Raw genomic sequence first — 139,283 nt, 5'->3', positions numbered from 1 at the left:
TTAGCCATTTAGCCCTGGTCTCTTTGGGGTAATTACATACCGCCTGCCTGCCTCTCCTTCGGAGTGTCCTCCTTCACTTTCTGTCCTAAACTGCCAGGCAGTGATGCTCTGGGCTATACAAACAGCTGCTGCCTTCCACTCCAGAGGTGGCTGCATTACAATGGTGAGTGAGATGGTTTGTAAAGCAGTTTGGGATGAAAGGCTCTACGAGCTGCAAGTTCTTATCAGCAAAGAGAGTCATCTGGTCTCATGTTCTGGGCAGGGAGGGGCATGTCCACCTCCCTATGTGCCCGAGGACACAAAGTGCATCTCGGTGTTGATGTTGGTGTTGCCCGCATGGGTGCAGCCCACCTTTTGCTTGAAGATGAAGGGGAAGACCTTCTTGAAGGCTTTCCTGAAGTTGAGGCCCATGAAGGCGTAAACGATCGGGTTGACAGAGGAGTTGGTGTAGGACATGCAGTGGGCCCAGATCTTCACCTTGTAGATGTAGTAATTGTGCTGGAAGCTGGGGCTGAAGGCCTGGACGAGGATGAGGAATTGCACGGGCCCCCAGCAGACGGTGAAGAGTCCCACGATGCTGGCCACCATGCGGGAGATCTTGGCCCGCATCGCTTCGGAGCGCTCGGCCAGCTGCTGCACCTTGCAAGCCACAGAGACAGGGTGTGTGTGTTAGCATTCACAGCCAGGCAGCTCTGGTGGGAGTTGAGCCATCATGCCAGTGGGTGGACATGTGTAAAGAGGTATACGCACAAGTGGTTGCATGTGTGTATAACACCACACTCCGAGGAGGTGGTTGGCAGTGGGGATTGAACCTGGGACCTCTGGATTGGAGCGCATGAACTTCTGCTGCCTGAACTAAAAGAACAGTGCCGTGGCAAGCTTATCCACCTCTAGTTATGGGCCACCACCGGGGGCAACAGAGCATCACATGGGGTGGGTCACACGTGCAAGTATCGGTGGGTGCCTCTGCGTGCATTCATGTGCAAACAAAACAGTGGGTGCATGGGTGCAAATGGCAGCATGTGTTGTTCACAAGCATGTGGACACAGGTGTATGTACATGCAAGTATCTGCAGACACAGGCCATGCACCTGAGCATCACCTTACATGCACCGTTGGATACAGAGGCCAGGGATGAATCTGGCCCTGTGGTCGAGGAGTCCTGAGCACCATCAACTCCTGCTGGAGCCAGTGAAAGCCGTGGGTGCTCAAAGCTTCTGGAGATCAGGTCTTATGTAGATCTACACATGCACACACCCCCTATGGGCATGTGTGGGGAGTGCAGGGGGGAGGAGCCAGGTACCTGGTAGTTGTTATCGACGGGCTCCACGGTGGGATGTCCCATGTGGTAGAGCATGCCCATGTAGCAGACGCAGATGGTCAGTAGGGGCAGCAGGTAGACGGCCAGGAAGTTGTAAAGGATGAAGGCCTTCTCGTGGGAGGCGGAGGGGAAGGATTCACTGCAATAGGTCTGCGGCCCGAACCAGTAGCCCTCCGTCAACCTGTTGTACATCAGCACTGGGGTGGAGATGATAAAGGAACCTGCCGTGGGCAGCAAGGCCAGAGTCAGTGACCCAGCGCCAGGCTGGGTGCTTGCTTTAGTGGTCAGCAGGGGATGAAGGGACCGAACTGAACTGAACCAGGATCCCAGCCAGTGGGGGAGCAGGATGTAGGGACAGACCCAAACCAGAACCAGGAAGGATCATGGGTCGCAGGGGGAATGAGTTGGAGGGACAAAGGGAAGGGTCAGAACCAGGTTATGAGGATGATAGTTGCCAACGGTCCATTCCCTGAGGGTGGGGAAGGACTCCACTTGACACAGCCAGCAGCTTCAGCTCATGCCTGTGTTACAGCTGTCCCCTCCCTTCTTACATCCCCCAAATTCCCATTTCAGCCCCCATCCTTGAACATCCCCAACCTCCCCAGGTAGGGCTTGGCTTTGCAAACCACGCCCAGGGGTGGTTCAGATGCAGGTCCCATTTTATCTGAACCCTGACATTTATTGGGTCAGGGGTTGGGCCAAGGGTTGCATAAATGGTTCTAGGCAGTTTCTTTAAAAAATAAAGGGGCCCTTACCCAGTAGGCTCTGTCCCCTCATGCCCACATGGATCTCTCCATCCCCCTTCCTCCTCCGGGAGTGCCGGTGACGGCCCCTCCCGGCCAGCTCACCCCAGCTGCCCGGCACCACTTCAGGAGGGCCACCTTTCCCCAGTCTCCCCTACCCACGCCGGCTCTACTCACAGATCCAGAGGCCCACACTGATGGCGACGGCCACCCGGGGGGTGCGCTGACGCAGAGCACGCAGTGGGAACACGGTCACGTACCAGCGGTCCACGCTCATGGCCGTCAGGGTGATGCAGGTGGCCTGCACGGAGACCTGCCAGGGGAGGCAGAAGCGGAGAGGGGAGAGCCTTGGAGGGGAGTTGGCTGGGGAACCACATATCCACGCACCCACCCCGTGCATTGCTGGCGCCAGGTCGACTGTAACAGAGATACAGCAATACACAGCAGCTGAGTATCTGGCTCTCTGTGTCCGAGTATTCTACTCTTGGAAGCCGATGATCTCGGTTTGCGTGGTGTGGCGTGTTGGAAATGCAAGCTACCGCCGCAAGAGCAGGGGGGTTCCTGGCCTTGCTTGCAGGCTGTGTATGGACGTGTGCCATCTGGGACATTTCCAGTTAGTCTGGAAAATGTCAGCCTAAATCAAGGTGGGGGGGATTTATATAAGAACATCAGTGCTGCCAAAATGGGTCAGACCAATGGTTCATCTCGCCCTGTATCCCAACTCCAACAGTGCCAGATGCTTCAGGGAGAATGTACACAAGGCAATTTTGCAGCGATCCACCCTGTCTTCCACTCTCGGCTTCTGGCAGTCAGAGGTTTAGGGTCACCCCGAGCATGGCGTTGCATCCCTGACCATGTTGGCTATTAGCCATTGATGGACCTGTCCTCCAGGAACTTATCTAGCCCTTTTTTTGAACCCATTTATACTTTTATACTCACAACATCTCATGGCCCGGAGATCCACGGGTTGCCTGTGTGTTGGGTGAAGAAGTACTCCCTTGTGTTTGTTTTAAACATGCTGCGGATTCATTTCATCGGGTGATCCCTGATTTTTGTATTACATGAAAGGGTAAATAACGCTTCTCTAGTGGCTTTTTCCAAGCCCTTCAGAATGATAGAGACCTCTCTCATATCCCTCCTTCGTCATCCCTTTTCTAAGCCAAACAGCCCTAATCTTTTTAGTTTCTCTTTGTACGGAAGCTGTTTCATACCCTTGATCATCTTTGTTTCCCATCTCGGAACCTTTTCCAGTTCCACTTTCTCCTTTTTGAGATTGGGTGACCAGAACTGGACACAGTACTGAAGATGTAGGCATGCCATGGATTTATATAGTAGCATTATGATATTTTTGTCTTATTTTCTATCCTTTTCCTAGTCGTTCCTACCATTCTTTTAGCCATTTGGACTGCTGCTTCTGCATATTGAGCTGAAATTTTCAGAGAACTATCCACAGTGATTCCAAGATCTGTGCCTCGCTGCAGGGAGCAGCCTGCTTTGTCTCTCTCTGGTTTTGGTCACTGTGTGTTTATCATAAAGTCGTGTTATGCTGCAACCTTCCAGCAAGAGTATGTTTTTTATCTAACTTTTCTGTTTGTATAGCATGCACATAGGCCATGTGTGTGTTGTGCAACTGCATGAGAAATATATGTGTGAGGTGCCTGTGTGGAAGGAGAGGACAAAGCTCGCCCTGTTGCTGCCCACGCAGTCTCTCTTTTGAAGACTAAGTCCCCCGCAGTCACCCCAGCACTGCCCACAGTAATGAGCGAAGCCCTAAGCCAATGCCTCACCTGTTGGATGTAATTGACAAACTTGCACATGAACTCCCCGAAGATCCAGCCGGGAAGGGGATACAGCATGGCAGTGAACGGCACGCAGCACACCAGGAAGATAATATCTGTGGTGGCAAGGTTGGCTGTCAAAAGAAAGAAAGGGTCATGCTGTGATTAGGGCACAAGCCTTGGACTTAGGAGGCCTCGGTTCAAATCCTACCTCTGCCACAGGCTCCCTATGCCACCTTGGGTAAGTCACTTAGTAGCTCTGTGCCTCAGTTTCCCACCTGTGTGATGGGGAGAACAGCCTCTTAGGGGTGTGGTGAGGCTAAATCCATTAAAGATGGCGAGGTGCTTAGATACGGCAGTAACAGGGTCGATTTAAAAGGCGAATGAGCTGGCCTTTGCTGTTTCAGTTCTCGTCGTCCCCCTGCCATTCTGGGAACAACGGGTCTGAAACAAAGACTTTGCAGCTGGGAAATGGACATGTCCAGAACAACTGACCCTCCTTCTATTGATGCTGCAGACCTTGGTTTATTTCCCCTCCTCTTCACCCCACGTAAAGGGCCAGTCTCCACCTGCAGAGGCATGGTCCGGCGCAGAGAGCACCAGACTTGGAGCCTTTCTATTTCCACCCCTCTGTTAGTTGCTTTCCTGGCTGCACCCACAGATTCACAGGGGCTGTGCCTCCGCGGATGGGAATTGCCACTGCTCCAGTGAAGTCAATGGAGCTGGGTCAATTTGCACCGGCCGAAGATCTGCAAGGGACCACAAAACGTCACCTGCATCAAGCTTATAACTCCATCTTCCAGCTCCTGGGCCTGTCGGTTAATCCAGCTTTGATTCCCTCTCAGATTCCACTATGCCCGGTAGGCCAAATTCAGAGGAAATGTGTGAGGGGAGATTGGGGTGTCTAAGGGCCTGCTGGCCGTAAAAGAGAGGAAGGGTCTCCTGTATGCTAGTATGAATCTGGATTAACTCCATTGGCTTTAGGGGTGTTACTCCAGGTTTACACCAGTGCAAGAGGGAATCTACATACACAATGAAGGGCTGGAAGAAGGTGTAAGTCACACCCGTCTCAATAGCCTCTGAACCGTCTCAGACTTGCCCCTATGAGCTAACCCCAGTGTGGGGGGGCTGGGAGCCCAGGGTTTGGAGCTGAGTCCCATTCCTGACAGCACAGAGCCTTGACACTGGCTAAGGGGCAGTAATTGCTCTAGCGGAGTGGAAGTTTGAGCCTGGAGGATACTGAGTGCTTCCCGGATGCTGCTTGCTCCTTGCTGGATCAGGGCCATACGCAAAGAGCACCTGGAGTGAGATTTGTGAGGTGTACAGAGGGGGAGTTTCTAGTAACGTCAGCATCAAGAGGCAACAAGGTCTAGTGCTTAGAGCATGGGGCTGGGAGCCAGGAACTCCTAAAATCTAATCTCAGCTCTGACACTTGGCTCGCTGTGCAGCCTGGGATAAGTCATCAAACCCCTCTTGCGCCTCAGTTTCCCCACCTGTAGAAAGGGGATCCCTCCTGGGGCTGGGAAGAGGATCTATATAACCTTGGTCCTCAGCTGGGGTCAATAGGTGTTGCGCCATTGCTTTCAATGGGATTATGCTGATTTAAACCAGGCACCAGCCCTCTCTCTCTAATGCATTGCACGATCATTTTTTTAAGCAATCAAGGTCAAGAAAGTCAATATCCCCCAAGACCAGGGTTTCCTCTGAGTCAGGGGGCCTTGCGGTATTGGCTCATTTCAGGTTCAGCCGGGATGTCCTGGTTAACCCCTGTGCTCCTGGACTGCAGCAGGGTTCTGGTAAGCACGGATGGATTGACAGCGCTTCCATAAGGGATGTACAAGCTATGCGGGGCTGCCCTGAAGGTTTGCTTTGCCCAGGCAGCACTGACCAGAGCTGCCTTAGTCAGGTGAAGACGTTCATTCAGCTTCAGCTGGTTCGGTACAGCTGAGTGTCACTTACTTCACCGTCCTATCCCAGGTGCCTGCTCCTACTTGCACTGCAAGGGATGGTGACATTTGGAAGGGCCTGATCCAGCCCTGCTTGGCGCTTTGTCTGGTCACTGACCCCATAACCAGTGAGTGGAAACCTGTGAGCTGATCTTGCATCTTGCACCCACTTTGCACAGGTGTAAACGAGGACAGAAAGCACAGGGCAGCTGCAGATCAGGCCCCTATTGACTCTATTGTGCCGGATCAGGCCCCTCAATATTTTAGCTGAGGAAAAAGCTCTCGGTAACCTGGGTTACTGCACACAGAACAGGAGATTCTCACAATGAGCCAGGAGATTAATTGTAAAAGCAGCGGATGCAAGGATGGTGGGGGAGGGACTGGGATAGGCAGACTTTAGACTTTAATTTTCTGTCATTGGGCATCACAAAAAGGTCAAAATCTCTCCAAAGAAACTAGATGCAAAGTGACAAATAACCGGCCTGCAGCTACATATTGTAACTGATGCCTGCGGCTAGGAGGAGCGGAGATTGCTGGGGCGAAGGGAGAGGTGGGGCTCCGGGGCAGAATAGCCGGGTCACAAGTCTGAATGCTATATTACTTGAATGGGCTCTCAGAGATAGGTTTCAGAGTAACAGCCGTGTTAGTCTGTATTCGCAAAAAGAAAAGGAGTACTTGTGGCAGGTTAGTCTCTAAGGTGAGATTCCCAACCTCCAAGCAGCCTTCTTCCTAGTATTCCCACAGTACCCCAATGGGCCCTTCACGGGCCTAGAAAATGGCCTGTAATTTCCCCTGGCTGTTTGGTTTGGTTTTGTTTTTAACAACTAGCCGTCACAACGTACAAGATCTTCAAGCACAAAAAGGGGAAAGCTCCTGCCTAAAATGTCTCCCCCAGAGTCACTAATAAATCGTCACCATGAACGGACTCCGAAGATTTGGGTTGTCAGGAGTTTTGTTAAACCCTCTGCAGAATCCCTGCGCTGGAGAGGGCTCAAAGGCCCGAGTTCTCCTTTGACTTTCCTTCACAGTTTCACAGTGCCTCCGTCTTCCTGAGGGCACTGATCAGGATGCCTCTCACTCCGTGCTTAATTTGTAATGAAAAAGGTGCCAGGCCAGGGCAGCGGGGCTCAAGCAATTTTTTTACTTTCATAACGGATGTGGCAAGCCCAGAGGTGCCGGGGCTACGAACTGCCAGGCCCAGAGGTGCCGGGGCTAAGTTCTGGCAAGCCCCGGCACAAATTAAGCCCTGCTCTCACTCCTACGTGTGCTTGAGCAGCTCCTGTTCTGTTTTACCCGCATTCTGCCCTAGATTTCATGTTCTAGCAGTGTTGGATGATGACCCAGCCCATGTTCGTTTTAAGAACACTTCCACTGCAGATTTGACAAAACACAAAGAAGGTACCAATGTGAGATTTCTAAAGATCGCTACCGCACTCGACCCAAGGTTTAAGAAATCTGAAGTGCCCTCCAAAATCTGGTCAGGACGGGGTGTGGCGCATGCTTTCAGAAGTCTTAAAAGAGCAACTCTCCAATGCGGAAACTACACAACCCGAACCACCAAAAAAAAAAGAAAATCAACCTTCTGCTGGTGGCATCTGACTCAGATGATGAAAATGAACATGCGTCGGTCCACCCTGCTTTGGATCATTATCGAGCAGAACCCGTCATCATGTCCTCTGGAATGGGGGTTGAAGCATGAAGGGACATGTGAATCTTTAGCGCACCTGGCACGTAAATATCTTGCGACGCCGGCTACAACAGTGCCATGCGAATGCCTGTTCTCCCTTTCAGGTGACATTGTAAACCAGACGCAGGCAGCGTTATCTCCTGCAAATTGTAACCAGACTTGTTTGTCTGAGAGATTGGCTGAAGTAGGACTGAGTGCACCTGAAGGCGCTAAAGTTTTACACTGTTTTATTTTTGAATGCAGTTATTTTGTGTATATTATTCTACATTTGTAAGTTCAACTTTCGTGATAAAGTGATTGCACTGCAGTTCTTGTATTAGGTGAATTGAAAAATACGATTTCTTTTGTTTTTTACTGTGAAAATATTTGTAATAAAAAATATAAAGTGAACACTGTATAGATAAATGGGACGCAATTATTGTTTAAGCGTGATTAATCACGCAATTAATTTTTTTAATCGCTTGGCAGCCCTAATATAAATATTGTACTTACACTTCAGCGTGGTACTTGAACTTGTTTTTCACTTGTGAGCCTTGTTTGAAGCCCGAGCCCCAGCTTGTAACTTAGCTTCGTGGGGTCCCTTGTGGTGTGGGGACCCAGGCAGTTGCCCTGCTTGCCACCCCCTAATGCCAGCCATGCACTTGCAACCCCCCTAAACCCATCCAACCACTCCCTGATCTAGATGAGTTGAGTACCCCCGGAAGACCTCAGTGTACCTCCAGGGGTACACATACCCCTCGTTGAGAACCACTGATCTCGGCTGACCTTCTGTATAGCCCAGGCCAGAGAACTGCCCCCAAAATAAATTCTAGATCAGGTCTTTTAGGAAAACATTAAAAATTGTCAGTGGTAGAGAATCCAAAACGACACTTGGCAAATTCTTCCACTGATTAATTACTTTCACCCTTAATATTTTACGCCTTATTTCCAGTCTGAATTTGTCCAGCTTCAACTTCCAGCCACTGGATCGTGTTCGACCTTTCTCTGCTAGTTTGAAGAGCCCATTATTAAATATTTGTTCCCCATGTAGGTACTTATAGACTGTGATCAAGTCACCCCTTAACCTTTTCTTTGTTAAGCTACATAAATTGAGCTCCTGGAGTCTATCACTCTAAGGCAGGTTTTCTAATCTTTTAATCATTCTTGAGGTTTTTCTCTGAAGCCCCTCTAATTTATCAACTCCCTTCTTGAATTGTGGGCACCAGAACTGGACACAGGATTCCAGCAGCGGTTGCACCAGTGTCAAATACAGAGGTAAAATCGCCTCTCTGCTGCTACTCGAGATTCCCCTGTTTATGCCTCCCAGGATCGCATTAGCTCTTTTGACTGCAGTATCGCACTGGGAGCTCCTAATCAGCTGATTATCCACCACAGCCCCCAAATCTTTTACAGAGTCCCTGCTTCCCAGGAGAGAGACCCCCATCCTGGCCTACGTTCTTTGTTCTCAGCTGCATACGTTTACACTGAGCAGTATTAAAACGCACATTGTTTGCTTGAGCCCAAGTGATCCATATTGGTCTGAATAAGTGACCTGTCTTCTGCGTTACTTACCACGCCTGCAGTTTTGGGGGTCAGCTGCCAGCTTTAGCAGTGAGATTTTATGTTTTCCTCCAGGCCCTTGACAAAGAGGTTAAATAGCTCAAATAATTCTGTAGGTCAATTTTGTTTCAAAGGAAATTAACCCTGAAGGACTGCTCTGGAATACGCCCCCTCTCTTCTGAGGCATCCATCCACCAGCGTGAATCTTCAACTGCTAATGGGTTCGCTCTCTTGCCACTGCCTGCACATTGATTTCTGTGTAAATCTTTTGCGTGTTTCTCTGACAATTTGCTTTCTCTTTTCTCTCTTGCTTTCTTGGGCTGGGACGCAGGCTCAGCCGTTGCTTTTTAACACTACCAGATGATCTTCAACTCTGGCTGACCCCTAATATATATATTGATGTTATATTCTTCATTGTCCATTGCTCCCTCCACTGAGAGCAGACCCTCTGCTCCCTCACATCCTGAGATGCACATCCTGCCCGTGCCTAGACTGATAGTCATTAGATTATGAATCACCAGGAGATTTCTTGTTTGGAAGTTATTTTTTTCTTCTCCTCTTGATTCTTACTTGATCACTCTGGCAGTGTATCATTCTAATAATGGCTTGGATCAAATTTTTCTAAATTTCTAAGCCCCACCGTGCCCCCGTGCCCAGCCCCAGGGTTCCTCTGTGCTCAGCCCCACTGCGCCCCATGCCCAGCCCCACCGCACCCAGCCCCACCGCGCCCCCGTGCCCAGCCCCAGGGTTCCTCCGTGCCCAGCCCCACCACGCCCCCATGCCCAGGCCCACCGCGCCCCCGTGCCCAGGCCCACCGCGCCCAGCCCCAGGCGCCCAGCCCCACTGCGCCCCCATGCCCAGCCCCACCGCACCCCTGTGCCCAACTCACCAATGTAGAAATTGGTGACCGTCCTCATCTGCTTGTGCTTGGTGATCACGTAGATGACCAGGGAGTTGCCCGCCAGCCCCAGCGCCATCAGCAGGGCGAAGAAGAGGGGCACCAGCCAGGCGTCCACCAGGCGCGGGGGGCTCCGCGGCTCCGAGCTGTTGGCACAGAGCAGCCCCCCGGGGCAGGAGCGGTTGGGGAGCAGGAGAGAGGCGTTGAGCAGGGCGCTGGCAGATGCTCCCCGCATGGTCCTGGGGCGCAGAGCGCAGGACCCCTGCCTTTCCCTGGAGGGGGAAGGGGCCGCTCGCTAGCAGGACTCCTGGGTTCTCTCCTTAGCCCTGACCCCCAATGGAGCTGGCGGGTCTCCTGCCAGGGGACCCCAGGGAGGCTCCCCGCTCGCCCCTAGGGTCAGGGGTGGGGTTCTCCCAGCGCTGCCTTCAGCAACACGAACTCCCCGAGCCTGGCGAGCTCCCTTCCCGAGGGGCGGCTCTAAGTAGCTCAGGAAGTTTGGGGCCGGCGGGGGCGGGGGGGGGTTAGCTCCTGCGCTAACCTGCAGGCTGCTACCCCGCGTCCTCCGTCCGGAGCAGCAACTCCGCGGCGGGGAACCCAGGAGTCCGAGCGCTGCCCCAGGAGGGACTCAAGCCCCAAAGGCAGAGAAAGCCGCTTCAGCAGGACGCCGCGTCCCGTCTGCTCCGCCGCGCTCCGAAGCCGCTCTGGTTTCCCGCTCGCCCTCTTCTTGTAGTGGAGACGCCGGGAGCCCCTCCAGGGGGAGGCGCCTCTGGGGAGCGGCGCGTCCGCAGGGAGACGGGCGTGGCGGGGGGGGGGGGGGTGCTGCTCCCGACCCGAGGCGGTGGGAAAAGTCCCATCCAGTGGGCAGCTGCCCCAGGTCCAGGAGTTGTTCTCTCTGCTGGGGGCTGCCGCGCGGAGATGCCCCCCACCCTGTTAAAGAAATAAACAGCAGCTGAGAACAAATCAAAAGTGGGGTTTTTTTAAATGCACAGTCAGAGGGGCGGGGGGTGTGTGTGAGGTGCAGGAGTTCAGAGGCCAGGACTCCTGGGTTCATTCCCTGCCGATTCTCCCCATCACCCGGGACACAGCCCTCAGCTTCTCTGCGCCTTGGGTCCCCCAAGAATAAAGCCAGCGGGGAGCATAGGATTTACCGGCCCTACGGGAGTGGGGTGAACAGTCAGGAATCAGGTGCTTTAAAATGAAAGGCGCTGGGGAAATGCCAGGTGTTCTTGTGGACTGGTTCTGTTCTCTCAGCTCAGGGCATCTCTTGGGGAAACATCTTATTACCAACGCCTTGTACCTTGGATAAAGAGAAGATCGATCCAAGCTTCTCCTGCTACCATAGGATAAGAACCTCACAACACCCCTTAGGTAAGGCGGTGCTGTTATCCCCATTGCACAGGTGGGAAACTGAGGCCCAGAGAGACTAGGTCGACCTAACTGCATGGTTCAGGGCTGTGGAAAAGGTCATGCCCTGTGCAACTGAGACTACGTCTACACTACAGACCGTACAAAGGCCCAGCTCTTCCTTTCCCCAATAGAGTCCTCAGAGAAAGGTGCCCCCCAAAGACATGCACCTAACTGCACAATACTGCACCATGAAGGGAGACTGCACTTATGAACCCAGATGCTGATCACTTTATACCCTGAAGCATGAGGATTGAGAGCCCAGGCCCTTTTAATCTTACCTAGTGTAATCACAGTTGTTGGTCTCATCCACATAGACAGCTGATCCTTTTTTATTACCGTTGCTTCAGACATATCATGTGGGGGGTAGTTCCAAAGGTTAACAATATCTTGCATTTTTTTAAAAAAAGAATATTTCAGCTTGTAGGATCCAGGAGTGGCTGTCAACCTGCTAACTGCTAGCTAGTTGGGCAGTAATCATCATGGTTGAAGGGGGAAATGATTCTTCTCATGTAGCAGGGAGATCTAGGGGCTAGCTGTCCGTAGCATTAAAAAATAAAAAACGGTTCCATCTTGCAGGACCCTGGAACAGCTGTCAGCCTGCTAGTGCTTGCTTGTTGGCTGGTGATTGCAGAATGGCCAAATTAGCACGGCTGACGGGGGAAAGAAAACTTCGCACAGAAGCTGATGCAGTGTCAGAAAGCCAGCATCAAACGCATTCACTGTCCGGTGGGAGATGAGCCCCCCAGCTGGTCTGGATCCACCTCCAGGCGTCCGTTGTCAGCTTCAGAACAGCGCTCGGCCTAGGCCATGTCTACACTTACCAGCGTACAAGCGGTGCAGCTGTCCCGACAAAACGTTTTGCTGAGGTCCGTGCTGGTGCAGACGTGGCCTTCGGGGATTTTAGTGCTGCTGATGAAGACTTTCCGATGCAAGGTGTACACAGACACAATGTGCGTAGATGGCACATGTTGTAACACTGCTGAAACCTGGAGTCGGCAGGGCAAGGAGAGAATGTGAGCGGTGGGATGGGGGAAGAGAGGCAAAGCAGCAAAACAGCGGGGAATTAAAGTGAGAAAGGACCCGTGTGTGAGCTGAATACGAAGGTGGGAGATGGTAAAAGGTCTATCCCAGAAAGCACTCAGGCCATATTCTCAAAGGGATTTCAGCACCTAACTCCCATTGACTTCAGGACTATGGAAACCTTCTTCTCTTTCACCTGTGCACGCCAGCTAGAACTGGGCAGTGAACAGGGCTTCTTCTAGGCCCCCAGGGCCTGGTGCAGGAGGATGCTGGGCACCCACTGAACAATGGTGCCCATTCGGGGCCGGGGGGTGATAACCCCCTCTGCATGGTTTTTGCAATTGCTTAAAATTCTACAGGCCCAAGAGTGAGGGGGGCATGAGGCTGGAGCACTTTTAAGCTGTGGTCCCGTATTAAGCCAGGACAGCCGCTGCTACAGCTGTCCAGAGCATCGCTCGAGCTGCGTGATTGTAACAGACAGTGGAGCGACTGGGCCAAATAGCAGCAAGTGGTGTTGTGACCTGGCTCACAGGGCTGCAACGCTGCTCAAATCTGGCCCAGCTGTCCCTCCGTCCTGACAGAGGGGCAGCCAGGTCCAATGGTGCCGTGACCTGCTGCATGGGGAGTTGGTTCCTATGTAGCGGGGTGCAGGGGAGAGCTCAGCTCTTGGGGGCAGCAGCTCGTGCACTGTGTGGGTAAGAGAGAGGTGGGGTCTCTGCGAGAGGAGGGGGGCTGAGCACGGGGACCAGCATTCCCCACCCCCACCCCAGAAATATCTGAATTGTTGCCACTGCCACTGAAATCAATAGGCACTCTCAGGAGGTGCTGAGCACCCTGCAGGAGCTGGCCCATGAGCCTCCCCCATCCCGGGGATCAGAAGCAGGGATTGAAGCGGGTGTCGTGCTTCAGCGCTGGCCCGTAAGGCCTTGGCACAGTCTCGGCTTTAGCTTTTGAGCCTGTAGGGTCTCATTGTCTTGCACGTGGGCATTGCGGCCTCTCACCCCTACACCTGGCTTCACTGGAACAGGCTCCTCTTGAAGCCAGAAGGACACGTGCGTTTGCCTGAGGTCTACTAATGTCACCGTGCAGCACATCTCCGAATTGTCATCTGGTGTCTCTGTGGCACTGGCTGACCTGACTGATTCTGTCCTCTCACCTCAGAGCAGGTGTAATTGTTTGGTACTCAGACTCTCGGGTCACTCTCTTGCCACTCATCTGATCTTCTTCTTCTGCTCCTCCTTCCCCATCTCCTCCTTCTCCTTCTGCTCTTCCTTCTTCTTCTAATTTCTCAGCCTCACACAGGGCCCTGAGGTTATAATTGTTCTGCAGCCAGGATTTTACAAATATTGCCAAGGTTACAGAGAAAAATAGACACCAAATTGCTCCTGGATTGAGACAGCTCTGTGCAGCTCTCCAAGGATGATTCTAAAGGCCCAGAGAACCCACTGATCCCCACGCCAGCCCGGGCCCAGATTCTCTCCCACTGCCAAGCTCTACACAGCTCAAAAAGTGGGGAGAACCAGGGATCTAGTTACAGTTATCTGTTTCTGAGGCCCAGTCTCTGACTGCCTCAGTATGAGTTAGAACAGCCTAGGGGCTGCTCTGACCTATGTCAGTGGTGGATGGTCCCTAGGGATACATCTACACAGAAATAAAAGACCTGCAGCAGCTGACTCAGGCTCACAGGGCTCATGCTGCGAGGCTAAAACTTGCAGTGCAGATGTTTGGGCTCAGGCTCTGAGATCCCACAAGTGGGGAGGGTCTCAGACCCCGGGTCTGAACGTCTACATTACAATTTTGAGCCCTGCAGCCTCAGCACCGTGAGCTGGAATCAGTTGACCCAGGCTCTGAGACTCGGTGCCTCAGATTTTTTATTGCAGTGAGACGTACCCTAAGGGGCCATATATCAGCTGAGGACCGGCATGGCGAAGTGGAATTCTGCCACCTGGTGGCATCTCCTCATTCCCCTAACTGATGTAGGAGTTGGCACCGATGGCTATACACCAGCTGAGAGCTTGGAGAGAATGTCTCAGCTAACAAGAGGTACTAGAATCTGGCTCCTTTTACAGCGTCAGAAGACCGCTCACTATCCCACTCTGCGCGAGCCCTGTGTCTGAGTCCTGCAGGCACAGGTAACACGCAAGGACCCCCACGTGCGCCTAGCATCCTAAACACCGCCACCTCTGGCGACTGTCACACCAAGGAGCTGGCATTTTCTCCTTGCCGTCGGAGAGCACACTGTGTGTCCTCGGCTTCCGTTGGGTGGTCAATTGCTTCCTACCTGAAGAGTCCCTTGCAAACATTAGCAAGACCACATCCGATGAAGTGAGCTGCAGCTCACGAAAGCTCATGCTCAAATAAATTGGTTAGTGTCTAAGGTGCCACAAGTCCTCCTTTTCTTTCTGCGAATACAGACTAACACGGCTGCTCCTCTGAAACCTCTCGAAAGATTGTATGTCGTGACGTCCCAGATAAGCAGGGCTTATATTTCTGAAGAGATGCTCAGTGGCTCTTGAGTGACCAGACACATTAAAATAATTACATTGCTAATGACTGCTTATGGAATAGTTAGAGTGCTCTACAAGTACACCAGCTCCATTAAGGACTACATATTAATTAGGGAGAAGGAAGAGGGAAGCAGATGGGCGGGGGAGGGGGCGACACTTAACACTGAAACTAGCTGGGAACATCAGGCCGCCGGAGGGTCAATAAGCTGGTTATACGCAGGGTTAATTAACCCTCCACCCCAATAGCTGCTCTGGAATTTTCAGTGCCGCATGAATAAGGCACTATGGCTTTGAGTCAGCCATGCCGGGGCTGCTCTGCCCTTTGCTGCGGTGATAAAGACTTTCCAGAGAGTTGGTTGGATTTCCTGCTGCCCGGGCACTCACTGGAGAAAGGAAGAGAGAAGAGTCGGGGCCTCACCAGCCTTCCTCTGCGTGGGTGATGGACAGAGCGCACAGCACAGGCTTGCTGGCATTGTTTGCAATGGTACGGGCTGCAACCAGTCCCCTGTCTAGTGTGCAGCTGCATCTGTGGAGTAGCAGTTGCCCGAAGCGCGTCCAGTGGCAGAGCTGGGAACCAAACACGGGTTCAAGATCGCTCCGTGGCACCTACCATCGTTAGCGACACCCCCTCAGCCAACCGTCCGTCACGGGAAGGAGTTGGCGGTTTTCCTTTCTGCTTGCAGTTGGTTCACTCTGTGCATTGCGGAGTGCTTTGTGGAACACCAATCCCCCCCTGCGTCGTGGTCAGTTTCAGAAAACAGAAGGCTGCCCCTGGGAGGCGGAGTAGTCCAGAGGTTAGGACATTGGTGTGGTGATCAGAGGAGCCTGGCGCTATCCCTAGCTCTGACTTGCGGTGGGCGACTCCCTTCCAATCTGTGCACTCGTCTATAGGATAGAAACGACGCTATTCTTTGTTTTAGAAAATCTACCGATGAAAGGTGTTTGGTGGGTCTGATTTTCACTATTAAAGTCAATGGAGTTTTGCCATTAACTTCCCAAGGTGCAGGATTGGCCTCATAGACATAAATATTATTTCCCATGTAAGTTGCTGGGTTTGGGAGGAGAGAGAAATCTGAACAGGGGACACAGGGAGATTTTGGTACCCAGGAAATCATGAGAGGCCCTTTGGGACTGGGGGGGTGAGCGGACTAGCTGGATGTTCCTGCTAAAATGATCAGGAGAGAAATAATTAACAGCGTTCTTTTCTAAAACATCATTACGTTTCAAAGTCAACAGCGACTGCTCCAGAGTTAACACTCATAGCGCTCTGAACGGAGCAGTTCACATCTCTCACAGCTATTGTTTCAAGCTGCCTGCTGACTCAGGACGACAACCCTGCATTGGGTTCATGCGTAAAAACATGCTCTTCACAACCACAAAGGCGAGAAATGCAATTCTAAAAAAATGGCTGTCGGTTTCTGTAGCAAGGGATGGAGTCTCGTGCTGATTTCTGGGCTGTAGAATACCCAGGGCTCTGGCTAACACGTCTAAATTGGCTGAAAACCTTTGTCAAAGCGGAGCAAAGCCCCAGGGAATGGCGCACTGTGGCTTTAGAAGATTTCGAATAGGGCGGTGATGTGGTTGTAGCCCAGAGGAGCAGCAGCCGTGAAGCTGCATTGGTGGTGATGCTCCTGTAGACACAGTGCCTAGCATCCTCCAGCCCTTTTTGCCAGGCAACATTAGCGCCCACCATTATGGCTACTGTCGGTGGAGCTGCACTGGTGGGGTGTGAACTGGTGTTCAGGGGGTCGTGACCATCTTACCCGTCCTATAATGCTAAGTGGGAGCGGGCTCCTGGCAAGATCAGAGGTATGTCCAGGAACAGACAACATGGTCAACCACTCAGCAAATGGGATTCTTTCCCCAAAAAGCCTAGCAGGGATGGAGCTGACTCCACATGGAGCGCTCTCCCACTCTGGTGGTGGCCGAACCACAGAGTGACAGAGGAGCCTGCTGCAGCCTGGCCTAAGGAAGTTAGGGCTATTTTCAGATCAGGCAGCAGAGGATCATATATTTAGCTCTAGAGGTTCCAAGCTGAAACCCTGCCATCAACTCACTGAGCGGCCCAGTCCTGAGTGCATTCAAAGCCCTTAGCAGACAGCACTGAAGTGTCCACAGGTCTGTGACTAATATGGCAACTGTAGAGAAGAACAGAGCTCTGGGTTAAGAGTGAGTGACAGAACAACTGAGGGAGAAACAACATTTGCTGAATAGCTACAGAGACCTTTAGACATTCTTAAACTCACAAACGTTACCTCTTCTCTTGTGCCTCTCCCAACACCCTGTGCACTTGCTTAGAAGAGTTTTTACATCTTCAGAGACTCCATGGTGTTGCTTTTGTCTGTATTTACCTGGGGAAGGAAACAGGTACAACAGGGGACATGGTTTTGGTATGATGTCAGTAGAAGAGGTTTTAGAACAAATGGATAAACTAAAGAGGAATAAGTCACCAGGACCAGATGGGATTCACCCAAGAGTTCTGAAGGAACTTGCATATGAAATTGTAGAACTACTAACTCTAGTAGGTAACCTATTACTTTAATCAGCTGCAGTATCAGGTGACTGGGAAGGTAGCTAGGATGACACCAATTTTTTAAAAAAGGTTCCAAAGGCAATCCCGGCAGTTAGAGGCTGGGGAACTGCACAAATTGGTAGACACTATAATAAAGAACAGAACTATCAGACACGTAGATAAACATGATTTGCTGGGGAAGGGTCAACACGGCTTTTGTAAAGAGAAATCATGCCTCACAATCTATCAGAATTCTTTGAGGGAGTCAACAAGGAATTGGATAAGGGTGATCGGTCAATATGATGTACTTGGATTTTCAGTAAGCTTTTGACAAGGTCCCTCACCAAAGGTTCTTATGGAAATGAAGTAGCCCTGGGATAAGAGGGAAGGCCCTCTCACGGATCAGTAATTGGTTGAGAGATAGGAAACAACAGGTAGGAATAAATACTCAGTTTTCACAATAGAGAGAGGTGAAGAGCTGGGTCTCTCAAGGATCTGTACCGGGACCTACGCTGTTCAGCACATTCATTATTGATCTGGGAAAGGGGGTGGACAGTAATGTGACCAAATCTGCAGATGATACAAAATCATTCAAGATCATTAAGTCCAAAGCAGACTGCGAGGTGTTACAGAGGGATCTCACAAACCTGTGTGCAAAGACATGCCCGTTGGAGAAAATCATCCCAACTCCACATACACACGGATGAGGTCTAAGTTAGCTGCTATCACCCAAGGAAGAGCTCCTGGAGTCACCTAGGGTGACCAGACAGTAGGGCCGGCTCCAGGCCCCAGCGTTCCAAGCAGGTGCGTGGGGCAGCAGGTAGAAAGGGACTGCAGTGTTTCCGCCATGGCGGCAATTCGGCGGCAGCCCCTCTGTCCCACCAGCAGCAAATCGGCGGCAGCTTCTCCCTTTTGCCATCTGGGGTGGCAAAAACTGTAGAGCTGGCCCTGCCAGATACCAAGTGTAAAAAATCGGGACAGGAGAAGGGGGGGAAAAGGTGCCTATATACAAAAAAGCCCACAAAATCAGGACATCTGGTCACCCTAGAGCCACCGTGGATAGTTCTTTGAAAACTCCCGCTCAATGCACAGCAAAGATCACAAAGGCTAACATATTCCAGGGCTAAGAAATGAAATGTTTTTTGGGGAGACATCAAGCTCTTAGAATCTCAGAGTTGGAAGGGACCTTAAGAGGTCATCTAGTCTAACCTCCTGCTCAAAGCAGGACCAATCCCCAACTAAATCATACAATTTTTTTTTTCCTTTTTGCCCCAGATCCCTAAATGGCCCCCTCAAGGATTGAACTTACAACCCTGGATTAAGCAGGCCAATGCTCAAACCACTGAGCTATCCCTCCCTCTTCTTCATTAAGAATTCACCATTTTAATGAACTAATTAATCAGAATTATATGTGGATTACCCCTTGTGGAGCAAAAAACCCCCAACCCTCCGGTCTGAAGGCTTCCTGTGTGTTTGCCACTTACCTTTCCAGGGGACACTCAGTGGAAACTTTGTTTGAATAAACATTTCCTCAGCTGATGTAAGTCAGCAAAGCTCAGCTGAAGTCAATGAAACAAAGTCCATTTACATCAGCTGAGGTTCCCACAAAACCAAGCTCTTCTCCACTTGTGATCATCAATGGTGTAATTCCCCCCTATGCAGCGTGCTAGAAACCACTTAGACCCTGTTTGGAGGAGTTCGGTTGTGCCTACGCCTTGTGATGTCTTGCTACACAGCAGAGAAGTCATCCTGCGAGTGTTAGAGGAAAGGTGTTTGTGGTGTCGTGGAGGCTTGGCAGCGTTCAATTTTAACCCACAACTGTGAGAACAGGCGGATTTTAGCTGACACGTGGAAATCGACCCAAAAGAATGTGAAGCAGTAACTGGTGGGTGTCTGCAGGATCTGATGTCATGAGCCCCTCAGGGAGCCCTCTGCAGCCCTAGTGGCCTGGGAACGAGGGAACGGGGCGCTGACAGGGCTGCTGGGGGGTGGCACACGATCCCTGCAGGCACAAGATGCAGGGGAAGCTGCGGTCATCCTGGCCTAATGGGGCACAGTGCCCTGGCCAGGGCTGCGAGGAGCAGTAGTTCCCAGCTGTGGAGGAGGCCACCTGCTGCTGAATGGCTCTGTCCCTGGGGCTGGGGACTCCTCCTCCTCCTTGTAGGTCCTGGCCGGGGGGTCTCTGCTTCGCCAGGTCAGGATGACTGCCCCCTCCCCCACACCTTCTGCCGGGGGGGGGCCTTGGGCCCCTTGGCCGTGAAAGTATCCCCATAGAGCCCCGCAGTCAGCTCAGTCCTAACCCCTTAGCCCCAGCACTGCCCCCCTCTTAATGTCCTGCAAGTGTAAAAATCAAAATATCAAAACATAGAAAAAATCCTTTAAAATCATTTTTTTTAAATGGAGCAAAATCTGGAAAAATAAAAATCAAATTCTGCCACCCTCAGCGTGAAAGGCAACACGTCAATGGAAACCATCCTGGTGAGGGGCTTGTTGTTAGCAAAAGGGTCCCTGGACTGAATGGACAGGGGAGATTTGCTTCCACCTGCTTTGTTTTGCTATGGAGGTTTCTGCCCTAACCCTCTGCAAAACCACGGGTGCAGCTGCCTGATTCCTTCCTCATTGTTCCCGCTAATCCCTCATCAGCTAATCCTAATCATCCCTCTAGGACCATCTTGTCCTTATATTTTAATTAAAATCCATGTCCTGCTACGGGATCACAGACTGAAACTCTTGAAAGCAGTCGGGGGTAAATGTTACCCACTTCTCATCTGGGGAATATGGAGTTTACCTCCATGCCACTGCCTGGCCTGGAACAGCAGAAAGGTTAGTATGCCCAATTCTTCTTCTTCGTCTTTTTACCATGAAACCACTGGTTTAAAGTAAAATCCAATGGAGAGAGATTGCAGCAAGCGTGATTCAGGTTAGATATTAGGGAAAACTTTCTAACGATAGGGATAGCTAAGCACCGGAACAAGTTACTAGGGTCTGGGAGATTTTTAAGATTAGACCAACATCTGCCGGGAATGGTCTAGGTACAGGTAACCCTGCCTCAGCACAGGAGAAAGGGTTAGATGACCCCTTGAGGTCCCTTCCAGCCCTACATTTCTATGATTCGATGGCGGGATTGAAGAGTCAAGCAGGGTTTGTCCTGCACCCAGACTCAGGGAAGGAAATGAGATGCCAACATGCCCACACTTTCCAGATCCTATTATATTCTGAGACCTAGGTGGGGCGTAATTATCCCCCGTCTGTTTAAGGCATGGTTCTTATGCCTTCCTCTGAAGCAGCTGGCGCTGGTTACTGGCAGAGACCGGATACTGGACTAGATGGATCAAGGATCCGATCCCATCTGGCAATGCCTATGTTTCCTGTAAAGGGCATGTCTGGAGTCGAGTCTTGTCCCTACGCATGAGTCAGTCTTGCAAGGGCAAAATCCCAGGCCAGGCCAGGTTCTAACCCTAAAGTTCCTGCTCTGATCTATAGATCCCTGCAGCCTCCCTTTGTACTTCTGCATTGGACAAGATGGGTTGCCGTTGTCCTGGGAGGGGAGCAGGAACCCTGAAATCATCCATGCATCCCTAACAAAGATCACCAAGGATCATATATTCAAAGTAGAGATGGGTTTGAACCACCCCTCTGCCCCCCCCCCCCCCAGTTTCCTCCCACCTTTGGTGCGGTGTGTGATGTCAACACCTGGGATCCAGGTCTGCATTTTGGGTGGAATTCACCCCTGCGTAGAGGGCCCGAATGAGGCCTCTGTCCCAGACAAGCCCCAATTTCAAGGCTCAGAGCAGGTCTGCTAGCACTCTGTAGCGGCTGGTACTTCTCCCTTTGCCTCTAGAGCCTGCCATGTTTAAAGCTGTAATAATGAAACAATGTTAAAGAACCATCTCAAAGCACTTTACAAAGACGGTGAAGTAGCCTCAGACCTGCCCTTAAGTGGAGAAACTCAGGCACAGAGAAGGAAAGTGACTTGGCTGAGGTCAACAAGTTGATGGCTGAGCCAGGAACAGAGGAGAGGTACGTGACCTTTGCTACGAAAGACGGACCTTTACAGCTCCCAGTGTGGCCCAAACAATCAATACAGACCCATTTCCACATGAAAGGTGGTGAATTTATATTTTGCCCTCTCAAGAAAAGCATTTTAAAGTGTCAGACTCCTGCAGAGACTTTCATCTTTACATAAGGTGGTGGTAATGACAGGTCTGATCTTTGCCCTCGCAGCACACACAGTGGGTTAAAATGCTCTGTAAATAGGAGATTTTGCCTAATGTTTGTCTTCATATTCTGGGCGGATGTACCACTGCGGTTTGTAATCTGATTCCTTTTCATTCCTCTTGTCCCATTTTCTTTCTAAGATGACAGTAGCTCAGCATGGACGGAGAACACCAGGGGCCTGATCCATCCATGCCCTGCACTGTGGGCCCAATTCTTCATTGTCTGCACCTTTGGCAGTCATTTACACCAGTGTGAAGTGGGAGCATTCTGCTCTGGATTCTGCACAACCTGCAGGACAACGATCAACCGGTCCCCAGGCATGCATCTAAAATACCCCCTCCTTAACAGCTATGTTGAGGTAGGGGGAGGAAAACGTGTGGGCAGAACTCCCCATGATCACACATATTCAATACCCCTCGGACCTGACCCACAAGTCCGGTTGAAGTAATATCCCAAAGCAATGACATGGGGCTAGGAACATGTGAACCAGTTTTTGCAGCAATGGCCTGTTTGTCAATTTCACACTCCTCACCCCCACTGAGAAGCCGGAGTGCCCTTTGAAAGGTGGCAGGTGCCCTTTGAAAGGTGGCAGGTGCCCTTTGAAAGGTGGCAGGCTGTGTCAGCTCCTTATCAGGGCCTGCAAGGCACATGCAAGGGTGTGTCCACAAAGGATCAATGAGTCATTTAAATGCCAGGTCTAGAGCTCTCCACTGAGAACTCAGAACATTAGTCTCTCTGCTGGGATATTTTACAGCAGTTAAAGCATGGAGGCCTCATCAAGCCGAACCCCCACGACTCCACAGAGCCCTGAACCATTTATCCAAAAACTCCCTCGTTCAAAGCTCCAGTGGCTGGAATGAGCGAGATCCAGACTGGAAGCAGTGCAAGGAACAAGGGTTTTTCAGCATCCAAACCAACCTGGCAGCAGTGAGACCGAGGATGCAGTTAGCAAGTGCCACAAATTCCTCTAGAGCCCAGAGTGGCTCCCACTGAGTCAGACCAGGGCCAGACCCAAAGCTCCCAGGAATCAATGCAAAGACTCCACTTGGCTTCAGTCATCTTTGGATTCGGCTCTCAAAGAGTCACAGTATGGAATGGAGACAAACCCCACATGGACCTGGAAGGGTTAATGAGCTTCTATCAGCCCCCTCCCCGCACCCACCCGTAGAGGCAAGAAAGGAGAGAGCCCACTCCTCGGGGGATGAGAGCAGATCAATGGTGAGAGAAGCTGGTTTGGAGCCCGGAAGTGGGGAGGGAAGGCAGGCCCTGATGGGGAACTATTAGGAGGGACCTGGGGACCTGCCAAAGGTTCTTAAGCCAGGCCCTGACAATGGCATCTCCCACCAGCAGCAGCAGGAAAGCAACTGAGATCTGAGCCCAGAGGGTGCAGGGATGCATGACCCTAAAGAGGCTACACTTAGAACTAGGCCCCGCAGGGACAAAACTTTCATTTTGCACTTGCTTGGGTTATGACCTTGGACTCTGCCCTCCCGGAAGGGGATTGAACTTGGCCAGGCTGGAAGGCTGAACCACATAAACCACCAGAGGAGGCTGGAAATGCTGGTTGGAGAAACTGAGGCAGAGAGTCTGCAGCACCATGCCTCACCATCAGGAGGTTCCGTGGGGTGGCAACAAGCTCAAAGTAACAAAGGGGATAAGCCTTTGCTCACATATGTCCCTGCAGTGCAAACTGCACCACAGACAGCTTGAGGCTGGAAGTGATTATTCCCCTCTATTCAGCACTGATGAGACCACACCTGGAGTACTGTGTCCAGTTTTGGGGCCCCCACAACAGAAGGGATGTGGACAAATTGGAGAGAGTCCAGCGGAGGGCAACGAAAATTATCAGGGGGCTGGGGCACATGACTTATGAGGAGAGGCTGAGGGACTGGGCTTGTTTAGTCTGCAGAAGAGAAGAGTGAGGGCGGATTTGATAGCAGCCTTCAACTACCTGAAGGGGGTTCCAAAGAGGGTGGATCTCAGCTGTTCTCAGTGGTGGCAGATGACAGAACAAGGAGCCATGGTCTCAAGTTGCCAGTGGGAGAGGTCTAGGTTGGATATTAGGAAACACTATTTCACAAGGAGGGTGGTGAAGCACTGGAATAGGTTCCCTAGGGAGATGGTGGAATTTCCATCCTTAGAAGTTTTTAAGGCCTGGCTTGACAAAGCCCTGGCTGGGATGATTTAGTTGGGGACTGGTCCTGCTTTGAGCAGGGGGTTGGACTAGATGACCTCCTGAGGTCTCTTCCAACCCTGATCTTCTATGATTCTATGGGTGCTGCATGGCCAGTTTCAGAGGTGAGCACGAAACAGGGGGAAATGACACGTGTTCCTGTCCCAACAGCATAGAGGTCCCAGCTCAGCCTACGTCCACTCAAGACTTACGTAAATCCCCATCCACTTTCCAGTGTGTAACCCTCCCTCTCTCCCTCCTTTTAACATCCCTTCTGAATTTGTCCTACGGCATGAGTCTAGTGTGACAAATGCAGTGGGGAGCAGGGCAGAGGTGTGCAGCTAGACAGCAATGAGCAGATGGATGTAAGACAAAGTAGATTCAAGTAGCCCTCTCCTTGCTTTAATGTCCCCCACCTCACCGTGCGAGTGACACCAAAGGCTTTACACGGGGGCATGGCGGTGTGAGTAGATCTAAGGGTGGTCTGAGGCCCGGAGTCAGGAAAACAGACCTCTGCAGGACAGCACTTTAAGCCCGTGCGTCAGTGGTTTCCTGAATCGGGGCCTGAAAGCCTAAGGGAGGGTGAGTGCCGACCAAGAGTGCTTCCTTGTACTCCCTGTCTGTCTATATCCATTGGTTCTCACTTGTCTTACACTTAGATTGTAAAGACGGGCTGGGTGCTTGGCCTGTGTCTGTGCAGGCTCCTCGGTGTTACCAGACTACAGATCATCCTAATAATGTAGCATAAGGGAGTTTAACATCTACCACCTCACTTCTCACCTCTGCATTTGGCCCAAACCAGAGAGGAGGCCACCCTTCATGCCCGTCCCTCAGGGGGTTGCTGAGAGACTGCGGGAGGCCCTTTTCACCTTCTGAATCCCTGCTCTGCCCGAGGGCCTTGGCTTCCGTTTGCGCGATTCTGACACAGCCGGTGATGTTTTCCCTGCCGTGGACCAGAAGGATTAACTGCGTCTGGCTCGCTATCAAAATAAATAACACGAGGCAACAAAGGAAATCCAGGACGTCTTGGGGGGATTGGCAGGCATGAGGCTGAATAACGGAGGAGAGGTGGAGAAAATGTCGCTTACAGGCTCTTTGCCTTAACGTGCTTTCTCCAGAGATGGAAACACAACAGTCACTAGAGAAAATGCACAACAAAAGGCTCATACAGTGAGCTGCATCTACCTAGCTGAAGTGCTTCTATGGCTCACTTGCTGTATAATCCAAATACCTCACAGTCTTCACAGTGTTTTTCCCTGCAATCCCCTGAGAGGACGGGATGTGCTGTTGTCCCCTTTTTTTCCCAACAAAGGAGAAACAGAGACACAGAGAGACTTAGGGGTTGGCTATACTAACAGTTAGTACGCGGCAAGCTGAGGTGTAACACTACCTCCTGCTAACTGCTGGCCATTAATTGTCCAGGTGGACCATGCTGCTGCGCTCGAAGGTTTCCCCACTGCTCTTGCATTTACCCCGTTTCAAAGCACACCGCAGCACCTTTAGTGCCCAGGAGTGGAGTGCACACAGCCTAGTTTTACACCCTGCTTGTCATGCATTAACTGTTTGAACAGACAAGCCTTCAGTGACTTGACCAAGATCACTGATGGAGTCTGTAGCAGAGCTTGGGACGGAGCCTACCTAGCTTGAGTTCTAGTCCAGTGCCTTTGCCACCGGACCATCCTTCCAAGGTGGGGGTCCAAATTTTAATCTAGGATGTTTCTGCAGAAGAGAAACATCCCAGCCTAAATTCAAGGGAGTCGTGCAATAGCAAGTGTTGAAAGTTTAGCAGTGATGGGAGTCTCAGTTTCTGCCTCTAACTCACTTCCTTGCCAGGGTGAGTCTCTCTCGTGGAATAAAACCCCACGCCGCTGATTGGAATTCGTGGAAATGGGGATATTTCCCAAACCTGAGGACAATGTCAAGACTTGACTAAATGTGCAGGTAGGGCTTAATCCAGCCTGTGGTCTTTGTTCCTCTGACTTGGCAGCAAAGGGCAAGAGGTGAAAACTTACTGTGGCCCTTAAAAAAAAAAATCAGCAAATGTTGAACATGTAGGAGAAGACGGCAGGAGAAAAACTTCTCATTACTCTATCTTGGCTGCATAGAAGGGAGCTGGAGTCAAGATCCATAGACAGACACCCCATTCCTTTCCCTCAGCCACCAAGGGTTTCCTCTGGCATCGGGGATATTCTCATTTTACAAACCTTACACCTGATGGCCCTCATTCTCTCTTACATTAAGGCCTCTCTATGCCGTGGAAAGGGGCCTGAAAGCGGGGGAACATGGCCCCCCGAGAATCCCCCATGCGTAAGACCCAGTGCCGGTCTGGCAGAAGGGCTTTATGTCCCGCTCCCAGGATAGGAGTGGATTGGGGGGATGGCCAGAATGCACGGCCTTACCGGGCCATAGCAAGTCAGTTGTGAGTTAGTAATTTACACCAGGGGTTGAGCAGGCTCTGGCATGGTCCCAGAATATGAGGGGGGCAAAGGTAGTTTAAAGCCCCTTTTCTCCCTTCATGCACAGAGAGGCCCATCCATGGGCGGTGGGTGACTGTGTTGTTGGGGGAGGCTAGCTCCCAGCCCCTCCACCTCTGCCCCGCTCCTCCCCTTCTGACCCCCCTCACCTGCCAGAGCCCGGAGCACCCCCCCCCGTGTGGCCACCGGCCCCCCTGAGCACCCCCAGTCCTGGAACGCTGGGCGTACGGACAGGCGGCGCAGGGTAGCCCAGCCCCGGTGCCCCGGGCCTTGTGTGCACCAGCCCCAGCCTGCCTCCCCAGCCTCTTGGCCACAGGAGAGCGGGAAGGGAACTGGAAACAGGCAGGAGGGGGCCTCGGGGTGGAGTGTGGGCAGGGCCACACAAGGCACAGCCTTCCCCTGCCCATGCTACCCATCGCCCACGGTCCCATCTCTTAGCAGTGCAGTGAACAGGTTGTTCCTGCCTCCGCCAGATATAAAAGGGAACGGAGCCGACTGTTTAAATCGCTAGTAAAGAGGCCTGTTCTTTCCTCTGAAGACAATTTTCTCTGCAGGCCGTTCTGCTTCTCTCTCTCTTTCCCAGCCCAAAGGAAGAACAGAGCTGTGCGGCTTTCCTCCAAGGGGAAGGTAATTAGTTGTTATAAAGGTGCCTTAAAGTGGCTGCATGGCTTTTAAAGACTTTTGCTGTGGGCCACTGGGCACTACACACACAAGCCAGCTACAGCCGAAGTCTTTATAAAGTCCAGGAGTGATGCTGTAGCAAGAAAGGCAGTTTCCTTTATAAATCCCTGTTTTCAGGAGGTGAGCATGTCCTGACCTCCTCAAAACCATAGTCCACACACTTCACAGGGCCACAAACTCGCCTTCCTGCTGAAGTTAATCATTATTCATTTCCTTGTTAATAAGGCCACATAACTTTCACCTTAAACCATCACCCCAGGCTTGGCCGCTCCTGGAGTTCCTCCCTCTGCACTGTTCAGCCCACACCCTAGATCTTCTCTCCCCAGACTTTCACTCCCACCCCTCTCACATCCAGGTGGGGTAGTGAGCCACCTGCTTCAGTGAGGCAGCTAAACCCACTTAACCCTTTCCCAGCAGCTTTAACACCTACCACCAGCCAGATGCTGCTGGCCTATTACATAGGGGCTTGGAAACATACCCTGGCCAACTTCCTATCCCTTCGCCATGACTCTGAAACTTACCGCAAGCAGGAGATGGATGATTTGAACTGGAATCAAGAAACCGCATCCTACTGTCTGGTTCCTGCTGGCTGCACAATAGCTTGGCCTCCAGCATTTTGCAGGGAGCAGAGGATGAGAGGTGGGTTCCTCGGAGCCGACAGGTGGACAGCCAGCACTAACATTCTGCTGTTCCTCTGGAGGTGTTGTTTAATGGGCAGCCCCCCAGGGATTGGAGAGTTGTGGCATTCTGTCCTTCCCATCAGCGGGTGAAGGAGGGGATGCCTAGACTTGGCTGAGGTTGTTGGTGATCTTTATTTTGCCTGACACCTTTCAGAACCTGCTTGGTTATAAGTTGTTAAACCTTCGGCAGAGATTGGAGGGAGAGGGGATATTTGCTGAGATAACAAGACCAACAGGCTGCAGAGTGTGAACCTCTGAAATTAAAAGAGTGTTTTTTTTAATATACCACTTCAGCACAGAGGCTCCTTTCCTCTGGCTGAAACCTGTAATTACAGCAGCAAAATCCTCAGAAAACAAGCCACGCCGCTAACTCTGAAACGAGCAAAAAACAAGAAAACCATGGGCCAGATCCATAGCTGGGATTACTCCTGTCGCAATTCAGGGCAAGTGCACCTGTATTTCCCTTCAGTGGTCCAGCCAGGTCACCCACTCCCAGGCTTCCTGCTCCCCTGGCTGTCACCTCTCTTGGGTAGGGTAACCAGGTATCCGGTTTTCGACCAGAACACCCGATCGAAAAGAGATCCTGGGGGTGGCTTCCAAGAGACTGATACTGGAGGACCTATATTAGCATCCATCTCCTCCTACAGGCATTACGGACAATTCCACAATAGCACATACACAATTTTCACTTTTAACACAATGGCCCCAGAGGTCTGACAGCTAATTCAGTCAGGTTAACATTAATTCACTAGAGTTTGTCTTAACTTCATAAGGTTTGTCCAGGATATTGTCAGTATGTCACAACTCCACTCACATCAGTGGGGTTGTGCTGAGGATCTGGTCCAGCATTCCTCTTATGTTTCCTTTGTGTCCCTATGGGCATGTAAAGTATGCTGTTGGCAACTCAGCAGCCGGTGCTCTGATAAGGGATTCAGATTGATGTTAGTATACAACAAGGGGATGAGATGCAACACTGAGGTCCTCACTGGGGTTGTTTATTTAATTTATTTTTTTAGTTTTTACTTGTGAAGGAGTCTCTTTTAATGCCTAGAGCTGCAGATCACAACAAAATAAAACAGAGCTGGATGGATGGATGGATGACAACTGAAATCATTCTATGTTATAAATGCCAGAACTCTGAAATCTCACAAAAAAACTCCATCATAATTATGCAAAATTTAAGGGGTCAGTGGCCCCCTGGCATGGTGATGTAACTAGCAGATCAACTCAGGTAATATGCAATTCAGACAGAGAATGGACAATTAGTTAGGTGAATCTGCAGACAGCCAAGGACTGTTCATATGGGTGCAATCACACCTGTTGACAAAAATATGATTTGTGATGCTAAAAGAGCAAGTGAAGAAAACACTGACTGTGATACAAAAAAGCCCTTAGAACTACTCACTGGGCAGACTGAAGAGTACAATCAACACAAATACAATCACCAGATGATACCATGGCTGTGTCGCTCCAGATAAAGAAGATTTAAACCCAGAATGGAAGGACTATGGCATGTCCTAATGCTGTTATGAAGCAGGAACATTGGTAATGGCATCTCCAAACTTATTTTGTTTATGGGGGGATGTATTGTACACATGATACATATATCTGGCACACTGTTAATTTGTTAAAGGTCACAGGAGACGTTGGCCCAGATCCTCAATGGTATTTAGGCTCCTAACTTCCATGGTTCGGGGCCTTTATGTAAGACGAGGGTTTCCAATATAGGTAACTGGTGAAATTTCCTCCTCTTGCCGTTTCAACTGGCTGCAGGCTGCTGCTTCCTGTCCTAAAAGACTGAAGAGTGCTGGCTTGTACTGCTCAGCAGCTGCCACATCCCATGCCCAGACATGCCAGGAGGCTAACCCCTCCAGCAGCACAGACACATGGAGGTATGTACCCAGCCACAGCCACACGGTGGTACCTAGGTAGTTCAATATGAACGATCACTTTTCTGCCTGGTATGAGAGGGAAGGGTATGAAATACAGATGCAACTATTCACAGCAGAACTCAACAGATAGCGGGAGGCTCAGTAAACTGCATCCATGAGAGCTTTGTGAAAGCAGGGAAGGGGAGGATGGGAGAGGACTGCTGTGTATAGAGCGCGTCTCATTTAGGAAACTATTAGCTCTGTCCGACTCCTGCTGATCCTTACTACCCTATAACTGGGATACAGGGATGGGCAGAGAAGGGAAAGGAATCCCTTCCTGTGTACTAGAAGTGGGCTCCACCTGTGGATTTTGGCTCAGGATTCAAATCCAAACTTCCCCAAAGTTTGGATCCAGGGCTCTGGATCGATCCATTATAGAGCTACGCCTAGACCATGAAATTCAGGTCTGGAGCTGAACTTGCTTCAAGTTCAAGATAAAGATCCAGGGTTTGGGTTCATCGCTACAGTCCAGCTTGTTTGCAAGACATGACAGAACCAGTCTGGAAAATATAAGAGCCACCCCCAATCTCCATGAATCCCTGGCCACACACAGACAGAGTGACCACCTTGGAATCTTATTATAACGATAACTACAGCAGTCTAATTACATCAGGATAGTTCTGTTGGTAAATTTTCCTCTGTAGACAAGGCCTCAGAGACACGAGTAGATGCTCGGATACAGTGGTGCTGGCAACTAGACTGACAGATTCCCAGCCCAGTTTTGGAAACCCAGGGAGTTTGCAGCAGTATTCAAAAGTGGGATGTTTCTCTGAACTTCTTGTGACTCTATCATACCTTTAATTCACCCGTGTGATTGAGAGGGCACATTTCTAGGTAGAAAGTACAGCCCTGGGAATGGAAAGAGGGGGAACCGAGAGCGAATATAGGAGGTTAACGGTATGTCAATGTCAAAGCAAACTCAGTACAGCTGCAAACACAAATATCATTTTCATTTTCAGCCACTGCAGGGCAAAAGGCCTGTAGGCCCATCTTGCTGAAAAAATAATGAAACCAAGGTGAAGCTGAGGAAAGCGGCATCACACACACAACAGCCCTGCTTGGTGCAGCTCTGCTGCACACGGTTTTCATCACAAACTCTGCTTCAGATGGCCTGGGCAGTGAGCCAGCTTAACTGTGCTGCCATAGAACCCTCCTCTGGATTGAGTAATAGCGCACATCCCATCCTAGCACTTTCCATTCAAGGATGTCAAAGCCCAACCATCCAAACCAGCCTCTCAGGCACAAAACAGGATAAAGGTCCACAAACTCAGATTCTGTCAGACTCCTGGGGGAACAAATTCCAGGGCAGAGGCTGTCCCCCCGCACAGGCCATGTCCACACTATAGATTTTGTCCAACGTAGCTGGCAGACTGCCTGAGCTGGGCTGGCGCAGGCCTCTAGTGTAGACGCAGTTGTACTGGCAAAGCAGTGCTTTTAATGGAATAGCGTGTATTACTCGGGCTGCATGTAGATTAAGGTAAGCTGGCAAAAGGACAGCTTTGCCAATAGAGCTGTGTCCACACCAGGAGCGCTTTGCTGGTCTAATACAGAGGGAGAGCATTCCCAGTGTAGACACGTGGCCCCGAACGCCCAGTGCCCCTTCCAGAATTCAGAACTGGCAACTGTTAGCAATAGTTTGCCAACCGATCTCAACTGTGGAGATGGAGCATAAAGAGGGAGAGGTAGACTCTGAGGTCCCAAACTGTCTAAACCAGGACTCAGGCCATAGAGGGCTTTATACACTGAAACCCACAAAGAAACTGAAGGCGAGAGGCCTCTCCAGCGTAACGTGGTCCAGCTGGTGTTTCCAAATGATCTTACAGGGGAGCAGGCGGAGGGTCCAAATGGCATAGTCAGGGAGGGAAGGGCACAGTCTCCATGGTATGTTGGCTGCTCACTGGGGATTCCAAAAGCAGCTTTGGAGCCGCAGGGCACAAAGGACACTAATGATTTGACTCCCCTCAACAAAGGACCCTCAGTTTCTGGAGCAGGTGTCACTTCTTTCATGATTTCCGCACGTTCTGCCAACCCACTGTCACCATTGTCTTGGCTAGGGTGACCATCTATCCCGGTTTGGCCGGGACTGTCCCTTCTTTAAGCTGTCCCGGGCAAGCTGGCAAGAGCAAACGGGACAAAATGGCCACTTTGGTCCAAAACCCTGGGATGCGGGAGTATGTGTCCGGGGAGGGTGGTGAGTGGCAATGCCAGTCCTGAGCAGGGTGGGAGGCAGGGGGCAGGCAGGGCTCTGGCGAGCAGCAACACCAGCCCCAGCCTGGCGCATGGGGCAGGCAGGGTTTGGGTGAGCAGCGACGCCAGCCCCATGCAGGGAGGGGGGCCCGGGTGAGCAGCTCGGGCCAACCCCACGCGGTGTCGCCTTTTCCCTTTGGGAAATATGGTGGCCCTAATCTTGGCCAGACCTTGGGGAAGCCCAGGTAGGTAAAACCATTAGGGTCCGAGAGAGGTAGAACTGAGCCTATGGATGGCATTGCCCCCCAACCTGTCCCACCGTCTCCCCCAGGGCCTCACCTGTCTGACTGTGTGGGTGCACAGGTGTGTGTGTGTGTAAGAACTGTGCTAGGCCACAAGCCTTTGCTGTGCTCCGGGACACCTTGCAGCCTTTGCCCCAAACTTTGCTGCCCCGAAACTATGCTCCCCACCCCCATGCTCTGCTGAGCTCCCTGCTCCATTCCCTGCCCCAACCCACGCCCCCCCCCATGGCTTCCTGCCCTGGGTCTGCTGCCCTTACGCCCCATCCTGCCCACAAGCCACGCTGCACCCCTCTTCCATGCTACACTCCCCCCCAGGCCATCCTGCCCCCCATCCTCTGCTGCACCCCCAAGCCCTGCTGCCCCTCTGTCTCTATTGCCCCACGCCCTGCCCCACCCCAGGCCCTGCTGCCCCTTTCGCCCTATTACCCCCCCGTCCTCTGCTGCCCCCCCAGGCCCTGCTGCCCCTCTGTCTCTATTGCCCCACGCCCTGCCGCACCCCCAGGCCCTCCTGCCCCTCTGTCTCTATTGCCCCACGCCCTGCCCCACCCCCAGGCCCTGCTGCCCCTTTCGCCCTATTACCCCCCGCCGTCCTCTGCTGCCCCCCCAGACCCTGCTGCCCCTCTGTCTCTATTGCCCCATGACCTGCCGCACCCCCAGGCCCTCCTGCCCCTTTTGCCCTATTACCCCCCCCGTCCTCTGCTGCCCCCCCAGGCCCTGCTGCCCCTCTGTCTCTATTGCCCCACGCCCTGCCCCACCCCAGGCCCTCCTGCCCCTTTCGCCCTATTACCCCCCCGTCCTCTGCTGCCCCCCCCAGGCCCTGCTGCCCCTCTGTCTCTACTGCCCCACGACCTGCCGCACCCCCAGGCCATCCTGCCCCCCCAGGCCCTGCTGCCCCGTCTCTATTGCCCCATCCCGTCCTGCCTCCCCCCCGGCTGCCCCCTCTGTCTCTGTTGCCCCGCCCCGGGCCCGCAGGGGTTAACCCCCGGGCCCGCCCCGCAGCTGACGCGGTTTCCGGGGGGGGGGGGGAGCCCCGGGGCTGGCACCGCGGCCGCTTTATCCGGAGCGGAGCCGCGCGGCCGCCTCCCTCGGCCGGCCCCGCCATGGTGGTGCTGACGGGCCGGGAGGCTGGAGGCGGGAGGGCCCCGGAGGAGCCCTACCTGTGAGTGGGGCGGGGACCCCGGGTCCCCCGCATCCGTCCGTGGGGGGGGGCAGCCCGGGGGTTCCCCCGTCCGTCCCTGGGGGGGGCTCTGCCGGGGGGGGGCAGCCCGGGGGTTCCCCCGTCCGTCCCTGGGGGGGGCTCTGCCGGGGGGGGGCAGCCCGGGGGTTCCCCCGTCCGTCCCTGGGGGGGGCTCTGCCGGGGGGGGGCAGCCCGGGGGTTCCCCCGTCCGTCCCTGGGGGGGCTCTGCCGGGGGGGTTCCCCCGTCCGTCCCTGGGGGGGGCTCTGCCGGGGGGGGCAGCCCGGGGGTTCCCCCGTCCGTCCCTGGGGGGGGCTCTGCCGGGGGGGGCAGCCCGGGGGTTCCCCCGTCCGTCCCTGGGGGGGGCTCTGCCGGGGGGGTTCCCCCGTCCGTCCCTGGGGGGGGGGCTCTGCCGGGGGGGGCAGCCCGGGGGTTCCCCCGTCCGTCCCTGGGAGGGGGGCTCTGCCGGGGGGGTTCCCCCGTCCGTCCCTGGGGGGGGCCCTGCCGGGGGGGGGCAGCCCGGGGGTTCCCCCGTCCGTCCCTGGGGGGGGCCCTGCCGGGGGGGGCAGCCCGGGGGTTCCCCCGTTCGTCCCTGGGGGGGGCCCTGCCGGGGGGGTTCCCCCGTCCGTCCCTGGGAGGGGGCCCTGCCGGGGGGGGCAACCCGGGGGTTCCCCCGTCCGTCCCTGGGGGGGGCTCTGCCGGGGGGGTTCCCCCGTCCGTCCCTGGGGGGGGCTCTGCCGGGGGGGGCAGCCCGGGGGTTCCCCCGTCCGTCCCTGGGGGGGGCTCTGCCGGGGGGGGCAGCCCGGGGGTTCCCCCGTCCGTCCCTGGGAGGGGGGCTCTGCCGGGGGGGTTCCCCCGTCCGTCCCTGGGGGGGGCTCTGCCGGGGGGGGGCAGCCCGGGGGTTCCCCCGTCCGTCCCTGGGGGGGGCCCTGCCGGGGGGGGCAGCCCGGGGGTTCCCCCGTTCGTCCCTGGGGGGGGCCCTGCTGGGGGGGTTCCCCCGTCCGTCCCTGGGAGGGGGCCCTGCCGGGGGGGGCAGCCCAGGGGTTCCCCCGTCCGTCCCTGGGGGGGGGCCCTGCCGGGGGGGGGCAGCCCGGGGGGTTCCCCCGTCCGTCCCTGGGAGGGGGGCCCTGCCGGGGGGGGGCAGCCCGGGGGGTTCCCCCGTCCGTCCCTGGGAGGGGGGCCCTGCCGGGGGGGGGCAGCCCGGGGGGTTCCCCCGTCCGTCCCTGGGAGGGGGGCCCTGCCGGGGGGGGGCAGCCCGGGGGGTTCCCCCGTCCGTCCCTGGGAGGGGGGCCCTGCCGGGGGGGGGCAGCCCGGGGGGTTCCCCCGTCCGTCCCTGGGAGGGGGGCCCTGCCGGGGGGGGCAGCCCGGGGGGTTCCCCCGTCCGTCCCTGGGAGGGGGGCCCTGCCGGGGGGGGGCAGCCCGGGGGGTTCCCCCGTCCGTCCCTGGGAGGGGGGCCCTGCCGGGGGGGGGCAGCCTGGGGGGTTCCCCCGTCTGTCCCTGGGGGACTCCCTTCCCCAGGGGTCCATATACAGGAGAACTCTTCCCCTTCTCGGGTGCAGCCAGAGTGGGGGTTCTCTGCCCCCCAGGGAGATCCCGAGCCCCGTTCCCTGGGAGGGGGGGCAGCCTGGGGGCGGGTTCCCTCTCCACACAGGGGAGATCTCCTTTTCCCGGGGGTGGGGGGTGTCCCTGTCTACACAGGGGAGATCATCCCACCTTTCAGGGTGGGGGTTCTGGGGGTTGTTTCCCTCCCACATAAGAGAGATCCCCTCTCTCGGCCCCCTAACCCCAGGGAGGGAGGGGCTCAGTCCCCACACCTGGTCAGATTCCCCCTCTCTGAGGGTGGGGGCATCACTCTCCCTAGTGGTGATAAATTTTAGTATCCTTCACCCTTCTCTGGTACCATATTACCCCACCCCTTGTAAGCCCCAAGGGGGGCAGACAGAAAAGAGGAACTGCCCCCACCCCCAGGCGGGTGAACCTGAATGGCTCCAGTCTTCTGGTCTCAAGGCTGTGCGCCCCACAGCGCTGTGGCCCAAGCCTGCACCCCATGGGGACTGAGCCCAGGCCGCACGTTACTGAGCCTCTGGTGGATGTCAGTCATTTTGCTTAATGCCCAGTTGACAGGTGCTCAGATCTACAGAGAAGAGGGTGTCCTGATACCCTATAGAGACTGGAACAGCCAATGGTTTCCTCTGCCTCATTTCCCCCTACAAGGAGACCTTGGTCCCATACAGGTCTAGGGCCTCTGCTTCACCGGGCACAGGTGCTAAGGCCACTCCCTCCCCCCCACCCACCCTTCTGTCTTGGTGACACCCAGAAAGTCATTACTCTTGTTTCCTCCTCCCTTCCGATCATCCGACCAGGGAATGCAAATACCTTTCACCTTGCTCTGGGTAGGGCTTGTTGAAGCTCCAAAGGGCCCGTGATCCAGCTGTCTGCCTCTGTGATGCAGGACAGCCCTGAAAGTGTTAGGCCTTGTTTAAATGCAGAAGTTGCTCCAGTTTAAGTTAATTTGAGGCAAATTCCTCTGGAGAATCTTTTTTTTTTTTTTTTTTTTTGTTCAGTTCCCAGTTGATTTTAAGCTAAATTGAAACAAGCTGCCTGGCTTAAACTGGGATAAGTGTTCACACCACAGCCTTTTGCACCGGTTTAAGTACATTGGTTTCAGGTAACACCTGGAATAAAACCGGTGCAACCGTCTCATATAGACAACCCTGAGACCTCCTGCCTGTGGGATTCCCCAGCCCAGTGCTTCCCTGCTTTGCACTGAATGTAGCAGTCCTAGGTGGGTATTCTGTCCCCAACCAGGATGGTTGCATAACATGTTCATATGGAAACAGTGTAAATGACACCACAGTCTGTCTAGTTTAGGGCTTGTCTGCACTCTGGGGGTTATAGGACCATAGCGTCTGTGCTAGGGGGTGAGGTCAGCACAGCTGTGGCTATGTATTTCTGTGGTCCAGGGGTTTAGATGTGTATTTCTGTGGCCCCCGTTCCCATAGTTTCGAAGACTTGATGTATTTACTCGGGCAACCCCCCTGTGTGGTAGGGAAGGATTCTCTATTTTAGAGAGGAAACTGAAGCACATAGCAACCAAGAGACTTGCCTGAGGTGTGTCAGAGCTGGGAATTGAACCCAGGTCTCCTGAGTTCCAGAGTTCAGTGCTCTAATCACTAAACAATCCTTCCTCTCCACAGTCTAAGGCGAAGGAGAATCAGACCTCAGGCTGTCCACCAGAGCTGGTTTTAGATCCTGGGGTCTCGACCTGGGAGTTGGAAATGAACCTTGGGTGTTGTAACTACCCTGTGATTTGTCAGGGCTAGATTGTGGGGAAGGTCCCAGAAAGCTCCTGTTGTAGAGGGGGATCACAAGTATGGATAAGGCTGAAACCAGCTGAGTTAGATGAATCTCAGGAAATGGTAACATGTTTTATACCATGAGACCTTTTGTTTTCTATTCGTAGTTAACAGCAGGCTGGAAGCATTGGGTGTATAAGGGACACAGGGTTATTACTCGGATAATTAACTAATTATTGTTTGCACTCTGCATTTATAGCACCTTTCATCCAAGGTCACCAGATACTTTATGGAGTTAAGTTTCAGAGTAGCAGCCGTGTTAGTCTGTATTCGCAAAAAGAAAAGGAGTACTTGTGGCACCTTAGAGACTAACAAATTTATTTGCATCCAATGAAGTGAGCTGTAGCTCACGAAAGCTTATGCTGAAATAAATTTGTTAGTCTCTAAGGTGCCACAAGTACTCCTTTTCTTTTTATGGAGTTAAGTTAGCATCATCGTCCACCTCTTACATGAGAGCGAAGCTGGACATTGAGAGGGGGCATGAGTTGGCCCTGGGGTCACACGGAGTCCCTGTCTCTCTGCATTTAGTGTGCAGAGCTACTGACTCCCCGTGCTCCTTGTTCTGCCTGTTGGGTGTCCGGGACTCAGACCTGCCTCCATGGGCATGTTGGGGAAACTGAGTCTGCCACTGTCATCTGCTGAAATGACCAATTTCATGTTGGAGGCTCCTGTTAGAAATGGCCCCAGGACCGTCCTGTCCCTTTGGTCCTGGCTATGGGGATCAGCCACAGTTAGCGGGTGCAGGCTAAAATGGGTAAAACCCTGGTTGCCAGCAGGGCTCTAGAGATCCTATCTGTCTGGAAGCCATGTTGTACTTGGGGGTTATAGTCCATATAGGATGGCTTTCTAGAAGGAGGATGCTGTCCATACTGGATAGGGAAGCCCTGCTCCCATGGCTATTGTCCTAGCATGAACAGCAATCTTCCTTGGGGCTGATGCATGAGGCTCAATTCTGCAAAGCCAGTTTCTAATGTGAGGGGCGTTTGGGACCATTCCCAGCGTATCCTGTTCATAAAGTAGTAAAGGCCAGAAACTGTTTCACAGCTCTCCTGTAATGAAATCAGATGATTCCTCTGATTTCCTCTAAACCTGCGGGGGGATGGGGGGGCATTAAGGAACTGTTTTTGAGCTGTGATGCAGAAATCTGTGTCATTGTGAGGTTTGTGGCTTGCTTTAGCATTGGCTCAAAAACTATTTCAAAGGGCTGGAAGTTTGGACTGTTTGTTGCAAGATGCTGGACTCTAGAGCAGTGACTTCAAGGTTGCACAAGTGTGCTGAGTGCTCTGCTCCCCACCCCTATTTTTAATCCAAACCCAGCCGGGGGGGGCGAAAGGGTGGGAGATGAGAACGTGTTCGCTCTTAGAGTAAAAAGCAGTGATGGGTGAGATTTTACATGCTCAAGCAGCAATGCTGTTCATGCTGTGATGCTGAAGAACAGCGGCAGAGAGCGTCTCCGGGGGAAGCTGCTGGCACCGAGGCGATCTGTGTGGAGAAGGGCTCTTCAGGGCAGAGAAGAGTGGTAACAAGAACTAGCCCCCTTTCTAGGCCGCTGGTTGTGTAAGTGGAGAAAAGGATTGGAAGGCGCTGGCCAAGCAAGTGGTGGGGTTGGGACGACTAGGAAAAAGCAGCTTGGCTTCACGCTGCTGCCAGAAAAATGTTGCCATCTTTCTAAGAGGTTGTGACCAGGCCTTGGCATGATGATGAGCCTGGTCTGCCTGTCGGAGTATCTGGGCAACCTGCTATTACTGACACGGGTTGAAAATGAAGGGCCTGTTACTGAGGGGCTTGCGTGGTCGTGAGTCTCCAAGGCTGACAATGAATCTGTTACCATTTAAAAGCTGGCAGGGAGGGGGAAGATCGTAGATTCCCACATAGCATTAAACCGGTTGTCTGTCGCTCTGACAGGACCTTCAAAAGGCATGCCAGTCACCTTCTGGTGTGGATTTTTTCCTGCCTGAACTGTTCGGTAGCTACTACTAACACCTAGTTCACGTATCCTGCTTTCCAGTCATCCCTTTCAAAGTAGGTCATTATCACCATTTGACAGGTAGGGGAAAACTGAGGCACAGGTGAAATGACTTGCCTAAGGTCAGCTGGCAAACCAGTGGCAGACCTGTGACTTGAACCCATGCCTCCTTAGTCCTAGTCCAGTGCCCTGTCTAGGCGATGCTGTCTTCGTAGTAGCTATGAGCTTAAGAACAGCTGGAGCTAGCAAGCTGTGCTGTGTGTTATCAGGGAGGAATAGCATCCTTCCAGTGGGATAAAGCATTCTCCCCTAGGTTTACTGCTTCTTGAAATCTGCCACTAAAGTCATGTGGGAAAGACTTGGATGAGGGCTGAATTGGCAGACTAGAACGAATGCTTTCAGATACATTAAACCCTTCCAAGTGCCAGTCCGGAAGCAGAGATCAGAAGAAAGTGTTGATTCCTGACAGACAAGGTGAACTGCAAAACCATAACTTCCAGCAGAACAGCCTCGGGGTAGATTTTCCACACTAATATTCTTCTAAGGAACAGGGTTAATCAGTGACAGTGCAAAAGTGCTCCCCTTGCATAGAAATAGTCTCAGAGTAGGATGAAAAGCCTGCCAGCTTTCCTATAAGTATGGTGCTTTTTGCTAGGATACCAGGCAGAACGGCAAGAGCTAACCTGCTAGCACAAGGCAAATTAAACTTGGCACCAAAGTCTTGGAACACGCCTTCTATGGTGAAACTTGCATGTTTATTTCTAAAAACTTTTTTCCAGCTGAGGTCAGAGGGAAAAGTCCTCTTTTTTTTCTTTGCCCTGCTATGGAGAACTGTGACTGCCTTAAGGTGTCATTAAAATTGGGGATTTCAGAACGTGCATTGTCTTGGATTTTTCCTCTTCTGCAAAATCCTCTTTAAGTCAAACAAATCTCAGATAATGCAACAGGCCCCTGGACTACCAGGGCAGGTTTTGGTATTATACATGGTACCACTTAATGGTTGAACAGTATAATACGTAGAATATCAGGGTTGGAAGGGACCTCAGGAGGTCATCTAGTCCAACTCCCTGCTCAAAGCAGGACCAATCCCCAGTTTTTGCCCCAGATCCCTTAATGGCCCCCTTGAGGATTGAACTCACAACCCTGGGTTTAGCAAGCTATTTGGTACTAACTCTAGGCCTACAGGTTTTGAGACACTTGAATGAAGCCTGTTGGCTCTGTGCACGTCAACTTTATGATGAGCCAGTTCAGCTATATGTGTGGGATGATTTTTTTTTTTTAAACCATGCTTATATCAGAGACATCTGTGCAGGTTCTACTTCTCTTCTATAGCTACAGCACTGCGCAAGGTTCTCCATCTCCTTCTGTTTGTTGTCACGCCAATTTCCTGCTTCTGTTTTGCAAGATCGTGTCTGACCCTCTGTCCCTGCCCCAGTTGGAAGGGGGGAGAGATTTTACAATAGAGATTCTCTCCCTGGTGTGGCCCTGCTTAAGAAAAAATCAGGACGTGGAGGCCAATTAAAAACCTTGCCTTCCACCCATTCCTGTGTGCTGTTTGCAATTGGTAACCTGCCAGCACAACCCTCCCATCTTCCAGATGGTGAGGGGAGCTGTGCCAATGCCCCCATTTATGTAATGCACATTTCATGAGGGGGGATGTGTAATGGGGCCCCAGACTGGCAGTATTCAGTGGAGCCAGGCAATACTCCTGGGGCTACAGCGGAGGGGCCTTTTCCTCTTTCTGAATAAGTACATGTGGAGGGTTAAACCATCCACCTATGTTATTGACCTCAAGCTGCCACTGAAGCACGACTCTTAGAGCTAAAGTACCAGACCTCCACAATAGAGGTGACTTCTGTGGAAGGTTCCCAATGTTCCCCTTGCCTGGTCTTCCCCAGTGAATTATATGCCAGTCACTGGGAAGTGTGACTGATCAAACTCACCTGTTTGTAAAAAGAAAAGGAGGACTTGTGGCACCTTAGAGACTAACCAGTTTATTTGAGCATGAGCCTTCGTGAGCTACAGCTCACTTCATCGGATGCATAACACGGCTGTTACTCTGTCACCTGTTTGTGGAATTCTTAGCCAGTATTAGTTACAGTAGCATGGCACATCCAGACACATAGTGAGAGACAGCCCATGTCCCAAGGAGTTTACAATCTAAACAGGAAAGATGAAGGATTCTAATACCCTTTTACTGATGGGGAAATTGAGGCACAGAGAGACTAAGTGTCTTGCCCAAAACCACACAGGAAATTGGTGGCAGAGCCAGGCTTTGAGCCTAGATCTCCTGAATCCCAATCCGATGCCTTAAATGTGAGGCCACTCTTCCTTATGCACTATGGAATTAGCATGATCCAGATAGCAGTTGCTTTGATTGAAGGACCCCGAGGTCTCTTCCTTCTGAGTAGTCAGACTTCAGGAGTCAGACAGGACGCTCTCAGGACACTCCCTGCATTACAATTTCATTCTTTTTAAAGAATATCTGGGATTATTAGAAACTTAATTTGTTTTTGGTGTTTTTTTGGTTGTCATTTATGCCATTTACTCTTTACACTAAATGTAGCCTGCAGTGACCGTCGCTGGGAGTCTCTGGCGTGGTCTCAGACCCTAGCACAATGCTGCTTGTGTTTGGATTCTCAGGCTGGCTGGAGCAGGTTTAAATCTTAAATAAAGTTGAGTCATGAATTGTAAATTGCTCTTTACAACCTGTGCACAGTTGGGCTGTGACTTACTCATCAAATCGCCATCTCAAAGTACAGTAAGACCTCAGAGTTACGAACACCTCGGGAATGGAGGTTGTTCGTAACTCTGAACAAAACGTTCTGGTTCTTTCAAAAGGTTACAATTCAACACTGACTTAATACAGCTTTGAAACTTTACTATGCAGAAGAAAAATGCTGCTTTTGACCAGCGGTTCTCAACTGCAGGTCTGTGGCCCCCTGGGGGTCCATGAGCCCTTTCGGGGGGCTGTGGGGCCCCACTGCTGAAACCCTGAGCCCCAGCACCCCCCCGTGGGGCTGAAACTGGGAGCGGTGTGTGGCTGAAGCCCCATCCCTGGCACCCCCATGGGGCTGAAGCTGGGGACAGCACGGGGCTGGAACTCTGAGCTCTCCTTCCCCCCTCTCCCCCGAAGCCGGGAGCAGCATGGGGCTGAAACCCTGAGCCCATGGGCAGAATTGAGGGGACATGAGGGTGTTGCCCCCCCAAACTGCAGTGCCTTACCTACAGTGGGGCAGTCCTGGGGGCAGCTCCACCCCCCCAACCTCCTCCTCCTTCAGCACCCTCCCTCAGGCCAGATCCTAGGAGGGAAGCCAGAGCCAGACAGTGAGGGGCAGCTGCTCCTCTGGCTGGTGGTGCCATGGAGTGGGGAGCCCTGGCATTCCCCCGTCTGTTGCTGGGGCCTGGGGTTGCGGCTGCTTCTCAGCTCCCAGCCCCTCATGCAGCCAATCAGAGCTACCCAGGTGGGGAGCCGGCTCCGGGGCTGGCAGAGCCCTTGGGGAGCAGCCACCAGCACATAGCCCCAGACAGGTGGGTGCCACCTGCTGAGGTGAGTCGGGGTGGGGGTGGCGCTCCCTTCCTGGGACCGTGCGGTGCGGAGCTGGCCTGAGCCCTGCCGGCCTTTGCCCCCCTCCCCGCCAAATAGAAGTCAAACTATACATATGCCCAGTGGCCCCACCCTTGGCCTGGAGCCCTGAATTTTTCCCTCCCCACTCCCCAGCCCTGCTGAGCCCTGGAGTTTTTATAGCATGTTGAGGGGGGCCTCAGAACAAAAAGGGTTGAGAACCCCTGCTTTTAACCGTCTTAATTTAAATGGAACAAACACAGAAACAGTTTCCTTAACTTGTCAAGTCTTTTTTTTTTAAGCTTTCCCTTCATTTTTTTAGTAGTTTACGTTTAAAATAGTACAGTGCTGTATTTTGCTTTGCTGCCTGATTGCGTACTTCCAGTTCCAAACGAGGTGTGTGGTTCACCGGTCAGTTCGTAACGCCGGGTGTTTGTAACTCTGAGGTTCTACTGTACCTGGGATGTTATAAATAATACAAACAAAATGAAACCGTTAGCCAGAGGCCCCAGCGTACAGCTTAAACTGGGCAGACAAAATAGTCCCAGAAAGGGATTGGCAAGGAGAGATCTCAGTGGATCAAAGCTGGGTTAGTTGGAGTTCAGTAACACCCAAACAAGGGCCACGTGAGAGACCATCACTGCCCCAAAGAGTTTAGGGTGGAATCCTGGATCCACTGACATCCATAGCAAAAAACTCCTGTTGACTTCAGTGGGTGCAGCATTTTCACAGCCTAAATAGGCAAGACAGACGAAGGGTGGGAGGGGGGACCAGGGTGGTGCCTTGCCCAAGGTCACACAGTGAGTCAGTGGCAGAGCCAGGAATTGAATAATCCTTTTTTTATGCATTGCTTCACATCAGTAGATCTCAAAGTGCCTTACGCAGGAAGACCACCATTTTACAGGTGCAGAAACTGAGGCACATATCTGACGTGACTCCTGCAGCAGGCCAATGGCAGAGCCTAGGTGTAAAACCCAGGTCTCCTGATTCCCAGTCCAGTGCTCTATCCACTAGTTCAGAAAATAGGCCTCAAAGGCAGCTTCAGTGGGACTCTCGTGGCTCTATTGCAGGAAGGTAGTCCTAGAACCAAGGGGGTTCCTGCCCTTGGCCTGATTCGGATGAGGATGAGTAAAAAGACGACTGCCGGCTACCTTGGAGAGATGTGGGGAGAGACGATCTCCGATCTGCAGTACTCCAGGCTGAGGATATAGATTTAAAGTGAGCATGAACTTTGGCCCCAAGCACCATAATGTTGTGACTCACCTGGCTGATGCTGCGTGGGTGCCCTTGTGATCATCCCCAGGTGCAAGGAAGGCCCCCGTTGGTCTGAAGAGCAGGACCTCAATGACACAAAGCTGGGTGTAGTAACTGGAGGAAACAGCATTGGAGGGGGTGGGGGTGGGAGTACTGGTGGTCCTCTGCTCCTGTAAGCTTGCAAACTAGTCTCTGTTTAAAGAGACAATTGAAATGTAGTTAGTTTCAAACAATTAAAAAAAAAGTTTCAGCGCCCCCGGTCCTTCTGCCAGTTTTTTTTGTTTGTTTTTTTTTTACAGCTGTGCAATTTTCTAATTTTTTTTTTAAATGTGTGTCTCCTGTTGCTGTGTGGAAACCCACACAAACCAAAGGGGAAACAAACAGTGAAACTGATTGCGCACAATGTGCTGCCAGACACAGAGATATTGAGGGGGTGAGGTGGGGGGTGGGGAATAGGGAAACATCTTAAATTATGTTGATCTTGGGTGTTAATTGTAACAGTTGCAGGTTTTAAAAAATAATCAGATGGAAAGTTTTGTGCTCTTAAAGAAAAACAGTCAACTTAAATCTTCAGTGAACACCTCTTAAATTCATGCTTGGGTTTAATATTTATCAAGAGGTTCAGCTAGACCAGGGGTAGTCAGTAGATGGACTGTGGGCCAAATCTGGACTGCCAGATGCTTTAGAACAGACCTTGAAATCTTTTTATTTACTTGTTATGATCATTATTTTGTTGTTCTCTCTGGGGTCTGGTCCTTGACTATACCTTGACCAAGAAATCTGGACCTTGACAAAAAATAACTACCTCAGAGCTAGACCGTGTCTGTATCTGTGCATAATATAAAAACCCTGGCCTTGAAAATGGATTTATATGATCAATAAAAGCAAAGCAGCCTGTAGTGTGTGAATACATCAAAGCTGGGTCTTTTTCTTTCGCTATTTGGGTGCTTATTGCAATAATGCTTGTTATTGGCAAACAGCCCAGGTAGATGTAGATGGAATCATTTTGCTCTGTATCAAAGAGGGCAGTAGCAAGTGAGTATCTCATTCATTTATCAGTTGTATTCACTTTGAAGGTCAAGTAGTTCTGTTTCCCTGCTCGGCCTTTTATACACTAATTTCAGGTTGCTCTGCAGGCAAGGTATTCAGCTTGTAGCTTTATCTCTAAATGGGTTTCCTGTACTTTCCAGATGTGCATGCTTTCTCTCGTGACTTTTCTATAGGGGTTAGGATAACGTTGCCACCAACAGAGTTACCACCTCAGAGTTACGAACGCCAGCGTTACAAACCGACCCGTCAACCACACACCTCGTTTGGAACTGGAAGTACGCAATCAGGCGGGAGCAGCGGAGATAAACAAAAAGAGCAGAGACAGTACAGTACGGTGTTAATTGTAAACTAAAAATAAGGGAAAGTTAAAAAAAAATTTTTGGCAAGGTGAGGAAACTGTTTCTGTGTGTGTTTCATTTAAATTAAGATGGTTAAAAGCAGCATTTTTCTTCTGCAGAGTAAAGTTTCAAAGCCGTATTAAGTCAATGTTCAGTTGTAACCTTTTGAAAGAACAACCATAATGTTTTGTTCAGAGTTATGAACATATCAGAGTTACTAACCACCTCCACTCCCATTTTAGATCGGGGGAGAAAATCTGGGATCTTGGGTTCTGTTCCTAGCTCTGCTTCGTGAAATTGGACAAATCACATACGACTTGTGTGTTTAGACAAGGGCTACCGCTTTAACTACAGTGATACAGTTCAAGCTGCACAGCCTTGGTGTGGACACAGTTATACCAGTATAAAGGTGCCTTATACCAGCATAGCTTATTCCCCTTCCCTGACAGGAACAACATATACTGGTATAAGGCATCTTGATACAGCAACACTAGGGCTTTTGTCCAGGTATAACTATTTTGGTGAAAAATGACACCCCAACCAAAATAGTTATGCCAGTGCAAAACTTCCAGAGCTGGCCTAAAGTGCTCTATGTGGCTGGTTTTTTTTAAATCTCTCAAATTGAGACCATAGTACTTACCTTTTCTAAAGTGCTTTGAGATCCTTGCCTAAGTGCAGAGGGTCAGCGGCTATGGTTGATGCCCCCTGGAATGTTGCTAGAAGAAGTGTAAGTCAGGGTTTGATGTAGTCACCCCTTACTGGAGGGAGCTGTCTCACTTCATCCACGCTCATGCATCGCACCAGGGAACATTGAGAAATCACCAAGCCCAAGTCTCCTTTCATGCTTACATAAATCCCAGTTGAATTCCTCTAGATTTGCACTGGTGTAGCAGAACAAAACACGTCCCTCTGGGGATCGCTCCACTGGCTGGTTGTGGAGGCTTGCCTGCCCAGGTCTAGCCCCCATATGAGCACATTCTCTAACCTGGCATCTGAGTGCGCTCATTGCTCTGTTTTAATAACAGAGTCTATGGGTGTCTGAGAATCTGGGCCGCCAGATGGAATTTGTCTTCATTCTGCCGAGAACCAGACTGTCTATTTACTTGCATGTTGGCAGTGTTAATTAAGCATCAAATCTTGTTGTTACTACATGGCCACTGAAGCAATCTAATCAAGTTGGGTTTTGAAGCCTGAAGAACGGAGGTGGTTGTTTTGGGAGTCTTTTAACTGTGACGTCGGGTGAACTTGTCATTGACTGGCACAAAGCCTGATGAGAATAGGTGTTATCTGGGCTTTCCTCTGCTGGGCTTCTCCTCTGCTTAACTCTGCTGATGCATCTCAGTCCTGACCTCTACCCCCGTCCTGGGTTCCCCATTCAGAGCTCTCGTGCTGGCCCACAGTCCTGACCTGCAGGTCCACTGCTATTCCAGCCCTGGGCTCTCCAGACACAGCTGATCCGATCCTCAAGGCTGCCCTGCAGTCCCCTCTTCTTACTATTCCTGTCCTAGGTCCCCAGAACCTTTCAGCTGGGCCAGCCTGTGGTGGTCTCAGGATCTGAACAGAGCCCTTGGCAGGTGACACCTCTCACCGTGTGTTCTCTGTGCCTCTGTAGGAGGATTGAAGACTGCCTGCCTCCTCTGGGGAGCTCCCCATCCAAGAGGTTCTCCCCCTCCAAACGGAAGCAGTACTACGTTAACCAGGCCATCCGCAACTCCGACCTCATCCCAAAGGCCAAGGGGCGCAAGAGCCTTCAGAGGCTGGAGAACAGTAAGGAGCAAGCCCTTTTGTGCTTCATGCAGCCTCCTCCCCCTAAGCACTAAGCAATCTCTTACCCCTGGGGTAGTCCGGTCTGTTTCCTTGGGAGCTGCTTGCAGCATGAGGGATGGCTCATGGTGAGTGAGGCTGGTGGAATCCGGCCCTGCCTGCACTTGCTCATCGCCAGGCTGTGTGCCAGGTACATAACTGAGATAGCTTGAAGCTAGTCACTGCAGAGGTGACTGCGCGGAGCCCTCTGGACAAACAGGCCAAGGCTTTCACAGGTGTCAAGTGCCTTTTGGGGTGGTGGGGTTGGGTACTCAACTTGAGAACTTTTAAAGAGGCCTGACTTCCAGAAGTGCTGAGCATCCACCCTATGAAACCAAGCTCCATTTAAGGTGTGTCAGATTGCATGGTCACCTGTGCAAACCTTGGCCAATGTGCTGCTGCTGATTTAAAATGTCCCCTAATATATTTCCCTCTGATCTCCGCCCCTCTGTCTTCAGACTCTGCCCCTCCTGATGTATTTTCCTGTAGATTTTGCCCCTCTGTTTAATGACTTCCAAGACGCTATCTTGACTAGTCAGCTAGCGATGGGTTTGCATGATGCGGTGGTGTGAAGCTGATCCAGTTCTGCCCAGCTGTGGAGTGAGTGATCTTACCTGATGTGAGATCTGGTGGGGAGTAATGGGATGAAACTGAGGAAATCTCAGGAGAGGACAAGTTCAGAGTGGTCTGAGCTGTTCGAGGGAAGAACAGTCTCCCAGAGGACATGGTGGAGGCTCCAAACCTGGTTGGGACAGCTCCGGGAAATGTACTGTAGGGAACAATCCCGTATTGGGATTTGATGACTTTGAGTCTGTCATGTTGAATGTTTGATCCTTGATTTGGGAGGATGGGAAGGGGCTAAAAACAATTCCTGCTTATGTTTCCAGTGCAGGGCATGGCTCCTGGGTAGCTCTCCTTCCCCATTCCCCTTCTTTGTCCTGCCCAGCCCTAGCTCTGGTGCAGGTGTGTCTCTTGCTTTGTGTCAGCATTAGATCTCCAGGCTGGGACTCAAGCTGGAGTCACTCCCAATAATCAGAAACCCTCTTGCTGAGAGCCGCTCTGCCTGGAGCTTCCGCTCCTTGTTTCTAAAGGGCTCTGTTTCCTAGCTCGGTACCTGATGACTCTGCTGGAGCGGGACGAAAGTGGGAATGATGATGGGGAACTCACTCACTCTGCTGCCCCAAGCATCTTCACAGAGGCCTGCAACAACGAGACGTACATGGAGGTAGGTGTCGGGGGTGATCGTACCCGCTTCAGGCTCACGCTGGGAAACCTGGGCATAAAGTGTCCAGTAACAGTAACGCTTGGACCTCAGATCCTTGCTGTTCCTGCCAAGGCGCTGTAGGAACATTGGCTAACACTCAGCCTCCCGGTGCTGTAAGGAGGTGACTTGGCCAGGACTGCGCAGTGAGTCTGTGTCGGAGCCAGGAACAACACTTAGGAGCTCCTCGTTCCCAGCCTTGAGCTCAGCCCACTAGTCCATGCTGCCAGGGGGTCTAGCTGGTTGGAAAGTGATGAAGACTGGGTCCTCAAGGTTCTTTTAACCTCCCTGAAGCACTTCCATCCTGCCCTTCCCAGGGCACCTCATGGGCTCCTGAGTGGGGCGGGAGCCTTCGCTTCATATGCAATTAGCAAGCGCGTCTGAGAGCCAAGTGCTGGCATGCAAATTAAGCACAATTCCTCATGCACCCTCCTTTGCCTTGGGCTGTGCGACTTCTCCAGGCAAAGCTGGCACGCGTGGAAAGATTGGTGCTCCCTTGGCTTTCAGGGGTCTTCCGTTTACTTGGGCTTCCTGTGGCTGGAGCAAGGCTCCGTATCCTCCCTCAAAAGCAGCGGAAATCCCTACCAGGAGACCTTTGGGCCAGACAATTGCAAACTCCTCTGCCTGGGGGAAGAGCTGTGATGTGCCTTCTCAGGCTTCCCTTGGGCAGGGGCCTTGGAGATGATCTCTAAAGTCCAAGCTCCTGGCTGTCCTATGACGGGTCTATCCTGGGGTGATCACTGGAGTATTTATAGATGGGGATGGGAGGCCATGTCTTCATGCACACTGGAGTCCCTTTTCTGTCCAGAAACAGCCTCCAGCTGATGGGACGGCAGGAGGGGGTGGGTTGACGTTGCAACAGCTAAGAAGCCAATTCCCTGGTCTATTTTTGGGGGTCAAAGGGTGGGAGGCAAGTTCTCTGGGGTGATGTAGACAGTGTGGCACATTGCCAAGCTCCCCGTCCATGGGCCCGTCGCAGCTGCAGGCGTGGCCTGTGCCAGGAAACCCTCAAGAGCCTGCACAATGAGCTGAACGGGGGGGGGCTCGCCCCAGCAGAACCGTTAGCTAGCTAACGCAATGGCTTCCTCCGTTAAGGCAGTGAAATTGAGAGAGCTGTGAAGAAACTCAGCGTTTTAATGCTTGCTATTGACTCGCCCGGTCAGTGATGGTTTCTGTCTGCCTTCCTGCCCCCTGGGGCTGTATGACAAGCAGATGCTGCAGGGGCATCATTTGAGAAGCTCACTTAATAGAGGGCAGCTTTTGTTGGTCTCTCATCCCGGGAAAGCTAGAATCATTCCTCTGTGAGGAGATTAAATGGGTAATTAACTGGGGAAGGACTTCAGTGGCCAGGGCTTGGAGTAGGACGTCGTAATGAGCTGTTATGCCCATCACCTGCTTCACTGACTTAACCGCCCGGGATGCCCATTCATACCAGGTGCCTTGGGAGGGAGCGTGTCCTGCGAGGAACATTCTTCAGCGTCTCCAGCCCTGGCATTTGAGACCTTCCCCAGGTGTGTGAGGCAGCCAATATGCGGGTGATGGCTGGAAACAAAAACAGCTGGTAGAATGTTGCTGTCCATGCTCTGCCTGGTGAATGGTCACACCAGGTAAAGCCTTGGTGTGCCCAGCAAGTTGCCCGAGTTCATAGTGGAACTTGCGGTGTTTTAGTGGCACTGCATCCCAACATGCAACGCTCCATCTAGGTCTGCAGAGACCATCTCTCCTGCACGGTGAAAACCACCTTCTGCTCCCTTGTCGGTCTTTTTCTGGTCTGTAGTCGGACCAAACTTTAAAAATCATGTGGCAGGCTAATGTCCTGACTTGGAGGCTGCCTGTGGATGGAGCAGAGATACTGAGGCTTTGTGCATAGGAGCAAAAACTCCAGCGCCAAACTAGTTCCTGCTCAGGGTCTGGCTCAAAGGAGCTGTCAGTTTCAGGAAGCTCTCTATCAAAGCAAGCAGCACTTCCTGCTAAACAGGTGCTTGCTAAATCAAGGCTTGCCTCGTCTGGCCCTTCTCCATGCCACTTTTGACACTTGCAGCATCAGACAACTTGCTTCGTGCCTGATGTTTAACCCTGTGTGACCTGCAGTGCGCTGTCACTTCCATCAAAACAGGTCTCTTGCCAAACCTTCATCCTGCCGTTGGCTGGACAAGATGTAGCCATCTGCTTTGTAACAAGAAGTTTGGAAAGGTTTTCTTCTCTCTCCTATCTTAGATGTTTAGGCTTTTAACATTGCATGCGAACAGAGGCAGCTCCCAGGGGAGTGTCGGAAGGTGTAGCTGCGGACTCTGGGGTTGGAGGTAGCGGGACTTAGTGAGTGGCGTTTCGTCTGTCTGAAGTCTGAGTGGTGATGAGGGGCAGGGCAGAGCTGAGCTAAGCAGGGAGACTTGGCATAAAGTCACTTGAGCCATGAATGGAAGCACCTAACAGGACAGTTGCAGAGAGAGTTGTGAGAGGCGCTCTCCCAGGTGCAGCTTTACATGCTATTTTTAGGTGGCCAGCGTAAACACGTGGTAGTGACCTGCTACAGATGTCATGTTTTCTTTCCTGCCTGAAGCCGGAAGGGACTTCCTGGGCAAGTTGGTGGCTGTGCCGGAGGAGAAAATTCTTAGATTGGAGGGGCAAGTAGAGACGCTACTGAAAATCAGAAGCTGAGGAGCTCCTAGACAGCCAGGCTCAGGAAACATCAGTACTCCAGGTTCAAGGAAGAAAGGAGCTGGCCACCAAGCAGTCAGAGACCGAGCAATATGTAATTACCAGAGGCAAGAGGTCACAGTGGCATTCTACACAGCTGGGGTTAGATGAGGATGGGCAAGCTTGGACCACCAGAGCAGAGGACCAAGAGGAATTCCATGCTGCTAAAAGTTGTCAATCAATGTCAGGTCCTTAACATGGAAACTGAAGAAAATCTCAAGATCCAGCCGGCCCCAAGGAATGGAGAAATGTACAGGACACACGTGTGGATGGCAGCTTAGACCAACTTGTCAGAAAAATCAAGCTTGTCGACAAAGTTCTCCAAAGGTCTGAGGAAGACAGATTATCTTTGCTGGGGATTCAATGCTCAGAAGAATCAGAACAACATTTTGCAAGGGACGAGCAGAAACCAGAATGGTGTGCTGCCTTCCTGGAGCCAAGCCCTGAGATGTCTCTCTAAGGCTGGATCGGATTTGGAACTCTGTGGAAAAGGAACCATTGGTGCTGGTTCATAGAGGCACTCATGATACCGTGTTGTGAGAGATCTCCCTGATAGAAGATGTCTTCAGGGAACTTGGAAGCGTGCTGAAGAAGAGGAGTGTCCAAGTGATCTTCTCAAAAATCCCAGAAACAAAGGAGAAGGCAAGGCAGAAGATGCTGGAAGTGAACTGCTGGTTAGGTAAATGGTGTATGGTTTTGTGGAACATTGGACCACCTTCTATTGGAAGAGGGGGCTGTATAGTTTGCATGGCCTCTATCTTGGTAGAAGAGGAACTGATTTTCTCAGGCACAGGCTGGCTTGAATGGTCAGGAGGGCATTAAACTGCTAACAAACAGGGAGAGTAAAAAGGTGGGAAGATACAAGCATCATTTAGTACAGAATCAGGATGCCGAGGACAAAAATTAATCAAGGGACCAAAGGACATGAAGAGAAGAAATTATTTAATTGCCTGTACACCAATGCTAGGAGCCTGGGTAACAAACAAGAGGAATTGAAGTAGCTTATTCAGGAGCATACATTTGATCTAGATGGCATGACTGAAACCTTGTGGGATGAGTCCCAGGAGTAGAATGTTAAAATCAATGGTTCTAACCTATTTAGGAAGGATCAAGAGGGCAAAAAAGGGAGAGTGCACTCTGTCAAAAATGGCATTACCTGTTTTTGAGTTGCTGATAACGTGGAAGAAAACGATGTTGAATGTTTATGGATCAGTGTCTAACAGATAAAGCACCAGGTATGGTATTAGTTGGTGTTTGGTACAGATCACCAAATCACACTAGGGAGCAGGATGACCATCTCCTTATGCACCTCCCTATAACGTGTGTGTGTGTGTGTCGGGGAAAACTACGTGATCATGGGGGATTCAGTTTGAGTGACTCAAGCTGGATATCTCATGCTGTCAGTACTAAACCATCTGTGACATTTCTAAATATTATTGATAACCATTTCCTAACTCATAAAGTGTTGCATCCAGCTGGGGGGAATTCTACATTAGACTCCATCTTGACAGATCACAGAATTAAAAATTAATGGTAGCTTAAGTACAAGTGATCATGACTTGTTTAAAATGTGCAAACGGAATAAAGTCCAGACCATCAGTATATATATTTGGTGCTTTAAAAGATGCAGTTTCACAATGTGGAAGACAATTATGAGCCCAGTCATCTCCGAGGAAGAATTTAATAAAAAAAGAGTGAGTGATAATTGGAAATTGCTTAGGAAAATTTTACTAGATGCCCCAAAAGCCACAATCGAAGAAGGCTATATTGGTTAAAAACCCAGCTTGATTTAAAGGGGAGATGAAGGCAACTATAAAAAATTTAAAAATAAAATAAAAAATGAAAGGTTGATAGTAAAAAATATAAATCAGAAGCTAAGAATGGTAGAAAATTGATAAGGGAAGCAAAGGGACAAAAGGAGAAATATATGGCCAGCAGAATTAAGGACAATAAGAAGGAGTTGTTTAAGTATATTAGTAACAAAAAGAATCCTAACAATGATATTGGTTCATTATTAGATGGAACTGGTAGAATTGTCAATAATAAGGCAGAAGTGTTCAATAAATATTTCTGTTCTGTATTTGGGGGAGGGGGGTCCTCTCCTATGATAACACTCTTTCCATTCCACTAGTATCTCAAGAGGATGTTAAATAACAGCTACTAAAGTTAGGTATCTTAAAAATCAGCAGGTCCAGATAACTTGCATTCAAGAGTTTTAAAAGAGCTGGTGAGGAGCTCTCTGGACTGTTAATATTGATTTTTTTTCAAAAAGTCTTGGAACACTGGGGAAGTTCCAGAAGACTAGAATATTTAAAAAGGGTAAATGGGATGACCTAGGTAATGATAGGCCTGTCAGTAGGATATTGATCCAGGGCAAGATAACGCAGCAGCTAATACAGGACTTGATTTATTAAAGAATTAAAGGAGGGTAGTATAACTAAAGCCATTCAATATGGGTTTATGGAAGACAGATCCCCTCAAATTAACTTTTTTTTTTGAAGTTACAAGTTTGGATGATAAAGGTAATAGTGTTGATGTAATACTTAGACTTCTGTAAGACATTTGACTTTGTACTGCACTACGTTTTTATTAAAAAAAAGAAAACTAGAAAGATATCAAATTTAACACGGCACACATGAAGTGGATTAAAAGCTGGCTAACTGATAGATCTTAAAATGTAACTGTAAACTTTGAATCTTGATTGAACAGGTGCATTTCTAGTAGGATTCTGCAGGGATCTGTTCTTGGTCCTGCGTGGTTTAACATTTTGATGAATAACCTGGAAGAAATTGTAAAATCCTCTCTGAACGTTTGCAGGTGACACACAAATTGGGGGAGTGGTAAGTAATGAAGAGGACAGGTCACTGATACAGAGCAGTCTGAATAGCTTAGCAAGCTGGGCCCAAGCAAACAATATGCATTTTTAATATGGCTAGATGCAAAGGTATACATCTAGGAACAAAGAACGCAGGCCATATTTCCTGGACGGGGGACTCTCTCCTGGGAAGCAGAGACTCTGAGAAAGATTGTGGGGGGGATGTGGATAATCAGCTGAACGTGAGCTCCTCATGCAACTCTATATCCAAAAGGGCTAATACCATCCTGGGATGCATAAAGAGGGGAGCAGAGATGTTAGTTTACCTCTGTATTTGGCACTGGTGCAACCTCTGCTAGAATGCTGTGTCCAGCTGTGGTGTCCCTAATTTTAGAAGAGCGTTGACAAGCTGGGGAGGGTTCAGAGAAGAGCCATGAGATGGATTAAAGGATTAGAAAACACGCTGTATAATGACAGGCTCCAGGAGCTCGATCCATTTAGCTGAACAAAGAGAAGGTTCAAGGGTGACTTGATCCTCAGTCTATAAGTACCTACATGGGGATGTAACGGGGCACGACTCACCCCTGCGGTGCCTCCTGCTGGCTGTCTGGGAATTATCTCTTTTTACCAGCTCAGGAGCACCCTCTGCCGGTGTCTCGCCATCGCTGGCCCCTGTGTCCCTCCCAGACACTGGTGCCCTTTTACCTGGGGTGCTGCCCCTTCAGGCAATACCCCACAGATCTGGGTCTCCCCTCCCCAGGGAACCCCCCACCTTCTATCCCCACCTTACCGCAGCCTATGGACTACTGCCAGTCCCCATCTAGCCCCCTTTCACTGGGGTCAACTGCAGTCTGTATAAGCCAGTCGTCATAGGCAAGAGGGGTTTGGACCCGGCTGCCTCTGCTTACCCTTGGGCTGCCCTGTTGCAACCCCAGTACCCTCTTTTAGGCCGTCTGCCAGGCCTGCAGCCTGGGGCTTTTCCAGTCTGGAGCCTCCCAGCTCCTCTGGCCTTCCCCAGCACTGCCTCACCTCAGGTACCCTGGTACGCTCCCCAGCAGCGAGGCCCATCTCCCTCCACAGCTAGAGGAGACTCTGTGTGCTCCTGGCCCACTGTCCTCTTATAAGGGCCAGCTGCCGCCTGACTGGCGCATGGCCCCCAGCTGAGGCTGCTTCTCCCAATCAGCCCCGCTTTTCCTTCCCTGCCACAGCCCTCTCCCCGGGCTGTTTTAAGCCTTTTAAGGCAGGAGCAGGTGACCACCCTGCTACAGGGGAACAAATATTTAATAATGGGCTCTTCAAGCTAGCAGAGAAAAGTGTAACAGGATCCACTGGCTGGAAGTTGTAGCTAGACACATTCAGACTGGAAATGAGGTGTAAATTTTTAATGGTGAGAATAATTAATTGTTGGAACAGTTTATGCAGGATTGTGGTGGATTTTTTACCACTGACAATTTTTAAATCAAGATGAGATGTTTTTCTAAAAGCTCTGCTCTAGGAGTTATTTTGGGGGAGTTCTCTGGCCTGTGTTATACAGTAGGTCAGACTAGATGATAACAATGGTCCCTTCTGGCCTTGGAATCTGACCAATAGAATAGAGCATCACCTTGCTCGTGTGTGCTTTTTAAGGCAGAGAAAGCTGATCTCTCCCCAGCTTATCTAAGATCCAGGGGCAGGGCTGGTGCTGTGAGTGCAGGACTGAAACCAGTAATAAACCCAGTATGCCTGTAACCTTTTATGATCAAAGTGTGGTGTGGGTTAGAAAGACTAATTAGCCTTTAGCTCTGAGATCAGTTGGATTTCATAAATGGCACCATCATTTCAGCACTCATCACATTCATTTAAAAAACCCATTAATAGGTTGGGTCCAAAAAAGACAGCAAACCTGCATTTCCTGCCCCTGAAACAATCTGGTGATCAGTGAACCGCTTGACCCAGACAGATGCATCTTGCGGAGAGTCCTGGAATATTCCAGGGGCCAGAGGAGCAAAGTCCAAAGCCCGTTCTGAGAATATCCTGCCACAGGTTCCAGCGCTTTCAGCCCCAGGACCTGACAGCAAAACCTCCTGGAGGGGGATCACTGCCACACCAGGGCCGTGCAGAATTTCTTGGATCAGAACTAACACCTTGAGCTGCTCCCAGAATGAATAAGTATCAAGTTCAGAGCCCTGGTGTTACGAGCTCCAAACTCTGATCCAGTATCTCTGATGCGAACTCAGGCATTGTTACAAAGGCAGGGCTAGGCAGGCAAGGCTCTTCCTGTCAAGTAGTCTGTTCATCTCTGTTCCTTGCAGGCTGTGGATTTTCTAGGCTGCCCGAGGACTTCACTGAACAGATTGGCCCCATCTGACAAGCTCCAAGGTCTGTGGGGGTTGGCTAGAGAGGCCGTAATTTATCCAAGTTTCAGGTGGTGCCAGGAGACCACGGCGTTGCATGTACCTGAAGTGGCCGAGTTCTGGTGACTGAATTGGAGTCCCCTGCACACATCTACACTGAAATTGTGGTGTGACTTCCCTTCGCAGATCTGGAATGACTTCATGAACCGGTCTGGGGAGGAACAGGAGCGGGTCCTGCTCTACCTAGAGGAAGAGGCCAAGAAGAAGCACAAGAGGAAGCTCCCTGTTAAAGCAGAGGACACGTGGAAAGGTACCGAGAGGGGAAGGAAAGGCTGGACAGGGGTGACTTTGAATCTTGAAGTGGGTGTTACGTTCCCGGGCATCACCTTGCTGCCCCATCACTCTGTGCCAGAGAAGCGTGACAACCTGCCCTCTCTGCTAAAAGAATCAGCAGGGACCTAGTTAATATTGAGCCTCAGTTTATCAGGTATGTCTGCCCGGACCCCACAGAGGTGAGAGGGGGCAGGTCATGCCACCCGGAGCTATGGGGGTAAGTTCATCCCTGTGCTGGTGCTGAGGCTGGTTCAGGACAGGGGGGAAGCAACTTGTGTCTCCCTGATTCCAGGCGTACGGGGCTTGCAGCTGCAGGGAATCACTGGGGTGACTGGCACAGCGTGCCTCTTCCTGTTCCAGATCCCTCTTGGCCAAGCTGCCCTCGGCATGCCCCTCCACTGGTGGGGAAGGTTGCTGCCTCTTGTGCCCTTCACATGCTAAGAAGAGAAGATGCCTGGCTGACATCCCCACTGGGGCAGAGTTATGGTGACTTGTGCACCTTGTTTGAGGAGTGCGACCTTCACTCTGCATTTGCCTGGTTTCTCCAACATTCATTCAAGTCCCTGGCTTGCGGCTACAGCTGTCTCATCCCTGAACAACACTGGGAATGCCGATTCTTTAAATCTGTTTCTTTGTTTCCTCCAGAGCATCCTGCTTACACGCCGAAAGAATGTTTCCAGCGCATCAGCCGCCGGCTTCGCACCACGCTGAGACGAGGCAGGATCCCCATGGTGAGACCCTGTCACGTCATTGGTCTGGTGACTGTCCAGGTGCCGGAAGCTCCCATCTAGAACTAGAAGTTTCCTATAGGGTCGGTAACCCACGTGCCCCTTCTATCCAGTGGGTGGAGCCAAGGCTTGTTCTGACTCTTCCTGATGCGGCTGCAGCTTGCTACACGAGGGTATCTCTACGCTGCAGCTGGCGGTGTGATTTGCAGCTCGTGTTCATGCACTTGCACTAGCTTCAATCTGGCCAGCTCGCTAAAAAGAGCAGTGAGGACGCGGTGGTGCCAGCCGCACAAGCAAGCAAGTATCCGGGGGGTGAGGTGGGCTTGCGCAGCCCAAGCCGCCCTGGCCTCGCTGCTATTTTTAGCAAGCTCGTTAGCTTAAGGCCAGCACAGGTACGTCACGAGCTGCAGATTGTGGATGCTGAAGATGCTGCAGTTGACACAGGAAGCTTGGGTTGAAGTTTCCACCCCGTACAGTTCATGGGAATCAGGTGTCGAAATCGCAGTGCACAGGGTGTGACCAGAGAAGTCTAGTCCGCTCAAGAACAGAGTGGTTCAGAGATTTTGGGAGTGGGGCAGGAGGGAAATGGAGCCTGTAATCTGTAGGTTGTGGGTTTTCAATGTGATCCGGGTCAGTAAGGACTGAATTCTTGTCATCTGCTGGCTGTTCAGTCCCTGGGGGCGGGGGCTAGAGGGTCGAGTGTCTCTAGGTCTCCAGCTAGCTCCTGGTGTGTCCACATCACACAAATCACAGCTGCCCTCCCTTTATTAATAAACTTCGGCAGGGGGAAAACCAAGGAACCAGTGGGGCACTGAGACAGCACCAGCCTCCTCCATAGAGGCGGCCTCTCCACATTGGGTTGAGGGGCGCTGGCAGGCCGCTGCGGGGAAGCTTGTTCTGCCCCAGCCTGTGCTGTTCCTATTCCGGAGATGGAGGATTTATCCCTCCAGGGCATCTGACGCCTTAGCCCTGGTTCGCGCCAGAGGATGACGTTGTCTCTGCGAGAGTTTGATGATCAAACATGAAGAAAGAAGGGAGCAAGGTCTGTAGGAAGGAGGTGGGGAAGGGAATGACATGAAGGATCCACAAGGGTATCTAGACTTTACCGGCTGGGTACACGCTCCCATCATGCACCTCCACTGATGGGAGGAAGACATTACGCTTGATCTGGTATGACCAGGCACATCATTAGGCATACACTGACAATTATCCCTTGTTACCGAAGGGCCCTTGGTCTCCGCTTCCTTTGATTTTGATTTTCAGTGCTATAATTTTCTTGGTCTGTTTTTCTGCTGCCTCTGTTCAGCACCTGCTTTTAAAAGCAGCTCCAGCTTGTGCCTGGCGTGGCTGCTCTGATTTGCTCTCCAATTGCACCAATCTTTGCCGCTAATTTCTTAGGTCACGGTGCTCCAAAGAGCTGTGCTGTAGCTCCTCGCTTATTATACTCGGGGGCAGGCGGGAGACAGGAAGCTAGAGTAACCTCCCGGAGGCCTTTTAGCTGCTGCTCCGTTGTTAACAGGAATGTAAATATTTTCTGGGAGAGACTGTTTAGGGGAAACACACCAGCGCTGAGGTTTCTTTTCACAAGCTCTGGAGCTGGGAGCTGCTGCTCCTGGATTCTTGCTTGCCTCATGCTGCAGAGAACGAGGTTCCCCCGTCCCATCCCCACCAAACACCCATCTGAATGATTTGTATTGCAGCAGAGCCTAGATGCCCCACTGGAGATCAGGAGCTCATTATGCTGGGCACTGGGCAAATACAGAGATTAAAGAGACTGAGGCTGCGGAGAGAAGTGACCTATCCAAGATCCTGCATGGATCAGTGGCAGAACTGAGAACAGAACCCAGGGGTCCTGATCCAATGCCCTGATTGGAATGATTTTCCCTCTCCATTGGTAACAGCTAAAGGCTGGTGCTTCACGTCCTACATCTTGATCAGTTGCTCTCAGTGGGTCTGGAAAGGCTTGCAGGAAGGCACTGTGACATGGCATGGCTTCTCACCAGCTTTCCATGCCCAGCATCCTTGTGATTGGGTTTATTGTCCAAACGTAAGCAAGTGAAACGGTCCCTCAGCCCAGCCTTTGTCCCAGGGTTTCACAGCCTCCCTCCCCAGGGGTCTCTGGTGATCCTGCTTCGTGCAGCTTTGCACTCCCAGCCAGCTCTGTTACTCTCCTGGAACAGCAGTTCCAGGGCAATCTTACTGGGCAGCTGGCCCCTTGTCCCATCACACCCCCTCTGACAGGCCATTATCACCCCTGCCTCCCCCCTTGAATTTGCTCATTTGGGCCCACCTGCCCTGACACCTGGGCCTGGTCTGCTGGGACTCGCTGATCTGCCACCCGCCAAGGAGTCAAATCTGAAATGCTACATTATATTTATTTTTTTCCCAAACCTGGCTCTGATTACAAAAGCAGAGATGTTCCTGAGGCCCGGTCCCTGTGACCAGCTGTGTGCATCAACTCCCTGCCTGCACAGGTGAGGCAGCAGAATGTGACTTCATGTAGGGAACACAAACCACGCAGGCATGGAAGCTTGCTGCCCAGGGGTATGGAAGACCCAATATCCTGGCAACCATCCACTTTGGAGGGAGATGTCTGGGATCTTGTGGCATTCTGTTTGCGGGTCGGCCTGTTGGCTGGCTCAGCTTTCTGGATGCATGCAGCTCCTAGCCTGCAGGTGGTGACCTGATGCTGGTTTCAAGCTTCCAAATAGCTTCTCAGCCATATTGTCACCCCCACTTGATTCTCATTTTTGCAGGGGACCCTGGAGTGTCTGGAGGAGGAGTTACTGGCCTTTTTCTCCGTCACCCCTCACTCTGTCTACACAGCAATGATGGACAATAGGTAATCCTTTTTCCTTGCTGCTGGGACGGCAGGACACCTTTGCTCCTGTCCCAGAGGAAGTGGGAGGAGGGAGGGTTTTGCATGGTGACTCCTGCTTGAGCTGGTTCCCGCTTAGTAATGAGGTCACTGGGTGTGTGTGATGGTCAATCTGTCAAGGTGTCAGGTACACAGGATCTTTGGGGCTGATCTTGCAGACTGCAGGCACGAACCAGACAGAGCTGCCCCACGAAGGGGCCTTTGACTCGAGTTCTTCGGAGATGCCTGTTGCAATGGACTTGTGGGGATCGGAGGCCTCTGCCTGCATCCCCTCGAACCCAGTCGTTTGCCTTCCATCCACCAAACGCGGGTATGTCCTCACTGCAAGAAAACGCCCGTGGCTGGCGCATGGCAGCTGACTCGCGTTCGGGAGGGCTCAGGCTGCTGGGCTATAAAATCGCAGTGTAGATGTCCAATCTTGGGCTGGAGCCCGGGCTGTGGGACCCTTCCCCCTCAGTAGTCCCAGAGCACAGGTTCTAGCCCAAGCCTGGCTGTCTCCACTGATTGTATAGCCCTGCGAGCCTGAGTCAGCTGATACAGGCCAGCCCCGGGTGTTTGACTGCAGTGTAGACATACCCCAAGAGTCGGATCTGATCTCAGATCGCTCGCTGGAGAGGGAATCAACCAACCCGTCCTCTTCAGAGAGAGATGGCCGGATTAGCTCCAGTCTCAGGTTATCAAGACCAATAGCTCGTTTGCCGCCGGGGGCCTAACGTGCTGTGAAGCTTCTGATCCCTGAGCTCTGATGGTGGAGTTTAAAGAACCACTTGTGACCAAAGCCCGGTTGGTTTGTTTTTGTTCCAGCTTTGAGCGGCTGCTGCTCCATGCCCTCTGCCAGTACATGGACCTCGTCTCTGCCAGTAAGAGCTTTGTTTTGGTTCTCTTCTCTCCATTGCTATCAAGCCTCTCCAGCTAAGCCCTCTTCCTCCCCACTCTTCTGTCACCCCTGCCCGCCTTCCACTGCAGCTCCCAGATAACTCTCACCACACGCTGCCAGCGTTTCCCCGTGGCTCTGGGAGCTGGGGAGTCAGGTGGGTTACCCTGGGAGATTGTTTGAAGGCTGCATGGGGCTGGGAGGCAGGAATTCCAGCATTGTAATCCCAGCTGTGCCAGTGAGGAGTCGTGCAGCCTGAGGTATCTTCCAGTGCCTAATTCCTGCCCCGCTAGGGTGCTGCCGGATTTGACTAGCTACTGTTTGTACAGCAGTTGGAAATGCAAGTTGCTGTCTCAAATGCTAAGCACCATTCTGTATGGCCAGTCCTCTTAGGGCCAGATCCTAAGAATCCAAACGCCAGGATGCAGCCCTTAATTACACAGCTCAATGAACTTCTTGCAACCCACTCGACTGTCCTGGGCTTTGCTTCCCTCCCATTGTGCGTCATTATTCCATGCACCCTCTGGCAAGGCCCAGGGGTGGGGAAAGGAAGGAATCTGTTCCCAAGCTGCAGTACTGATTACAGCTAGCGGGGTGTGCATTAGGGGAGATGGAGTTGGAGTGTGTTGGGTGGCATGTCTGGGCTGGGAACCCCATTCGCTCTGGCATGTTGGCAAGTCAGTGGGAGTTGCTGCTGCTTATACCGGGGCCGAGTTTGGCCCAGAGATTCGACATCCCACCGCAAGGCTGAGCCCTTGGGAGACGTCCTGCCGGCCCTAGAATTGATCTCGCTATCGGCTGCTGCTCTGGGTGAGCCGTTCACTGGGGAGTGAGCATGCTTCCGTCCTTCCACTTGTTCATCGGGAGGTTTGGCTCAGTGGGTTCAAAACAACCAGCTGTTCGCTTGGCCCAGTCAGTCTCTTGTTGCATCAGCCTTTGTCTGCGGCTCCCTTCCAGGCAGCGAGCTGGCCTGGCCACCAGAAGCCAGCAGGAGAGTGTCTGTCTGGAGGGTGTTATGGGCTGGAAGGGCATGCTGCGTGCGGTCTGTGTGTGAAGGGAGCTCACGGGCGAGGCTAACTTTTTGTGTTGGAAATGAGCACATACAAATCCTACTGGGAATACAGCACCTTGCAGCTGGGAGGCACAAGTGGTTTAGCAGCTCAGATGTGGGCCGGGCCAAGCAAATCATATTATCATGCTGTGCCTCAGTTTTCCCATCATTAAAACATGGCTGATTCTACTTGCCTCTCTCTGGGCAGTGCTGTGAGAGGTCATTGTGGGATCTGCAAGCAGGTGTGCTCCTGCCCTGTTCTTAACCCAGTGCATGCAAACATTCCGGATCTGGCCCAAACTTACCTCCTCTTTGGGGCTTGCATTTATCAACTTGGCTGCCCAGCACCCTCAGGCGACTTTGAAAACGTCAACTTTAAGTAACCAAACACAAACCTCAACCCAAGAGTTCTCCTGAGTGTGGCTGTGGCTGGCAGTTTTCTCCAGGCAGGACACCACTGTCGGTGCCTCTGTGTTAGGTGCTCGTCTAGCTTATCCCCCCTGGATCGGAACTAATGAGACCCACCTGGTCTGATCGCTGGGGTGAGTGAGTAGAAGAGCACTTTATCTTTCTGTTTGGTCCCAGAATATGACCCCAGTTGCAGGCCCAAATCCTGTGGTCTTTGCTCTAACTGTGTGAGAGATGGAGGCATGATCTGGCTCCGAAAAAAGAACTCAGATTCCTTCCTCTCTCTGTCCAGGTTCTGACTTTGAAGGGAAACGCCAAATGAAAGTGAGCAACAAACACGGAGTCTTCCTGCCCCCAGAGTTACTGCTGTCCACCTACTTGGAGCAGATGAGCTGATAAGCCTGGAAGATATCCCACTCGGTGCTCTGAAGGCTTCTACGATCCCCAGATCTGCTATCCGTCCACTCAGTCCTCAGCGTACAAATGGGGTGTGTCCCCACCCTCTCCGACGATTCTCTGCACTTGTGCAATGGCCTAACTGGCGGGTGGGTTTGTGTGGAGTGGGTTAGATCGCCATCCCTTGTGCCCTGCTTCAAGACAGGAAGTCTTCCCTTGCCCATCGCTGAAGCTCTGCAGGCATCTCCCGCAGCTGCCACTGTCTCTTCCCCGTGTGGCACAAGCTTGGCAACACGTGGGTGTGACTTCCAGCTTCCTCCCCACCCCTGGGGTGCTCCTGGTTCCACCCAAGCCTTCTCCATACCGCTCCTGGTACCTGGTGGAGGGCACCATCTCTGCTCCTTGCAGGCGGGGGGGTCTGGCAGAGGCCTGCAAGCACCCCCCAGGAGGCCCACTCTGTCCGGAATGGAACCACCTATGGACAGCCCAAAACATCAACCTTTGTCATGCTCAAGTGTCCAACCCCTTCTCAAAGACATGTTCAGGACTGAGGACTCTGCCTCTCTTGAAGCCTTTGCCCTGGATGGGCAGAGTCCTGCGGGTGAGGGTGGTAGGAGCTGACTCCAGGGGTCTCCCCTGCTGCCTGTAGACTGGTGGGAGGTGAGGAAGCATCATCCCTGCAGGATTCCCTCCGAGGGCCCATCGACACTGTCAAATGCATATCAGCTGTTGTTGCAGCACTGTTCCCTCTTGTAGTGTAGATGGGATCTTGATTGTGTCTCTTCTGCCCCCCAAGCCATGTTCCGGATTCAGAATCCAGCCAGGTTCGGGGCGATGGTGAAAGTCCTGTTCTCATAAAATGGAAATGTGCTTTTATTGGTGCTGGGGAACAAGATCGCTCTTGAATAGTGGAGATGGGCCCTTCATCTCAGCCCCTTCGGGCCACATCCTGCCCTCATTTCTCTGACTCACTGGCCTCTTAGCTTGGCAGGGAGACTCCAGGACCTGCTGCAGCTGCCAGATATCACCACACTTATGGTGTGAGACCAGTCTGCCTAGCCCTGCCTTGGGTGTGGCGCTATCTCCCAGCAGTAGCTGCGCTCCCTGGAAGCTCATTTAAACACAAACAGCCTGTCCCTGGGTGCCTCTGGCTTCCCCCGGGGGTGAATTTGGAGCAGTATTTTTGTGACAAAACAGTTTCCTTTCGGTCTTAGCATTTCAGTGGCTCTGACCTTGCCGTTGAGCATCTGAATTGGTCTCCTTCCCCAGCTCAGTAAACACTTCAACAGGAGCCTAAAGCTTCAGCAGTGGCTGAAGTGCTTTGCCGAATCAGGACCTGAATGTCCAGCAGCTGCCTGGAACATATAACTTGTAAATTGCATTTCACAGACCAGGGAGGCAGGGGAAGTGTCTGGGGTCAATTACCACAGACTGCAACAGCCTGCTTTGGCTGGTGCCTAACCCTACTTCCACTCGCCACAGAGCGCTTTACAACATCGCAGGGTCAGCCCTGGATACAATCCAGTGGCATATAGGGGGTGTAGATCCCACCGAATGCATGCATTAGCACTTACCTAGCCTTGGCAAAGGAGGGAAATATCTGTGTGAAAAGCTCAAAGACGTGTCCAAGCAGGACTCAGCGCCCCCCTCCCCTGCTGGCTGCTTGGTTTTGGACTAGGGAGAGCGATCTGTTAGTTCTGACAGAAGCTCAGCGGAGAAGCTGTCCAGGGAGCCAGCCCTGAGTGGGAGTAACTAGCCCATTGTTTAGTGTCTCCGTGTAGATTGGCATTGAGCAAACAGCCCTCTGAAGCCAGATCGCTATTGTTTAAGCTTTGGTACAGTTATCAGTGAGACAGTAACACAAAGGTCTGGCTTTCTCTGCAGTGTGGGGGCCTTTTCTTAATATAATAGTGTGTCATTTATACAGATGTGTGTTGGTGATTGTGGAATCCAAGCCAGGGCCTTAGCAGTCCTGCCGCTCGCAAGCGTGGCTGGGTGGTCAGAGCTGAACATCACAGCTTGGGCCACCTGGGTCTGCCAGGGGTATCTGGCGCGGGGGGATGGCAGGGGGAGTTTTATATCATGGCGCAATTTAAATGGCTCCGTTTCCAGCTCTCTAGTGCTGTAACGAGCCTGTTCGGATATGTGTGGTTTTTAATATGTATACTACGTGTTGGGGTTTTTCATTTGGTGCATATCAAGAGCTGCTCTCACCTGTACATAGCAGCTGGTTTAAAGGGATGGGCGAGGTTTGATTCTCCACCATCCCGCACTGCCTGTGTCTGATCAGCCCTGTGGGGAAACGCTCCTGTGTTGGGATTCTCTGCAGCTGTGAGCAGTAAAGAATCCCGACTGAGGCCCGCGCACTTGTACTCTCTGCACAGGTTCGGGGCTTGATTCTCCTCTCCGCTATAGTGCGGCTCCCTTGGTTTCACTGGAGTTACTCCTGACTTATATGGGTTAGTGACCAGAATTAGGCCCCCGGAGGGCAGGATCAGGCCCCTTTCCCCTCTTCTCGCTGAGCACCAGCGTAGCTCGTGAGTGAGGCTGTACACTGAGTGGGTGGAGAATCGGGCTCCGTTGACATCTCCTCTTCCCTTGTAAACCAGCTGGATGTAAAAAACTTTTTTCAGCAAAACAACCTCTCATCCTACAGTGGAGGACCCTTGATTTGCTTTGGACAGCAAGGCTCTCCTGGGTGTGGGTGGGGGTCTGTTCTAGCTGGACAATGCAGCATAGCGGACCGCAGCCCTTGACCTCCCATGGGTGCACTTTTGTGCGTGTCAAAGCCACGCACTATTCTGGGAGCTGCTCTGGGCAGAAAAGGCAAACTCCTGCCACAGTCCCTGCTCTGCTCTGCCCTGGGGCCTGGCGTCCCCTTCTGCCAGCTCTGCACACTGCCTCTCCAGCCCATGCTCCTGGTCTGGTGAGATGGCGCAAACCAAAGTGATCTTGGCCCGGACAGTGCCTCTGTGCAGCCCAGCACCCGATCAGGACCGTACTGCGGATTGTAACGTGGACATGGATGTTGTGTGTCGTGCTTCCGGGAATGGTTATCAATTTTTCTTTTTAATTGTGTCACTTGTACCTGCCAGCCCTAGCTCTTGCCTCTGTTGAAAGGACCGTCCCCTGTTCTCACCACAGCATTCACCTGCTGTGCCTGAGCAAATCCATGCGTGGACTGGTGACTGTGTGGTGTTGGTAATGCTTTAGCCTGCTGTAAACCAGAGGCCAAAACCGGGGCTTCTGCTGAAAGGGGAAAAAAACGATTCCTTGTGAGCTGACTCAGCTGGGGAAGGTATGTGCACAAGGACAATAAATCATGGTGCTCCGGAGTCATCTGTCTGCTCGTGTGTCGCGTCATAGCGATCGCCCTCTGTCCAAGCCAGGGCTTGAGGGTGGTATTGTTAGCAAGAGGTGTAGGACGCTAAGGGTTTGTCTACACAAGCACTTTTGTCGGTGAAGGGTGTGGAAAAAGCACGTGGTGTGGACAGCGCTGTGTTGGCAGGAGACCCTCGTTGAGGTGTGATTTAATTACGCCGGTGGGAGAGCTTTCTCCCATCAGCCTATATCGGCTACACAGGAGGCCTTACAGCGGTACGGCTGTGCCGCTGTGTGGTCCATAGTGAAGACCTGGCCTAATGGAATATCCCGTCGTGCTCAGACGTGAGGCAATTAACTTGTGAATCATCCTAACTGGAAGAAACTCCAGGGCTTCTGATGTAGCACTGCCAGCTGCCACCACCCGCTGAGTTTAAATCCACTTAGCAGGCTGGGTGTTGTGAAACTGACAGTGATTGAAAATATAATTTACACCTATCTACTATGTATTATGGAGCTTTGTTCTCCATAATAGCTGATTTCTTAAACTGTCAAACACAGACAAAGCAGGGAGGAGGCTGCAGCTTAGATGAAAGGCCGTGGTCGTATCTACGCTAGGGAAGCCTGCAGCCCATCTACCTTCAGCAGCCTTAATTCCAGCCAGTGCTCTCAGCCCCTGGATCCAGGAGCCCCATGTTCATTTGCAAATTGCATTCTAACAAAATAAAGCATCTTTGGCCGGGCACAAGCGCCACTCAGCACCCAGACGAGAAATGGGACAACGGCTCGCTCCACCAGCAGGAACACACGTCTCTGCTTTGTATTTGCCTGTTCTGTACAAGAGCATGGGCGTGAAACCCCCCCATCACCCGCAACCCCCTTGTGTGGCCATATTAATGGAGACGGGGCTGGCAGACTCCCCTGTTCTTGGCAGCAGGGGGCTGGGGGGGAAGAGGAAAAAGTGGGTAGAATCAGAAGCCTGATACAACCTGTGAGTAAGGATCCAAAATCTGAACAGCTTGGTCCAGATCCTCTGCTCTTCTTTCAATCTTCCGTTCTCTTGGGGGGGATGTTATTGTGATCTGCCCCGTCTTCCTCCTTCTGCTGTCTCTTTCAGTCCCTCTTTAGTCAGTCTCTTGTGGCTCTCTCTGCCCACTCTCTTTAGTTCTCCAGCCCCCTCTCTCATCCTTCCATCACTCATGCACCTGCCCCCTTGGATCACTGACAATCACCCTCCATCTAGCCACACATCTGCCCCTTGGGGCCACACGCACACTCCCCAAAACTCCTGGATTCTAGGGAGCCGGGGAGATGCCCGTTCGGTCCCCTCCCCACCCCACCCCACCCCAGCCTAAGCTGAAAGTGGGACCAGGGTCACGGGGCTGGGCTTTGTGCCTTATCTCTCCTGCTTCTGGACAGACGGTGCTGCCTTAGCCCCTTGCAAGCTGCAGTTGAACATGGAAACTCAGGGCAGTTGGGCCCTAATGAGCAGCTTTCTTCACAGGCACACGGGCATTAAAGGCACCAGTCTGATGGAGCCCTGTGGAGCGCTCGCTCTCGCTCTTGCCACTTACTGGCTCCCCAGGCAGCCCTAGGAGGTCTCTAATCGCCACCCATGGCGGAGAAGTGTTACCCCCTGCCGGGGGAAGGCAGGAGCCGGGGAGCGAAGCAAGCTGGCACGGAGGGAGAGCTGTAGGGGGATCACAGTGACTGAGAGGCCTCTGGCCAGCCCAGCTGGCTGGTTCATTCCGGCAGAGCCGAGACTGAGCGTGGAATAGTCATCGCTCTGAAGCCCCCTGCGCGTTCTGACTGGAGCCAGCAGGCTCAACGACTGAGCCCACGGGGCTTCCCAGCACCAGCTGCTCTCTGTCTGGTTTTCTCATCTTGCACTTTTTCATTTGGGGTTTGCAAGTGCATTAGATCGGCCTCCATCTGCCTTTGCTGGACAGGGTGGAGGAGCAGGGGTGATCATGTGGAGGGGGGAAGGGACACAGTGCTTTGTTCCACTTGCCAGGTGCACCATGCACACACATGAAACCAGCTGGCTGCATGCCCCTGGGGGACCAACCCAGCGCCTCAGGTGTGTCCGCAGAGCGCCAGGCCAGAGGAGTGACTTTAAGCCCCCCCAGGGGAGAGAGAACTGTCCCAGAGGCCCTGCTTGGTCACACTGCATCATGCAAAGTGGGAGACAGGGAGCGTCTGTTTGTGCAGCCCCTAGCACCCTGGGGCCCTGGTCCATGACACAGCCTGCCGGCTACTACCACAAGAGAGCTAACAATAATTAAAAGAGGGCTGCCCAGCTGTCAAGAAGCTGAATGCATCCCCAGGTCTCAGGTTGTTTCTTGTTCCCGGGAGTGGGCAGCGTGAAAAGGGAATGGGAACAGGTCAAGGAGCTGGGTAAGTCAGGGTGGTCGCTAGGGGCGGTAATTCTCTGCACCCCCACCATGCCTCCCCAGCTCATGGGAGCCAGGAGGACATGAAACTGCCAATGCCCATGAGAATGGGGTTTGGCACAGATTTCCTCCCCAGCAACAGCAGTGAACGTAGTTGTGTTTGGGAATTTTCTGGTTTGAATGAAGCAGCTGGCAGCGTGTTCTGCAGGTCCCTGAAGTTTCATGTTGAAACCACAGATCCCACCCTGGCACCGGATGGTGGGTGGGTGTTTGCTCAAACCTCAGCATCCCTGATTCACTCCAAAACTCACTCCCCAGCTTGCTTGAACCTCAGCACTCACTTGTGCCGACCTCAAGCCCCCACATGGCTGGCTCCAGACTTGGTCTGGCTGTGGCTTAAAACTTGATCTGGGTTCATTGAACTTCAGGCAAACTTGGTCCAAGTTATGGGGTGTAACAAAATCCCAAGCCAGGCAGGAACTCATGCCAATTAGATTATGGCAGGTCACTTTCCCTAAAGAGAGAGAGCCTGGGGAATTCTGCAAATTTACTTGAGATAGTGAAGTTTTGTTGGATACTGAGATATTGGGGTTTATTTGGGTCTACACAAATAACAAGTTGCTGGGGTTTATTTGCATGGATGCAAATACCAAGATACTAGAGTTATTTGTATGTAACCCAGTAGAAAAAACAGTGGGGTGGATCTGGGTCTATGTATTTGGGGAATGAAGAGTGAGATTGTGGGGTAAGTTTGGGTTATGGGGGAAGCTCAATATGCAAGAGTTGCTTTGGGTTCCTCTCAATAATGAGATTTTTGTGGGGTGGGGCCTTGGACTTTCCCAAAGGCAGAGGGTTTTTCTTGGGGGGGGGGGGGGATATTTGGGCAGCCCCAGCCCCAAATACTAGGGTAATTTGTAAAACCCTGCTGCAGAGGGAGTTAACAGAAATGCCCTAAGGAGAGGTTTCCTTACAAGAGGGGAAGGGCAGGCAAGAAAAATATGGAACGCTTCACGAATTTGCGTGTCATCCTTGCGCAGGGGCCATGCTAATCTTCTCTGTATCGTTCCAATTTTAGTATATGTGCTGCCGAAGCGAGCACAAATTCAAGGTGGACCAGCTCAGTATTTATATCTCTACAAATTTATTTTATTTTCACTGAGGGTGATCTTAGTATGTTGTCAACTATATGTACCTAATTAATATTCTTGTTTACTTAATACATATCATTATTTTATTTCATAATAACCTTTTATTTTCATTAAATCCACTTAAATTTGGCCCTCATCTCAGCTTCTCAGCCGTCTGGCATTATGGGTAGGAATGTATGCAAATTAACAGAGCAGCGCCCTCGGCTGAAGGAGGCCCTCACTCTGGGGCTGTCCTGCGGGATGCCTGAGCGAATTGTCCACAAACGGCTCCGAGACCGCCTCCCGCTCTGACAGAGACGGGCCAGCGGGGCGAGTCGCCTCCTCCCTTTCTTCGGGCTCCGGAGCCGAGCCCTGGCCCTTGGCCGCTCCCTGGGAGCGGAGGTTTGTTCCGGCCCGTTCAGAGGCAGCCCGGGCAGGGGGCCTTTCTGGGCAGGGAGGAGGCGGCGCGCAGGGAGGGGGGGAGGTAGGTGAGTCTCTCCTGCGGGGGAGGGCAGTTACCGCCTCTCTCTAGGGTGGGGGTGGGGTAATTACCCCCCTTCCTGTGTGGGGGGAGGGGTAGTTATTGTCCCTGCCTCTGTGGGGGAAGGGGGTCCCCCCCCATCTTGGAGGAGGTGGGTGGACTCTTCCCCATCCCCATGAATGACTGTGGGGGGGAGGGGATTTCCCAACCCCCTGTATCTTGGTGGCATTGGGGGTGGCCTGGGTGGAAGACCCTGGCTTACCCCACTGTTAGGAGTGAAGGGATCCCAGCGTGGTGCTGTTGATAGGGGCTCCTGGGTGGAGGAGAAATACTGGCAGCCAGCCCCAGTGTAGCCCCTGACAGTGACACCTCTGGGGGACCCCTCTGGGACTCGGGTGACCATCACGGCGCCAAGGTCGCTGATCGCGTACAGAAAAAATACTCTTTTCTGACAGCATCTAAGACTCACCAGCGTTGATCCAAGGCTAGTAACAAGAGGGTAATGTTTCCACTCGAGAGGTAGCACTTGTATACAGGTGGCATATGCGGCTAATGGGGCCGTATTCCCAGGTTAAGAACAGGGACTGTTATACAGAAGCTCAGAGGGAGTTAATTATATCATCCAGTGTGCTTACTGGACCTACATGTCAAGAAAGCTTAAGCCATTTAGGAAGAGACCATCCAGCCCACCATGTTGGCTCTTGTTTTATCTTTTAATCTCACTGTACTTTTCCTTTAAACAGAAGAACTGTTACGTCAGTGGGCTATGGAGATAAGTTGCCCACAACTAAGATGAGCAATATGGCATTTGGATTGGAGAGTTGATATTCTTTTACCTGGGAAGGAGTGGTACAGTGGATAAACTGTATGATCACAGGTTTCAGAGTAGCAGCCATGTTAGTCTGTATTCGCAAAAAGAAGAGGAGTACTTGTGGCTCCTCTTCTTTTTGTATGATTACATTCTCTCCACCTTAGCAGAAAACTTAACCTTTAAATCAGGTGACTGTGGCTGTAAAGATTATGAGCTCCATGGGCTTTTCTTTGCTCTCAGGCTCCCAAGTATGGAGTACCCTCTACTAAGAGAAACTCAAATTAATGGTGTTGAGGATCTGTAATGGTGTTCAGGATTACTGTGTCTGGCTTACATTTAGGGACAAAGGAATGAGCTGTAAAGGTTGGAGGATCTTAGGTGGGAGATCTCAGTAGGAATGAGGACATGGGAGAAAAGAAAGAGTGGCGAGGAAAGGAATTAATGCAAATGGGAGCAGAGGGTACAGCTGTGTCACAGAAGTTAATAGGATTCTTTAAAAGGTGTAAGGTTTAAAACTAGCCATGATGGGAATTCTCCACTCCGGCTGCTCTGACTGATAATGTAAGTCAGTGCATCCTTATTTTCAGTGGGGATTGCACAAAGCAACACATTTCCTTGGGAAAGTGAAAATGGCTGCTGTTTTACAAAGGGGATCTTTGACAATGTACTTGTGGTCCTTTGCGTGTGTGACTGTACAATAGATTCTAGTCCTATTTATTCTTCTCTTTCCTAGGCACAGCAGTCTATGAATAGGCTTGCAACAGGCAAGTGGTGCCTTGGAGGTCTTCCAGGGCATAATGGATTTGGCGTATGTCTGTGAGTGGGAGAAAAGACCTAAAAGCAACCACTGTCCTTCCATCCCACTGGTATGTGCTTGGTCCTGCAGGAACCTGATTGCTTTCACAACAGACCTCAAAAATGAGGAGGAAAAAGGTACAGTTTGTCCCATTCCTGTGGTTTGTGATTCTTATCTGCTCCCCCTCTCAACACCTATTCATGACCCCCAGCTGGAAAAACCCCTGCTCCAGACTAGTCTTGCTGTGGAAAAACGCTCTAATTAGATCTTCACTTCTTCAGAGCAGAGACTTTATTTTTTGGTCTTGTAAAGCAACATATGTTTATGGTCCTATAAAAATAATTAAAGCTCACTAATGTCCTACAGTAAAAAATTGAATTTTTAAAAAATTAAATTAAATTCCACTGCAAATTTTTGAAAGGACTTGGTGTCTCTCCCTGCCTAGATCTTACCCACATGATCCATATCCTGGACACTGAGCATCCATGGGATGTTTATTCCATTAACTCTGGGCACATTGAAATCATCACCTGTTTGGAATGGGATCAGTCAGGTAAGCTTTGCTCTTATAGTTGGTTGGGGTGGTGTTGTGTTTTTTTTTTTGGCTTCATAAAATTGCTCACAGTGTGATGGGGCATATAGTGGGAGTTTATGGAGGTCTTTCTCTTTTGGGTTTCTGCTATCAGAAATCTTTGTATAGTGCCAATCATGTAATATCTGCAGTGTTCAGTTCAGTCAGATCTGCATTGTGAGGTCCATAGTGGATTTCATAGAGGACTGTGCTTCCCGTCCTTCTTGAGTTAGTTATTAGCAATAGACTGGTCTCCTGGGGTAGTTAGGTGCCAGGAGTCACCTCTTGAACTCCAACCTGTAAGAGCTGCAAGGTGCTGAAGGAGGCACTTTTAAAATCCAGCAACAGGTGAGAGCCCTGAATCTGCTGAATCATTGAGGAAATAATCCAACCCAGGTATGATTTCACAGTATCACCAGTACACAGTGGGAACCGGTGCTTAAGATTAAATTGCTGCTTGAATTATGAATTTTCGTCTTATGTTGGTGTGAGTGTAATGTTACTAAACCCTTTTGTCTTGCATCGGGGGGGCCTCTCCCTCCTATGCATTGCTTTGAAGATGCCTGTGGCTGGGTTCCTGGTAATCTCTGTGAGACGTGTTCTGACGTTTCTATTCTTCTTTTGATTGTATTGTATTAGGTTCCAGGCTCCTGTCAGCAGATGCAGATGGACACATCAAGTGCTGGAGTATGACAGATCACCTGGCCAACAGCTGGGAGAACACTGTGGGCAGCATGGTGGAGGGAGATCCAATTGTGGCTCTTTCCTGGTTGCACAATGGGGTGAAGCTAGCACTGCACGTGGAAAAGGTTTGTTCTAGCACTTGCACAGGGAACCTGCAAGGAAGGAACCAGAGAGGAAGGATTATCCAGTGGTTAGGGCAGTAGTCTAAGACTAGGGAGATGTGGGTTCAAATCCCTGCTCCGCCATAGACTTCCTGTATGACCTTGGGCAAGTCACTTAGCCTCTCTGCCGTCTGTACAATGGGGAGAATAGCACTGACCTATCTCACAGGGTGTTGTGAGGATAAATGCCTTCAGAATTGTAAGATGTGCTTTGAAATGGGGACCATATTTATACCATATAGCCTGCTTGATCTGGAATATCTCCCTGATTCCAGAGAAGATCCAGGGGCTTTGGCAAACTTTCCATTCCACAGGACGTCTCATAATACACAAGCCTCACGATACGCTGATGAGAAAAATATTTGTCCCATTTTACAGCTGAAATGCCTTGCGGCTCTTTGCAGCACATGCTTTAAAACACTGTGTGATTTAAGTATTAACCAGTCAGGATGCTTCTACTATGTTGTTAAATAATTTAATTGATAAAATAATACTATTTGCTCAGCCATTTTGCTGTGACAATAATTTATAGATAGATAGATAGATATAGTAAATGAAACAGTGAATTAACACTACTGTGGCTCTTTTGGGTAATGTTGATCGCCGATTTTGCTCCTGTACTACTGAGATCTGAGTATCACTGCTCTAGGCCATGTTGAAGTGATATTAAAAGGAGACTCAGGTAATGGCAGAGTCGTTCAGCCCTAGGATCTAACCGCTCTGTGTATGTTAATCTCCATTCACAGTCCGGAGCATCGAATTTTGGCGAGAAGTTTTCCCGGGTCAAGTTCTCTCCCTCCCTGACTCTGTTTGGTGGGAAGCCTATGGAAGGCTGGATCGCTGTGACCATTAGCGGCCTGGTGACAGTCTCTCTCCTCAAGCCCAACGGGCAAGTGCTAACATCCACGGAGAGCCTGTGCCGTCTGCGGTGCCGTGTCGCCCTGGCGGACATTGCCTTCACGGGTGGGGGAAACATCGTGGTAGCCACCTCAGATGGCAGCAGCACCTCTCCCGTCCAGTTCTACAAGGTCTGCGTCAGCGTAGTGAATGAGAAATGCAAAATTGACACAGAGATTCTGCCCTCCCTTTTCATGCGGTGCACCACAGACCCAGCCCGCAAGGACAAGTATCCGGCAATCACTCACTTGAAATTCCTCGCCAGGGACATGTCAGAGCAGGTGAGCGCCCTCCTCCTATGTTACACTAGTATTCCAAGAGTTAAATGCTTAGGAAAGGGAAGGACCCACTTGATCTATAAACTCCTCCCTACAGCTTTGCTCTTGCACTAACCAGCAGCCCATCTGCTGTTCCAAACTTGGGCTCCCCACCAGCTCTACTAATGCACACATTTTTTGTTTCTCACTTTTTCACCCTGTACTCTGTATTTTCCTATTCTGAATTTCATGCAGACAATTACAGTAGCAAATCTTCCCCCTTCCTTTTGGTCTAGAGGGTGGGCACAAAAGACATGGCTTTGTAGCTGTGCCTGGTTTGAAAATTCCTTTCTGCTTTGAAGGTGCTGCTCTGTGCCTCCAACCAGAACAGCAGCATCGTGGAGTGCTGGTCTCTCCGGAAAGAGGGCTTGCCAGTCAATAACATCTTCCAGCAGATCTCTCCCGTGGGTGAGTTTCAGCAGCTGATGCTCCTCAAAAACAGGAGCATAGCCAAAGAAATATCAAAACCTAGTGTAAACTCTTGACTCAATTATGACTCGAAATCCCATCCTTATTCTTCTGGGCGTTCGGTAATCACCACGAGAAGAGCACTCCATCATGATGGATTTAGAAAAAAAAAACCACAACTTTTTTGTAAAACTAATGAGTCTACAAAAATGCATCCATCTGAGTGAATAAACTCATAATCAATGTTTAATTCCAAGCACGCTGTTGGGGTGGGGGAGAATTCAAGACTGGGATGTCTGTGGCACTTTCTCTGACTTTTTTATGTGAAATTCTGTCGTTTATTTTGTTCGTTTTTTCTGTAAAGTTGGAGACAAGCAGCCGATGATACTGAAATGGCGGATTCTCTCCGCCACCAATGATTTGGATCGCGTTTCAGCTGTGGCTTTGCCGAAACTGCCAATCTCCCTAACCAATACTGATCTGAAAGTGGCCAATGACACCAAATTCTTCCCTGGACTGGGTAAGGAGGCTTCTTTTCTGAACATCTAGCTGCAGATGGAAGTTTTGCTGCCTCTGTTCATCTCACTTATGAACAGAGAGAGCCCCAGCTACTTTGGAGTGTGGTTTGTGTGTTTCTTGATAGAAGATGCCCTGCAGGAATCAAGAAGTCCTTTAAAACTGGACTAAGTTTGTTCCCAGTGGGGATGGGTACATCCACCTAGCGATGGGGAAGAGCTTACACAGGAGGAACTGTTGTAGCTGTCATATGTGCTGGGATGCCTGAGGCCTTCTGTCACTGTATCCCAACTTGAAAGGACTTTCTGCATGTCTACTAGTGAGGACCGAAGAAACCTAGAAAGGTCAGAGCTTCTGTTCTCGGCTGTCCAGGCAGTGCAATTAATGAGGCTGGCGTTGAGGAGGGATACTGGATAGCGGTTAGAGTGGAGGACGAGAGTCAGGATTTCTGGGTTCTTCTCTTGGTTCTGCTACTGTCTTGCTGGGTGAACTTGGGCAAATCACTTAGGGTGTTCAGATACCACAGTGATAGGTGATTACAAGGACCTGATTAGAATAATGTTTGCTTTTCCAAGGTGCTGAGCGCCCATAACTCCCCTATGGAGACAGTGGGAGTAGTAGGTGCTCTGCAAATCAGACCTTTAACCCCCTCCCTGCCTCAGTTTACCCAGCATGTCGTATGTGTGCCAGTCTCTTGGGATACATCTACACTGCAGCTGGGTGTGTAATTTCTAGTTCGGGTAGACATACACGCACTAACTTTGATTGAGGTAGTTTGCTAAAAAGAGCAGTGCAAGTGAGAGGGGCTAGCTACCCCAAGCACGATCCCATCTGAGACCCTAGGTACGTACTCAGGTGGTTAGCCTGCCCTGCTGCCGCAGCTTCACTGCTATTGTGTGTGTACGTCCATCCGCGCTGGAAATCACACCTCCGCTCCAGTGTAGATGTACTCTTAGACTGTAGGCTTTGGGAGGCAGGGCCCATCTTTGCTTTTTGCCTGGTATGGGGCTGGGCGCATCAGTGTTTAACACACAACAGAATGGATGTACTGTGTACCTACCTCCCAGTGGGTGAGACTGACTCTTAATGTTTGCAAGGTGCTTCGGGATCCTCCAGTAGCAGACCCTATAGAAGAGACAAGTATTCTCATTACTGTAAAAATGCAGGGCAGGATGAGGAAGAAAGGCTTGTGGTAGGCTGGAGACCACTGGGCTGTCTTCAGAGCTGCTGTCTGACTTTGTGACAACTGTCTGTGTCTCATTGGGGTGGGATGGGTTACACTCACAGGAATCACTTGCTAAACCCCAGATATTTCTTGTCCTCAGGTCTTGCTTTGGCCTTCCATGATGGTAGCGTCCACATAGTTCATCGCCTGTCCTTGCAGACCATGGCAGTGTTCTATGGTTCTTCCTCTCAGCGCCCAGTGGATGAGCAGGCGATCAAAAGGCAGCGGGCCGCCGGTCCTTTGGTTCATTTCAAAGCCATGCAGCTCTCCTGGACTTCACTGGCCCTGGTTGGGATTGATAACCATGGCAAGGTACTTTGCCTTGTTATGCTAGATGTGGGAAAAGACCTATTTGCTCTTCTAGGCCAGGACAAACTCTGTTCAGTTAGCCAGGGCTCTGCTCTGCTTGCTCTTAACTGGCTCAAGCAGTGAGTCTTCCAGGAGTTACAAGTCCATTTGATCTTGCCAGTAGGCAGCCTCATCCAAGATAGTGCCTGTGTTTTCCCTTTGTTTAACAGAACTGTCTCTCCAGCTCAGTAGTAACTAAAAATTGCTATGGTCAGACATAGAGTCCGTTAACTTGTGTCGAATGAGTTTAATAGGTCTCAGTCCAATTTGCACACCTCTCTCCAGAACTGGCCTCTTGTTGCGAGTTTTATCAAAGACGTTAAGGTCTGAGACTGCCATGGGGACTGAACTGCCCATATCCTGGGAGATTGTCTCCACAGATCATAGCGGAGGTTCATTTGCAGGGTGTAGTGTAGACAAAACTTACTGGAACATGGCTGACACTGTTCTCTGTTGGAGGTTTTGTAGATCTCCTGCCACTTTGATTCCAGGTGTTGTTAGTCCTTTAGAGTGGATGGATCCTCTTGATGTGTGTTCCTTTTCCTTTCTTTCTTCAGCTGAGCATGCTCCGGATCTCTCCCTCCATGGGCCATGTGCTGGACATGAACATGTCTCTCCGCCACTTGCTGTTCCTGCTGGAATACTGCATGGTGACGGGATACGACTGGTGGGATATCCTGCTCCATGTTCAGCCCAACATGGTGCAGAACCTGGTGGAGAAGCTGCATGAGGAGTACATGCGCCAGAATGCAGCCCTGCAGCAGGTGAGGAAACAGCAGAGGAACGCTTGGCACAGTGCCGAGTGTGGACTGGTAGGAGGGGAGTCAAGGAACAGGAGTAGATAAGGGGATGTTAATTTCCAGACTTCACTGGTTTCCAGTGAACTTCCACGGGTTACTTTGACTACTAGGCTACACTGCCTCTCCAAATCTGGTACTTATGTACTGTTGGGGGCTTGGAGTGATTGGGAAGGGCATATGACTCCACCCAGGGTGATTACTATGTAGAGAATTCTTATGCATGAACTTAGCATACTGTCTAGTGTCCAATGAGTTACCCCAGTGATAGAGCATTGCTGGTTTAGGCGTAGCATTTTAAGCGTAAGGTTGATACCACTGTCTTTGCTACTCTGCCTTCAGAGTATTATATTTCAGCAGCTCCTGCCCAGTAGCAGCTCTTGGAGAAACTCTTGGTAGGCTAGTAAAGCCTATTGTTGATGTAAATGGGTACTGTGGCCAGTTGTAGCACACACGGAGAACAGCATTCATTCCTCAGGGTGATGGTTGCTGGGGAGTAGCGGTTTTAAGTAGGCTCATTCTAAATCTGATCTTGTTTCTGTGCCTATCCTTGTGTGTCCCCGTCAAACAGGTTCTCTCCACACGCATTGTTGCCATGAAGGCCTCTCTCTGCAAGCTTTCCTCCAACACTGTTGCACGTGTGTGTGACTATCATGCCAAGCTATTTCTGATCGCCATCAGCTGCACCTTGAAATCGCTGCTCCGCCCGCACTTCCTGAACACTCCAGACAAGAGTCCCGGTGACCGGCTCACCGAGATCTGCTCCAAGATTACGGACATAGGTAGCCGTTTGCATCCCTTGATGCAGCACGGCTGTTTGCCTGGCTGATCAGCTCCCTCCCTTTCTGAATCAGTCCTTTGTTGGGGGTACTTAGATTAGGGTGGACACTCCATGGGGGGAGTGAGTTCCACCCCTTCATGGCTACCAGTCCCAGCAAAAGTTCACTCGCTTGTGAACCTGAGGTGTGTTGGTGGAACCCCAAAAGATGATGGTGTCAAAGACCAGATGCCCACCAATGAAACAGGATAATGTGGACAACTCCATGTAGGCTGTTACAGGCACTGGGCATGAAGGATCCTCAGGGGTGTGTATCTGTTTATACTGCGATAGCAGATAGAGGCTCCAACCAGAGTCAGGCTTGCAGGGCAGAGACTTGCGTCTGAAGAGCTTATGGTCTATTAGACAAGACAGACAAAGGGTGGGAGGAGAAACGGAGGCATAGTGGGGGAAGGGACACGCAGCAGGGCAGTTGGCAGAGATGGGACCAGCACCCAGTCTCCTGTAGCCTTACCCATTGGGCTACACTGCCTTCTATAGGCTGCACTGTTGGGGTAGGTATAAAGTTGCATGCATTTGTAGTCGGTAGCCGGGTTTAAAAGCGAGGAGAGCAGTCTGTTCACAATGCTGGAAACTCCCAGAGCCTCTTTTCTCCCTGTGCTAGGAGCTGTCTTGCTTCCTTTTCAGACATTGACAAAGTGATGATTAACCTGAAGACGGAGGAGTTTGTCCTGGAGATGACTACCCTGCAGTCCCTGCAGCAGCTCATCCAGTGGGTGGGAGACTTTGTGCTCTATCTGCTTGCCAGCCTCCCTAATCAGGTGAGAACTTGTCCTCCATCTTTGGCAGTGTGGTGTGTGGAGGGTAGTGAAAGCCTTCTTTCATTCAATGGCCATGTGCTGTTGGGTTAATCAGTGTGCCCAGTGTCTGCTGTTGTCCTAGAAATGGATTGCGCTGAAGCCAGTGTTAATGTCAAGTGCGTCTTTTTCAGTGTAACTTTTCATCTTGCAGTGTGCTAAAGGAACTTGAGTGTGCAGATCTACACAGAGGAAATAATAACCCTTCTCTAGGGCCTTTCATCTAAGTCTCTGAGTGCTTTCCAAATGTTAATTAAGACTGTCAATAGCATTATTTTCTTCTTACTGAGGGAAAATTATTTACTCAAGATCACTCAGCAAATTAGTGGCAGAGCTAGGAATAGAAACCACAAGTCCTGGTTTTGATCATGCTCATGCCAGCGTAAATCCAGAGTAACTCTGAATGGAGAAGCCACCTGTGTAAGTGAAATCAGAGATGGACGCCAGAACTCCTGATCTTCTGCTCTGTGGGTGCCTACAGCGAGCACAAACGCACATGGCGCTAAACTAACCTCTTGCTATGCTGCAAAATTTAGCAGATGATGACAATAATGGGGGCCATATAAGTACCTTAGCTAGATCACCTGTATGGGAAGTGGTTCCGTTGGGGATGTCTGTGAGCCCAGATCATAAAAGTTTCTCTTCTCTGCCCTTCCTCCTATTCCCTGCAGGGATCCCCTGTGCGGCCAGGGCACAGCTTCCTGCGAGACGGGGCATCACTGGGGATGCTTAGAGAGCTCATGGTGGTGATCCGGATCTGGGGCCTGTTGAAGCCAAGCTGCCTCCCTGTTTACACGGCAACCTCAGATACCCAGGACAGCATGTCCCTACTCTTCAGGCTGTTGACTAAACTCTGGCTGTGCTGTAAGGATTAAAAACTTCCCAGAATTAGAGAGACTCATCCTATCTTGTGCGCAGTGGATGTTCCATATTGTACACAGGAAAAACACTTAGGGATAATGAGGCTCTGGGTAGGTCTGTAGCAATCAGAGGGAGAAAGAGAGGCTACAAGATTAATTGTTTGTTTCCTGAGCTGCCATACTGGGTCGGGGAGGGGGAAACATGCAGGCAACAGCATTTATTGTCCTTTAAGCAAGTAGCATGCTAGAGAAAGTTCTCTCTGTGCTTCGTCTCCCATGCAGGTCGTGACGAAACTCACCCGAGCGAGCCAGACGATACCCTGATTGATGAGTGTTGTCTTCTCCCCAGCCAGTTGCTTATTCCCAATGTAGACTGGTTACCCATCAATAATGGCATTATCAGTAAGCTGCAGAACAAGCAGCTCATAAGGCTGCAGTTCGGGAAGGCCCCTGGACTCATTGGTCACACTGTTTCATCGCAGTTTGATGTCTTTGTCAGGTATGGAAATCTGAAACAAGCAGGTAGTGTGGTTAGAGCAGAGAGGGGACTGAGAATCAGGACTCCCGGATCCTGTTCTCAGCTCTGGAAAGGAGTGTAGTCTAGGGATTACAGTAAAATCGACCAGAAGTCAAAATTGCTATTCCTTTCTTAGGGAGGGGAGTGTTGTCTATTGGTTAGTGTAGGGAACTGAGTTAGGACTCCTGACTCTGCCACAAATTCACTCTGTGACCACAGATGAGTTGCTTGCTCTCTCTGCACCTCAATTTTTCAGTTTCTAAAATGGGTATAGTGTTTTATTGGCACATAGGCTCTAAGGAATCTGAAATGGGAATTCAGAGAATAAAATGTGATGGGAATTAAAAATGCAACACAACCTTACATTGTATCTTTTATCCTGTTAAATCTCACTGTGCTTTGCAGATTGCATGGTCAGGAATCAAGTCAGCCCTCACTAAAATGCAGCCACTTCTGGGGTGGAGCATAGTAGCCATTCTCTGTCAAATTCCATATGTTAGGTTTTAGCAGGGAACTTGGAGGAAAAGATACAGTATTTAGTTGAAACCATGGGGGAATTTAAGTAAGCAGAATATAATTTCTTAAGATGTGGTTTGGCCAGGATATGAGGGTTAAATGCTTCCTGTTTATATAATAGAAATTCACTCGTAGTAAGAAGGCAGCGGTTTGGAAGACTGCGGAATAGTTCATCATAATGGGTAGAAGTGGAACTTTAATCCCTTGAGTGCAGCCCCTTACACTTGGAGAAGGGTTATCACAGTGCCTCATTGGGACATTCCCTCTGGCAGGTGTGTAGTGTCTCAGTTGTCCATAGTTTCATCTTGACCTTGGTTGTCTGGTTCTCAGGCATTCTGTGTAATGAGCCTGCAATCGTGGAAACAGCTTTTACAATTTTTCAGCAGTGTGGTTTTTCTCGCATTTTTCTTCCTATGCAGGGCACCTGGGCAGCCAAAAATTGACCACTTGAGACGGCTTCACTTAGGGGCATATCCAACAGAGGAGTGCAAGTCATGTACCCGGTAAGCTCTGCATGTGTAACTCCTTTAATTCACAGCTGTTTTTATTCAGGGCTTGACAGCTTAAAAGCTGTGCTAGCTTATACACTAATAGATCTGTATTGTTAGCAATTCCATGGTGGTTTTTTCCATGTTAACTACTGTGCACATGACAAAATGTTGCCTTTAATACATGGCTCTTTCTCAGCTTATGTTCATGCCCCCTGATAGTGGAAGGAAGCCAAGACAATCATGGTTATGCTGTTCTCTGACCCTTTCCCCCTGGGATCACTAAGATTCCTAAAGTGCTGATCTAGTCTGAAAACTGTGTAAAATGGCACCATTCTTACTCAATACAACGCTCCCCAGGGTTATTAAAAGTTTTACTGTTCTATGTGTGTGTTTACTGCTTGTTATGCCCTGCAAAGGTAGCCTAGCTGTGGGAGAATGAGCTGGAGTATGTCCCGCTTTTCACATTGTCAGCAGAATTGTTAACTACATTCCAACTGCAAGGCCAAGTTTTGCACTCAGTTACATCTGAAGATAATGTCGCTTTAGGTGCAGGATATAAGGACAGCATTGTTGCACAGGCATAACTGAGGGCAGAACTTGGCCTGCAGGTTATAACTGGTGACTATTCATGAATAGGAAAGATCCCTGGGCTGTGTTTGCATGCTTGGAAGCTGGAGATTCTGTGTACCAGGTTTGGAGTGGATGAAAGGGGATGAATACAGAACCGCACAATGCCATTTTTAGAATCACTTTTCAGAATTGGTCTGCATTTGGAGTCCTTCTGAGCTGCACCTTGTGACAGTTTCCCCCCAGGGTGCCACTTGGAACTGGGGTACCACTGAGCCTGCTGGACCCATCAGCCTGGGTTCCCTTAACACTGTACCTCTGTGCAGCCTGCCAAGCCTTCCCTCAAGCTTCAGACTGCACTTTACCAGCACACACCCAGCGGCAGCTTCACACGGATGCTGCGGTCAGCTCTGCGTGGGAAGGCTCAGCTAAGGAACTGCCCAGTACTCAAGTGCACACCGCCCTCTAGAGGGTAAACCCAAAATTATACCATCTTGTGCTGCACAGAAATCTGTACAGCATAAGATCATGAAATTCACCCTCTCCCTCAGTGTGGAGAGGAATATACATGTCTTTCTACCCCACAGTTATGATTTCCACACACTGGTTTAGACAAAACAAAAATAAATGTGTTAGTCTCTAAGGTGCCCCAAGGACTCCTTCTTGTTTTTGCTGATATAGACTAACATGGCCCCCCTCTGAAACCAAAAAGAAGTTTAACTACAAAAGATAATTTTAAGGGATAGCAAACCGATGAAAGCAGATTAACTAGCAAATAAAATAAACCTGCAATCTAAGCTTAATATACTAAAGAAATTGGATGTGTGTAGTAAATTCTCACCCTAAATGTTGTTTTAGGCAGATTGCAGAGATTCTTGAAGGCAAGCTGCACTTACTTGCAGCTTAAAACTCCAGTTATTCCTTTCACAGGCTAGACGGCCTTCTAGCCTGGGTTCAGCCCTTCTCCCCTAGTTCAGTCTTTTGGCTGCTTAGGTGTTTCCAGCAGTCCTCTTTCTTGGGCTGGGAGTCAGTGAAGAACAAACCACGATGATGTCCCTCCCCTCCCTTAAAATAGTTCTAGCATATAGTGGAAACCCTTTGTCTCCCAGTTTGATTCCCACACCTGGTCAGTGGGAAAAACACTAGGGTTATCATGGAGTCCAGTACCAGGTGACTATAGGGCCACTGCAGCCATGACGGAGGCTGTTTGCAGGGTTCCCAGAAAGGCTTCCTGGTGGGAGATTAGCATCTTCTAAGACATATTGTTCTCCCTAATGGCCTTTCCCAGCCAGTCATTGAGGGCTTGTCTACACTACCAAGTTGTGTTGACAAAACCTATGTAGACACCCAAAAGTCGACAAAACAAAAATCGCCGAAGGGTGTTCACACTCGCTCCCTCTGTTGACAGATCATGTCCACATTGGGGGCACCATCATCGACAGGGTGAGCAATGCACCATGGGTACGTATCCCACAGTGCAGTGTTGTGGGAAGAAAGAGCTGATCGCTGCGCATCTTGGGATTCTCTCCAAGTTCTCCCACAGCCCCCTCAGCTGCCGAGAGCAGCATCCTGAGTAGCTCTGTGAGCTCTCCATGTCGAGAAATGGCAAAGCAGCCCAGCAGTCTGTCCCCTTGCCCCTGCAGCAGCAGGCTGCCTGCTGCTGCCTGCCTAGTGCAGGGCAGACCAGGAGCATGCCAATGATTTGCTCTTTCTTTGTTCCCGAGACAGCACAGCACACAGATACTTCCCGGAGCTTTGAAAGAGGAGGGACGCATGCCTGCAGGGCAGTGGAAATCAAAACACGGAGCAGAGCAATCGGGGCAGGCATTGTGGGATACTGGTGGAAGCCAGTTCTGTGGACAAAACAATCAGCAGTGTCTACACTGGCTCTTTCCCCTCAATAAAGGGAGGGGAAAAGACAAAAGTCTCTCATGGGGTGAAGTTTTTTGTCACCAAAACGGGGTGTTTTTCATGATTAAAAGTCCCGTTGTAGTGTGTATGCTCTTGCTGTTTTGTCACCAAAAGGCAGTTTTTGGTGACAAAACTAGGTAGTGTAGACAAGGCCCTAGACTGGTTGCATTCTGCCTAGTGCGTGTTCCTCAGGTATAAACATACTTGTAATAGATGCATAGGCAATATTCCTAGCTTCAGATACGAAAATGATCCATGCATACAAATAGGAGAATCGTATTTAGTAAATCATAACCTTCCCAATGATATGTCACATGACTTATCTTGTCTAAAATACATCATAATTATGCCATAATCATGTGTATAACAATATTGCTGTGAAGAATATGAGGTGTAGTGTCACACACCTTTCTCTCACTTCTCTCCTAATAATGAGCCTGGATTATGCAATGACAGTGCAGTGAACGACCAGCCATCTGATCAGATGATTAAATTGGTCTTAAATGTTGGCTTTAATAGAAAGTCACCATACCGGAACTCTGAAACATACCAGATTGTTTTCACAAGGCTGGTGTGTTTGCTGCTTTACATATAAATAGCAGCCAGGGGCCATCATCTTGAAGACAGCTTTGTGTTCCTCTGATATCCCCTCTTCATTGGCAATCATTTCCAACACCTTTTCCATTTTCCTTTGATTCTCCCAAACATCACCTGGAAAGGACAAAAAGCTAATTCCCTCCCATGATTTCTCCATCCCAACCTGATCCATAAAGTCCCTCAGTAGTGCCAGCTTGCATTTCAGATGACCCGTTTTCTGTGTTCGTGTCTCTCTCAGATGTGGCTGCGTAACCATGCTGAAATCACCCAACAAAACCACAGCAGTGAAACAGTGGGAGCAGCGTTGGATCAAAAACTGCCTCTGTGGGGGACTTTGGAGGAGAATGCCACTCAGCTACTCATGAAAGCTCTTGCAGGGGGAAAAGGGAACAATGTGCACTAGGTGGGGAAACAACTTAGAGCAGCCTTCCCATTTTAGAAACCTCTGGGAATTCGGACCAGAGTCAGCCGTCTGAAACCTTAAGAAGAGTACACAATGCTCTTCCTTATCTGGCCATCACAAAGGAACCACTCAGTGCTGCCCAAGAGCAGTTAGATACTCATCCTTCTTTGTTTTGCCTGTATTGATTTTGTTTTCTTTGAGCTCTAAGCTGAAAGGAAAAGATAGAATTATCTTTATCTTTATTTTACCCTTTATAAATCACTTTGATCCTCTAGTGAAAGGCTTTTTATCAGTGTAAAGTATCAATATTTTAATGATTGAGAGCATTTCTCCCTGTTTCAGAGGAACAGAGAAAGTGACAGAAGGACATTACTGCCCTGGGATGATACAAGCAGTAGGGGTGTCCTTGAACTAGCAGCTGTATTGTAAATAACGATTCTCTTAATTTTGTACAAAAAGTTTTGGTAAAATCTCTTTAAATCTTCAGAAAGCTCTTTCCTCTTTTATTAAGTGACTAGATTGCCATGTGTAAGAACCTTCAAAGGGAGAAAATACCAGATACTTCAGGGCTCTTTAATCTAGCAGAGAAAGGCCTAAGGAAAACCCATTGGCTGGCTGTTAAAAGCCAGACAAAGTCAATTAAGAAGTAAGGCATGCATTGTTAACAGTGAGGGTGACTAACCATTGAAGCAAACTCTCAAGGAGCCTCCATCTGTTAATGGCTTCACATCAAGACTGGATGCTATTTTGGAACATGCTTTAGTCAAACACAAGTTGCTGGGCTCAATACAGGAGGTTAGTGGGCGAAATTCTTAGCCTGCATATGTTCTAGAGGAGGTCAGACTAGATCTAATCATAGGAGATTAGGATTGGAAGAGACCTCAGGAGGTCATCCAGTCCAACCCCCTGCTCAAAGCAGGACCAACACCAACTAAATCACCCCAGCCAGGGCTTTGTCAAGCTGGGCCTTAAAAACCTCTAAGGATGGAGATTCCACCATCTCCCTAGGGAACCCATTCCAGTGCTTCATCACCCTCCTTGTGAAATAGTGTTTCCTAATATCCAACCTAGACCTCCCCCACTGGCAACTTGAGACCATGGCTCCTTGTTCTGTCATCTGCCACCACTGGGAACAGCCAAGCTCCCTCCTCTTTGGAACCGCCCTCAGGTAGTTGAAGGATGCTATCAAATCCGCCCTCATTCTTCTCTTCTGCAGACTAAACAAGCCCAGTTCCCTCAGCCTCTCCTCATAAGTCATGTGCCTCAGCCCCCTGATAATTTTCGTTGCCCTCTGCTGGACTCTCTCCAATTTGTCCACATCCCTCCTGGAGTGGGGGGCCCAAAACTGGACGCAATACTCCAGATGTGGCCTTACCAGTGCCAAATAGAGGGGAATAATCACTTCCCTCAATCTGCTGGCAATGCTCCTACTAATGAAGCCCAATATGCCATTAGCCTTCTTGGCAACAAGGGCACACTGCTGACTCATATCCAGCTTCTCATCCACTGTAATCCCCAGGTCCTTTTCTGCAGAACTGCTGCTTAGCCAGTGAATCCCCAGCCTGTGGCGGTGCCTGGGATTCTTCGGTCCTAAGTGCGGGACTCTGCACTTGTCCTTGCTGAACCTCATTAGATTTCTTTGGCCCAATCCTCCAATTTGTCTAGGTCACTCTGGACCCTATCCCTACCCTCCAGCATATCTACGTCTCTCCCCAGCTTAGTGTCATCCGCGAACTTGCTGAGGGTGCAATCCATCCCATCATCCAGATCATTAATAAAGATGTTGAACAAAACCGGCCCCAGGACTGACCCCTGGGGCACTCCGCTTGATACCGGCTGCCAGCTAGACATCGAGCTGTTGATCGCTACCCGTTGAGCCCGACAATCTATCCAGTTTTCTATCCACCTTATAGTCCATTCATCTAATCCATATTTTTTTAACTTGCTGGCAAGAATACTGTGGGAGACCATATCCAAAGCTTTGCTAAAGTCAAGATATATCCCCTCCACTGCTTCCCCCATATCCACAGAGCCAGTTATCTCATCACAGAAGGCAATTAGGTTGGTCAGTCATGACTTGCCCTTGGTGAAACTATGTTGACTGTCCCTGATCACCTTCCTCTCCTCCAAGTGCTTCAAAATGGTTTCCTTGAGGACCTGCTCCATGATTTTTCCAGGGACTGAGGTGAGGCTGACTGGTCTGTAGTTCCCCAGCTTCTCCTTCCCTTTTTTTAAAGATGGGCAATTGTCCGGGACCTCCCCCAATCGCCACAAGTTTTCAAAGATAATGGCCAATGGCTCTGCAATCACATCAGCCAGCTCCCTCACCACCCTTGAATGCATTAGATCTGGACCCATGGATCTCTTCTGGTTTTAAAATCTATGAATTATTTGTATTACAGTAGCTACAAACAGCCCCAATAGTCTAGAAATAAGGACTGTGCAAACCCTTAGTAGAGTGGTGCCCAAACTTTTGAGGATCATGCCCCCGCCCTTACCCCTGTCTGTGCCCCCCCCAGAGCCAGGTCTGGTGGGGGATGACAATGCAGACAGGGTAAAGGGGGTGAGGCTGGGGACGGGAGCAGAGCGGCAACTGGGCCTGTGGCCAGGTGTGGCTCTGCTCCCAGCCCCACCCCCAGCTGAGAATGGAGCCGTGGCCAGCAGCCAAAGCTGGGGACATGTCTGGGGGTGGGACCAGAGCAGAGCTGGGGAAGGGGCTGGGTGGCACTCCCTCTCCGCTCCCCATAGGGGCTGGCCCAGGCCCCGCTGTATCCCTACTAGACATTTATGCACACCCCTCTAGGAGGTACACCCCACAGTTTGGGGACCTTTGCCTTAGTAGAAAGACAGGCCCTGCCTTAAAGAGCTTAAAGTCTAGGTCACCACAAGCCATGCCATGTCGATGAAACAAACGTTAATTTCATTTACTCTCTCAGCAGCAGTCGTGTGGAACTACATGGCTGTGGTGTTTTAAAAATTCTGTTGCTGTGGAAACAATTTAGACAGCATAATAACCTGACATTAGTGCTGCAGAAACAAATATCTAATGCACATGCGGTTCTCCTCGTGCATGAATGGGAAAAGCCATGTTAATTTCAGCCCCATTAGGAAAGAGGGCTTAAATCAGGAGCAAAATTAGAAAGAAAATAACCTGGCAGATGCTTGAAAACAACATTTATTAGACACTGAAAAGGAAAACTGATTATATTTGATCTCCCCTCCCACCCTCCACCTTTGTACATTAGCTGCCCCAATCACACTTCTTTTGAAGGACATGTTCAATGTTATCTTAATGTGAGGAGCAGGGGCAGGCTGGAGCAACAAGCGCAAGTACTGTACTTGATTGTGTTCCCCTACCATTTCCTTGTGGACACTCAATCTCCAACAAGTGCAAATTAATTACGTCTGTTTTGTGGCATCAATTACACACAATTGCCCTGGGGTTTTCATCATTTAGATGCCTGGCTGATAAGAGTTCATTCATGTGTTCCCTCGGCTATGGGGGGTTTGTTTATAGTTTTAGTTTTAGGGATGGGGTTAGTAGAAGTCTGAAAAGAGCTTTTAACCACAAAGAGGTCTGAGGGGTTTTTTGGCTACTGTAGTAGGAAATGTGCTTCTATTTTCAGCTCCAAACGTAGTCGGTGGCCCTGTTCATGCAACTGGCTGAGCTCCCAGTGCGCGCTCCGAAGGGTCTGCTTAGGTGTGTCCCTTTGCAGGATCCTGGGGGACTTTGTGACTGAGGGACTATGAAATCAGGATTTGTATTCGAATCGAATGAATTGGTTAACTTTCAAGTTAGAACGTATGTAAGATCTCATACAAATTGTAGAGCAGCAGGCCTGTCCGGATATAGGGCCTGGTTCTCAGCCACCCTCAGGTGCTTTTACACCACTTTGACAGTGTAAAGGGGACTTCAAGGGAGTGAAAATGGCCTGGTGAGAATCTGCTGCTGAGCAGCCACCATGGAGCAAGACTGATGTATGGGTGTGATGAGTGTATGGTCAAAGAGCACTGGGCTATTCTCTGCTTCCGGGGGGCCACGGGCAACCGGATGTACGTCTGATCGGCTTGACTCAGGTCTTGAGTCTCCATAGAAACCAGCATCTTCCCCTCTGAAATGCTAAGATCTATCCAAACAAACCTGCCCCGCCAGCTCCTGTTGATTTAAGAACGAGATTGGAGAGCAGAAGGCAACAGTCAGTTGTCCAGCTCCCAAGTCTCCAGCAGTCTGATGCAGAAAAGCTTCTGTGGTGTCCACTTGAATCCACGCGCCGATGGTTGGTGGAGAGAGAGCATGGCTCCTCCCTGCTGCAGAGAGTCTGATGGGCACCAACAGCCAAACTTCGTAGATAGAGACTGGGGTGGATCCAGCCCCCTTGTTCATAACGATTGCTGAAGACGATGATCATGCAGGAGGAAAACAGTGTCGAAGGCCTGAATTTCAGAACTGCTGAGCACCCACAGCTCGGGCAGCAGCAGTTGCTCAGTACCTCTAAAAATTCGGTCCCTGTGCCTTTAAATTGCTGGTTACTGGTCTCGTTCCATGACCAGGTGTACGAATGGCAACAACCACCATCCCAGCTGGCCCTGCTTGTTTGAACCATTTATAGTAGGGGCCTTGGCATTCCCAGTAGAGAGATCAAGGCATCAGTGGGTCATGAGGCCTGATCTGGCCTCTGCACTCTAAAGAGGGTTTCTCCGCAGCAAGGGGTGAGGCAGCAGACTGGCTGGGATAGTTCATACTGCCATGCTGCTGCTCTATGGAGATCTGCAAGGCTTGGCAGTGGTGCTGGAACACTTTTTATAGTGAGGGTGCTGAAAGCCAGTGGTCCCCAAACTTTTTACTTCGCACTCCCCTGTACCCCTATCTGCACCTCCTCTCCCCAGAGCTGAGGCCAGGATCGAGCCATGGCTCCAGGAGGGCAGGGGGGATGCAGACAAAGGTAAGGGGGCTGAGGCTGGGACCACAGCTGGGGCTGGGAGCAGAGCCCCGGGCGTGGGGCCGGCAGCACAAGAACCCTGGGCATGGGCCAGGACCCTGCACAAAACCTGGGAGTGCTGCAGCACCCCTCGCGTCCCTAGTTCCCGTGCCTATAAAACTCAGGTCCCCAGGGTTCCCCATCAGGTACAAAAAGAAATCTTTAATGTGATTACAGCATGTGCTGCTCCATCAACCAAACTGTTGCAGCAGCCGTGTCAGGGCATGGAGCTGAGCCTGCCCATCCGGCCCAGTTACAGAGAGAAGGGATGAAAGTTGGTTTTGAACAGAAATAAAAATGAGGCAGCGGCTCATTTAACAAGGAAAAGGGGGGCTGGGGTGGTAGATCCCACGAACCGGCTGACTTCTAGAGCAGGGCTGTGGCTCATCAGTACTGAAAATGAGGGATCCCAACACCGTGCTCGGTCCCTGAGTGTGTCTCAGCTGCGACATGTTGCCCTTGCTGAGAGTCACACTTTCAGGGGCACTGGAGGTGTCCTGGGTGAATCACTCCCACCTGCTCGCAGCAAAAGGCAGACGCCTGTTTGTACCCACCGGGGAAAACTCTTCCCTTGGAAACAAGCACCAGTCAAAAAAATCTTTATAATCTTTTATTAAAGGTACAGTACTGAAAAAGAAGAGAAAAGAGTTAGAACGTTGGAAATATACAGTATTAAGTAAGGCTTTTATTTTAACACTATTGCTTATTCCCTTTCCCTGTAGCTGTGGAGAGTTTTTATGAGGAACCCTCCCCTTGTGTCAGTCTTTAAGGCAGTATTAACTATCCTCTGTTGGGGAGAAGGGAAAAAGTTAGTCGGGAATGGCTGGAGCTGCTGCTGTTTAAAGTCCTACCCCGCTTCCTTTAAGAGACACACACACGATAGAGAAGAGAAAAGAAAATGCGACTTCGGAGTGATGCTGATGCTTAGTTGTAACCTCGCTGGCAGGATTTGAGAGCAGCACAGCAGCATCTGTCACCCAGAGGGCTGGCAAACTCATACCGGTGCTGGGCTGTGTAGGGCTTTGCTTTTAGCTGCCTCCCTGGTCAGTGCTGCAAAAGAGACAAAACTTGGGCAACTGCTCCAGACTCTGATTAAACAGAAGGAGAAGCAAAAAAGAAGAAATAAGGTGGGAGAAAGAGGGGGATGTTGGCGGGAGCCCACATCTCACATTAGAGGTGCTGTTCAGGACTTAGCCAAAGTCAGAGACAGGGGTGAGGTCGTTGGTTCCCCCTCTCCGTCCCAGTCCGGTCAGGACATCTCTCAGGATGGTGAAGGCCCAACAGCACCACGGTGGAGATGGCGGGGGAGGGTGGGCAGGCTTGATAACAGAACTCCCTCTTTTCCATCCATCTGGTGCCATGATTTTCCCCAAAGTCTCTTTTTTAAAGCACCCCCATAAAGGGCCATGGCTCCTTCTTTTGTCCACCAATTAGCCCATGTAATTACTGGGGTTACCCTGTACCCCAGGCCCCTAGGGTACCACAGCTCAGAAGCAAGCGCCGTAAGTGCTTCAGTCGCTAGGCCTTGTAGGCGCTAGCCCTGGTGGGTCCCAATAACCACTCACACATCCAGCTTAGGGGAAGGTTTTTACAAGGCTTGGTGGGAAAGGTCGTAAGCACCCTAAGCTTACAGAGGTTAAACCAGTTACCGTGAAACATTTGTCTCTGTCATGGCCCTCCCCTGGGCAAAAAAGGATGGCAGGAGTAAGAGCATAGTTACTTTCATGTCTTCATCTCTGCAGCACCGCGGTTGGCTGTTCTCACTTCTCTTTGAAGCAATCAGAGTCTTTCCACCAACTCAGCCCTCCCACAAGCTCACAAGGAATAACCAGCAGCCAGGGTTTAATCCACTGGTGTTGCAGTGATATAATCAAATGTCTGGTGGAGGATGATCTCCTGCACATTTCTGTCAGGCTATAATTACCCGCTTATTGTGGCTCTTATGCATAGCTGAGTTAATCTGATCAGGGTTTTATGTTCTCACCCTCCCAAAGTCATTCAGCGTCTCTAAATTGTCTTGTAAGGAGCCAGATGATGTTTCTCGGTTTGCATGCCGGAGATGCAGATAGGATGTTCCTGGGATCAAAGCCGTTTCTAGTGCAAACCATCAATGGCAGGAAGATGGTAATACCTCGCTCTAATATAGCGATTGTCATCCATAGCTCTCAAAGGGATATGGCCAAGGTCACCTAGTGTCAGAACTAGAAATACAATCGGGGTTCTCCTAGATTGTGCCCTGGCCACTAGACCACGCTCTCTCTCTCCTACTCTGGGGCAAGAGAAGAACATCCACAGATATCACCTTGATTCGGCCCATGGTGGTCAAGAGTGTCCACATAGGGTAGGAATTCCATTCCTTTTCTGGTTTCAGAGTAGCAGCCGTGTTAGTCTGTATTCGCAAAAAGAAAAGGAGGATTTGTGGCACCTTAGAGACTAACCAATTTATTTGAGCGTGAGCTTTCGTGAGCTACAGCACATTTTGTCCCACCCCTCTACCACCCTCTCCAATCTTACTCCTCCGCATCTATAATTTATATTGTAGCAGTGCCCAGAGGGCCTAGCCGAGGAGGCCTCCCATTACACAGGTGCTATCCATACACATAGCAAGAAGTAGGGGCAGTGGGGTGGGATTCAAGAGATGTGCGTCCAGTTTCCAGCGGTGTCACAGTCGCCCTGCACGACCCTGGTCAAGTCATTTCATCTCTCTGCGCCTCAGTTTCTCTTCTGAAAAATGGGGATAATAATCTTTTTGTCTGACCTCTCTAGTTCGGTTGTCAGCTCTTTGGGGCAGGGACCATCTCTCACTGTGTGTCTCTGCAGTGCTTGGTACCACAGGCCCTCATCTCAGTTGAGGCTTCTAGGTGCCACTGTGATAGCCAACAGAGCAATTCTTATGTCAGAGCAATGATCCATCTGGGCCAGTAGCCATCACTGACAGTTGGCTAGCTGCTTCAGGGGAAGGCACAAGAAACCAGGTAATAGGCAGCTATGGGCGCCCTTCAGTGGAGACAAAGTGGTTGAGTGTGTGGGGTGTTGGCCAGAGAATCAGGTGACGTGTCCTTATGTTGGGCAGGTCTCTGCCTCTGTTTCCGCACCTAGCCTTTCTCTGTTTGGATTGTAAGCTCATGTGGACAGGAGCTGTCTATATGTACAGTACCTAGCGCAATGGGTACGAGCACTGCCTCTGCTCCTGTAAGACCAATGATAAATGTACCGCACCTTGCCTTTCTTGTGCTAAGCATTTGTCCCCGTTAGATGAAAGATCTCACGAGCAATTTGAAATGGAGGGTGGAAAATTAGCTGTGGTTTAGTATCTTTGAGTTAATCAGAAGTTGTCTTTCTATCCAGGAATCTGCCTCTCCAAAATGGTTGTTAATAGACTCGAGGCAGGAGTGCTGTGATACCAAGATTATCCCACTTCCTTCCCACATCCAGTTAAACTGCGAGACTATACTGGTTATTTCCCTTATCAGCAATTTGCACATTCTGCTGAAAAAAAGAAACGACAACAACAAATGTCTCAGCTCTTGATCTTATCTCTGAGCTGCCTTACAAGGTGCCAAGATGCAAAATGTTTCAGTCTCGCTGCTGCACCATCACCTCCCCTTCTTACAAATGTCAGAGGAGAAACTATGACAGATGATTAGCCCCAGGAAGGGGATGTTTCAACACGCTCTGCTGGTGGGGGTGCTACCGTTCAGGTTGGCCTTGTGGTGAATGTTCTGGGTTCAATTTCTGGCTGTGCCTCTGATTTATGTATGACTATTGTCAAGTCACTTAATCTTGCTGTGCTTTGGTTCCCTGCCTGTGAAATGAGGATAGCAACACATCTTTTGAGATTGCAAGCTCTGTGGGACAGGGACTGTCTCTCCCTGTGTGTCTGTGCAGCACCTCGGACAATGGAATGCTGATCTGGGCTGAGGCCTCTGGGTGTTCCTGTTATACACGTTAATAAGAATTCCTTGCAGACGCTCCTAGCTGAAGGTGACCTTTCTGGGTAATATACTTTACTCACTTCTGATTAGCCACCAGCAAGAGCTCTATTGCATATATGCAGCCTTTTCCTTTGATCCTTAAATTACTTGTCATCTGGTCTGAGCTCAGTGAGGAGCAGAGATGCGAGGTCTTTGTAGGTGCCATTGAAAAAAGAGCTGGATCTTGGCCTTAAATGTGAACTATGCATCCCAGTGCATGACAGGTAAACCTGACCTGTTTTGCTAGCATCCAGAGGCATGGGGCATGGATGATTTAATTTGCTGAGTGCCTCTGAATTATGTACCTGGTCCTTCCAGGCAGGAGATCTGTGCTGGGTGAGGCATGCTGACTCCAAACTTCTGTACTGAGCTCTGTAGCTTTGCATCAGATAAATAGATGGTGGTGATCAATCTAAGTACCTGGACAGAGTGATGCCTTGACAGCATTTCCTAAGCAGATCTTTCATTGATTGAGGTGGTTTTTTGTAAAGTAGCTGTTGACAGCAAAAGAAGCTCTCACAGCCTATGCACTTTTGAGCTGACATAGACATTTCTTGCATTAAGGTGGAAGATAAATTATAACCATTGTCTACAGCCAAGCTCTGTGATACAACCGCATTTGCTCCAACCCCTCAGACAGAGAAAAACACCTACAAGATCTCTATCAAGCGTTCTTACAACTACAATACCCACCTGCTGAAATGAAGAAACAGATTGACAGAGCCAGAAGAGTACCCAGAAGTTACCTACTACAGGACAGGCCCAATAAAGAAAATAACAGAACACCACTAGCCATCACCTTCAGCCCCCAACTAAAACCTCTCCGATGCATCATCAAGGATCTACAACCTATCCTGAAGGACGACCCATCACTCTCACAAATCATAGAATCATAGAATATCAGGGTTGGAAGGGACCTCAGGAGGTCTAGTCCAACCCCCTGCTCAAAGCAGGACCAATCCCCCAATTAAATCATCCCAGCCAGGGCTTTGTCAAGCCTGACCTTAAAAACTTCTAAGGAAGGAGATTCTACCACCTCCCTAGGTAACGCATTCCAGTGTTTCACCACCCTCCTAGTGAAAAAGTTTTTCCTAATATCCAACCTAAACCTTCCCCACTGCAACTTGAGACCATTACTCCTCGTTCTGTCCTCTTCTACCACTGAGAATAGTCTAGAACATCCTCTCTGGAACCACCTCTCAGGTAGTTGAAAGCAGCTATCAAATCCCCTCTCATTCTTCTCTTCTGCAGACTAAACAATCCCAGTTCCCTCAGCCTCTCCTCATAAGTCATGTGTTCCAGACCCCTAATCATTTTTGTTGCCCTTCGCTGGACTCTCTCCAATTTATCCACATCCTTCTTGAAGTGTGGGGCCCAAAACTGGACACAGTACTCCAGATGAGGCCTCACCAATGTCGAATAGAGGGGAACGATCACGTCCCTCGATCTGCTCTCTATGCCCCTACTTATACATCCCAAAATGCCATTGGCCTTCTTGGCAACAAGGACACACTGCTGACTCCTATCCAGCTTCTCGTCCACTGTCACCCCTAGGTCCTTTTCCGCAGAACTGCTGCCTAGCCATTCGGTCCCTAGTCTGTAGCTGTGCATTGGGTTCTTCCGTCCTAAGTGCAGGACCCTGCACTTATCCTTATTGAAGCTCATCAGATTTCTTTTGGCCCAATCCTCCAATTTGTCTAGGTCCCTCTGTATCCTATCCCTGCCCTCCAGCGTATCAACCACTCCTCCCAGTTTAATATCATCCGCAAATTTGCTGAGAGTGCAATCCACACCATCCTCCAGATCATTGATGAAGATATTGAACAAAACCGGCCCCAGGACCAACCCCTGGGGCACTCCACTTGACACCGACTGCCAACTAGACATGGAGCCATTGATCACTACCCGTTGAGCCCGACAGTCTAGCCAACTTTCTACCCACCTTATAGTGCATTCATCCAGCCCATACTTCTTTAACTTGCTGACAAGAATACTGTGGGAGACCATGTCAAAAGCTTTGCTAAAGTCAAGAAACAATACATCCACTGCTTTCCCTTCATCCACAGAACCAGTAATCTCATCATAGAAGGCGATTAGATTAGTCAGGCATGACCTTCCCTTGGTGAATCCATGCTGACTGTTCCTGATCACTTTCCTCTCATGTAAGTGCTTCAGGATTGATTCCTTGAGGACCTGCTCCATGATTTTTCCGGGGACTGAGGTGAGGCTGACTGGCCTGTAGTTCCCAGGATCCTCCTCCTTCCCTTTTTTAAAGATTGGCACTATATTAGCCTTTTTCCAGTCATCCGGGACTTTCCCCGTTCGCCACGAGTTTTCAAAGATAATGGCCAATGGCTCTGCAATCACAGCCGCCAATTCCTTTAGCACTCTCGGATGCAACTCGTCCAGCCCCATGGATTTGTGCACGTCCAGCTTTTCTAAATAGTCCCTAACCACCTCTTTCTCCACAGAGGGCTGGCCATCTACTCCCCATGTTGTGATGCCCAGCGCAGCAGTCTGGGAGCTGACCTTGTTAGTGAAGACAGAGGCAAAAAAAGCATTGAGCACATTAGCTTTTTCCACATCCTCTGTCACTAGGTTGCCTCCCTCATTCAGTAAGGGGCCCACACTTTCCTTGGCTTTCTTCTTGTTGCCAACATACCTGAAGAAACCCTTCTTGTTACTCTTGACATCTCTTGCTAGCTGCAGCTCTAGGTGCGATTTGGCCCCCCTGATACTCACCAGCAACCACACACCACACAACAGAACCACTAACCCAGGAACCTATCCTTGCAACAAAGCCCGTTGCGAACTGTGTCCACATATCTATTCAGGGGACACCATCACAGGGCCTAATCACATCAGCCACACTATCAGAGGCTCATTCACCTGCACATCTACCAGTGTGATATATGCCATCATGTGCCAGCAGTGCCCCTCTGCCATGCACATTGGTCAAACTTGACAGTCTCTACATAAAAGAATAAATGGACACAAATCAGACGTCAAGAATTATAACATTCAAAAACCAGTCGGAGAACACTTCAATCTCTTTGGTCACTCGAGTACAGACCTAAAAGTGTCAATTCTTCAACAAAAAAACTTCAAAAACAGACTACAACAAGAGACTGCTGAATTGAAATTAATTTGCAAACTGGATACAATTAATTTAGGCTTGAATAAAGACTGGGAGTGGATGTGTCATTACACAAAGTAAAACTATTTCCCGTTGTTTATTTCCCCCCTACTGTTCCTCACACATTCTTGTCAACTGCTGGAAATGGCCCACCTTGATTATCACTACAAAAGGTCCTCCCCCCCCCACCCCAGCTCTCTCTTGCTGGTAATGGCTCACCTTACCTGATCACTCTTGTTACAGTCTGTAACAAACCATTGTTTCATGTTCTCTGTGTATATAAAATCTCCCTACTTTATTTTCCACTGCATGCATCTGATGAAGTGAGCTGTAGCTCACGAAGGCTCATGCTCAAATAAATTTGTTCATCTCTAAGGTGCCACAAGTACTCCTGTTCTTTTTGTGGATACAGACTAACACGGCTGTTACTCTGAAACCCCTCTAACAAGATTCAGTGATGTGTGTGGACCAGGGACACCTGAAACTGACTAACCCAGGTATGACCTGAGCTGGTACGCAGCCCTGAGGGTCTTGTGCATGTGTGCTGGCAGATGGGAGGAGGTTACATGATGGATCCTAAAATGGTACTTTGTTGCTTTGAGCTCCCGTCCCACCACTCCGAATACTCTGAACTAAATAATCTACCTGGGCAGAGTAATGATGATCCTCCTCTACAGCTGTAATAGCCTGAGTTGAATTTGCCCCAGACATTGGATTAACTCCTCTCTCTTCATGAATCCATGGGATCTTTAAGGAACACAAGTAGAATCAGGGGCTCAGTTTTGCACCTCCATCAGCACAGCGCCCTCTACAGCACTGGGGCAGATACAAGAACACCAACCTTTGCCACCACTTTTCCCTTGAGGACTTCCAGTCAAATATAGGCCTGACTCAACTCTGCTTAGCTCTGAGGCAGGGCTGACGGGGAGGAGGAGAGGGGAGGAAGAGGGGGTAGTTGTACCAGGGCCCTAAGCATCTGTAACAGGAGTGAAATGGAAGGGGATCCCACTGAACATGATACATTAGGGCAGTGGTTCCCAAACTGGGGTTCGCAAAATGTTACAGGGGGTTCTCAGGGGGAAAATTCCCTAATGGTGGACAGAGCTGTCCCTAGGGACCCCGGGCAGCACGGGGCCAGCAGCCCAGAGCCCCCGGACTTCCAAGAGCTAAGCAGATCAAAGCAAGCATATCTATCCCACTGAGGAGATTTAAACTTCAAGACTCCTTATAAGAAATGGAAAGGGAGGTGGATATTTTTTGCTGTTTTTAAAATTAAATAGGCAGCTAGTATTGTTTTAAAAATTATTATGAAGAACAAGTTTAAGCTTTGTTGTAACGTGCGTTGTTTGCCTGGACTGCTCAAGCCTGAATGTTTGTGTAGGAGGAACTCTCTGAGTTGGCTTCTTAAATACCTTTATGCTGTTTCACATCTGATACTCCTTGATGAAACATAGGAGCCTTGTCTTCTAACAGGCTTATTCAAAGTGATACAAGCTACAAAAGTGAGATCTTGGAAGAGTGTTGCTGTTTTCATAATGTAATAAAAATAGTGTCATGATAAATAATTAATAATAAATAGTGTATAATAAGCATGTCATAAAAACAAATTTTATATTTCCAAGATCACTGCTTTTATAATTTATCCTCAGGTAAAGGAGAAAATCCCTGGAAATATTCATTTTTAGGAGGGGGTTCAAGAGACTTGACATTTTAGTGAAAGGGGTTCACAGGTTGTTAAAGTTTGGGAACCACTGCATTAGGGCCTGCTCAGAGGAGATCACAGTCTAAGACAAGGTGGCTTCAGATCTGTGGTTGCTCAATGGCAGCTATCCCCACCCCAAGCGTTAAAGCTTTGGCATTCGCTTCCTCTTGTCTACCCGAATGGAGGCTGAGGCCTAGCCAACTGCTCCGCCTTCATCCGAGAGCCTCTTTCTACTCTGCTGCGGTCCAGCACAGGAACTGCCTGCTGCTCCCCCCAAGCTTGACTAGAGATGACCGCGATAGAGAGCCTGTGTTGTGTGCACCCACGTACGTAAACATGACAGACACATGATGGCTGAAGTGGGATGACATTCCTCTTTCATGACCAAAGGGGGACTTCAAAAGCCAAAGCCAGTGGGGACTAGAAAGAGGTTTTTTTTGCTCTCCCCTAGCTTTTCTCTTGATCTCAGTGCATGGGAGCTCATAAGAAAAACTACAGAACTACTTCCCCTGGGTTCTTATCTCAGCCTCACAAATTCACTACCCTCAGAACATCAGGGCACAGAACTTGCACCAATAGGCACAGGTACCGGCCCCCCTCAGCTGAGCTAAAGGAGAATCCCCATCATATGCATACACTATAGGGCATATGACACACAGCTTAGGTGCTCTGATCCCAAGCAGTATGTACAGTGTCCTGGATTCAGTTAGCACACACATCTACTGGAAGGGGGTGGAAAGGAGGTATTCCCAATCTGCAGACGGAATATTTGCAAATAAATCCTCTCTGGGAAAGGAGAAAGGAAGGTAGGAGAGGGACAAATTTCTGCTGAGCAGGTTTCGCACAAACACCAGGTATGAAGCAGATTTATTAGGATCAGACAGAAAGCATTTTTCACACTGAAAAACAAAAGGCTTCATAGTATCAAAATAGCAGCAGGATATTGTTATTTATTATGTGCATTTCGGGTAGGGCCTGGGAGCTTCCAAAATGAATCAGGGCTTCTTAGTGCCAGGTGTTGTACAAACACAGAGATGGTCCCTGCCCCCAAGAACTTACAAGTTATATAGGACAAGAAACAGCAGGTGGGTGGAACAAACTATGGACAAAGGAAATGAGATGCTGAGTTTGCATGGGCCAAATAAAGGCGAGAAGTATCAGGAGCCCTTCCTAGCCATTGTAACAGGGGTCAGGCAATGGCCAGTTTGGGTAACATCAATGGGCAGGCTGAGATTGGGAAAGTGGGGTATGGACACACAATCATCCTCTGGAGTTGTCACGGGGTACTGAACACCTGACCTCTAGTGCTAAAGACAGTGTCTACTGCTTGAGCTAAAGGAGTAATCCTGCTAGCTGTAATAGGCTCTTATCCCCAGTGGTGCAGCCGCTAACTCACACTGATCACTGTCACCACTGAATTAAACAGAGAACAAATGATTACTCTCCCAGACTGATTATCTAGATGTAAAAATCTCTTCCCCATTTAATCCTTTCACTGCCTTTAGGACAGGCCTGGGTCCCCAGCAGTATTATCTTGTGCACCATCAGAGCCCACCAGATCCAGCTGGGGTGAGCCCCTGCTGTCCTGTTCAGCAGTAAAGTGGTTAAAGCAAGCACATACTCAGCTTGTGTTTTTCTTAATAGAGTCAGGTGTGGGTGGGGTTCTTAGCAGCCCTTGGGGGAGCAGGATGAGGGAGCCATTCCTGGTGGGGATGCTGGGGCAGGATTCACAGAAGGGAAATGTTGCTGGCCAGGAAGGATGGGGGTTAAGCAGCCCCCCGCCGGATCCTCTAACGGGCCGACTTGATGACTTTGTTGATCCACGGCAGGTATCTGGAGATCTTGGTATAAACCGTTGGGGTCTTGCCGCATTCCTTGCTGCCGAAGGAGACCACGCCTTCAGCCACACCGTCGCAAACCAGCGGCCCGCCCGAGTCGCCCTGCAGACGTGACACATGAGAGCCAGGCCGCATGTTAACAGCACAGGAACCACGGAAGCCTGATCTCTCTCCTGTCTCAGGGCAACTACCTAAGGTACTTCTATGGCCCCATTGTCACAGTATCTGAGCATCTCTGACTCAGATCTCTGACTCAACCCTCTCTGCCCCTCTGCGAGGTAGGGCAGTGCTATTGTCCCCAGGTTACAGAGGAGGAACTGAGGCCCCGAGAGAGCAAGGCCCAGATCTTCAAAGGCAGTTAGGCACCTAAATCCTCTGGGAGTCAGGTGTCTAAACCCCTTTGATCTGCACCTAAGTGACTTGACCATGGGCATACAGGAAGCCTGCAAAGGAGAAGTTCCAAACTAGCACCCTAACCTCTAGGTCCCCCACTTCTCGCTGCATCACCCCTTGAACTCAGTGGGCCTACCTGCATCTCACGCAGTCACTTTCACCAGGGCAAAGAGGGGGTGAAAGGCTGACAAATCAGACTAGCAGCGTTTTACGCTCGCTGAAGGAAGCCTGCAGTCCAATGAGCCTGACAGCCGAATCTGGATCTTAATGACTAATGTGGGAATTACCACACTGGATCAGACCAGAGCTCTAGGATCTGTCCTCCTACAGTGCCAGCTGTTTATAGGTTTAAGAAGCTGTGAAAACCCCAGGAGTAGGCTGTTATGAGATAATGGGTCCCCAGGCAGCCTTTCTTCCTGACCTCTTATAGTTCGCAGTTGGATCATCCCCTGAAACATGCAAATTTATATCCCTTCACCCCTGACCCCAAATCCCTATTATCATAACGCCAGATATTCCTATTATCCACAGAAATGTCCAGTTCCTTTATGAAACCTGCTATGCTCTTGAGGCTATCATGTGGCAATGTGTTCCACAAGCAGATCACCTACTGTCTACCTGTAGCCCAGCCTGGTCTGGTCTAAAACACTCAGGAAATGGACTGCTGATTGCATTACAGTAAGGGGCCAATCAGTTACCTGGGAAGAAATTCCTCAGGGTTTCTGGGATAACTGTGTCTCTGGTAACTGTGTCTCTGAAGCCTGTCTGCTACTCATCAGGCCTCTCCTCAGTGAGCAAGAGAAAAGAAGGTACCTGGCAGGCATTGTGCTCCTTGTTCCCAGCACAGATCATATTCCTGGTGATTTTCCGCTTGTGGACTGATGCGCAAGAGTCCCTAGGAACCAGGGTGACGTTCACCTCCCGCAGATTCGTGCTGCGCTTCCCGCCATCCCTGATGTGTCCCCAGCCCGCAGTGCTGCAGGCAGCCGTGCTGGGGATCTCCCTGTCCTGCTGTGGGAGTTTCACTGGTTGGACTTCTTTATTGTAGGGAACAGGGTTGTTCAGCTGCAGACAGTGGGAGAAAGAAATTAACAGAGCACACGTCCTCATTCAGTTGCTTAGCACAGGACCTAATGCCCTTTTTGTTTGTCAGTCAACGCTCAAGGGATAGAAGGGCTTAGGATGACCAGATATCCCGATTTTATAGGGACAGTCCCGATTTTTGGGTCTTTTTCCTATATCGGCTCCTATTTACCCCCCACCCCATCCCGATTTTTCACATTTGCTGTCCGGTCACCCTAGAAGGACTCTGGGAAGCATCTTAGCCTGTCTGCTAAAGGGCCTGTGATGGCCTAACGTTTTGGGTTTGGTGGAGAGACCATAGACTCAGATTTCAGTGCAGTTTGGGCCTTTGGCTGGAAATACACATTTCAGCCACCTCTGCTTTAAATACACAGTGGCTGCCTTTGGTGGAGCCCGGTGCCCTCTAGAGGGAATGTCAGACATTTTTATCCGTTGGAAAATAGAGCCAAGATTTTAAAAACCTTGGGAGTCCAAATCCCTCTATTTCAGAGAATAAATAAGAGAATTGGACACCCAGCAGCACCCAGGGACTTCAGTGCGTTTGAGAATCAGGCCAGGTGCCTAAACATGGATTTAATTTCAGCCTCTATTTCCTCTCCCACCTTTTGCGTGTTTAGACTGTGTGGGCTTCCAGCAGGGTCTGTCTCTTAATCTCTGTCTGTTCAGAGCCTAGCACAGCGGCTCTCAGTTCAGATCCCAAGGTACTGATGTAACACAATCTAAAACATAATCTCCCATTTTTTAAAACTTCGGTCCCACCTGGCAGTAAGAACCATAAAACCAAAAGCTTTTGTAGCCTGGATTGTCAGCGAATCTGGTTTTTTTTATGATGTATTTGTGTGTTTCTTAGCTTGAAATTATATCTCCTCCCTTTCGTAGGTAGCCTATCAAATGCAGGTTGTGAAGCAGAGTTGCAAAGCGATATCTGACAAAGAGCATGCTGTCAGTGACACCAGAGCACCCTGAGACTGAAAAGGTACATGCAAGTGGGACATATACAGCAGGGCAGATGTTGAGCCCCCTTGTCCTCATTCCCAGCGTCAGAAATACCATGTCTGCAAAGAACCGATTAAATGATTTGCACGAGCCACTTTGAACAAGGGTGACGTTCACCTCCCACAGACTTGGGAGGGCAGTCAAATGACCTAGAGACCATGGTCCTGGTTCGTCCTTGGCTTGCAACTCACTCAGTCATTTACACCAGTGCAAAGAGCTACAATTCGGTAGCACTTTGCGTGGGTGCTGATGCGTGCAGCAGGTGCAGGGCAGTGGAGAATCCAGCCCTGGAGATGTTAAGTAGCCAGGCAAATTGTCCCATTGAGCAATTCCAGGGGAGCAAATTATCCCATTGGGCAATTCCAGTCTCTCAGGTCATCATTTTTGCTACATGCTCCTCTGTCCATGGAGTGTAAACTCGTCAGCCCTGGAATATTAGCCATTGCCAAAGAACTAGGATATCCCAGCAGCAGGAGAAGCCTGGCTTCAAATAAACCTCAATTACTATCACACAGGCTTTGCTTTCTCTCTCTCTCTCTCTCTCTCTCTCTGTCAAGCTGGTGATGTGGATTTGGAGTGATCCCTACACTCCCCAGCTTTCAGCCCTTGTGTTTAACTGTGATGATGACCCCAGGCTCCCTGGAATCGGGTGAGAACTGGGAGGAGGCACTTACTTGGACCAGCATAATGTCATTTTCCCAGGTGGTCGGGTTGTAATGAGGGTGTGGGCGAAACCGTGCGATGTCCCATATGTGGTTGGATGAGTCGCTCAGCAGCTCAACCCCCAGCACAATCAGGACTCGAAAGTTTCTGTGAAAAGCAACATTCCCGTGAACAGAGAGCCATCAGTGGCAACCCAGAACCCTGTGCACTGTCCTTGAGCCAGGCAGCGTGGTTCTGTGGCTAAAGCAGAGGGGCCCCGAAACAGAACACCAGGGTTCTCAGCCTATCTGCTACTGGCCAGCTGGGTGAGCCCTTCAGTAAGTCACTTTTCCTCCCTGTACCTTAGTTTCCTCATTTGAGAAGCTATGACTGAATAGTGCAGTGTAAGAGCATGGGGAGAGAGACACCTGCTAGACAGCTAAGAATCCTGGATGTGCAGTGTGTGGAGGAAGAGGGGACACACTGGGGCTAGTTCTTCCTTTATATGCAGCCCATGGTGCAGGGTGAGTTTACGCCTACAGTGCCCAAGGAGCCTATTTCCCAAGAACCTTCAGCTGAACAATCAAGGCACCCACCTGGCACTCCTGCAATGGGCTGCAGTCATCACCCACTCTGGCTGGATCAGGAACCCATCACACAGGATTTCCTTATAATCGTTTTCCAGGATGGCCATGTAGGGCCTGGAGTGATTCACCACTTTGCGTCCCCCGAGGATCAGAGCATCCTGCTTGCCTGTGAAGGGGAGAAAACAGAATTTGTCTGCTGTCACCTGGCAGAGCGGAGAGAGAATGGACGTCAGGATTCGCACTGTCCACTGATCTGAACATCTCCACGCTGCTTCAGGACAGCGGCTGGGCCAGCCGAGTGGCGAGAAGGTCAAGTTCAACCCCAGCAAAGTGGCACAACCCAGGGCAAAATTTGACCTGCATGTAAAATCGTGAGGGTGTCTGCCATTCCGGCCAGCCATGTGGACCTGGCTAAGGAGAGTCCAGCTTTCACCAGGGTCTAGAAACCAAAGCCGTGGAGATGGGTGGGGTGAGAGATAGAAAGAGACCTGCGCCCAACAGCTAAGGAGTCGAATGCAGGGAAACCTGGAGGGAGCAGAAGATTGTGCCCCCAGTGTCGCAGGGAGCATACACATCTCTACCGCTTTGCGTGGCCCCTGTGATCTCCTCTAAGGGCAGAAGACATGATGTCGGAAACAGCTCCCCCACATACACCCACTGCCCCTCGGCCATAGCCCATGTTAAAAGCGTGGCTGGATCAGGCTTTCAGCACCTGGTTTGGATCTCACTGCAGCAGTCACCAAAGCCTGTGCAGTGCCAGGTGAGGGAGTGAGCTGTGCGGGGTTGCGTTGACACAACTCCATGACTAGTGCAGATCCCGCCAGAGAAACAAGAGCGGGCCCAGGTGTGCGATTCACTTACCTGCATGGCTGGAACACACCAGCAGCAGCCCCAGCAGGACAATGCAGGATCCCTCCATCTCCTGTGTCCTCGAAGCGTGACTGGGCTGAAATAACAACGCGGCCAGGCTCTTATGCCTTTGAAGGGAGCAGCAAATTGCTTGGATCAGCATGAAGGTGCTTTCACTGCAAAACGGAAACCACAGAGCCACAGAGAGTAGAACCGTGCACAGAGGAGATGCAAGAGAAGGCGGGATGAGGCCAAGTCTAACAGCAGAGTCCGTGCTCCATTGTGCTCATCGCCTGTCCCCGCTTCAAGGACTTGGGAAAACAGAGCCCCCATGGTGCATTCCCCTTGGGAATGAGTTTGCAGGGTCTCAGCTCACTTCCTTATGTACAAGTAAAGCCAGGGCAGATGCCAGGGCCTGATCATCTTCCTGCACGTTTGGGCAGGAAGGGGAGCAGAGGTGGAGAGCAGGACGTCTGTTGTGTAGTGTGGAATTGGGTGGTCTCCCTTTAAGTAATTTGTGAGCCCTTGAGTGGTGCTCACTGGGTTCTAGGTTTTAGAATCCAGCCAGAGCAACAGTACGTGTGTGCATGTAACAAGGCCCTATATGTTGGATGTTGTTAGTAACATGGTTATTTGGCTAGTGTGCCAGTTGTTTCTTTGTGCTATTACTGTTGTGTAAAGAGCAAAGTACACAACTGCCTGTGTTGAGAGGGTGTCATGCAACATCCAATAAGCAGCCTTGATCCCTGGTGAGCCGGAGGCCCCCAAGCACCAGGCTTCTGTTGACTCCAGAACCCTGATGGCTGCTCACCTGCGGCGTGCTCTGCACCTCCGCTGGGACTGAGCGGGCTGCATCGGGAATGCACGGCAGTCGGGCTTTGCCCTGGAGGTGGCTGGGACGGGCAGCTGGTGAGATGGAGGTTTGTTTATGTACCTGTCCAGCTCCAAGTTCAGAGCCACCAGACCCCCTGGATGCCCCCCACATCTCTTGGTGTGTAACTCAGACATGGATCTGCCTTGGTCTGGGGAAGCAAAGTTTGGGAGATGTTTGCTGTTTCTTTAAGTCCATCCAGCATCCATCTTAGTTCCTCTCCTTGCCATCTCCAGAGGCACCAAGGCCCCCAGGGAGAACCCACAACTGGGCACGACCGTTTTCCAATGAACCTGGCAGAGCCTGCGGCTGGGTTTTTATTTTGCTCTGTTGAACTTTGCCATCAGTTTGAAAGTTTCCCCCTCCCTGGCAGATACTACAAACCAGCAAGGCTCAGCTGGGATTCCCACCCCGCTCCCATGCAAAACCACCACAGACCTCTAGTCCACCAGGTTCTCTTTTCTTTGAATGGCTCCTGGCACTAGAACTGGCATAATGAGGCTGTGAAACTTACGGCCACAAGATACTGACGAGGTCAAGAGCGAGGGGCTGTAAACCCCCCTGCTTCAAGAGGTAAACCTCTAACCCAGGGGTCGGCAGTCTTTCACAAGTGGGGTGCCAAGTCGTCATGTATTCACTTTAATTTAAGGTTTTGCGTGCCAGTGATGTATTTTAATGTTTTTTAGAGGGTCTCCCTATAAGTCTCTATATTATATAACTAAACTATTGTCGTATGTAAAGTAAACAAGGTTTTCAAAATGTTTAAGAAGCGTCATTTAAAAATTAAATCAAAATGCTGATCTTACGCTGCCGGTCCGCTCAGCCCGCTGCCGGCCTGGGGTTCCATTCACCTAGGCTGGCAGCGGGCTGAGTGGGGCTGGTGGCCGGGACCCCAGACCAGCAGTGGGTTGAGTGGCTCAGCCCGCTGCCGGTCTGGGATTCTACCTGCTGACTCCTGCCAGACGGGGTCCCAGCTGCTGGTCCCTCTCAGCCCGCTGCCGGTCTGGGATCCCGGCCCTGCCCACATAGAGTGGGTACCTACCTTCTCCTTGGTTCTAGCCATTCTCTTCCTCTCTCTCTGTACTGAGCCGAGGGTGGGAGTGCACGGAGTACAGGGCTGGGGGTGAAGGAGCAGGCTGGGGGTTGGGGTGCAGGGTATGGCCAGGAGCTAGAATGAGGGAGGGGGCTCAGGGTTGGGGCTGGAGGTTTGGGTGTGGAGTGCTTACCTGGGCAGCTCCCATTTGGTGCAAGGGGAGCAGGTGGGAATGTGGGGGGTGCAAAAGTCAGGGCATGGGGGGTGAAAGAGTCAGGGCAGGGGGCTGCGGGTGTGTGAGGAGGGTACAGGAGTCAGGGCAGAGGGCTGGGGGCATGTGAGGGGGGTGCAGGAGTCAGGGCATGGGGTTTGGGGGGGGCTAGGTATGTGTGGGGGGTGCTGGAGTCAAGGCGGGTGTGGTGGGGGGTGCAGGAGTCAAGACAGAAGGCTGGGAATGTGTGTGGGGGGGTGCAGGGGTCAGGGCAGAGGGCTGGGGGTGTGGGCTGGGGTCATGGGGGTGATCCCAGACCCCTGCCCAGAGCAGCTCAAGGCAGGTGGCTGGAGGGGATATGCCCTGATTCCACCCGCTCCTCCCCTCCCTCGCAAGGGCCATCAGCTGATGGGGGCAGGAAGGGAGGGGAGGAGGGGCAGGACCCCAGCAGGCTGGAAGAGGTGGGGGAGGGGGAGAGGAGGAGGGGCAGGAACCCAGCACGCTGGGGGAAGAGGCAGGGGAGGGGGGACCTTGCCTGCCCTGCAGCAGCAGCCGCCAGCAGGACCAAACTTCTTCACCCTGCCCCCGCGGTGGGGGGCGGGGGGGGGGAGGAATTTTAAGGGCAGGCTGCTGCCTGCCGGGGTCCCGGTCTGGGTTCGGCAGCGGGCTGAGCAGGGCTGGTGGCTGGGACCTGGCAGGCAACAGCGTGCCATTAAAAATCGGCTCACATGCCGTCTTTGGCACACGTGCCATAGGTGGCCGACCCCTGCTCTATACGATGGCAATTAGAAAAGATGACTCCATAACTTCCTACTGTATAGATCTTACAACTTCCTCTGAAGCAACCAGTGCTGGCCACTGGTCAGAAATAGGATGTTCTGATCCAATCTGGTGATTCCCATCTGTATCAATAAGCGGGGAAACTTGCAGCCTTCCCTTCAGACAAGGAGACTTCCCATGAGCGTTGAAGCCAAATCCATCCCTGGTGTAGCTGCTGCCTGGAAGTCAATGAAGCTACACTAGGGATCTGCCTCCTCGTGGATGGGTTGGGGCAGGTGAGCATGGCTGAGAGCTGCAGGGAGTGCCGTGAGGACATGGGAAGGGTCTCTCCACCAGCCAGAAGGCAAGGCCCGCAGCCAGGGACAGCAGTAGAAAGCTTTGGAGGAGCCACTGCCTTGGAAGGGAACTAGGAGGCCTGCAGGAGGGATGGCTCCTGAAGGAAGTAGCCTGGGCAGGCTGGCATTGAAAGGAATTGGGACTCATGCTTCCTCAGGAGTCCAGTGAGAGGGAGGAGGAAGCGGTACCCTCCCCCACCCCATCTCCTCTTGCCCTGTGCAAATGAACCCGGGAGGCCAAGGACTGGACTGGAAGGGGAACGGCAGCTTGGTGAGGGAGGCGTGTTGCTTGGCCCCAAGTGACCAGCATGAGGTTGCTGGATGTCTGCCTTGTTTGGTTGGCCTTTTGTTTAGCCCTCACTATCCAACAGTGTGTAGGGAGGTTCGGGGGGGGGGAGATTCTGGTTTGCCCAGAGGGGCTAAATCACAGAGCAGCATGAGGATCTCACATCCAAAAGCAGGAGAGTGAAGTGCCACCAGAACATGAGACAGTGAGTTAACCATGTGGGGACACTGAGGAAGGGCCAGGTCTGATGTGGGATGAGGAAAGATCCTGTTACACTCTCCTCTTCCCTTGAATCCCCCCAGTTCAACCCCCAGTGTGTCACATCTGTGCAACCCTGACGACTCTGGTGACCCGCAGTTATAATCAGTTCCTTTTATTGCAATATTTGTGCTCACTATTAACAGCCACAGTGGTTCAGGTTTGCTCCGGATCTGGCTTGCGCTAAGGAGGACAGAGTTGACAAGATGCCACCTGAAATCCAGCCTTGAGCCCATCCTGTAGGGTGACCCACCTCTTCCCCTTCCTACCCCCTTGCAAACCGCCCCTTTGGCAGGCCAGACAGGAGAGCTGGGCCAGGTGGTTTCCAGGAGCAGCCGTTGTGTTGGTAGAAGGAGTCAGTCCTCCCCTCTCCGGGATGCTGCTTGCAGGGGAGTGCTGCACTGAGCTTATGTGATTGCGAGGAGAGCTGAAAGCAGGTGGGGGAGGCAGCCATATAAGCTCCCGCTGTCCGGTTATATTGACATTTGCAGTGTCCAAGTGCTCTCTGCCATGCTAGCAGCTAGCTCTGCCTTGGGGAAATAGCGTGGAGTCTGCTGTGTGCCCCTGCGGGGGCCAGGCAGCCAGTCCCTTCCAATCCAGGGCCGACCCGTCCGCCTTCAGTTTGTTGAAGCCATGACTCTCTCGATCCAGTCGATGTAGGGCGGGATCCGGGTGTAGATTCCGGGCTTCTTGTAGTTCCCACAGACCCGAGAGCCAGCAGCCACCACCCCTTCAGCAATCCCATTGCAAACGAGCGGCCCGCCGGAATCCCCCTGGAGAACCAAGTCACAGGATCAGCCTCAGGGTGGAGGTCAGTTTGCCACATGCCCCAGGTGGCACTGGACCTCTTCCACCCCCTTCTGGGCCGGCTCAGCAGCCAATGGCTAGTGCTGGGAGCCAGGCTGTCTGCCAGCCTTCCTCTCCCATCAGCCCCACGCTGGGCGTGGCTGCCCATCACCACCCTTCCCAGAAGGGCGTCTGTTACATACACCTCCCCCCCTTGCCTAAGATGGGGGGAGGGGGGAGAAGCTTACCCTGTGTCTCCCCATTATTTGTATTGCAGCAGCACCCAGAGGCTCCGGCTGAGATCAAGGCCCTATCGTGCCAGGTGTTGCACAGACCCGTAACATGACAGACCCTGCCCCAAGGAACCTACAGGCTAAATAGACAAGGGACAGGAGGGGAAATGGAGACACAGAAGAGCAGAGTGGTCGGCCCAGGCACACATGGCAGAGACAGGAATAGATCCCGAAAAGAGATGGGACATTTATAGGGATGTCAGGAATATTCCAATTTAATAGGTCATCGTTAATTATGATGAACCTCAGGCTTCAGGGCTTGAACTAATCCCTACCTATTAGATCAGGCTGAGACTGAATGTGGGGAGGGGGAACAGATTGTCCCACATCTGCCTACAGTGGAGTTCTTGCACGTTCCCCCGAAGCAACTGGTTCTGGGCTGGCCCCTGTTATCCCCTGGGCTAGATGGACCTGGCAAGTCCTTTGTACCGAACTAGCTTTTTTGGTTCCCAATTCCATTCCCTATCCACTAGGCGGTGTGGTCTCTTGAGCCGTAACACAGTGCTTGGATCTAGCCCCTGTTAGTACCTCCCCACCCTTCCACCCCTCGCTGAACGGCTCCATTCATTTTGAACAGAAAACAAGTTACATGGAGTTAAAAAAATAACCAAACTCCCCGCTCCAAGGTAGCAAGAGATGTATAACTTGCATGGCAGCTGCCTGCTGGGTAGCTTCCTGGAAGATAAGCTAGAAGTTTTATTAAGCACCTCTGCATGTTTGCTCACATGCTGATAATTATCTTGCATTCAGCTTTGCAAAGTGTTCATGGGCGGGGAGGGCAGCTAGGTCAAAATGCTACAGACTTGTGCTGCCACTCCCACCTGTGGCAAGTGGGTGTCTAATGCTCTGGAGTGAGGGCAGGCACATTCGATGCCCCCCTTGCACAGGTGGAATGGGCGAGGTGGGGCAGGACCTGATTCTAAGGGTTTGGCTACATGTGAAAATTAATCCAGGGTGTGAGTTTAAAGCAGATTAACTCCATGGGTGGATGCGCTTATTCTGGAATGAGAGTGCCTCGTGCAGAATCACCTTAATTCACTGGTGCATTAGTTTAATCCACTGGATTAAACTAATTCAGAATAAGGGCACGGCTACCCTTGCAGATGTAGAGTGCTTTGAGTTTGTATTTTCCACTGCATGCATCCGATGAAGTGAGCTGTAGCTCACGAAAGCTTATGCTCAAATAAATTGGTTAGTCTCTAAGGTGCCACAAGTCCTCCTGTTCTTTTTGAGTTAAACCAGCCTTCGGAGAGCACAGTGGGGAAAGCGCTGCAGTCTGTCCACACTGACCGCTGCAAGCGCACTGGCTTGGCCATATTTGTGGCACTTGCAGCAGCATTGGGAGCAGTGCATTATGGGCAGCTATCCCAGCATGCAAGTGACTGCAACGTGCTTTTCAAATGGGGGGGGTGGAGCATGACAGGGAGTGTGTTGTGTGTATGTGGGGGGAGAGAGAGTGGGTTTTTGGGTGGCTGAGAGCATGTCAGCATGCTGTTTTGCAAGTTCAGACAGCAGCAGACCCCCCTCCCACCCCTCTCCCTCACACACACACACACACTCACAGCATTCCACACTAATGGTTGCTTTGTCTCAGAGCAGATAATCAGCCGGCTGTCAGAAACGGAGCTTTCAAAGGGCATATCTGCATTCCTGCAGAGATTCAAAAACAATGACAAGAGTGGCCACTTGTCTTAAGGGGATTATGGGATGTTTCCAGTGGCTGATCAGAGCGCAGTAATGCAACACCTCGTTCACACTGGCTCCACGGCACTCCAGCGGGGGCACAGCAAACGTTATTCCACTCGCCGAGGTGGAGTCAGGGCGCTCTACATGCCTTGCCAGTGTTGACGGGTAGTGAGCTAGTGAGCCCAGGGCTCCTTTATTGCGCTGTAACTCGCAAGTATAGCCAAGCCCTAAGAGTGTCCACACATGGAGTTATCAAAAATAGTTTACTCTGTAATAGCTCCTCGTGTGGACAAGCCCTAAAAGCAGGGGGAAAGGATCCAGGCTTTTAGTTATTCCCCTTATTCGTGTATCCAAGTGAGGCCGTTTGGTGAAGTGGCTTCGGATATAAGAGCCAGGAGATCTAGGGAGAAATCCTGGTCCCATTTACTTCAGTGGTGATCCAGCCACTGATTTGCAGTGTGACCAGTGGTAAGTATCTGTGCCTCAGGTTCCTCATCTGTAAAATGGGGCTAATAAGAGTGACCCACCTCCGGGGAGCATTTTGAGATCTATGGGATTGTACATCTGCTCCATACAAACTAGGACTTTGCTTCCTCTCTCTTTCCAACAGCAAGGGAGTGACATTCAGGGCCTGATTCTGCTCTCTTACACAGGTGCAAATCAGGCCTGACTCCAGCGTAAGAGGAGAATGAGACCCCAGAGCTCTGCAGGGAGACTGCAAAGGACCCAGGACTCCAGAAGTTACATGCTTCTGTATTTACCCCAGAGGGCAGGAGGACAGGTAGGCTACCAGAATAATCACACACACACTCCTGCACAGATACCCACGCATACATACACCTGTTCTCACCGATACACCCAAGTGCATAGACACAGCTCTGACCCCCCACCCCTCCCGGCAAGAGGGCTGAGCCGAGGGATTTCCCCCAGAGATAGATACCGGGCAGGTGTCCTTCTTCCTGGAGTCGGTGCACATCATCTTCTCCGTGATGGTGTTGTCGTGGTGGATCCTTAGGTTGCATTTCTCCCGGCTGATCACCGGACGCTCCACCTGCCGCAATTTGTCAGGCAGCTTCCCGCTGTGGCTCATTTCACCCCAGCCAGCCACCTCGCACATGGTGTCAGCTGGGACATCCCTGTCTTGCCTCTGGAAGGGCAGGATCTTCACATGCTCGTTGAGGAGCGCTTTCTCCTCTAGCTGATTTGGGAGGCAAAGAGGCAAGGGTCAGTCGGGGTGAGAGAGACAGACTCTGTATGTGTAACGCTGCCCCTGGCTGGGCTCTCTGCGGGGATAAAACCTGGGACCTCTGGATCTTCCAGCAGGAGTCTCTCTACAGCTTGAGCTAAAAGGACTAGGAAGGGACTCACACCTGTACGGGGTGTGGCCACTAGAGGGGGACAGAGCTGCGCTACATTAGCACAGGTTACGGGGCGATCACCTGGGAAATACCTCAACTAGGGGTGATGGGACACAGGCACCGACTTTCATTTTTCCAGGTGGGTGCTCCACCCCCGCTCTGCCCCAAGGCCACGCCCCCACTCCACCCCCACCCAAGGTCCCACCCTTGCTCTGCCTCTTCCTGCCCCCCCTCCATCCCCTTCCCCCAGCACCTTGGCGGGTGGCTAATGGGTGCTGAGCACCCACTATTTACCCCGCCGTTGGGGCTCCAGCCCCAGAGCACCCACGGAGTCGGTGCCAATTAGACTGGAGTCCCTGCTGCAGCCGTGTGATCGCAGATGCTTTGTGGGGAGGGTTTTCCCTCCACTGGTGGGGAGAATGGGCCCTATCTTTGCCGGTGCCTTGGGCTTCATCCTCCTCTCCCTTGCCATGGGGTGAATCGGGGTGACCCCAGCCAGGGCTGTCTGTGGGGTATCAAGCCTGTTGGATCTCAGCCCAGTCAAGCAAGACTCAGCTGTGAAATCAACAGGAGTTCGGTGCCTTTGAGGAGCTGGGCCTGGCCCGAAGCCCACAGGAGTCAGTAGGAGTTTGTTCCCCGCATTGACTCCAGTGGGGTCTGGGAGGCGCCATGCCTGCAGCAGGGGATGGTGCCGGTGTGGGTCATGCGCACCTGGAGGAGAAGGAGGTCGTCGTCGTAGGTGTCCGTGCTGCTGCCGGGGTGGCCAAACTCCGCACGCACCCCATAAAGGCGCTTGTGCGGTTCTGGCTGCGAGAGAGAGTGGGCTCCCAGGAGGACCTGGAACGGCTTGCTGTGCCTGCAGTCGAGATGGAGACGGTAGCAGGAGGTGCTCTGCTCACCCACAGCACTGAGCTGCAAGACCTTTCCGCTCGCTCCCGGCTGTACAGTTCACCCCGATGGAGAGCGATCGCCAGTAGTCAACCTCTGCCTTTCCCCAGCCATGGAGAGTCAGCCCAGACTACCCTGCCTGTGGGCCCAGCCCCAGCTAGGAAGGAACATGTGCTCCTTGGGTGACAGGGGAATCCAGCCTTGGTACTTGTTGGGCCCTGGGCTTTCCCTTCATAGTGATCCTCAAACGATCCTAACCCGGGGCTGGATCCATTGAAATCAACGACAAACCTCCACTGACTGCAATGGGAGTAAGATCTGGGCCGTGCTCATCACTCCAGAGACTCCTGTATCCCCTGAAATAACTACTGGGGTCTGTGGTAGAACCAGCTGGCCCCAGCCTCCATGCCCTGCTCTTCTCCCGCCCCGCGCTCCCGGCCCATCAGATGCGAAGGCCGGTACTCACTTGTCTTCCAGGCAGTGAGCTGCACTCAGCACCCACTGCTCGGCGATCAGGAACCCGCCACACACATGCTTCCCATCCACCTGCAGGGAAGCCATGTAGGGTTTCAGGTGGGGAGGAGCTTCGTAGCCCCCGAGAATACGACCCCTGGGGCTACCCACTGATGGGAGGAGAAATAGAACATTAGCCACTGAACCTGCTCAGCCCAGCCTTCCTTTCCTGTGGAGCGTCTCCCTGAGTGTTAACGGGAGCTGGGTGAGCACATCCAGAGCAGGGCATCTAGCTAAAGGACATATCGAGCCCTCATCCCCAAGGGGGTCTGAGCACCTTCTCTTCTGATGGTTGAGAAACAAGAATTCTGTTTCGTGGACGGTTTGTGTTCTCCAGCGAGACCTTTAGAGGCCCACCTCAGAGCAGCAAGCTGGTTGGGGCGCTCCCATGGGGTGGGAGAGAGACAGATTTGAGACCCTCCTCTGCCTGATTCAGTTCCAAGGGCGCGTTTGCCTTCAAACACTAGGAGGGGGAACTGCAGGGCAGACAGGCTGGACCTTCAGCAAGCGGTCAGATGTAACGCATCTGTATCGTCACATACGAGTCTCTCTTGCAACGGGCTGAAGTCGGTCCATGATGAGTCAACTGGTTTCTATCACCTGCCCCCTGGCTTCAGACTGCCTGTGCAAATAATTTTGCCTGGCCTCACAGTGCAGCCAGTTGGATTGTGTCTGCAGTGCTCTGCTGGTTGGTTGGACAATCATCGATTTTTTTTTCCTGGACCTTTGAAAATCTCTCTTCCCTTCAGCAACTTGAAGAAGAAGAAACTAAAAAGAAAGCCCCACGTACAAATCATAAGATGCTTCCAGGTGTTTCAGATGAAGATTTTTCCGAATGTTCTGCAGCAGTGGATCGACTGCATGCTTGGGAGAATAGCAGGAGGCCTTAGTCAATATTCACCAATGGCCAGTACCTGCAGTTGCAAAGAATCTGCCAATGGAAAGATCCGCACTTGATTCTAGTACATGCTCCCAACTCAGCGATCTAGAAGAATCTGAATAGTGCCCCCCAGTCCGCCACATCTCAGTCCTTGGTATGGAGGAAACCTCAGCTGTAGATCCATCCGGCAACAGTCACCATGGTATCCTAATCCAAGGGGAGGCCATGTTGACTAGTGGCTAGCACAATGGGCTGGGACTCAGGAGACGCAAGTTCTGCCACTGATCTGCTGGGTGACCATGGATAAGTCACTTCCCTTCTCTGTGCCTCGCTTTCCCCCTATGTAAAATGGACCCTTCCTTTGGAAAGTGCTTTGAGATCCACAGGTAAAAAGCACTTGGGATTATTATTATTAGCATCATCCTACTTATACTCCAAGATGCTTTTTGGTTTCCAGGAAATCAGGTTCTATTGCAGCAAAAAAAACAGGGCAAGCGAGTTGATTCCACACCCAAACTTTTCTGTTATCAGTTCCACCACCCTCATCTCTCCCCAGATGGGCAGGGTATTTAACCCTCCTTCCCCCACCCACTCACAGTTTTGCCCCAGCAGAAATAAGTTTTGTTCTAAGCCTCCCTCAGTTTACCCGCATTTTCTCAAACTGCCTCCCCTCTCCACCCTCTGCTCAGTGCAGGACTCCCTGGCTGAGTATCTCTGGCCTGTGCTGTGCAGGAGGTCAGATGATTTCTTTTGGCCTGAAAAACTAGCTGCAGCTGGCGCCCTCTGGGAGTTGTGTCCTGAGAAGCCACCCTAGCTTATGGGTTTAGGCGTTTGGGAGATAGAGACTGATGAAGCTGCATTGTCTATAAGTATGAGACAGGGTTCTAATCCAGCTTCTGACCCAGATTCGCTGTGTGAGCTAGGCCAAAGCAGTCCACCTCTCTATGCCTCAGTTTCCCTGTCATGATGGGGGTCGTGAAGTGGAATTGTGTATAGATAAGATTAGATAGAGGGTTAGTAAAGTGCTTTGAGATCCTCAGCTGGAAGGGGCTAGAGAAAGCGGTGAAATGTACTAGGTTCCCCTAGGCCTGCTGCTGAGGCTATAAAGTTAAAGCTCATGTATGTGGCAAGGAAGCACAGATATCTAACTGCTTCACTTATTGTGTCAATTCTTAGCTAGGCATGCCCTGCGGTATCCACCTCACTGCATGTCCCAGTCTCTGCCATGCACGGATGAGTCAGAAAAGAGAACAGGGAGTATGGGAAGGATCAGAGAACGGATGTACTCACCACACACCGAGATGCCCAGCAAAACAACCAGAGCTAGGAAGGGCGAAAGGTGACCCATGCTGGCTACAGAGACGCAGGCCGATCTGTCTCTAATTCAGGGGATGTGTCTTGTCCGGATAGAGGCAGCTCTGCTAGGAGTGAGAGCAGAGACCTCCTTTTTATAACAGAGCTTTGGGGGTGGGGGATGAAGGGGAAAAAAGGAGATTTCCAGGAAAGAGAGAGCTGGGAGGAAATATGCAACAGCTGTTGAGCTCTCAGCCTGGAATGGCCTTTTGGTTGTAGCAGTGCCAGGGGCTAGGGAGAATCTCATGATTTCTCAACACAAACAGCCCAGGGAGGACGCAGCCCATCCCAGCTGCTGAACCTGGCATCCCTGGAAGGGGATTTGTGCATTGTTTGTTTGCTCTTCAAACCCGAAAGGGCAAGCACAGTTCATTCCCCAACTGCTCATGTTTGAAGAACAAACAATGCAAAAATCCCCTTCCCTGCCCTCCCTGTTTCTGCAAAACTGAATGGGCCATTGAGTGAACTTCCTCCTTAGCAAAGCTCCCTCCAGGATAAGCCAAGTCACTGGAGGAACTGCTGCAACCTGATTCCTCTCTCTGCCACCTGTGCTGGGGAGGAAGCCAGGACTTTGGTCTCCAGGGCTGCAAGCCAGCACCTGTTTTTGCCCCTGTTAAATTCAGTGGTGGGGTTATTGCACCCCTCTGATAGCTCTAGACATGGGGCAAGGCCGGGAGACAGAACTTTAGCCAAGGGAAGGGGGTTTAGGGGAGGCATTGTCTGAGATCTCAGGGAAGCTGCCCTGTGGCTAGTAAGGTAAGTGGCCAAGTGACACTGGTAAATAATCTGGAATGTAACTGGCCAGAAAGAAAGGTAAAGATCTGGTGTGAGTGAAAGGGAGAAAGTGTGTGTGTGTTCAGAATGTTTGTAAGAATACAGACATTGACATCATGTTTTGGAGAATGTCACGATTTAGGGCCAGGTTCCCAAAGGGGTTTAGGCCTAAAATGAAGCTAGGTGCCCGGGCCTGCATTTTCACAGGTGTTTGGGCCCCTAGCACCCATTTATTTCAATGGAAATTAGGCACCTAAATACCTTTGACAATCTGGGCTCTAGTAACTTCCAATGGGAGTTAGGCACCTGCCCCGCTGTAAACCCCACTAGGCACCTATCTGCATCTTTAGGCACTTAAATACCTTGGTAAATCTGGCCTTTACGTGTCCCTCATGGTCGCCTCCATCAGTATTCCCCAGAGCCAAGTCCGTGCGTGAGTGGGACCCAAACTCTCATGACTTGGGGTACTCAGCTCTAAAATTAAAATCTGAAGATAAAACTGCCCTTGGAGCAATAGATTTAGAAGCAAACGGAGCAATTTAAAGGGTCCCGGCCCAGGGGCAGTGGGTGCTGTCAACAGAGAGGCATCAGCGGCTGCTGTAATGGGGCCTCAGTTTCCTAGGGAGCTGGACTGCAGCACCCGAAAGGACCTTGGACCAGATGATTTTTATCACAAGGCATGTGACCCCTGCAGTACTGGCATGTCTCGCTGTAGAAGGATGGCCAGCGGAGAGGAATCTGATGTGTCTGGCAGAGATAACAAAGAATGAAATATCCTGCGAGGGAAATGCAGAGGTGCTAAGCCAGAGAGTGGAAGGCCAAGCCCCTGCCTGCTGGAGTGATCAGCGGAATGAGTCAGTGTTTGCCACGCAGACCGCAGAGGGGTGTGGTGCAGCCTCCCATGTGAGCTCGTCCAAGTTCGGGATCCAGCACTCCTTGCTCAAGAGGCCTCCTCTGGTGCAAACCGCAGCCCCTCTGCAGCTGCATGGGTCCGAGAGTTCAGATGAAGTGGAACCACAAGAACCCAAGTCAGCCAAGAAGAGCGAAGTGGCTTAGAGCTGGTCAGTCCACCCCAGGGGGTAGGGGGCTTGTCTGGGACTGGAGAGACCCAGGGGCAAGTCCCGTCTCTGTCCTCAGACTTCCTAGGTGACCTTGGGCAAGTCACTTAGTCTTTCTGTGCCACAGTTCCCCAAATATAAACGATGGGAGGCTAGCCCTGCTCTACCACACAGGGATGTTGTGAGGGCCGGAGAAATACTCCAGAGCCCGGGATCTCACAACCTTTTTCTTTCTGAGCTTCCCCCCCCCCCCCCCCCGGCTATAAAAACTCCACGGCCCCCCTGTGCCACAATAGCTGGTTTTCTGCATATAAAAGCCAGGGCCGGTGTTAGGGGGTAGCAAGCAGGGCCACTGCCTGGTGCCCATGCCAAACCTCCCCCACACGAAGCTACACTGCTCAGACTTTGGCTTCAGCCCTGGGTGGTGGGGCTCAGGGCCCTGGGCTTCAGCCCCATGCAGTGGGGCTTCAGCTTTCTACCCTGGGCCCCAGCAAGTCTAAAGCTGGCCCTGCGTGGCGGCCCCCCTTGAAACCTGCCCGCACCCCTGGTTGAGAACCACTGCTCTTGAGAGAGGGGAAAGGGAGGGAGCCTAGTGGTTGTAGATCATGCCCATGACCGTAGTATCGGAGCGCCTTCCAGTGGTGCAGTAAGCACTGTGATGAACGCCTGTCACCTGGTGTGTGTTCTCTCCTCGTCTCTCAGGCCGGTTGCTGTGCGGTGCCAAGGAACGTGATGATTTCGGGGGGGGCCTACGTTTATCACAGCGGCAGGGATCCGTGGTACATGGCAAGCCCATGAGATCCACCAGAAGCATGGAAGAGAGCGTGCGGAGGGGCAGGGAGCGTGGTAAAGAAATGAGCTGGGTTAGGGGAATCTTATTCTCCTGCCATTCTCATCTGTACCACTAGGTGGGGCTAACAACTCGGTTCCCATGCCAGGCTTGATTCATAGCATATCAGGGTTGGAAGGGACCTCAGGAGGTCATCTAGTCCAACCCCCTGCTCAAAGCAGGGCCAATCCCCAATTTTTGCCCCACATCCCTAAATGGCTCCCTCAAGACTTGAACTCGCAACCCTGGGTTTAGCAGGCCAATGCTCAAACCACTCAGCTATCCTTCCCCCCAAAACTAGGTTTGACTAATGCTTCAGAAGGGGTGCAGAGTCACTCCCCAAAGAGGGGACACATTCCGCGCATCCCTGCTGTGTTTTCATCCCCTTTATCCTGGGGGGAGGGACGGCTGGCGACTTGGCCGCAGTTCTGAAATTCCAGAGGTTGCGCCAGAATCCTGTCAAAGAGGCCAACAGCCCCACATTTTAGACTTTGCCTGGATGAGCTTGGAGAGAGAGAGAAACCACCAGCCCGGTGGTTTCAGTGACAAGAAAATTAATTCAAACACAATCCAGTAGAAACAATTGTTTGTAAACGAACAGGAAGTGCTTGCAACCCAAATATTGGAGCTGGGTCGGCTTCCGTCTCAGCTTGGCCTCACCTGAGAGCAGACCAGTGAAACCTGCTTCACACTTGGATGTAAGATGCTCTTGTTACTATATTACATTTCTAGAGTACCTTTCATGTAAGGATTTCAAAGTACTCTGCAGAGGAGGGTGAGTGTTGTTATTACCTTCTTTATAGGGAGGGAAACTGAGGCAGGGAGAGGTGAATGAAGTACCTTGCCCAACATCACACAGCAAGTGAACAGCAGAGACAGGAAGAGAAGAGAACCCAGGCGTCCTGACTTGCAGTCCAGCACCTTATCTTCCTGTCCATCTGCCTTTTATGAAGGGTTTGGCAGATGTTTGTAAGCGGTCCACCTCCTTGGTATCTAGATACAGTACCAGACGTGGTTCTGATCTCGGATCAATTTTAGACAACCTCCCCCTAGCCTGTTTAAATAAGACATCAGAGCCTTTATAGTGAGGTCAGGAGCTCCTGAACAGCCAATTTAAGCCAAGGACAGACATTGTTCCTCTTATGAGACTGTTTCAAGCCCTGGAGACAAACGTTTGGCCAAACCTGAGCCTGCGGCTCTCACTAGCACTTCACCCAGTGAGAGCCCTTTGTAGATTTCATGGGGGTAATTTAGTGCACGTATTTGACATAGGGATTCATTAGGAAATGTATCACATTTCCTCTCCTTCCACAGCTGCCACCCGCATTGGCCTTCTCGTTCAAATAAAGTGCACGTGGGAAGGTGAGGGGGACGTACGGTAAGTTTCATGCCCAGAGACTGAGGATGAAAGAGAGCTATGGGACTTTAATAAAAGCCTCCTACCGGCTCTGATGTGTATCTGTGTGAGAGAGAGATTCCCAGAATTGGGCTGTTCAAAGAGGAAGGATGGAGTTGTTCTATTTTTCCCCAAGGGTGAATATAAAGGGAACCTGGCCCTTTGCTTATTGATGGTTGTGTAATACAGGAGGAAATCTGATGAAGTCAGTTTCAATGCGAGTTTAGGATCACGCCTGCTCTGTGCACTGAAGTTCCTATAAAGGTTATGAGCCAGATCCTGATAGTATAAAGTAGCTGTGAAGCTATGGGATCTGGCCTCCTGAGGATTCCCCCTCGCCATGACGGTCCTTCTGGGGTGCAGAGCCCCCATGCATTATTCTCTCTTGCAGCTCCTCCTTCCCACCCCCTCAGCATAGGGGGAGTTCCCAGGAGACAAGGGGCATGGCTGGGGCAATCCCTATGCTGCCAAAACAGCCCCTTGAGATTATGAGTGTAAATTGGAGCAGCTCTGAACTTGCTTTAATATATGCTGGCAATTAGACAGGCCCCAAATCAGGGAGCTCAAAGCTGGCTTAAAGCCACCTTTACCCATCCGCCTTTGGGTTGTGTACAGCTCAGCCTGGCCAAAAGACTGGGGGTGGGAGAGAGACTGTGGCTCGGATTAGCTTTGAGGATCTAGGCCTGTCTGTTTGCTATCCCGCGATAAAGCTGAGGGTGGAGTGCTGGGTTTGTTCCTTACATAAGCGGAGGTGACAGCAGTATGCTTTAGAAACCTTTCCTATATACAGAAAGCCTCTCTGGTTTGCCTGGTTTACCTGGGTGAGTATTGTGCTAATTTCCCTAGGGTGGAGGCTGTGATGCCAATGCTGGATCAAGGGAAAGAGCTTAATAATAATAATAAAAAGAAAAGGAGGACTTGTGGCACCTTAGAGACTAACCAATTTATTTGAGCATCAGCTTTCGTGAGCTACAGCTCACTTCATCGGATGCATACTGTGGAAAACACAGAAGACGTTCTTATACATACAAACCATGAAAAAATGGGTGTTTACCACTACAAAAGGTTTTCTCTCCTCCCACCCCACTTTCCTGCTGGTAATAGCTTATCTAAAGTGATCACTCTCCTTACAATGTGTATGATAATCAAGTTGGGCCATTTCCAGCACAAATCCAGGGTTTAACAATAACGTCCGAGGAATGGGGGGGTGGGGGTGATGTCAAGAATTATAACATTCATAAACCAGTCGGAGAACACTTCAATCTCTCTGGTCACGCGATTACAGACATGAAAGTTGCAATATTACAACAGAAAAACTTCAAAACCAGACTCCAGAGAGAGACTGTTGAATTGGAATTCATTTGCAAATTGGATACAATTAACTTAGCCACTCCCAGTCTCTATTCAAGCCTAAGTCATTATGCAAGGTAACCTATTTCCTCTTGTTTTTTCCTACCTACACCGCCCCCCATTCCTCAGACATTCTTGTTAAACCCTGGATTTGTGTTGGAAATGGCCCACCTTGATTATCATACACATTGTAAGGAGAGTGATCACTTTAGATAAGCTATTACCAACAGGAGAGTGGGTTTGTGGGGGGTGGGGAGAAAACCTGGATTTGTGCTGGAAATGGCCCAACTTGATTATCATACACATTGTAAGGAGAGTGATCACTTTAGATAAGCAATTACCCGCAGGAGAGTGGGGTGGGGGGAGAGAAAACCTTTTGTAGTGGTAAACACCCATTTTTTCATGGTTTGTATGTATAAGAACATCTTCTGTATTTTCCACAGTATGCATCCGATGAAGTGAGCTGTAGCTCACGAAAGATTATGCTCAAATAAATTGGTTAGTCTCTAACCTGCCACAAGTACTCCTTTTCTTTTTGCGAATACAGACTAACACGGCTGTTACTCTGAAACCTATAATAATAATAGTAATTAATCCTAGCTCTTCTCATCTGTAGATCTCAAAGCACTTTACAAAGAAGGCCAGTATCATTATCCCCATTTTACATATGGGGAAACTGAGGCACAGAGCAGGGCAGTCATTTGCCCAAGGCCAGCGAGTGGCAGAGCCAGGAACAGAACCAGGTCCCCTGAGTCCCAGTCCAGCCTGTTTGTTTAGCTTGGCTCCCAAGTGACTAAGTCTGAAACATTTGATGAGAAGCGTGATCTTTCCTACTGAACTAGCTCACACATTGTCTAGCAGCAAATGTAGTTCTGTGTCTGTACAGCACCTAGCACAATGGGGCCATGGTCCACGACTGGGGCTCACAGGTTCTTTGGGAAGCCACAGAATAACAATAATATATCCCAAGGCAGAAGATCAGGACTCCTCTCCCCTCCCGCTCACTCCCCATGTAACAAACTAAATTCTAGTTTTACAACACATGAAATCCAGATGGTGCCAGGTCAGGCTCCAACCCACTGCAAGCCTGTAGCTTGGCCCAGCCCACCAATGTTCCGATTACAGAGCACGTCACATCCCACTCTGTCAGTTACAGAAACAACAGGCTTAGCTTTGGCAAAGGTTCTTATTGCATCACTCAAGTCAGCTGCTCACACTTAAAAGTTGCTCAGCAATCAGAGAGGGGGCAAAGGGATAGAAGGGGGGTGCTCCGCATGGGGAGCTACTGAGACATGGTGAGGAGCAGGGAGCTGTCTTCAGGCGGAAAAGGGATTGAGGGGTGGAGGCCAGCAGCTTGCGGGTCCTTTGCCAGCCGCCAGGGGTAGCTGTTCCAGGATCTGGCCTGACCACCCCGGTTCCTACCTGCTGCCCAGCCTAATCCTGGGTGTCGCAGCGGTCAATCCCGCCCCTCTACGTCCCACTTTCATCTCCACCCCTCGCCCAGTGCGTGCGCCCAGTTTACAGGGCACACTGGTTCCCAGCAAGGGCAGTGGAACAAGGCACAGAGGCAGAACCATAGATCAACTCCTACAGTATTTCCATGGCCGGGCACTTGGCTCCCCCACCTCAGATTTCCATTGCCCCTATTAACCATTATTCTGTCTGGAGAAGCTCTCCTGGTGGCATCTTCACTAAACATGACAGCTGTCCAAGGGTGGCTGGACACATAGGATGCTTCTCTAGTCTGGCTTGATTTGGTGTCCCCCCCATCCCATGCTTGGGTCTCAGATACTGGCTGCATGTCTTTCCCCCTCTAGATTCAGTTCTTGGACTCCACAGGAACTGTTAGAAATCCTCGGATGCCATAAATAACTCCCCTATGGTACAAAGATTCCTGTCTCTGAGCTAGGGTTAATTCTGCTGCTCACTAAAGTACTGAGTTGTCAGTCCTCAACTCATGCTGAACAAAATCTGAGAAGAACCGTTAGCTGCTAGCATTGGCTTTCTCCCTGAATATTCTTTGATATTTATAGTCTGGTTGCTAGATTTCCACCCATTGTTGTCATGTTCACACTTCTATCTCCTGCTCCCTTCTTGCACTGTGCACCGCTCAGACACGCCTGAGACTGTGTGTGTGTGAAAGGAGAGAGAGTGTGTGTACATGACAGAGAAGTGTGACGCAAAATACCAGCATGTGGGCCAAATTCAGCCTGAGAATAACTCTAGTGACGTTCTGGAGTTACACCCAGGATTGTTATGCCCCGTGTGCATACAGAAGCATTCAGGTTGCGTGCAAGCCATGTGGGCGTTTGTGCAGAGCATACGGATGTGCGTGCTTAGTGCATGATGCATTTATGTGCAGGAAGGCCATGGTTACAGGATGGGGAGGCAAAGAAACTGTACCCCCAGAGTGCAGGCAGTGGGGGGCCTTCATGGGCAGCTTAGGGGAACACCCAGAGCTGATGACTGTGAGGATCGAGTGCCGTTCTCCACAGGAGGGACTGCACATGACAGGGCCTGGATCTCCTTTCATTCTCAGCAGTGTAAAGCAGGAGTGAGTCCCTTTAACCTGATGGAGTTTGGCCAGCATAAAGGAGAAGCAGGCCCAGGACTGGGGACACCAGGACTGAAAAACTGGGAGCCCAAATTCTCTTCTCTCCCTTAGTCACTCAGGGCCCGGAATATCCAGGGGACCTGCAGCTGCATCCCCAGCCATGAGGCTATCGGGGGAGATATCTGCAGTAGTGGAGGGGAGAACCGGCACAGGTGGAGAAATGGTTGGGGTCACCTCTTACTTCCCACGGAGCTCACCCAAGTGGAGTGGGACTGGAGCATCCTCTGAGGTTCCTGGTTCTTTTTGTGGCGCTCTTAGCACAATTGGTTCCCTCCCACCCCTAATCCCCAAGTACCCATCAGTGGTGATGGGGCAAAGGGGTCGTCACCGTGTTTCTGGGGCGGTACTGTTGGGATTCTCACTGCTTTGCCCCATCATAGGGGACGAACCATCTCTCCCAGGGAATCACCACCCGGAAGGCAAGGCATCTCCTGCCAGCTGCACCCTTGCTTGGGAGAGCAGGGGCAAGGCAGCAAGGAGGAGTGCTGATAGGGGCATGGGCATCAGGTGGAGGCAGGGCCACATCTGATCTGCTGCAATTGTTAACAGGAGCAATGGAGCAGAGCGGCATCCAACGAGGGCGGGAGACCATCAGCAGAGTGGAGTGGCTGGGCTAACAGACTCCTTTCTCCTCCCATAGTATCAAACTGAGTGTGTGTGTGTGTGTGTCGGGGGTGGGGGGAGGATGCAGTGTGTCTGTCACTGATCCAGTCAGATCCTACAGAGCAGAGAGGCCAAAAGCAGCTGGAAACACAGCAAGCTGGCCCAGCTGAACTTCATCTTCCATGATGCACTACTTCCAAGAGAGGAGACCATGGTGCATCATGGGAGATGAAGTCTGGATGAGGAGCCTGGCCTATAGAGGAGACTGGGAGCATGAGGCACTGTGGGGGGCATTGCAGAAACAAAATACTTAAGAGGTTTTTTATTTTTTGCCAAAACCACCAAATTTGTCATGGAAAAACACCCCGATTTCCAACCAGCTCTACAGGGAACCTTCCACCACCATGCAATGGCAGGAGAGGGCACTAGCTGTCTAGTGTGGTGGGGATTTTTCTCCATTCTTTCTAAGCAGCACTGTGGGAGCACCAGTGGTTAGCACAGAAAGCACGTTAGCGTAGGAAGGTGTTGAAGAACAGGGCAGTGCCCCCTTCACTCCATGCTGGGGCACCGGCAGATGGGACTCACTCAGATTTTGGAGCAAGCTGTCCTCGCAGCAAGTGCTGACATGCTGGTGTGTAAAGAAGCAATTTTAAAAAAAAATCTATAATGTAGAACTCCAGGGCAGTGAGCTTTTCTCATCCACTTGCAGCTCAAACGGCGACATACCCAAACCATAGCCACCTCCATCTCCATCTGTTCCTGGTGGTATGTGGGGGGCTGATCCAAGGACATCTTATAAAGAAGGAGTTGATGTGCACCTGGAGGGTTGAAAAGGCTCAGAGACATTCCACAGAGCTAGAGGCAGGGAATCCACCACCTCAAGCCTGATCCCTTTTGAATCCAGAATGCCTTTTGCCAGAAGCTGGGAATGGACGACAGGGGATGGATCACTGGATGATTCCCTGTTCTGTTCATTCCCACCTGGTATTGGCCACTGTCAGAAGACAGGACACTGGGCTAGATGGACCTTTGGTCTGACCCAGTATGGCCATTCTTATGAATCCAGCCCCTGGGGTGGAGACAAAGCTGGAAGGAGGCGCTGTACGTTTCTGGTTCTGCAATGGCTTGTGAGAACGGCTGATTTCTGTCAAAAATGCTAATGAGGTTTCAGTGAATTGGGTTCTAACAGGAATCTAATGGGATTTCAGTGATTTGGGATTTTTTTAAAAAAAATGGGGCCAGAAATGGAATGAAGATGGCTGATGGGGTCTTGGTGCCACTGAATCCTAACCCTGAGGTGACTCGGGTTGGAGTCTAGGTTCCAAAAAGAAAAGGAGTACTTGTGGCACCTTAGAGACTAACCAATTTATTTGAGCATAAGCTTTCGTGAGCTACAGCTCACTTCATCGGATGCATACTGTGGAAACTGCAGAAGACATATACACAGAGACCATGAAACAATACCTCCTCCCACCCCACTTTCCTGCTGGTAATAGCTTATCTAAAGTGATCACTCTCCTTATAATGTGTATGATAATCAAGTTGGGCCATTTCCAGCACAAATCCAGGTTTTCTCACCCTCCGCCCGCCTACACACAAACTCACTCTCGTGCTGGTAATAACCCATCCAAAGTGACCACTCTCTTTACAATGCGTATGATAATCAAGGTGGGCCATTTCCAGCACAAATCCAGGTTTTCTCACCCCTAGGCCTAAACTGAGCTACATTCAAACAGCATCCATCCACGGGCTGGCAGAGCGGTGTAGAGTGAATCTTAGGCTGACTTGGCAGGATCCTTTTGTTCAGACCCTTTCCCCGGGTTCCAGCTGAGACATGTTTTGTCTGGATACATGCCTACGGGCCTGTCAGTGCTTCCCCAGTGCAACTGCTGGCAGATAAGGAAGGGAATCCAGGAGGCTAGGAGCAGCCTGAGCACAGTGAGAAGAAAAGGATGACTTGTGGCACCTTAGAGACTAACCAATTTATTTGAGCATAAGCTTTTGTGAGCTACAGCTCACTTCATCGGATGTATCACTCACTTCTCGGTCCCCAGTACTTAGAGAGGGGATTGGGATTCATGATACCTTAGTTCTATTCCCAGCTGTGGGAGGAGCCTTTGATCTACTGGTTGGGCTGGGAAGCTGGGCAACAGGACTCCTGGATTCTATTCCATCACTGACTCTCTGTGTGGCCTTGTGTGTGGATCACTTCATTGCTCTGTGCCTCAGTTTCCCCATCTATAAAATAGGAATGATAATACCAACCCACCACACACGTGGCTTGCAAGGCCAAAAAAGCCAATATTTATAAAGCTCTTTGAGATCCTTGGAAGAAAACAGTTTTCACTCTTAGGTTGGTTGTAACAAATCAGAGACTGTATTTTCAAGCAATTTAAAGAGGGGGAACTACACACCGGGGCAGGGAATCTCCCTCACTCCAGGTAGGGCTCCATAGATAAACAATTGAGGCAAGCCTTTATACCTTTTTGCTACAGGCAATAATGATCACAGCTGCAGTTTGTTTATACATATTCTTACCTGCTATCTTATTTTTCTCAACAAATTCTGCAAAAGTCTACATTCCAATTTTATCAAAGCAAGGTCAAAAAACAGCATCTCAGACAATTTTTCGAACCGCCTAGCACAAGCCCCGCTTCTACGAATCTCGTGCTATTAATAGTAAGGTTAGCCTGTCTTCTGCAGGGCTCTTGCCTAGCACAAAATGACTACTACACTTCCACAGGGAGGAGCCTTTGATCTACTGGTTGGGGTAGGAAGCTGGGCAACAGGACTCCTAGATTCTATTCCATCACTGACTCACTGTGTGGCCTTGTGTGTGGATCACTTCATGCTCTGTGCCTCAGTTTCCGCAACTATAAAATAGGGATGATAATACCAACCCACCACACGGGTGGCTTGCAAGGCCAAAAAAGCCAATATTTATAAAGCTCTTTGAGATCCCTGGATGAGAGATGCTCTAGAAGGGCAGGAGAGTGGGGTGGGGGGAGGTATTTTTTCATGCTTTGTGTGTATAAAAAGATCTACACTTTCCACAGTATGCATCCGATGAAGTGAGCTGTAGCTCACGAAAGATTATGCTCAAATAAATTGGTTAGTCTCTAAGGTGCCACAAGTCCTCCTTTTCTTTTTGCGGATACAGACTAACACGGCTGCTACTCTGAAAAAAGAGGGAGAAATCCTGCCTTCAGGCTCGGGAAGGCAGAGCTGGGTTCGGCACCAGCCCACAGATCCCCGTGGGCAGGCGATGATCCTTAGTAGAGTTCCCATAACCGAGTTCTTCCACAGCTCAAGGGAGGGTCCGAATATGGGGCCTGAGATTTTAGAGAGAACAGGGTCAGAACCAGGCCTTCAACCCCAGCGCCTCTGAACTTGGTGACGTTCTGGATCTGGATCCAGATCCTAACTCCGGTCCCTTCCTAGATGCCCGTCCCCCGGGCTGCGGAGGCCCCGCTGAGCTATAGTAAGGAAGAGAGGCTGGGATGGAGGTGTGCCTGCCCCATAGTCTCTCTGCCAGGCTGAACAGGCCCTAGGGAAGCTGCAGTTTTGCCCCGCCCAGCGAGGGAGCTAGGATGCGAGCATCCCCAGACACAGACTCAGGCAGCCTCCGTGTTGCTAGGTAACCGGGCCAGAGGATTTTGCGATGCCAGTCACGCTGCTGAAGTTCCCACCCCTCCCTCAGGGCCGCGGCGCTTCCTGCAAAGGGGTCTCCTCGTTCAGCGCTCTCCTCCGGGATGGTCAGGCAGGTACCAGGGCCAGCCGCCAAGAGGGAGTCCCAGTTTGGGGCCTGCCAGCTCAGAGCCCGGAGTGGTGTGAGGAGGGGCTCAGACCCAGACCTGGCATCTTCCTTTCTGGGTGCTGCTGATCTGTGGGGAGGGTCCCCGGGGGGGGCGGGGGGGCAGCTGTGGGTGGATTGGGGCAAGAACAGGCTTTGGCTCACCGTTGCGCTGCTCCCACCAGGTGCCCTGTTTGTACCCCCGCTACCTCCAGGGGTCATGCGCCGTGAGCGGCTTCCTGAGCAACCCTGCAGTCATCTGCACCAGCAGGTGCTTTGAAGATGGCACCAGTGCCAAGGATTCTGGGGCCCCTGTCTGGGAACGACCAGTACCCAGTAAACATGGCACTGCCGGGCCTTGTTGGAGGGGACAGCGGGGGGGCTGAAATGCTGCAGATAGAGAAGCTGGGCGTGGGATGGGCTGATGGATGAGTGGACATGGAGCCGGCTGAGAACGGACAAGCTCACTCCAGGCGCAGACTCGTTGGTGGGGGTCTGAGCTGGGATTTGACATGGAAACGGCAATCTGGCTGGTGTCTGTGGTCACGAAGAGACCGTGCTGGCCCGCGGTTCTTGTTTCCACGTGAGAGCTGGGGACGGTGGCCTCTGAAACCTTCGGATCCGGCCCAGGTGGGGACAGTGACTGTATAGGAATGGTGCAGCCTGCCTTTAAATAGCTTGTGAACCCTCAAGTGGTGCCCACCGTGTTCGATATCTGAGTGTGCATGCCACCAGGCCAGGCATGCTTGTGTCCAGTGAACGTGGCGACCTGGGCAAAGCTCTGCCCGTCTGGTTTCTCCATACTATCCTTGTTGTGTAAAGACACAACCGTGGCCCAGGGCTGATCCCAGCTGAGGGCCATCCAGGGGTTCTTATGTGAAGTGAGTTTGGCGGTGGGTCTCCACACGTGCCCAGCCGGCCCTGGGTACTGACACGCTCCGCAGGCAGAGGGACAAAGATCCAGTGGCCCAGGAGTGGGTCCTGGCAGCTGGGGAACGTGTGCCGGGAAGCCAGCTCCGCTGGTTGCTTCCCAGGCCAGCTGTGGCTGTGACTGTCCCTCTGTCTCCGCAGGGCTGGGATTTCAACCCCGGGTGGGGGCAGGCAGGGGAGGCCGATGGTGCCAGGCAGCCAGCAAAGCCTGCCGCAAGCCCCCCGCATGGCTTCCCCCCACCACCCCCGGCCAGGAGAGGGCTGCGCCCCTGAGTCCCCCTATCTCCAGCTGCGAGAGGCTGGGGGGGGGGGGGGGAAGGAGGGGGCACGATCCGCCCCGCCCTGCAAGCAGGTGCTGGGGGGTGGACGGTGGACTGAGCCGTCCCTGCGCTTCCTCTCCCTTTAAGGGGGGGCAGGTACCAGGACCCCCCCCAAGCTGTATCCGAGGGGACGCTGATTGCAACCCCCCCACTCCCCAGCTCCTATTCCTGGGCGCCCCCCCCCCCAGTTCCTTTGTTTCGCTGCCCCGGGCTCGCCATGGAAACCGGGGCAGGAGCCGAGCCGCGCGCACACGCTCCCCCCGCCCCAATTCAGCCCGACCCCCCCCCCCGCCCGCAGCCCCAGGCTTTGTGCGCGCTCGCAGCCGCAGCAGGATCCGCAGCCGCCCTGCCCGGGCGCCCGAGCGGCTCCAGCGCCCCCGGGGGATCGCGGCGGCCGCCGGAGGGACGCGCTGGGGCAGAAGCGGCCCCGCGGCCCCCTTTGTCCGGGCCGGGGCCGGCGAGGTGAGTGGCCGGGGCGGGGCGGGCACCGGGCTCTTCCCCGCCCCAGCGGCCGGACAAAGGGCTGGAGCCCGGCGGGGGGCGGCTCCGAGTGGCACAGACCCCCCCCCCCCCATCCCCAGGCCAGCGGGTCCCACGACTCAGACCGCTGGGCGACCGGGTGGGGCTGGCTTGGCCCCCTCCCCAAGCCCCCCAGAGCCGGGGGGGCGCCCCCCTGCCCAGCCCCACGGGTGGGCTCCGGCGGTCCCGGCACCGGGTCCGCTTCCCTCGGGCAGGACTTGGGGAAAGTTTCCGGGGGCGTGGATCGCTGGGGGGGGGCAGCTTGTCAGGGTCAAACCCCCCCACCCCCCCGCTGGCTCCGATGCGAAGGTGCAGCCCGATTCCCTGAGCCTGTCACCCGCATGGGGCGGGGGGGGGACGGAACACGCCCCCCCGCACTCCCCACGGAGCCTGGCCCCTGTCGCGATCCCCCGCCGCGGCAGCTGGGCGTTTTGTGCCTTGGCATCCGAGGCTGGAGCTGGCACGACGGGGGGGGGCCGCTAGGGGGCGCCCCTCCCGCGTATAGCCCGCGGGCTGCAATACAAGCGGGGACCCTTCCACGGGCTGCAGCTAGGAGCCTCAGCCCTGCCCCGGCGGGGCTCTGGCAGGGTTGGGAAGCAAAGGGAGGGGACTCAGACCATACCTGTAACCACCCCCCCTTGACCCCACCTGCTGGCATGTTGAATACAACAGCCTGGCCAAACTGCAACCTGCTGCAGCCTCAGTGTCTTGCAGGGATCCGGAGAACGGGCAAAGCCGGACGCCCTGCAAACAGGTCTCGCAAGCTGCGACCCCAGCCAGGCCCTGGGCTCCCCCCCAGCTCCCCCTCTTCGGGCCAGGATGGTGGATTCAAGGCACCCCTTGTTTTGCCCTTCTCTCTCGTAATCGCCCCTCCCTGCCCGCATGCCGCCCTGCTTTTTACCCCTCCCACCCCCACCCTCCTTTTCCAGCCTCCCCAGAGCAATGCAGGTGAGGTGGCTGGATCCTTCCATGCAGCCAGCAGTCATGCACCATTCCCTACAGTGCCTCCTGCTGGGAGAGGCTGGGACTGGAGTTCCTGGGAGTCCCCTCCCCCGCCGCCTGCAGTCAGCACTCCTGCCCTCCTCGCTCCAGTGCTGGGTTGGTCCTGGAGTAACTATGATCTTCCCCCACGGACAGCACTCCTGCCCCACCCACTTCCCCTTGAGTGCCACTAAACTAACGCTTGCCGTGTGTCTCGTTGCCTAGGCTGACCCAGGCGAGCCCCCGTCGCTTGCCCCTTGAGCTGACACCATGATCTCCCCAAAAGAGAAGTCCAAGGCCCCCAAGGATAGCATGACACTCCTTCCATGCTTCTACTTTGTGGAGGTGAGCAGAGGCTTTTCAAGGGGACCCAGAGCACAGCAGGGTGGGGGCGGGTGCTGCCTTTTGAGCCCCATCCCTGCAGCGAGGCGGAAGCCGAGTGTGTGGGGGGAATGTGAGATGCTTTCTCAGGAGCCAGCTGAGCCCTGCAGGGGCTGAGGACGGGGAAATGGGAGATGATTCCATTTCTGGGGCTGATTCTCAGTTACTCCTTTCCTGTGCCTGGGGCCCAGATGGAAGAGTGTTAAGGTGGCTTTAATCTGCCGTTGTCCTTCCTTTACTTTGAGGCTGTGGATGGGTCTGCTCAACCCATGGTGTGGATGGGCAGAGACGCTAGGCCTCAGGGGAGGAATTAACAAGACAGAGTGTCTGCTTAACATTTCTATTGCAGCAGCCACTAGAGACTGGAGCCTGGTTGTGACAGGTGCTGTACAGACACATAGGAAAGAGACTGTCCAATGGTTAGAGCAGGTGTGACTGGGAGTCAGGACTCCTGGGTTCTATTCCCAGCTAGAGGAGGGGAGTGTGGTCGTGGAATGACTGGGAGCCTTGAGGCCCGTGAAGGCAGGTCTGTAGGGTGGCAGGGGGATGAAACTGAGCCCACTGGACCATGCTTCTGACCCGCCTCTTTGCTTCCTTCCTGCTCCTCGCCCAGCTCCCGATCGTGGCTTCGTCCATCGTGACGCTGTATTTCCTGGAGTTGACCGACCTCTTCAAGCCAGCCAAGGTGGGGTTCCAGTGCCACGACCGGGCCCTGTCCATGCCGTACGTGGAGACCAACGAGGAGATGATCCCCCTGCTGATGCTTCTCAGCCTGGCCTTCGCTGCTCCTGCTGCCTCGGTACGTAGCTGGGGCCAAGCCCGGGGGGGCTTCTCTTTCCGCCTGGGCAGGAGGGCTGAGACAAGGGGGCAAGGGAAGGGAGAGACCTGGAGGAACCTTCTGAAGAGGGGGGTGGGCAGATTCCGCCTGGCCTTGAATTCACCTCCCTTCTTCAGAGACTGCAGGGGCCCGTACAGTTCCAGGCACAGGCTACGGCAGCCCAAACTTGTGCCCCTTCTTCATAGGCCCCTCTGCCCCAATGCCCCCAGCACCAGCCACCTGGTACGATAGGGCAATGGTAGAGTGTGCGGGAGGGGGATGTGTGTTGTGTTGGGAATGCAGTAGCTGGGAGCTCCCTCCACAGCCAGCGCTCCTGCCCCGCTCCCTACAGCGTCCCCTGCTGGGAGAGGGTAGGACCTGCCCTTGTGCCAAAATCTCTACATTTATACCTCTTGCTCTGACTTGCCAACACACCCTCCTGCCTACAAGCCTGTGTGGCCCACACTGAGTTCTGCTCTTCCCCCCAGATCATGGTCGGGGAAGGCATCATCTACTGCCTGCAGTCCAAGCTGAAGGGGCGCAGCGGGTCGGAGGGGAGCATCAACGCCGGCGGTTGCAACTTCAACTCCTTCCTGCGCAGGACTGTAAGGTTTGTGGGTAGGTTTTGCCGCAGTCCTGGCCTGGAGCCTTTCAGTTCTTCGTATCTGGGGGGATCCTCCTTCTGAAGCTGCCTGGGGCCTGGATGAAGAGGGGAGGCGGCCATGGAGGAGCCTGCATGGGAAGCATGTGCAGCTCGGAGCGTGACATCCAGCAGCATGGAGATCAGTGTGGGCTCCAAAGCCCACGTTCATCCTCAGCGTTAGTGTCTCTCTGGTTGCCCCTGCCACGTGGATGCCCTTGGCCTCTCTCCCCGTCATGGGCCCGTTCCACTGCCCTCGTGCTGTAGGCTTTGTGGCCACCACCCCAGTGGTGGCTGCATTTCACTGGGATTTGAGTCTGCGCCACGCTTGGGGAGGGAAAGTGCTGTGGAAATGGAAAATGTTTATTGCCCTGTGGGGCTTCCACACCTGGCCTTGACCCAAACCTGGGAGGGGCGAGGCAGGTGGGAGGGGGATTGGGAAAATGGACAGAGGGGCTGGGGGGAGAGGCAGGTGGGAGGGGGCAGAGGAACATCGGTGACTTCCCGGTGGCTGAGGCTCTAATCCATGACCCGCTCATGGTTTCCCCAGGGGTCCACGTGTTCGGACTCTGTGCCACCGCCCTGGTGACTGACGTGATCCAGCTGGCCACCGGCTACCACGCCCCCTTTTTCCTGACGGTCTGCAAGCCCAACTATACGCTGCTCGGGATCTCCTGTGACTCCAACCCTTACATCACCCAGGACATCTGCTCGGGCCAGGACCAGAATGCGATTCTCTCTGCCAGGTACGTCCCGTGCAGTCCAGAGCCAAAGGACTCGGCTTGAGGGACCCTGCCCCCGACGGCCCCAAAGGAAGGGAGTACAAGGCTGTCTCTTCTCACCCACACCCCGCCGGGCCCCGCTGCATGTATCATGCTGGGATCTGGCCACCCACCGTGCCGCAGCAAGGTCTCTGCCAGCACTAGCCCAGGCTGCTCGAGCTGTCCTTTGCTTCCCTTTTGCAGGAAGACTTTCCCGTCCCAGCATGCCACGCTGTCAGCTTTCGCCGCTGTCTACGTGTCGGTGAGTTCACCCGCCTCTCTCCTTATCTCCCTGACTTGCAACCACAGGCTGATGCAAGCAAGTATGTGAAGTCCACAGACACGCGCCTGCCTCCATGCTTACAGTTCGGTCCCTCACCATGCCCCGTACAGCTCCTTCCGCAGGCAAGCACCCTCACTGTACGCCCCCCCCAACACACACGTGCTGCTCCACACACATGCAAACAGCTTTGGTGCACCCCCCATGGATACATGCACACAGTCCCCTGCCTTATGCAAATGCAAACACACCTACGGTGCCCCCCGATACAATCAAATGCCCCCTCAACACGCACCCATGTGTGCAAACACACAGAGTGCTTTGCTCTCTCTTTCTCACACACACACGCAAAACAGCATACAGCTAACATAACCCTCACCCTCCTGGGACTAGCCGAGGTGCCCCCGTGAACCAGAAAGGCCTGGGCAGTCCATGCAGGGAGGGGGGTCACCCACCAACACAGGAGGTCGCATCCTTGGCTGCCCAGCCAGCCCCGTGCATTTGATGGGCCAGCGCTCGACCCGTGGCTCTGACAGGCCCCCGCTCTCCCCTCCTCTGGCCAGATGTATTTCAACTCCATCATCTCAGACAGCACCAAGCTTCTGAAGCCTATCCTGGTCTTCGCCTTTGCCATCGCTGCCGGCGTCTGCGGTTTGACCCAGATCACCCAGTACCGCAGCCATCCTATCGACGTCTACGTGGGCTTCCTCATCGGCTCGGGGATTGCCGCCTACCTGGTGAGTTCACGCCCCCGGGGGGGGGGGGGAGCCAGGCTCAGGGAGCTGAGCTTAGAGCCCCTGCTGAGAGGAAGGGCCTTTGCGTCTCCCTCCAGGGGTTGGTGTCAGTCACTGGCATTAGGAGTGATGGAAGCGCCCTAAAAGTGGGGAGCCCACGGGCGCCCAAACTGTGATTGGATGGCTGCCATGTGGTCTGACCCCTGACCCCTGAGCTTTCTCGCCCCCTCAGGCGTACCACGCCGTGGGCAACTTCCAAGCACCGACCGAGAGGGCCCCGACCAACCCCCCCACCAAGGACGCCTTGCGGGCCCTAACCCAGCGCGGCCACGACTCGGTGTACCACCAGAATAAGTCGGTCAGCACTGACGAGCTCAACCCCCAGACCCGGCTGGACGGGGTGAACCGCCAGGTCCAGCGGGAGAAGAACTCCCTGGGCAGCCTGAAACGGGCCAGCGTGGACGTGGACCTGCTGGCCCCCCGCAGCCCCATGGGCAAGGAGAACATGGTCACCTTCAGCAACACCCTGCCGCGGGTCAACACCCCCTCCATGGACGACCCCGCCCGGCGCCACATGACCATCCACGTGCCAGTAGACGCCTGCCGCTCCAAGCAGCTCATCACTGAGTGGAAGCAGAAATCCCTGGAGGGCCGGAGTATGACGCTGGCCGAGGAGGCCAGCGGGCACGCGAGGGCTGGCTCAGACTCGGTAGGCGCGGATGAAGAGGAGCACGTCCCCTCCTCACTCTACCCGACAGTGCAGGCCCGCACGGCTGAGCGGGCCGCCATGGGGCCCCGGGTTCTTATCCAGCCCCGGCCAGGGGCGTCCCAGCTGGTTCACATCCCCGAGGAGAGCCAAGGCACCGCCAACATCTCACCCACCAGCAGCTCGGCCGTGCGGGCCAAGTGGATGATGATGGCGGAGAAGGGGGCGGGCCAGCGGGTGGCCAACCCGCCTCGGCTCATGCAGGTCATTGCCATGTCCAAGCAGCAGGGCCTGGTGTCAGTCACCCCCAAGCACTCGGAGACCTCCTCGTCCTCCACCAGCTCCGACTCTTCCCAGTACCGCTCGCCGTCAGAGCGGGACAGCTCCAGCATCATCACCATCGATGCCCACGCCCCGCACCACCCTGTGGTGCACCTCTCCTCCGGCAACGGGCCCTGGGAGTGGAAGGTGGCCCAGAAAGGCTCGGATGGGCAAGAAGCCTACGAGCTGAACGAGATGGGCAAGGATTACCGGGGCTTCCGGCCCACCAGGAGCGCCGGCGTCTCCCCAGGCTCCTCCGTCAGCGACATCGAGCAAGACGAGCCGCGCTACGGCAGCGTGGCCACCATCAACGTGGCGACGGGAGGGGGTGGGGCGGCGGAGCGGGGTGAGGGCATGCCGGAGAACGTGCTAGGCCCCACCAGCCGAGAGTCCACCCTGCGGAGGAAGCCCACCAGCCTCACGGTCAGCGAGAAGGACGGCCACACAGACAACGAGGCGGAAAACTACTACAAGAAAATCCAAGCCAACCGGAGATTTAAGGAGTAATTCCCTCCCCAGCTTCCACCCCACCTGCCCCAACCCAGGGCAGCTGTCCAGAGCGGGGTACCTGCCTCCGTGGGCGTCTCCACTGCTGAACTACACAATCAACGCACTCCATGTGTTGCGGCTTTGGGAGAAGGCCAGGACCGGGGGGGTGCAAGCATCCCGTCTTCGGGGGGCCTCCAGGGATTTCTATACAGCACCCTCAAAGCGGAGCAGCACATGGAGAAGATGTTGTGAGCGCCGGATGGGAGGGGTGGACTAGAAGATGCAGGGACTGCAGAATTCTTCTCTAAGGCGTTAAAACAACAAGCCCTCCGTGAGACTCCAAATGTCCAACCAGGGGAAGAATTTTCTGTGTTTATTTATTTGTTAACCAGGTGCTGACGGGTCCCGGGAGGGTTTTAGTTTATTCGGATGTTGCGATGGTGGGGTGGGAGAGAATGAATGACCTTGACAGTCAGGACCCAGGAGTCCTGGCTACCAATTGAGGGAACTGGCTCCAGCCTTGCATGTGGATTTGTTTGCCTCGCTCGTTGGGAGCTGGTAGCCAACGGATCCAGTCGCCAGCGGCTACCTGGATGGCGTCCTGTGTCACGTCCTCCTCCGTCTGTTTTATTTGCAGGGGGGCATGTCCGGCCACCAACTGAACTCCTGGCCACTGTCGGACTCTGTAAATAGCTCCCTGGTTGCGTACGCGGTGAGGAAGGGGTATTAGCCAGGGCTTAGAGGCTGCCCCGAGATTTTTCAGGGGCCTTTTATTCAGGTGTCAGTGCTGGCCAGTCCACGCCTTGCCCTCTGTGCTGAGCCGCACAGAGATGCCGAGGGACAATTGACCCTCACCCCTTGTACTCCCTATGGGCGGTCAGAGGAGGCTGACAGACTAAGCTTTCCAGGGGGCACTTGGCTTAGCCGCCCATTAGCCAAGGACACCTGGATAAATAACCCTCTGTGCTTTGCTGCGGCTACCAGGCTGCTTAGTCCTGCTGCCGCTTTACCACCCCCCTCCTGGCACAAGTGTGATACAGGGCACAAGGCGTCCCAGGCCGGATCCTGGCTTTGGAAGAGCAGCCCTGTTCAATTAACAGACGGCATCCGGGCTGCGGATGGGTGCAACCTGATTGCGCTGATTAAATTGTCTCTCGTCTCGCTGTCCCTTGGGCGAGACAGCGACCAGAGCTGCCAACGCAGGGGGTGGGGGGAAGCTTGCACACCAGCTTTGTGATTTGAGCTGGTGGGATTTTATTTATTTATTTTTTAAATAGCGCGGGAAAGTTTGATGGCATCTTCGTGATGCTTTTGTCGTCATTGGCCCCCCCCATTAAAAACGGCCCCCGTTTCCCCTGGTTCCCCACCGAACCCAATCCACAGTCAAGCTGGCCACCGCTTAGTCGCCGTGTGGGCCTGATCCCAAGCCTAGCGACATCTTCCAGCCATTGACTTCAGTGGGCTTTTCAGCAGGGCCCCTGTGTGGCCCAGGCAGGAGACGGCAATGGGACAGGGGAAGGCGGAGGGACAGGAAATGGGTGTCATGTCCCCCCTGGCTCTAGCCAGCAGCTGTGTGAGACCCCGTGGCCTTTGCGTGGCCTCCAGGCATCTGTCTCCGTAGCCACAACGGCTAACTGGTCAGGAGCGGTGGGAGAGCTGTGAGCTGGAAGGCCGGTGGGTGAACGGGAAGCATGCGTACAGGGGTGGAGGGTGGGTGTTTGCATAAGGGGATAAATACACTCTAGAGAGATGGGGTGGTCCTAGCTGGGATCTGTGCCACTGGGGAGGAGGGTGCGGGGAGCTAACGCTGGGGGGTCGGGGGAGGGGAATTACACAGTGGAATAACAGGCCTAGATCCCTTACATTGCCAAATGCTACCGGTGCTATCAGCCAAGCTCATCAAGACAGGGCATGTGTAGATCCCTTCAGCCCAGGCACTCCTTCGTCCCTCGCCAGTCCGCTTGGAAGGGGTGCAATTAGAAGGGTTCCTCTGATCCTGCAGCGCTCTTCCATTTCTCATGGGCAGCCACGTTTCTGGCTCGCCGAGGAACTTCAAGGGAGAGCGGTGAGGATGGATCCCTGCTTGGTCCCCCAGCAGCGGGCGAGACAGGGCGCGTCCCCCCCCTTCGAGGGAGCTTCGTGGCTGCTGGAGCTTGGGGAGGGGAGTTACTGGTGTCATGGTAGGAAACTGACCCAGAGATGCAACCTCTGCCATTCCTTACCCCGCTCTGCAGGGGTGGGAGCACCGGGGCTCCAGGAGGGCTGGATCAGGTTGGAGGGGGAGGGAACACCCCACCACTAAACCAATCCCCAAACTGTAAATGCATCTGTCAGGCGATGTCTGAACCTGCTGTGTTTGTAAGGAAATAAATGAATGAACCTGTGTCTCTCTCCACATCAGCCTGGCTGGGGCGGGAGGGCAGAGTCTGTTGTCCGGCAGATCAGTGACTGGAAACCTTGTTAAAATTCCCTTGCCCCAGTATGGGAATTTCCTGCCTGCGATGGAGTCGTCTCCTGCCCCCCATCGCTCTGCCTGCTGCTCCTTGCCCTTGTGCAAAGTCACGACTTGCCCCTGGTTCGCATGAAAATGTTTCTCAACAGGGACATTTTTGCACTGGGAATCGGAACCGACTGTGCCCTGCG

The 139,283-nt window shown here is 51.8% G+C and overlaps 6 protein-coding genes across 13 annotated transcripts in view; 3 read left to right on the top strand and 3 right to left on the bottom strand.

Annotated features, from left to right (window-relative positions):
- KISS1R (KISS1 receptor) overlaps window positions 1–10,602 on the bottom strand; it is a 10,713-nt gene extending 111 nt beyond the window's left edge. The window contains exons 1-5 of the mRNA XM_084614522.1: window positions 9,903–10,602; window positions 3,851–3,975; window positions 2,241–2,376; window positions 1,303–1,541; window positions 1–639 (exon numbers count right to left, since the gene is read on the bottom strand). The exon at window positions 1–639 is cut by the window's left edge and continues 111 nt beyond it. Coding sequence (XP_084470648.1) covers window positions 283–639; window positions 1,303–1,541; window positions 2,241–2,376; window positions 3,851–3,975; window positions 9,903–10,146 — 1,101 coding nt within the window. The 5' untranslated portion in view covers window positions 10,147–10,602 and the 3' untranslated portion in view covers window positions 1–282. The remainder of the gene's footprint in view (window positions 640–1,302; window positions 1,542–2,240; window positions 2,377–3,850; window positions 3,976–9,902) is intronic.
- A 22,425-nt stretch (window positions 10,603–33,027) lies between these two features.
- On the top strand, window positions 33,028–65,619 carry R3HDM4 (R3H domain containing 4). Its single transcript, XM_084614605.1, has 8 exons — window positions 33,028–33,162; window positions 46,320–46,474; window positions 47,617–47,735; window positions 55,803–55,926; window positions 56,595–56,680; window positions 59,434–59,519; window positions 60,360–60,415; window positions 62,181–65,619. The coding sequence occupies exons 1-8, from the start codon at window positions 33,104–33,106 to the stop codon at window positions 62,282–62,284; spliced, it is 789 nt and encodes a 262-aa protein (XP_084470731.1). The 5' UTR covers window positions 33,028–33,103; the 3' UTR covers window positions 62,285–65,619.
- Window positions 65,620–69,580: 3,961 nt separating this feature from the next.
- Window positions 69,581–85,124, top strand: MED16 (mediator complex subunit 16). 5 transcript variants are annotated; one of them, XM_084614286.1, is made up of 15 exons: window positions 69,581–69,609; window positions 71,151–71,350; window positions 71,659–71,766; window positions 72,424–72,593; window positions 73,376–73,807; window positions 74,146–74,251; window positions 74,616–74,771; window positions 76,093–76,304; window positions 76,898–77,104; window positions 77,709–77,919; window positions 78,603–78,736; window positions 79,444–79,636; window positions 79,915–80,131; window positions 81,085–81,168; window positions 84,470–85,124. In XM_084614286.1, exons 2-15 carry the CDS (start codon window positions 71,215–71,217, stop codon window positions 84,594–84,596), a joined length of 2,493 nt encoding a protein of 830 aa, XP_084470412.1. In that variant the 5' UTR covers window positions 69,581–69,609; window positions 71,151–71,214; the 3' UTR covers window positions 84,597–85,124. The 5 variants fall into 5 exon arrangements, with proteins under 5 accessions (XP_084470412.1, XP_084470413.1, XP_084470414.1 ...); XM_084614287.1 differs by having other exon boundaries at window positions 69,593–69,613; XM_084614288.1 differs by lacking the exon at window positions 69,581–69,609 and adding an exon at window positions 69,736–69,757.
- Window positions 85,125–99,033: 13,909 nt separating this feature from the next.
- Window positions 99,034–104,976, bottom strand: LOC311512982 (mast cell protease 1A-like; the record flags this gene model as incomplete). The annotated part of the gene is made up of 5 exons (XM_084614494.1): window positions 99,034–100,365; window positions 101,470–101,721; window positions 103,410–103,545; window positions 103,974–104,130; window positions 104,826–104,976. 5 exons carry the CDS (start codon window positions 104,974–104,976, stop codon window positions 100,216–100,218), a joined length of 846 nt encoding a protein of 281 aa, XP_084470620.1. The 3' UTR covers window positions 99,034–100,215.
- PLPPR3 (phospholipid phosphatase related 3) lies at window positions 102,619–139,023 on the top strand. 4 transcript variants are annotated; one of them, XM_084614491.1, is made up of 9 exons: window positions 102,619–102,715; window positions 112,006–112,133; window positions 131,737–131,856; window positions 132,506–132,691; window positions 133,198–133,327; window positions 133,900–134,095; window positions 134,315–134,372; window positions 134,954–135,127; window positions 135,357–139,023. In XM_084614491.1, the coding sequence occupies exons 3-9, from the start codon at window positions 131,782–131,784 to the stop codon at window positions 136,656–136,658; spliced, it is 2,121 nt and encodes a 706-aa protein (XP_084470617.1). In that variant the 5' UTR covers window positions 102,619–102,715; window positions 112,006–112,133; window positions 131,737–131,781; the 3' UTR covers window positions 136,659–139,023. The 4 variants fall into 4 exon arrangements, with proteins under 4 accessions (XP_084470617.1, XP_084470618.1, XP_084470619.1 ...); XM_084614492.1 differs by lacking the exons at window positions 102,619–102,715; window positions 112,006–112,133 and adding an exon at window positions 128,621–128,728; XM_084614493.1 differs by lacking the exons at window positions 102,619–102,715; window positions 112,006–112,133 and adding an exon at window positions 128,974–129,391.
- On the bottom strand, window positions 108,687–116,451 carry LOC311512983 (complement factor D-like). Its single transcript, XM_084614495.1, has 5 exons — window positions 116,282–116,451; window positions 114,065–114,221; window positions 113,422–113,566; window positions 112,293–112,550; window positions 108,687–109,360 (listed from the first exon to the last, which is right to left on the bottom strand). Exons 1-5 carry the CDS (start codon window positions 116,337–116,339, stop codon window positions 109,205–109,207), a joined length of 774 nt encoding a protein of 257 aa, XP_084470621.1. The 5' UTR covers window positions 116,340–116,451; the 3' UTR covers window positions 108,687–109,204.
- Window positions 139,024–139,283: the final 260 nt, after the last annotated feature.

The sequence above is a fragment of the Lepidochelys olivacea genome (assembly GCF_965140295.1).
Source record: "Lepidochelys olivacea isolate rLepOli2 genome assembly, chromosome: 25".
NCBI classification, from domain to species: Eukaryota; Metazoa; Chordata; order Testudines; family Cheloniidae; genus Lepidochelys; species Lepidochelys olivacea.
Note: the sequence above shows the minus strand (reverse complement) of the source record. Positions and strands in the feature narration are given on the sequence as shown.

Excerpts from the sequence above, each read along its gene's own strand:
- LOC311512983 (XM_084614495.1), bottom strand. The coding sequence starts at position 116,339 with ATGGGTCACCTTTCGCCCTTCCTAGCTCTGGTTGTTTTGCTGGGCATC. Across the intron at positions 114,222-116,281 it reads GCTGGGCATCTCGGTGTGTG|TGGGTAGCCCCAGGGGTCGT; the intron begins GTGAGTACATCC and ends TCCTCCCATCAG. Across the intron at positions 113,567-114,064 it reads GCTCACTGCCTGGAAGACAA|GCACAGCAAGCCGTTCCAGG; the intron begins GTGAGTACCGGC and ends TCTCGACTGCAG.
- PLPPR3 (XM_084614491.1), top strand. The coding sequence starts at position 131,782 with ATGATCTCCCCAAAAGAGAAGTCCAAGGCCCCCAAGGATAGCATGACA. Across the intron at positions 132,692-133,197 it reads TCGCTGCTCCTGCTGCCTCG|ATCATGGTCGGGGAAGGCAT; the intron begins GTACGTAGCTGG and ends TCTTCCCCCCAG. Across the intron at positions 134,373-134,953 it reads TCGCCGCTGTCTACGTGTCG|ATGTATTTCAACTCCATCAT; the intron begins GTGAGTTCACCC and ends TCCTCTGGCCAG.
- R3HDM4 (XM_084614605.1), top strand. The coding sequence starts at position 33,104 with ATGGTGGTGCTGACGGGCCGGGAGGCTGGAGGCGGGAGGGCCCCGGAG. Across the intron at positions 33,163-46,319 it reads GCCCCGGAGGAGCCCTACCT|GAGGATTGAAGACTGCCTGC; the intron begins GTGAGTGGGGCG and ends GTGCCTCTGTAG. Across the intron at positions 55,927-56,594 it reads AGCAGAGGACACGTGGAAAG|AGCATCCTGCTTACACGCCG; the intron begins GTACCGAGAGGG and ends TGTTTCCTCCAG.
- MED16 (XM_084614286.1), top strand. The coding sequence starts at position 71,215 with ATGGATTTGGCGTATGTCTGTGAGTGGGAGAAAAGACCTAAAAGCAAC. Across the intron at positions 72,594-73,375 it reads TAGCACTGCACGTGGAAAAG|TCCGGAGCATCGAATTTTGG; the intron begins GTTTGTTCTAGC and ends CTCCATTCACAG. Across the intron at positions 77,920-78,602 it reads CTCCAAGATTACGGACATAG|ACATTGACAAAGTGATGATT; the intron begins GTAGCCGTTTGC and ends CTTCCTTTTCAG.